Genomic DNA, 143,589 nt, shown 5'->3' with positions numbered 1-143,589 from the left:
AAACCCCACATTTTACACATTAGCTGTGTGACTCCTTGTGTTTGTGGTCTGAGTCGTTATTCCCACCTTACTACTGGGGCGAAGGGTCGGAAACAGATTGCAGGAGAGAGCAGGACGAGGACCCAGGTCTGTCTGCCCTGCCTCACTGGTCTCTTCCCCACTGTGTGGGCATCACTAGGTTCCGCTCAGGTTTGTTTCAGTTTCCAACAACTGTTAGTTCTAGAAAGTCTTTTTTTTTTTTTTTTTTTTTTTAATAGCTATTGGCCCTCTCTGTTTCTTTCTCTTTTTCATTAAAACTTTCTGTGAATCATACAGTAGGATGACTCGTTACCTCCAAGTCTCACCTACTTAACGTGGGCTTGGGTCAGTGTTTCTGTGTATTTTTTAACCTTTTGCATTCAGTTGTATTGTCATGTAGACTTGTTTTATAGAATTCTAATTGTAAACTTTTTTGTTTCTGTACCTTCATTTCCTGCCTTCACATACCAATATAATTACCCTTAAGATTTACTTTATTTTAAAGTAGGAGTGTGTTGCCCACATGTATGTCTGTGTACCACGTGCCTTCCTGATGCTCTTGGAGGGCAGAAGAGAGCATTGGATCCCATGGAGCTGGAGTTATGGATGGTTGGGCGTCACCATGTAGGTGCTGGGAATTGAACCTGGGTCTTCTAAGAAGAGTGACAGGCGCCCTTGATTGCTATACCATCTCTCCAGGCTTTTCATCAATCTACTCTAAAGGCTAGTGGATTAACCTTGGTGTACTTCACTCTTTTTTTTAATTTATTTATTATGTATACAGCATTCTGCCTGCATGTTTACCTGCAGACCAGAAGAGGGCGCCAGATCTCATTACAGATGGTTGTGAGCCACCATGTGGTTGCTGGGAATCAGGACCTCTGGAAGAGCAGTCAGTGCTCTTAACCTCCGAGCCATCTCTCCATCCCATAGTTAACTCTTAGGAGTAACATGAATGATGTCTTTGAACACACATTGCTTTTACATTTAGGCATATTCTCCCTCAATTTAGCTGTGGACATCCAAGACACAGGTTTGAAATTTATTACCTTCTTGAAACACTTGATTTGGCTTCCAGGAGACACAGTGGCTTCTCCACTCCACAGGCCCCTTCTCTTCCTAGGGAACTCTGCTGACATTTATGTAGGGAAATAGGGAGGTAGCATGAGCTTGTATGTAGCAGGATAGCACGGAGCGACAGGGTGTGTGACCTAGAGTTGATCTGTGAGGACAGATAGAAGCAAGGAGAGATAAATGTACTCAGTACTCTCTTGATAACTGCTGCCGAGATAGAAAAGTTTTAATAGTACTACATTTTGGCAGAATGTGGCTCACAGCTTTAGTCCCAGCACTCTGGAGGGAGAAAGAAGTAATATCTGTGAGTTCAAGGTCAGGCTGGTCTACAGAGCAAGTGCCAGAACAGCCAGGGCTGAATAGAGAGACCCTGTCTTTAAGAAAAAGAAAGAAAGAAAAGAATGAACATTTTAGTTCACTGGACAGCTTGTTATGGTTGTCTTTTGTTTTTTCAGTAAACAGTATAGGAATGTGGGGTTTTTTCTCTAATAGAGAGTAGATTATAAAGTTTTATGTACACAGATTAAAATTTGAGATTAAAGTCAGAAAACTTTTTTGTCGTAGCTGAGGATTGAACCCAGGGCCTTGCACTTGCTAGGCAAGCTCTCTCACTGAGCTAAATCCCTAACCCCAGAAAATTACATTTTTTTATTTATTTTTTATTTTTGGTTTTTCAAGACAGGGTTTCTCTGTAAAGCAGTCCTGGCTGTCCTTGAACTCACTCTGTAGACCAGGCTGGCCTCAAAATCTCAGAGATCCGCCTGCCACTGCCTCCTCCTCCTAAGTGCTGGGATTAAAGGCATGCACCACCACCACCTGGCAGAAAACTGTATTTTTTTATACCTCTTTAAAATACACATAAACACACATACACACACACACACACACACACACACACACACACACACACACACAGAGAACAGGGTTTGTGTGTGTGTGTGTGTATCCCTGACTAACCTGGAACTCTCTGTGTAACCTAGGCTGGCCTTGAACTCAAAATCCTCCTGCCTCAGCCTTTGATTAGCGGTATACGTTATGTCCACCTTTAAGTTGGATTTTAGTTTTGTAATGTAATAGCACCTCTAATATTTTAATGTTTTCCTCTCCTACCCCAAGGTAACTCACTACATCAATAATTACACGCCCATCAATGTTGAAGAAACAGGTTACAGAGAGGTCTACACACTATGATACCATTTGAGTTAGAAAACATAAAAGCCAAAATAGTACTCAGTATTACAGACCATGTGTGAGCATAGACAGATGTGAAGGTTATATGATCCAGATTGCTTAGATGATCACCTGAGAAAAGCTGTATCATTCAAGGTGTGTTTTTACTCTGTTTAAACTCTTACAATGAGCATGTGTTACTTTTAGTGTTTTGTTTGTTTGTTGTTTTGGTTTTTCGAGACAGTATTTCTGTGTGTAGTTTTGGTGCCTGTCCTGGATCTCGCTCTGTAGCCCAGGCTGGTCTCAAACTCACAGAGATCCGCCTGCCTCTGCCTCCCGAGTGCTGGGATTAAAGGAAGGCGTGTGCCACCACCACCCCCGCCTTTTTTGTTGTTGTTTTGTTTTTTTTTAATGTTCATTGTTGTTTTGCCTGCATGAGTATCTGTGTGAAGGTGTCAGGTCCCCCTGGACCTGGAGTTACAGACAGTTTTGAGCTGCCATGTGGGTGCTGGGAATCGAACCCGGGTCCTCTGCAAGAATAGTCAGTGCTCTTAACCACAGAGCATCTCCCAGCCCCTAAGCAAATTTTTTTAACTGAAGGGAAAAAATTACGATAGAAAGATAAATATCTTTTTCCCAAACAAATTCAGTGCTACTTTTTCCCTTAGGTACATGGTGAACAATAAAAGATGTATTCTGACTACAAAACTATTGTTTCCCTAGTAATTCAAAAAAGAAAAAAATGCCAGTCAAACTATTGGTGTGATTTCTATATAACCTCATAAAGTTTGTTTCCTGTTTTTTTGAGACAGAGTCTCACTATATATCCTGGCTGGCCTAGAATTCACAGAGACCTGCTTGCCTCTGCCTCCCAAGTACTAGGATTAAAGACTTAATGCCACCAAACCGAGCAGATTTTTTAATAGAATCTTTTGCTTGCGTGTATGTTTGTGCACTGAGTGTGTGCAGTGCCCATGGAGACGTGAAAAAAAGGGCATTGAATCCCCTGGAACTGCAGTTAGTTACAGATGGTTGTTAGCTGCCATGTAGGAACTGTGAATCGAACATGGGTCCTCTGTAGGAATGCTCTTAACCACTAAGCCATTCTCTAGGCCTAATAACATTTTTTTCTCTGGAAAGTTTCAAGAGAATGAAAAAATGAAACTCTATGGCCCGGCTTCAATAGTTAATACAGCCGGTTTTGTCTTATCTGTAGCCTTCATCCCCTCCTCATTGGTTTTGAATTACCTCATTTGGTAATTTCATCTGTAAATACATCAGTACGTTCATCTAAAGGATAAGGGTTCTTAGCCCAGTGTAGTGGTTCACACGTGTCATCCTGTATTCAGGAGTCTGAGGTTAGACTGGACTACATAGAGAGAATTCCAGGCTCTCTCAACTATACGGTAGAACCCTGTCTCAAAAACCCAAAGTAGAGGGCTAGAGAGATGGCTCAGCTGTTAAACCCTTGGTGTTCCTGCAGATGACCCTGATTGGCTTCCCAGCATTCACAGGTACCTCATCTACCTATAACTCCAGTTCCAGGGAATCTAATGCCCTCTCTGACCTCCACAGGCTCCAGCATGTATGTAGTCTACATACACACATAAAATGATTTTTTTAAACCTCAAAGTAAATTTGAAAAAGGGAAACTTTTTAGCACACTTTAAAAATGAGCAACAGTTCCTTAATATCAAATCATTCAAAAGGCTTGTAATGCTCTGCACTCAAATGATTAACTTTTAGTTCAAGTTGCTGCTTTATTTACTTTGTTGTTGGGATTGTCATGTCTGTCCCCCTTCAGATTGGGTATGTGTTTTCTGTCTAGGATGAAGAGTTTGTGTGTGATATGTTCATGTGTGTACAGAGGCTTGTGTGTTTGTGTGCTTGTGGAGGCCAGAGGTCAGCCTCGGGCGGGCATGTTCCTTGGCTGCTGTCTACTTTGAGACAGGGTTTCTTGTTGACTTGGGGTTTCACAAGTAGGCTAGCTGGCTGGCTCACCATAAGTCTCATGGGTGCAGACATGGGCACCCCATGCCCAGCTTTTTGAAGATACGGTTTCTGGGGGTCCTGATGTTTCCTTACATGTCTGTTTGTATACAAGGTCTCACTATGTAGCCTTGGCTGGCATGGAACTTTCTGTGTAGACTAGGCTGGTCTGGAGTTCATAGAGATCTGCCTGCCTCTACCTCGTTTTTAGCTTTAAAAATATTAAGGTTTTTGCTTCTGGTGTCCCTTGTTCAATATGAGAAAACAATAAATGGCTAGATATTTTCATCTTCAAATTAAAAAGATTTAGGCATATTGCTGGCTTTTGCTTCATTAGCATAGAAAACTGTGCTTTGATGCTGAAAGTGTCCTTTTTTAAGTGTCTTTCTGGGGCTGGAGAGATGGCTCAGAGGTTAAGAGCACCGACTGTTCTTCCAGAGGACCAGGGTTCAATTCCCAGCAACCTCATGGTGGCCCACAACCATCTGTAATGAGATCTAGTGCCCTCTTCTGTACACATAATAAATAAATCTTTTAAAAAAAAAAGTGTCTTTCTGATGCCTGACTGTCATATTTTTGTTTTACATAGGTCTAATTAATAGAAGATGGCAAGGCCCAGTCACAGCAGCTATGTCCTTCAGCAGCTAAACAACCAAAGAGAGTGGGGTTTTCTCTGTGACTGCTGCATTGCTATTGACGACATCTACTTCCAAGCACACAAAGCGGTCTTGGCTGCCTGCAGCTCCTATTTTCGAATGTTTTTCATGAACCATCAGCACAGTACTGCCCAGCTGAATCTCAGCAACATGAAAATAAGCGCTGAGTGTTTTGACCTCATTCTGCAATTCATGTACTTAGGGAAGATTCTGACCGCCCCTTCCAGCTTCGAGCAGTTCAAGGTGGCGATGAACTACCTGCAGCTATACAATGTACCTGACTGCTTAGAAGATATACAGGATGCAGACTGTTCGAGTTCAAAATGTTCGTCCTCCGCTGCCAGCAAACAGAACAGCAAGATGATTTTTGGGGTAAGAATGTATGAAGACACAGTGGCTAGAAATGGCAGTGAAGCCAACAGGTGGTGTGCGGAGCCCAGTTCAACAGTGAACACACCACACAATAGAGAGCCTGATGAGGAATCGTTACAGTTAGCCCACTTCCCTGAGCCACTGTTTGATGTGTGTAAAAAAAGCTCTGGGTCCAAATTATCGGCTCCCAAAGAACGTGTGTCCCGACGCTTTGGACGGAGTTTTACCTGTGATAGCTGTGGGTTTGGCTTCAGCTGTGAAAAATTACTGGATGAACATGTGCTGACCTGTACTAACAGACATTCGTACCAAAACACAACACGGGCTTACCACCGAATAGTGGATATTAGAGATGGAAAAGAGAGCAACATCAAAGCTGAACTTGGTGAAAAGGATTCTTCTAAACCATTTTCTGCACAGACAGACAAATACAGAGAAGACGCCAGCCAGGCGCCTGATGACTCAGCTTCGAGCACTGGAAGCAGAAGAGGCACAGCGGAGTCTGGAATGGCTGGGGAAGAAAAAGGTAGAGCTACTGAGACAGGAAGAATGATCATCAAGATGGAACCAGAAGATATTCCTACGGATGAGATGAAAGACTTCAACGTCATTAAAGTTGCTGATAAGGACTGCAATGAGTCCACTGACAATGACGAGTTGGAAGATGAACCGGAGGAGCCATTTTATAGATACTATGTCGAGGAAGACGTCGGCATTAAAAAGAGTGGCAGGAAAACCCTGAAACCTCGGATGTCCGTAAGTGTGGATGAAAGAGGTGGTATAGAGAGCGGGAGACCCCCTAACAACAGCAGTCCAGTACAGGAGGATGGAGAGAATGCATCCTGTGAGCTGTGCGGACTCACGATAACTGAGGAGGACCTGTCATCTCATTACTTAGCCAAACACATTGAAAACATCTGCGCGTGCGGGAAATGTGGACAAATACTTGTCAAGGGCAGACAGCTTCAGGAACACGCTCAGAGATGTGGAGAACCTCAGGATCTGACGATGAATGGGCTAGGGAATACCGACGAGAAGATGGACATGGAGGAGAACCCTGATGAGCAGTCTGAGATAAGAGACATGTTTGTTGAAATGCTAGATGATTTCAGGGACAATCATTACCAAATAAACAGTCTCCAGAAAAAGCAGTTATTTAAACATTCCGCTTGTCCTTTCCGGTGTCCCAATTGTGGCCAGCGTTTTGAAACTGAAAATTTAGTGGTCGAACATATGTCTGGCTGCCTAGACCAGGATATGTTTAAGAGTGCCATCATGGAGGAGAACGAGAGAGATCACCGACGAAAACACTTCTGTAATCTCTGTGGGAAAGGGTTTTATCAGCGGTGTCATCTGAGAGAACACTACACTGTTCATACTAAGGAAAAGCAGTTTGTGTGTCAGACGTGTGGGAAGCAGTTCCTAAGGGAGCGACAGTTGCGTCTGCACAATGATATGCACAAAGGCATGGCCAGGTATGTCTGTTCCATTTGTGATCAAGGAAACTTCCGAAAACATGACCATGTACGGCATATGATTTCTCATCTCTCTGCTGGTGAGACGATATGCCAGGTCTGCTTTCAGATATTCCCCAATAATGAACAGTTGGAGCAGCATATGGATGTTCATCTGTATACGTGTGGAATATGTGGAGCAAAGTTTAATTTGAGGAAAGATATGAGATCACATTATAATGCCAAGCATTTGAAAAGAACCTGAGGGGCTTTCTGCGGTATGAATGTTCAGTTGATAGGCAGAACACCAAAGCAAAAGGATATGAGCTATTTAGACACTGATTTTATAAGAAGTGTTGGGAAATTTTTCCAGGGCCCTTTACTTTAACATTTTTGTTTAGGACCTTAAGTATATTTTAGGCATTAACTGTTTATCACTTTTGATGTTTCTAAGAGCATTCTTTGTTCCTAGTTTTCTTAACTACCATTAAAAGTACTTTTCCATGTAGACCAAGCGCTGGCATCCCTTCAATGACTATTAAGCTAGTGGTTGTTTTTTTTAATCAATAAGGTATTGATTTCACTATTTCTCTGTACTTTCTTCATTTTAAGGTTATCCTATGAAATTTTAAACCCAAGATCATTGACCATTCCTGCTTAAATTTTTTAAGAATTTTTAAATAATTATTTAAAACTATCTTATTCTTTTTTGGTTTTGCTTTTTGGGTTTTTTTTTTTTTTTTTTCATTTGTATAGTGGGGTGGCTACTGTTCATTCTCCCTTATCAATGAAATCCATATTCTTAAATTGACGAACTTAGGCAAGTGAGTGCACTGAATCTAACCTTTAAGGTGGACATGGGCTCAATCTTGGCCTAAGATTGATGGACCTAAGGAAATTCCTATAAATGAACATTTCCTATAATTGATAAAATGTTATCATTTAATAATCACATTTAAAACTTATATTAAGTGTAAATCCCAATGACTTTCCCTCACTTGAGAAATTAGTGGGGATAAGCCATTTTGTTTTGTGATACTGAATTTAACTATGATAGTTAATTAAAAAGACATCTTGTATTCATTAAAATATTTTAATTTAAAAATATTCTGATTTCTAAAGTGTGTTAGTTTATCAATTATTTTGTTTATAAATAGACTTTAATAGCTCTTTAGGAATATGACATCTAAGGAAAAATGATTTTTCATTTTTAAAATTACTTTGGAACTGAGATTTGAAAAAGCTGCCTTGTATATTGATAAATCTAATAAAATAAAGAAATCGATTATAAATCTGGTTGTTCTATAAAAGTAGAGTGCACAAAAGTGTGTCGTGTTTTACAATAAGATTTGGAGGAAGTGTGTTGTGGAAAATTGCTATGCTTTATATATCATTTTCTGTAAAAGATACAAGATTTGAGGACTATAAAATAATCAGCATATAAACGAAAACAGCTTCTACTACTCAGGGAAAGTCATATTGTTAGTTGTTGACAGGGTCTAAACTCTATCAGTTACATGTGAACTGAAACACTGGCAAAACACCCACCAATAAACACATCTACCCAATAGGATACCTTTTAATGTGAATTACTTGGAACACCCTTCTTATATTGAAAGGGACTTTAGTTAACATCTATATTTAAAAGTATGGCTTTGATTATGGATAGTAGTTTAAAAGCGTTGCTCTTTCTTGCTCTCGATATTTTTACGCAGGCACGCACGCAGGCGGGCACAACCCGCCCGGGTGCCGCTGGCACCCCAGCAGCCGGGTCACGTGGGCCCGGCGCGGGAAGCCGCGCGAGAGCAGCCCGCCGGGTGCGTGAGCGGGCGCCGCCGCGTGCTGTGCGCCGCGCGGGAGCCCGCCCCTCCCGCACGGAGAAGCCCGCCCGCCCGCCAGCCCGCCGCGGCGGAGTCTGGGTAAGCAACGCGGCCCTGCCCCTGTGGGCTGCTCCGGGCTCAGTCCCTCCCGCCGCCGCGAGCCGCCCCGGGGCGGCGGCCGCAGCTGCACCCGTCGCGGGACAGATGCAAGTAGCCGGGGAGAGGGGTGTTTTTGGTCCGTTGGAGATGTCAGTCAGGGCCCCTGGAAGGAAATTAGCAACGGCGAGCGAGTGCTGGGGCGCGCGCCCGCCCGCCCTTGGCCGCGGGCCGCCGGGGGCGGGCGGGCGGGTGGGGTGGGGGGGCGGCTAACGCAGGCGGGCTGGCGCGCGCGGGCCCTGCACAGCCTTGGAGCCCATCCCGCTGCGGGCCGGGCTCCCGATCGGGCGCAGAAGTCTCGGTCGGTCGGTGGCTGCTAGCTCCAGGCGACGGCGCCAGGCCTGCGGCTCTAGCTAGTGGGCGGGTATCCAGATCAGGCTGCGCAACCATCACTGTCCGCCCCCTCCCCCCATCCAGGTTGTGAGTACCTAGTTTCTAAGGCAGGTACCCCCCCCCCCAGCCCTAATAATTCATTCCCCCCCCCCACGTGTTTTTATCATAGCCAAATGGTTTTTCTTTTTGAAGTCCGCCCCCATCTCATCACCGTCTCCCTAGCACTCATTTGGAGATAACAAGCCGTTATCAGTTGCTTAGGAAACGCGCGGCGCGGTACCTGGAACCTGATAGCAGCGTGTTGTGTTTTGTACATTAACTCCCTTGTCCCTCTCAGGGATTAAAACTTGCCGTTCTTCCTCTAGAGCCTCGAGCAAGTCCTTTAAAAGCTGCAGATCTATTGATTGACAGGATTAAAGTACATCTTGGAATCTGGGTTTTTCAGAAGTGAAAAGGACCTTGGGTAAAATCGAGTTCATTTCTCATTCATTTCACAGAAGACACCGGACCTAAAGAGCGTAGTGTTGCTTGATGAAGATTCCGCACCTTTCGTGGTTAGGGTTAGAGCTGCAGACACTTTTTGCCACTGAACTTGTACCAGGTCTACTGTGTCAGTTCAGCCTGCTCCGGACAATGTATCCACCAGAAGGGATGACCCTTGGCTTACAGGACTTCTCAGGTTGATTGAGAAGTTAGGCCTGGCCCTTGGGATGGCTCTAGAGAGTAGTAGGCACGGCACTGTTTCTGGGTGAGTTGTGCACAGTGTATCTTGGAGCCAAAAGCTCATTTCCTTTCCCACACCCCCAACACCAAGTCAGCCTTATACTCACAGGGCTAGGCATTGACGCTTGTTTTGTTTGTTTTGAGACAAGAGTCTTGCTCTAAGTTTAGTCCAGGCTATCGTAGAATTAGGGATCGATCTTCCATCAGGTTCCTGGGTTCAGGGACTACAGGCTTATGCCACCTTGTCTGGCTAGTGTTTCTTCTTTCGGGTTAGGCATCAGTCTTAACAACCTGGGTATGTTTTAGTTAAGAGTAAACAGGCACTGCCAGACAGTGGGATAGACATGAAATAGTTCAGATGGCTGGGATGCAGTTAGGAAGCTGTGAGACATGGGGGGGTCAGCAAGAAGAGCCCCCCCCCCCACACACACACACGGGCACACTAGACCTCTGTGCCCACTGCTATGTCTTTTTTAGCTATAAGGAGTTTCCACTGGGGTTTTTGTCGATGTTTGTTTAGTTTTACGTGCTGCCCTTTGCCAGCTGTTTTCACAGGTGAATTCCCTTAGAAAGGTAGGTAGCCTTGTCTCCGTGCTACAAGTATGTTCTAAGAAACTGCAGAGATGAAGCGGAGAGAGATACCTGGCTGTGGGGACAGTCCACTTGCAGAGGAATGTAAGCCTAGATCACTTTCTTCCACGTCTAGTCAGGGCTCCGGTGCATTATGTCTTGCTCCCACTTCAGGCCGGGAAGGGGGGGGGGGAATGAGAGAATCGCCTGCGGCTGATTTATTGGCGCCTGTGGTTGCCCAGAGAGGCCAAGCAGGACTTTCAGCTGCCTTCTATGCCTTACAAAGTGGAGCTATGTACTTCCACCCTATCTCCTGAGGGGAATGCAAAGGAGCCAGGCTGTCTAGCTGGGGAGGAGGGGCCCAAGTGGCTTGGCAGTCAAATACCCCGACCGAACGGGGCTGTGCTGCTGGGAAGTGTTGCGTAATGCCCCCCACCCCCACCCACGGTGATTTAGTCTGGGCTGGCTGTAGGTAGTATTTGACCAATTTGCCCATTTTTGTAGTAGCAGCTAGACAAGGGTTGGAGGGCTGTATTATTGTAGATTTCCCTTAGAAAAGCAGTACAGGTGTTCTTATCTTGATGAATGGTGAAGTAGTTCTACACCACTTCCTGTGCCCCCTTTCTGCTTATTTATTCCACAGAGCATGCGAACCTGAGTCCTTTGAGAGAAGGCTGAACAGAAAGTACCTCTGCAGTGGGTAGTTGCTTGTACCGGCTGTGGACCTAGGTCCTTTGATCTCTATGCCGTGGGTTAGTTAGGTCCTTCAGTTGTTTTTCCTTTAGGCTGGCGAGATGGTTTGTCAGGTAGGAGCCCTTCCTGTGCTTGGAGAAGACCCAGGTTTGGTTCCCAGCACTATCTGGGATATCCAGGGAATCTGGTTCCTTCTGGTTTCTGTGCACATGCAGTGCACCTGAATTCATGCAAGTACACGCATAAAATACATTTTGCCAGGACTGGTATACATAAAAAGTGATGCACACTTTTTTAATCCCAGCACTTGGGAGATAGAGGCAGGTGGGTCTCTGAGTATGAGGCCAGCCTGGTGTACTCAGTGAGTGCCAGGACAGCCAGGGGTACAGAATAGGCCCTGTTTCACCACCCCCACCCCCACCCCAAAAACGTAGAGGAAAAAGTGTTTAAAGCTAATAGGCGTTTTGATTACTAGTTGATTTTATTATTGGTTATGCTCTGGGGAGCAAACTGGCATCTTGTAAATGCTAGTCAAGGACTCTACTACTGAGCTGTATTATGTCCCCATCCCTTTGCCAGGCTGCTGGTTTCATTTTATTAAGCCTTTATCTTCTCCCTCAAAAAAAAAATTAAACTGGGCTGTGAGTGATTCATGCTTTTAATCCCAGCACTCAAGAGGCAGAAGCTGGTAGAACTCTTGAGTTTAAGGCCAGCCAGGTATACAGAGTAAATTCCAGGACAGCCAAGCAGAGAGAAACCCTGTCTTAAAAAAAAAAAAAAAAAACTTATTTAGGAAAAACGTTTCTATATTGTTAAGTTTTTGAAATTTTTCTAGGTCATTGCTGTCCTAGTTACAGACGAAAACCAATGTTTTATTCTGAAACACCAGGCTTTTTAGGCAGAGGGTCTTATCATTAGCCTCTGCAGGGCCATGTGGGTAGTGTGTTCACGGAGCTGTAGTTCACTGACAGGAAGTGCTGCTGTAAGTACCCCCAGGAGCGGAAGTTGCTCTGCTGCCCTGTATTCTAGGTCTGTTTAGTTTTGTCATCTCTGACGCTCCCTGCTCTTTGAGGACTTTCTTTTATCCTGTTAGAATGGGGTCTTTTAATAAACCAAGAAGAATCATGTCCTTTTCTTCCTGTATTAAGATTTTTATTTCCAAGGTCTGTTGGCTTGGTGCTTTATCAGGCACGTACACAACCATGGTGGTAAGAGATGGAGAAGGCTGCTGTCTGCCAGGAGCCCCGAACTGTCCTGTTGAAGGATTCTAGATGTAACTCTCTCCCTGTGTCAGCCACGATGCCCCCTCCTCTAACATTCTCTGTAAATTGTTGTAAGTAGATATGTAGGGTTTATGGCAGATTTTTATCTGGGACTGCATTTTCAGATTCAGCAAGACTATCATTTTTAGGCACTATGGAAATAAATTTAAAGGAGTATTTCCTAGGAATACTTTTCAACACAAAATTTGGAAATAGTGTGGCCTTTCCTGTCTCCCACCTTCCTACTGTTTAGTTTAGATCATTTCTGTTTCTTTTCCTTGGGTGTGTCTGTCTGGGTATGTGCATGTGAGGCAAAGGCTGGTGTTGGGTGTCTTCCTCAGGTTCTTCAGAACCCTTATTTTGTTGAGGTAATGTCTCACTAAACTTGAAGCTCACTGACTTATCTAAGCTGACCAGCTAGGGAGCTCCAGGGGTCTGCCTACCTGCCACTAGAGCACTGGTCCAGCTGTACATCACTGCAGCACACATTTTAAAGAAAGATTTTATTTTTATCTCAATTGTGTGTGTGTGAGGGGGTTGTACATGTGAGTCCAGTGCCCTTGAGTAGAAGCTGTGAGATCCCCTGGAGCTGATCACAGGCAGTTGTAAGCTTCCTGGTGTGGGTGTTGGGGATCAGCCTGGGTCTTCTGGAAGAACGGTACTGTCTCGTAACCGCTAATCCATCTCCCCAGGCCTCACCAAACACATTTTTAAGTTTAAAAAAGCTTTTTAAAATTTTATGTGTATGGATATTTTTATGTGGATGTGTATCACAAGTGTGCTTGGTGCCTACCGAGGCCAGAAAACTGTTAGATTCTCTGGAACTGGAGTAACATGGTTGTGAGACACAGTGTGGGTGCTGGGAACGAAACTCATGTCTTCTATGAGAGGAACACATGCTCTTAACGAGTAAGCCATCTTCCCAGCCCCAGCACCACCACCACCCCCACACACACACACACTTACACACTCATGCACATATGTTGGGGTGCACTGTCCAGTGCAGGTTGGCTGAAGAAAGAAGGCACTCCCAGATGAAATTTTAAGGACTGTGTGGCAGCAGGAAGAGCCAGCTTTCTAATGGACTGAACCCAGAACAGCCATACAAAGACATATTTACTGATTGTTACACAAAGTATTTATTCATACCAAGGTCCCTAATTTAATTTACATGTCTTACTAAACTGAGAGCATCACAGGCCCCCATGACTCTGGTTCTTTATTATGTATCTTTTGCAATGCACAGCACAATAATACAAGAGCTTCAGGTGTGTCTGAGGCTTCTTATGACCAAAGTCATGGGATGGCTACAACGTACCTTCAGCATAACAATTTTACAAATCATGGAAAACAATTACTGTTTTCCACAAGGATTCTTCAAGGTCAAAGTACTTCTTAAAAAACAAACAAACAAACAAACAAAAAAAACCAGCTCTTCATTCTAATATCTACCCCAATTCAGTGACTCTGCTACATTCCTAACACACACACACACACACACACACACACACACACACACACACTATATTTTTAAATAAGGGTCCTGGGGAACACTACTGACTGAGCTATTTCCTCAAGTCCCCTGCTTGTTTTCTTTTTGAGAAAGATTTTCCTAAACTCAGGCCTCAGACTTCCATGAGCTAGAGTTACAGTTGTGCACAGCATGTCTAGCTTCCTTAAACTATCGTAAGTTTTTAGTTTGAGGTCACATTTAGAATAATTATACTTACTTATCTAATATAATCAATATAATTCTTTGAAAACTTATGTGCAATAGTTTTAATTTTCTTATTTTACTTATGTGTATGTGCATGTTCCTATGTGTGTGTGCTACATGTATGTACATGCCTTGGAAACCAGAAGAGGGCATGAGATTTCCAGGAGTCGTGATTGGTTGTAAGTTGCCTAATATGGGTCTTGGGACCCAAACCCAAGTCCTCAGCAGGAGCAGCAATGCTGCTAACTGCTGAACCATCTCTTCAGCCCCTTGAAATCATTTCTTTATCAATAAGTATGGAATTGTCCCATTTATGTAGTTTGAACTAATGCAGAGTTATTGTAATCCAGAAAGTAAATCAGGTTTTGTAGTCTGTAAAATATCAAGTGCTGTGTTAGAGTGTAAGATGTTCTTTGGGTTACCTTAGCTTCTTGTTCTTCTAAAGCAGAGGTTCATAACTAAGGTATCTGTTAGAATCTCCTGGGAAGTTTCTTTAAAAAAAAAAAAGAAAGGCCTGCAGGGACTCTGGGGGGTGGGGATGTGTGTGTGCTATGGCTCAGCAGGTAAAAGCATTTGCCAGACAAGCCAGATGGCCTGAGTTTGGTCCTTAGAACCCCCATGGAAGGAGAAAAATGATTCTATTCTGACATCTGCACGCATGCTGTAGCATGTATATGTGGGTTTGTACTCACACAGATCATGCACACAATAAAGGTTTTTAAATTTATGTGTATGGGTGTTTAGCCTATATGTAAGTCTGCACCTTGTGTGTATAGTGCCGATGTAGGTCACCTGGAAACCAAACCTAGCCGAGCCATCTCTCAAATAATAGCAGTATTTATTTATTTATTTATTTATTCATTCATTCATTCATTTATTTATTTTGGTTTTTTGGGACAGAGTTTCTCTGGGTAGTTTTGGGGCCTGTCCTGTGTAGTTAGAGTTTTCCTGCCTGGCCCAGTCAGGACAAATCTCTCTTACCCGCCAGTCCCACAGTCGCTCAGACCCAACCAAGAAAGCACACAAAAACTTATATTGCTTACAAACTGTATGGCCGTGGCAGGCTGTTTGTTATCTATCTTTTTTATCTTACATTAACCCATTTTTGTTAGTCTATACTTTGCCACATGGCTTGTGGCTTACCAGTGTCTTTACATGTTGCATCTCATGGCGGCGGCTGGCGGTGTCTCTCCCAGCCTTCTCTATCCCAGAATTTTCTTTCTTCTCTCTTGTCCCGCCTATACTTCCTGCCTGGCCATTGGCCAATCAGAACTTTATTTACACAGAGCGATATCCACAGCAGTCCTGGATCTCGATCTATAGACCAGGCTGGCCTCTAACTCAGAGATCCACCTGGCTCTGCCTCCCAAGTGCTGGGATTAAAGGCGTGCTCCACCACTGCCCAGCTTTTAATTACTTATTTTAAAAACTATGTGAGTGGTCTGACGACAGCTCTCTGAAGTTAGTTCTCCTACCACCTTGTGAGTTATAGAGATTGGACACAGGTCTTCCGGTCTGTGCACAAAAGCCTCTTATCTTTTTATTTTATTTTATTTTTTTGCCAGAGTTTTTGCGCTTGCTAGGAAAGCTCTCTACCACTGAGCTAAACCCCCAGTACTGGTTAAAGCCTCTATCTTGAATAAAATGAAATAAAAGTCCTAGAGCCCAGCCCCAGCAATTCTTCAGCTTGTTCTGTGGGGGGAATTCAGCATCTGTACAGTTCTGCATTGCCTGTACTGTGTAGTCAGTGATAGGATGCACAGTTCCAGGGGGAAGTGATTTCTGTACATTCTTTCATTCTTGCTGAGAATAATTGTATATGCTTATGATCCCACCATTCAGGAGCTTGAGGCAAGAGAATATAGAGTTCAAGGTTAGCCTGGGCTACATAGTAAATTCCAGGTCAGTCTAGGCTATAGTGACATCTTGTCTCACAAATAAAGCCAGATGAGTTCATTCATTTCTTAAACAATCAAATGTTACACACTCACAATCTAAAAATGATTACCATTTTACAATTACCAAGTTACAATCAGCGTAGAAAGCCTTTTATCATGTAATGCTAGAGATTTTTTTTTAACCTTTGTATTTATAGCCATGAGTAAGTAGCTCAGAAAAGCTTGTCGTTCCTCTGCCAACTCTCCTATCTTTTAGTTACAGTTGATTAAAGTCTGTTAGAGATTCTTACAGCCTGAGAGAGTGAAGAGCTGAGTAGTCGAGGTCATTGTGCCCCTGCTGATCTGAGAGTGCAATCCAGCCAGAGATCCTTCTAAACAGATAGTGACTAGCATGCTAACTGAGTTATAAACAGACTCATGCGCACTTGCTTCCTCTTGGTTTGAACTAACACAGAACTAAGTTACTACATTCTACAAAATAGAGAAGGCTTTTATAGTCTCATAACTATCAGTGCTAAGCCTATCGTTTAATAAATATTACTTTGGGGATGAGGGGTTAATGCTTGGATGGGGAGGATTGGGGTGAATATGATAAAAATACTTTGTATGCATGTATGAAATTCTCAAAGAATAAAATACTAAAATACTAATTTGTTTATAAAAGTTTTTTTAAATGAGCCACTCTTTGCTTCTCAAAATAAAAACATAATGAAAGGCAAATCATTTTTCTACAACCTATTTTACATCTTTTTTTCCTACAAAATTTTTTTTTTGTTAATTTTTTTTAAAGACAGGCCCAAGCCAGCCAGCCTTGAACTCTCTGTGGAGCCCTGGCTAACACTGAACCTGCTTCAGCTTCTCAAGTCCTGGACTACAGATGTGGACTATCATGTCTGTTTTCTTTGTTTTTCGAGACAGGGTTTCTCTGTGTAGCTCTGGTTGTCCTGGAACTCAGTTAGTAGACCAGGCTAGCCTTGAACTTAGCAATCCTACTTCTGCCCTCAGAGTTCTGGGATTAAAGGCGTTGCACCACCACCTGGCTTAGATGTTTTATTTTTATTTATTTTTTTTATTATCTTAGGTATGTGGGTGTTTTGCCTGCATATATGTCTTGGCACCATGTGTGTGACTGTGAGGATTGAATCAGCAGAAGGGTTAGCAGTGGATGTTTGTTTTTATGGCTTTGTTGGTACAGTGGCTGTCTAAAACTGGGGTAACTATTGCTTGAAGAAAAAAGGGGGGCAGTAGAACAGAACATGGAGATGGAAAGTGAGGGGGTAGCCAAGAGACAATATGCTGGAGTGATATGTATATACTCTGAATCTTGTCACCACAGAACTGGACATGTTCACAGCAGTCTCCAAACAGTGTTCCTAAGGCCAAAAACATGGCTTTCAGTTGCTGCTCACAGTTGAGGGGGTAGACCCTAGGAGTGTTAAGTTTAGCCAATTTAATTACTAAAATAAAAACATCACCCTTTGGAGGAGTATTACTGAATCTAGAGTCTCTTACATTAATAACAGTTTATTTTACATGTATGAGTGCTTTGCATATATGTGTGTGTACTATGTGCATGCCTGGTCCCCATGGAGTCCAGAATAGGGTGTTTGGTCCCCACTGGAACTGGAGTTACAAAAGGTGAGTTGCCGTGTGGGTGCTGGGAACTGAACCCAAGTTTTTTACAAGAGCCACTTGCTCAATCTCTCCAGCTCCTAATCATGGTTTTTAGGATATAAATAACTAGACATAAGGTGGGGGGAAAGGAGACCATCACCCTAATCAATAAAGATTAGACCCCACGAGCCCGGCGGTGGTGGCGGCGCACACCTTTAATTCCAGTACTTGGGAGACAGAGGCAGGCAGATCTCTGTGAGTTAGAGGCCAGCCTGGTCTACAGAACAAGATCCAGGACAGGCACCAAAACTACACAGAGAAACCCTGTTTGGAAAAACCAAAAACAAACAAAGATGAGACCCCACAGTAACACAAAAGTTAGCAGATCAAAGATGTAAAAGGTTGTAAGCAAATAGGAAGACTCGCCGCCCAAAAAGACTTAAAAAAAAACAGGGAAGAAAGAAAAGAAAAAAACAAACCAACACCAAGGCCGAGGGAGGGCATGACTGCCAGGTTGGGGTTCAGCACCTTCCTGAGATTCTGGCAAAGGTACTCAAAGGTAGAGGAGAGGTAACATGCTTGGAGAAGAGTAGAACACATTTAAAGACATGTTTAGACCTGAAAAAAGATCTGGGGTCTCATGAAGTAGGTTCAGCCAATTAGAAAAGACAGGCAGTGATGTTGAGGGTAAGTCAATAGATGCTAAAGTAGAAATGACCGTGTATGGAAGTTCCTCATGCAGTCTAATCCTCTTACTATTTCGGATCCCCCTTCCCTTCCCACATGGCCCAACTTCATTGTGAGCTAAATGCTCAGACCCTCCAACCTCAGTCGTCTCTGCTTTTGGAAAGAGCTCCCTCCAGCTAACTCCAGGATCCTCTGGGGCCTGCCTTCCTTCCACCCAGAGCTCAGATCTGCAGCTTGCTCAGAGTCCTCCTGACTGCCTCCCTCTTGTCTCTCCTCTTGAATCAGAAGTTTGCCGTGGCCACTGCCTGCACTCCTGGGAGGTCACATGCTCTCCCGGTCACCACTGCTCCGTCCTCTCCCAAGGTTCTTGCCTTCTCTTCCTCACCTCCTTTGCCTTCCCTCAGTTCCGGTGTTTTCCTCTTTGGTTTGGTTTTGAAGGCAGGGTTTCTCTGTGCAGCCCTGGCTGTCCTGGAACTCACTGTAGACCAGGCTGGCCCTGAACTCAGAGATCCTCCTGCCGCTGCCTCCCAAGTGCTGGGATTAAAGTTTCTGCTGTCACCGCTAGGTCTCTATTTTGTTTTATTGTCTGTTTTCCAAGGATTCACACCTTTTTTTTTTTTTTTGTACTATAGTGAACCTAGAAACTCATGCATGCTAGACAAGTCCTGTACCACTACCTAGACCCCTTTTTAAAAATTATTTTTTATTTTGACACAAGGAAGGTCTAAGTTTCCCAAATTGGCCTTAAGCTTACGTTCTATCCCAGGCAAGCCTTGAATACACTGTTATACCCTGGCATCCAGGGTAGCTTTGATTACAGCAGGCCTGTGCCACCAGGCTCGACTCATTCTGAGCTTTTTAAGGCTTTTTTTTCATCTTCTCCATTTGGTCTCACTGTATGGCTCCGTATGCATTTAGAAACTTCAGTTTTGTCAGAGAGGCCTCCCCCTCTTAGACGCTGCTCCTTCTAGAGCGGTCTCCCCTCCTCAGCCAAACATCTCCACTTCCTTTTCCTGGAGTAGATGCTTTGAACTCACTGGGTAGGAAACCTCTACTAAGCCAGTTCCTGTGGCTAGCTCTGGTGCTGTACCTTTCTGTCAACCCCAAGAACATGGCAGTTACTCTGAAAATGTTTTCTGAGGAAGTAAATGACATCTTCTAGTAACCCAGCCTAGAGTTTTGAGACTCCTCTTTACCTCACAGCCTGTGGTTGACTGCATCCGGTCTGCTGCCAAGCTGGGTCTGCTCTGTGTCTGCTCTACCTCTTGTGTTCTCCCTTTATTCCCATTGCCATTATGTGGTTCCTAGTTGGCTCCTTGACTGACAGACCTGGTGATGATCTGTCTACTCTGAGGTTCTCAACCTTCCTAATACTGTGAGCTTTTAATACAGTTCCTCATATTGTGATGACCCCCAGCCATAAAGTTATTTACATTGCTACTTCATAACTAATTTTCCTGTGGTCTTAGGTGACCCCTGTGAAAGGGGTGTTTAACCCCCCCAAAGGGGGGGTCACGACCCTCATGTTGAGAACTGCTGGTCTCGTACTTACTGAACATTTAACTATGAGTTCCACTATTAAATTTATTCAGCCTCTTGTTCCCCTACACACCCTCATTGACAAAGTCTCACTCTATAGCCCAGGCTGGCATTAAATTCCAGACCCTTTTGACTCCGTCTCCTGAGTGCTTACAGGTGTGTACCACCACACCTGTCTTCATGACAACTCTCAGGAGGATGCTGCCATTAACCATATTCTGTAAGTAAAACTGAGGCCCAGGAAGTTGAGTGTGCTGTCAAGATCACAGACCTAGTGGCAGAGCTGAAACTTTTTTTTTTTCTTTTTGTTTGTTTTTTCAAGACAGGGTTCCTCTGTGTAGCTTTGAGCCTTTCCTGGATCTCCCTCTATAGACCAGGCTGGCCTTGAACTCACAGAGATCCGCCTGCCTCTGCCTCCTGAGTGCTGGGATTAAAGGCGTGCGCCACCACCGCCCGGCGTGAGCTGAAACTCTTTAATAAAGTCATTGGATTTCGGAGGCCAGGCTTTCAGTACCCCGCTCTTTCTGCTGCTGCTGAGTGAGTAACTGACAGTAGTGTCCTCCAAGAGTGTCCTAGTAGCGCCTTTCAACACAGCTGGGGTGTGCTTGTACTTAGTATTCTCAGTGAGCTGCGCCAGCCTGTTATTCCCCCCACCTAGACTGAACTGAATTCTGGTATCAGAATATCACACCCCTCCCAGTAATGTTACTGTTTTATCTGTCTGCCTGTTGAAGTAAGACCAGTTTGAACATCTTAACTTTCACTGTGTTCTCTGGACTTCTCTCCAGCTGTCCTGGTGGCACTTTAACACTCTTGTAATATGATTATTATTTTGTGTTTTAGCTCCTTGCTTAGCCTGTATTCTTGACTTAGCATTGATAACTGTCATTTGTTCTGTCTGGAGCCTAATACAAAACATGCTTTTGAGTGTGTGTGTGTGTGTGTTTCAGTATCTACTGAAGAAATGAAAATTATAACTGTCACTCAGCCCATTAACCCCGAGATCTTTGCATTGCAGCTTTTTCGTGCTACTTCTCATTTCTGTGTGGCTCAATAGCTAGACATTGCCTATGCACCATATAGATATATGAAAAGTCATTGCCTATGCACCATGTATAAATATGAAAAGTCATTGCCTATGTACCATATATATATATGAAAAGTCATTGCCTATGCACCATATAGATATATGAAAAGTCATTGCCTATGCACCATGTATAAATATGAAAAGTCATTGCCTATGTACTATATATATATATATATATATATATATATATATATGAAGTCATTGCCTATGCACCATGTATATATATGAAGTCATTGCCTGTGCACCATATATATATATGAAAAGTCATTGCCTATGCACCATATATATATATATATATATATATATGAAGTCATTGCCTATGCACCATATATATATATATATATATATGAAGTCATTGCCTATGCACCATATATATATATATATGAAGTCATTGCCTATGCACCATATATAAATATATATATATATATATGAAGTCATTGCCTATGCACCATATATATATATATATGAAAAGTCATTGCCTATGCACCATGTATATATATGAAGTCATTGCCTGTGCACCATATATATATATGAAAAGTCATTGCCTATGCACCATGTATAAATATGAAAAGTCATTGCCTATGTACTATATATATATATATATATATATATGAAGTCATTGCCTATGCACCATGTATATATATGAAGTCATTGCCTGTGCACCATATATATATGAAAAGTCATTGCCTATGCACCATATGAAAAGTCATTGCCTATGCACCATATATATATGAAAAGTCATTGCCTATGCACCATATAGATATATGAAAAGTTATTGCCTATGCACCATATATATATGAAAAGTCATTGCCTATGCACCATATAGATATATGAAAAGTTATTGCCTATGCACCATGTATATATATATGAAGTCATTGCCTATGCACCATATAGATATATGAAAAGTCATTGCCTATGCACCATGTATATATATGAAAAGTCATTGCCTATGCACCATGTATATATATGAAAAGTCATTGCCTATGTACAATATATATATATATGAAAAGTCATTGCCTATGCACCATATGTATATATATGAAGAGTCATTGCCTATGCACCATATATATATATGAAAAGTCATTGCCTATGCACCATATATATATATGAAAAGTCATTGCCTGTGCACCATGTATATATATGAAGTCATTGCCTGTGCACCATATATATATATGAAAAGTCATTGCCTATGCACCATATATATATGAAAAGTCATTGCCTATGCACCATGTATATATATGAAGTCATTGCCTATGCACCATATATATATATATGAAAAGTCATTGCCTATGCACCATATATATATATATATATATATATATATATATATATGAAAAGTCATTGCCTATGCACCATATATATATGAAAAGTCATTGCCTGTGCACCATATATATATATATGAAAAGTCATCACCTATGCAATATATATATATGAAAAACTGGTGCAGATGCCTATGATCCAAGAATTTGGTGGCAGTTTCTGTGAAGCTTTTTTCCTCCTTACATCTGAGTTAAAGTATTACACTTGGGGTCATTTTATTGATTCTAAAGAGTTTTTGTATGCTGAAACTTCAAATACAGGGCTTTAAAAAAAAACTTGTAAATTGGTGATGTTTTAGAACCAAATATGGTGATTGTAAGTAGTAACTTTTGGTCAAATAACCTCTTAGAATAATACCCACAGTTTGCAGTTTTGTTTTTGTTTAGAGACTCAGCTCAAGGTTCTGTAGCTTCTGTTTAATTATTTCAGTGATGCTGAAAGTTTTGTCTTGTTATTTTAATGACATGAGGAAGGACCAGCAAGATGGCTTAGCATATAAAGGCACTTGCTATACAAGTCTGACAGCTTGAGTTTGAGCCCTGGAACCCACATAATAGAGAGCCAGTTCTACAACATTGTGCTCTGACCTTCACATGCATACCCTGATACACATGCCCCCCAAACAGAGTAGTAGTAGTAGTAGTAGTAGTAGTAGTAGTAATAATAATAATAATAATAATAATAATAATAATGCATTTTTAACTGAGATGACTTAGCAGACTAAGTCATGCTTCCTGACAAGCTGAGTTTGAACCCCTGGATCTACATGCTGGAATTAAAAAACCATGACACTTCTGCAAGCTGTCAGTCATCTCCACATGTATGCTGTGGCATGTTTGCACCCAAACACACATACCACATATTAAAATTTTTCTTGTAATTTGTTTAGTGTTTGCATATGTGTGTACATGAGTGGTACATGGCACCAGGGCTGTTGGCATAGCTAGGGTGGAGGTGGTGGTAAAATACAGTCTGCCTGAAACTAACTTGCTGCTCACAGTCACACAGTCTGTCTTGGCCAGAACTGGCTTCCATATCCTCATGCGGTTTTCCCTTGAGGCTCATTTGCTGTATCTCCATTTTCTTACTGTGGAGAATCTGCATCCATGTATGTCTCTGAGTCTAGCTGAGATGAGATCAGTTATAGGTTCTTTCTCATGAGCTCCCAGGCCCCATATAAATTGGGGTATGGCTAAGTTCCACACATTTTATGACAGCCAGGAGGCCAGTATCTCCTGAATGCCAGAGGATCTCCAAAGAAAACAGAGTTCTAGTCCAGGTAGGATGGATGCCCATTAGGCTAGAGAGATAGGTTAGGTTCGCAGCCAGGTAGGATGCCCTGTTATTCCCACTTACAAGTAATATTTGAGTAGCAGTTTCTATTACAGCCCAATTGTCACTTACCTCCTACAACTCTGAGCCACACGTCAGTATCTCATTTCCATCTCTCCAATGAGGAAACTTCACTAGAAATGTGATCATGCTGGGCAGTGGTGGCACATGCCTTTAATCCCAGCACTCGGGAGGCAGAGTTGGGCAGATCTGTGAGTTTTGAGGCCAGCTTGGTCTACAAAAGAGTTCCAGGACAGCCAGAGCTACACAGAGAAACCCTGTCTCCAAAAACCGAGAGAGAGAGAGAGAGAGAGAGAGAGAGAGAGAGAGAGAGAGAGAAAAGGATCATAAGATGGGGTAGAACTCAGTAGTGGAGTGTTCAGCTGGTGTAGGTGAGGTCCTAGGCTCATCCAGAACCATAAGGAAAGCAAGGGTGGGGCTGGCCTAGCATGTGCAAGGCCCTAGGCCTGATCACGTACATATACACAGAAAAGAGACATGATTACAGAGAAAGGAACGAGCCTTTCTCTACTCCTGTGTCACACAAAGCTACCTCCTTACTTGGCTTTAGGAAAAAGCGACTGTGTCTTACTGTTCAGTAGAACTCCTCTCAGTTGTCATAGTGGAAGGGTTTAATGTTAGATAGGGAGAGAAGTTAACAGTGCTGAGTATTTCCATTTCAAATGAGGCCCTAGGGGCCTGCCTGGAGAGGTGGCTCAGCGGTTAAGAGCCCTGGCTGTATTTCCAGAGGTCCTGAGTTCAATTCCCAGCAGCCACACAGTGACTCACAACCATGTGTAATGAGATCTGGTGCCCTCTTCTGGTATGCAGGCAGAACACTGTATACATAGTAAATATATGTATACAAAATACATATAATATGTGTATAAATATGTATATGGATAGACGTATCTATACATCCAAACATACATACTTACGTTGGTTTTCTCAGAGCCACAATGGATACTGCCAGTCATAGCCTTGTCCTGCTGCAGCAGTTGAACATGCAGCGTGAGTTTGGATTTCTGTGTGACTGCACGGTTGCTATTGGAGATGTTTACTTCAAAGCCCACAGAGCAGTACTTGCTGCTTTTTCCAACTATTTCAAGATGATATTTATTCACCAAACAAGGTAAGAATGTGCTCTTGTAAATGGGAAGAATTTATAATATCGTGATATATATATATCTTACTATGAAATCATTTAAGGGATTGTTATGGGGTTATCCTAATACAAAATTTTAATTATAGTAATTTTTTATATGAGTAAACTCAGTACATAGTATTTATGGTAGAACATATTAATGACAACAAATATAACTAAAATTAAGACTTAGCCCAGCCAGGTGTGGTGGTGCGTGCCTTTAATCATACTGCTTGGGAGGAAAAGGCAAATGGATCTCAGAGTTTGAGGCCTCCTTGTCTACAGAGTGAGTTCCAGGCCAGCCAAGGCTACCTAGTGAGACCCTGTCTTGAAAAAACATCACCAGCAAAAAAGGCTTAGCCAGTACCCAATCCAATAATGTAAATTCCACTGTTGTCTGGGTCTTAGGGGAAAGGAAACTGAGCCTGAGCTACTGACTGGTCCATCCAGGAGTAAACAGCTGGTGAGTTGGGCTCAGATGGAGCTGTCTGAAACGCTAGGTTATTGATTGCTAATGTAGCAATGTTGCGGTACCACATTGTACCATCACGTGTTCCACACCACCAGTCAGAGGTCACTGTTTTCTTGTGTTTGTTTTGTTTTGTTGCCTTTAATTCTTTTGCACTTTTTAAATTTAGGTAACATGGAAATTCAAATCCTTAGCTCTGGGAAAAAATTAATTTTAGTCTAGCTTTAGTCCATCCTAGAACACCATTTATTTATTTGTTTATAGATTTTGAGATAGGGTCTCACTAAGTTGCCCAGGCTGGCCTTGAATTCACTCTGTATCCTAGGAAGACCTTGAACTTGTGATCCTCCTGCCTCAGCCTTCTGAGTAGCAGGGGCTATAGGCCCAAGCCACCAGACTTGGTTCCATGTATATTTGTTGTGTTGTTGTTTTGTTTGTTTTTAAAGGACCTTACATGAAATTGAGGTGTCAAATCTTAATTACATACTTTTTATTTAATTGTTCAGTCATTTAAATATTTCCTAAGTACATATGCTAAGAGATTGAGCTAGACCATAGTAATTTCGCTGTCTTCAGGAAATCCATAGTCTGATAGAGAATTAAATATAAAGCAAATAATTGTCCTCTCTGTGTTAGTCACTGTGACAAAATGCTTACAAAAACAAGGATTGTTTGGGCTGCAGAAGCGGACTTGGTCCCCCAGACAACAGAGTAGATGAGGTGACTAGAAAGTGGATGGTACAGAGATGGGGTTGGAATGCCAGCCAGGCAGTGGGAAGTTTTTCTGCTAGAGAAGTTTCGTCTCTGATGTGACACTGTAGATTACATTCACCGCATTACAAATGGTATCTCCCCTCAGCCTCTGGGCTGTGACTTGTGAGTTTAGAAGCTGTGAGCTTCTAAAGCCCCTGTTGTGAGCTAGGTGCTATCCAAACATAGGCATTGTGAAAGTGAGGCCTGCCCTATGTTGTGTTTGTATCGAGCAGCTAAACTCCTCCAGGTAACAGAATTCTGAATTTATACCCCCAAAAATGCTTGTCACAGAACATGCCAGTGAACAGACCGCGCCAAGCAAAGAGTAAAACCTGAGGATGGCAAAGTCTAAGACTTGAGGAACTAGATTGCAGTATGCTGGGTCCCAGCCATTTGACCCAGAGAACAGACTTCTGCTCAGGGAGACTGAGTCCATTGATGCTGCCCACTGTTTCTTCATGGGCATTATTTTCCTTTGGCTGTTTCTACTCTGTTATTCTATCTAGTAACCAAATTGTGTTTGAAATTACTAAATGCTTTTCAAAAGTTGTACCTGTATTCATTTGTGATTTAAAGATTTAGAAGCCAAATAAACTTAGCACCATTTACATTTTTAAATGTTAGTAATTTCATTAGATTCATTTAAAAATATGAATATTTTTGTTTGGTTTGCTTTGCTTTTGGTTGTTTGATTATCATTTTGTTTGTTTATGTGTATGATTGTTTTGCCTGCATGCTGTGAGCTGCTGTATGGGTGCTGGAAACTGAAGCCAGGTCCTCTGCCATAACAGTAAATGCTCTTAACCACTGAGCCATCTCTCCAGCCCCCTGGTTTGGTTTCTGAGGTAGGGTCTCATTATAATTGGCAGTTTTAAACCATCCAACTTAATGTCAGTAATTACATTCATAATGTTACACCTGCAACTACCTCTGTTTCCATAACCCTCTCGTCACCCTCAACAGAGACAATGTGCCTGTTAAGCAGTAGCTCTCCATTCTCCTTCAGCCACCTATAACTACACCTTCTCTAACTGAGGGTTTGTCCCACCCCGCATGTCTGCCCCGTCCCTTGGATATGGGAGTTTGGCCTGCATGTATGTCTGTGTTCCACTTGCATGCCTGATGCCCACTAAGCCAGAAGAGGGCATTGGGGCCCCTGGAACTGGAGTTACAGACAGCTGTGAGCCACATGTGGGTGCTGGGGATAAAACTAGGTCTCTGGAAGAACAGCAAGTGTTTTTTGTTTGTTTTTTTTTTAACCACTGAGCCATTTCTCCAGCCCAGTTCTTTTTGTATCCCTGGCTGTAGGTGCGTGCTGGGATTGAAGGTGTGTACCACCATATCCAGCTTTGTTTAAACTATTTCATGGACATGGTACCATACAATTTTTGGACTTTTTTGTCTGGCTTTTTTATTTAGCATGTTTTCTAGAGTTCAATCTTGTTATAACACACACCAGAACTTCATTGTTTTTTATGGTAGAATAACATACCATTGAATTTACAGCCCCGTTTTGTTTATCCATTCTTTTTTTTTCTTTTTGAGACAGGGTCTGTCTAGTAGCCTTAGCTGTTCTGGAACTCTTTACTTAGATTAGGCCAGCCTCAAACTCAAACCTGACTTTTCCTCCAAAGTGTTGGGATAAAGGTTGCACTACCACGCCTGGCTCTGTTCGTCTTTTAATGGATATCTAGTTGTTCCCAGCTTTTAGCGACTGTACATAGTGCTGCAGAGACACCAGCACTTAGGTATCCCTTTGAGTTTCTGTGTTTAGTTCCTTGCGTTAAGTGTTCAATATAAAAGCAGAGTACCTATTCTAGTCACTGGTTTTTCTATCCTCTGTCACCTAGAAGAGATAGCACTGCTTAGGAGTCACTCAGTGTTGAACTAATCTGAACAACTGTCTGTGTTTCCTGCTGTTAGGCAGTAGATTGGATGCACAAAGGTTTGTGAGTGGCCTATAAAAGCAGTTAAAAATCAGAGACTGATTTTTTGCTATTGTATTTCATCAAGGCAGATTGCCAGCTTTAAACCTCTTAGGAAGAATTTGTTTTAACCTAAGATTGCTAGAAACCAAAAGGCCAACTAGGTTATGTTTCATTTTGTGTGGGTTTTTTTTTTTTTTTAACAGTGAATGCATAAAAATACAACCAACTGACATCCAGCCTGATATATTCAGCTACTTGTTGCATATTATGTACACAGGAAAAGGGCCAAAACAGATTGTGGATCATAGTCGTTTGGAGGAAGGGATCCGATTTCTCCATGCTGACTACCTTTCCCACATTGCAACTGAAATGAATCAAGTGTTCTCTCCAGAGACTGTGCAGACCTCCAATCTGTACGGTATTCAGATTTCAACAACCCAGAAGCCAGCTGTCAAACAAGGGCTGGAGATGAAAGAGGCTCCCCCCAGCAGCAGCGGAAACAGAGCTGCTGTCCAGAGCGAGCACCCGCAGCTGCAGCTCTCTCTCGCCATCGGCCTAGATGACGGAAGTGCGGAGCAGCAGAGGGCCCATCCTGCTGCCCAGGCCTTGGAGGAGCACCAGAGGCCCCCGGTGTCCATCAAACAGGAGAGGTGTGACCCGGAGTCTGCGGTCTCCCGGGGCCACTCCTCGTCCTCCTCAGAAGTGACTGGCCCCTCCTTTACAGAAAACAGTATCAGAGTCCACTTGTGCCACTACTGTGGGGAACGCTTCGAATCTCGTGGTCGCCTGAGACAGCACCTCCACACGCATGCGTCTGCATCTCTCCCGTTTGGTGTCCCTGCTTCCATTCTGGAAAGTAATGACCTTGGTGAAGTGCGTCCACTTAGTGACAGCAGTGAGGCTCTTGAATGCCGGAGGCTCAGCTCCTTCGTCGTCAAGGAGAGTGAGCAGCAGCCGCCACCGCCGCCGCCTGAGCACTCAAGCCGGGGTACTGCAGAGCCTTTACAGATCAGTCAAGTATCTTTGATCTCCAAAGACACAGAGCCAGTAGAATTAAACTGTAATTTTTCTTTTTCAAGAAAAAGAAAAATCAGTTGTACCATCTGCGGTCACAAATTTCTTCGAAAAAGCCAGTTACTGGAACACATGTATACACATAAAGGTAAATCTTACAGATATAACAGATGCCAAAGGTTTGGAAATTCATTGGCCCAGAGGTTTCAGCAGTATTGTGACAGCTGGCCCGATGCCCCCCTGAAAAGTTCTCGCTTGTCACCAGAACATGTAGACTTGCCTTGTGCCTTCGAGTCAGAGCTCACACAAGGAAGTGTGGACACCATCCTTGTGGAGTAGCGGCTCCTAATTTAGGATTTTTATGCCAACCTTGGAAAAGATTCATACACCTCTTTTAATTCATAAATTATTTACCTTCTCATGGTCTGTTGACTTAAAATAATCTGTCCCTGGTTTTGAGGTTGTACATACCAGTTCTTTTAAGACATGGATATTAAACATAACTTCTAAATTATCCCATAAGCTTTTTTATAAATTATAGTTTGAAAACCAGAAGTTAATGTAGAAACTTTAGAGTGACTGATTATTTATGAAATCTCTTGTTTTTCCAGGTTGCAGAATCAGTAAAATGAACTTGAATATGAAGCAGATGAGATCTGTTTTAAAGAATATTTTAGAGACTGGGACTGAAGCTCATGTGTGAGGCCCTAGGTTCAATCTCCAGAGCACACACACACACACACACAAAACACACTTGTAAGCTGTTACTCTTGTCTCATGTTTCATATGAATTATGTCCTTAAGAAAATGATTTTAGCCAGGTGGTGGTGGCGGCAGCAAACGCCTTTAATCCCAACACTCAGAAGGCAGAGGCAGGCAGATCTCTGTGAGTTTCGAGGCCAGCCTGGTCTACAATGAGATCCAGGAAAGGTGCAAAGCTACACAGAGAAACCCTGTCTTGAAAAAACCAAAAAGAAAAACAAAAGAAAAAGAAAATGATTTTTAAGTATTTTCTGCCATATAGGAAATCAGTAGTTATTTTAATGTATAACTATATATTATAATGTATAAAAAGTTTGTTTTAAGACATGGCTATACCAAATCACAAGTAGTTTTTAACTGTCTGCTTCCTAACATCCCAACCTCTTACTTACATGGCCTTTTATTTACTTAACATCAAGTATACCTCATTTTTAATAAAAATATGTCAGCTAAAAAGGGCTGGAGAAGTCAGTGGTAAAGAAGTCGTGAACAGAGAAACCAGTCCAGACACATAACTAAGCACAGAGGCAGGTCTGGACTAACCCTGGGCCGGGTAACCACATCTGCAGTGTGTCCGTAGACACCATAAGGACAGTTTCAGATTTTATAACAAGAGGTTTGCCTAAGTTTAAAGAGGAAAATAGCAAGGAACAAATCATCACTCTACCTTAATGTAGCAGCATCCTGTAGGCTGTCTGGGTTGATGGTAGTTCTCTGAAAGTCACTCTTAAAGGTCATTTTGCAATTTCGTGGCTTTCACTTTTTCTGTTAGTAAAACCAGTGAAGTAGATACATTCAGATTCCAGAGCTATTTAAAATCGACGCCGGCAGCTCTCCTTTTGTGAATATACTTACCATCCCTTTTATAGCGGTGACATTTAGAAACCCAAAACCCCGGGAAAATGGAAGTTGATGGACTGAGCGATAGGTTTTCTGTCCCTAGAAAATAGCCCATCAAATGTCATCGTTTCTGAAGTGTTTAAATCTGAAGCTCTGGACTCAAGGATAAGAAGGCAAGAAAGACTGTAGAACAACCCCTCCTGTCTCCTCCCCTTCCTGTTAGAGTCTAAGCTTCACAGGCATTTGAGGGGCGATTGAGATGGTCCCGCCCCCTCACCCCCCAGTTTGGAACCAAGAGTCTTGCCGTGTTCCCCAGTTCCCCAGGCTGGCCTTAAACCCTGCTTCGGCTTCCCAAGTGGCCAGGACCGTGGGTGTGTGCTTGAATACATCTAATAAATGTTGTTGTCATGCTTAGGTTTTAACCACATGCAATGTTTGAGCCCCTCCCCCTCCGCCCCCCATAGAACACCTCTAAAGACATTTCTTAGAGGTCCCACCACCTCTGTCTGGGAGGAGCCCAGAGTAATCCAGCTAATTCGGAAACAAGTTTTTCCTGGGTAAACAGTGAGTTCAGAACGGTGAATAACAAAGTAGTGGTTTCAGGTTCCTCTAGTCCCAGAACTCATGAGGCTGATCTCTTGTGAGTTCAAAGCCTGTCTGGTGTATATCTCGAGTTCTAGGCCAGTTAGAGCTACATAGTGGGACCCTGTCTCAAACAAACAAAACCCCACACATGCACACCACACACCACACCAAAGTAGCAGCTCCATTGTTCTTAGTTTTTGAGACATTCTTGCTCTACGGCCCATGCCACCCTTGAACTCACCACCTTGCTTTCCTGCCTCCTTAGTGCTGGGATTATGGGCTGTACCATCAGCTAGGTTTCCAAGTGGTAACTTTTGAGGGCCAGGCGAAGAACCCTATTGGGCATTGCCTTAAGGAAGTTGAATTTCTCACTTAGAGAATTGGCCTCTAGGGTCAAGACCAATGTGTTGAGAGCAAAATTGAGCTAGTGGTAGGATCTATTGTATTGGGGGTTGGTTAAACAAGTATGCTGTTATGGGGGGTTACAGTCATATGTAATCTTAAACTAGTAATTTATCAAAGCAATATTCAGCCATACTACCATCAATTACTTAACCTTATAGAAACTTAAATACTGATTTCATGTATTTTAGGCTATTTAGGATATATTCCCTACTTTCAATTTTTTTTTCTTTTTGAGATAGAGCCACATTTAGCCCAGGCTGGCCCCAAACACTATATAGCTGAAGATGGCCCTAAATTCATAATCTGCCTGCCCTACCTCCACGCACTGGCATTAGAGGTGTGCTCCCCATGCCCAGCTCCCCCTAGCCTCAGATATAAAAGAACCTAACAGTTCTCATTTAAAACTCTTCCCTGCGTACCATGTCATTAGTCTTACACACCAGAAGCCCTTGTAGAGCTAAAGGGTGGGAACAGAGACTTACTCTGCGGGTAGGTGAGTGGGTACCGCAGCTCGAGACGATCTGGAGAGGTGCCTGGAGAGCATGCCTACAGCTCGTGGCCATGTTAGACACTGGCTATTTAAAACGGGACTATATGTGTAAAGTTCTCAAAGAGGTCATAAACATATATCAGTAAATAAAATGGAGCCATGCCCAGAGTCCGGGGAGGTCGCTCAGTGAGTAACATGATTGGTGCTCACAAATTTGAACGTGAAGTGAGAGCTAGGTGTGGAGTCTGGAGTCCCCGTGCTGGTGGTGGTGGTGGGGGGAAGCAAGGGTGGAAAGCGGCTCTCAGGCCAGCCCTGCAGAAAGAAGCTCCAGGTTCAGGGAGACCCTTGTCTCAAAAAACTGAGGTATAGAAGTGATGGGAGGAGACGTTGTGTTACCAGTCTCTGGCCTCAACACATGTCCACATGAGTATCCACACCCATACACATGAATGCACCCCCCCACACACACACACATACATACACACACACACACACACACACACACACACACACACACACACACACATACACACAGAATAAGTAAGAGGAACTCTGGCTCTCTAAGCTTTAAGAAGATATTAGTTCACCTGACTTCTATGGTCCTAAAGTTCTTTAGGGCTAAGCATTTCACTTGATTCCTCCCCTTATCTATAAGTTTTAATATTACACCAAAAAGACAAATACTGGGTCTTGCCCGTCTATAACCCCAGCTGTCAGTAGACAGGTAGGATTATAAATTCGGGACTAGCCTGGAGTTACATGGCAAGACCCTGACTCAAGCGAAGAAAAAAATTTATTTTCCTCAGTCCACAATAACATTGTTTTAGGAAGTGGAGAAATGTTAGTTTCATTTTATGGAAAAAGTTCCCCAAAGCTAGTTTTCAGAGAGGCAGGTCGTAAGTGGTATGGGACCTGCTGTTACTTCATTTTGATTTCTTAAAAGATTTGTTTCTCTTCATGTTACGTGTTTGGGTGTTCTGCCTGTTTATGTGTCTGTGATCAGGAAAGGACATCAGATCCTCTGGAACTCACAGGGGTGTGGGAACTGAACCTAGGTCCTCTGCTAGAGCAGCAAGTGCCCTTAAGCATTGAGCCATCTCCAGCCTGGTTTGGTGTTTTGAGGTGAGGTCTCACTACGTGACCCATGCCGGCCTGGAACTTGAAAGAGTCCCTTGTCAACCTCCTGAGTGCTGGGATGGCAAATGTACACCATCGTACCTGCAGCCTGGATAGTTTCAGTTTTGGTTTTGGTGTTTAAGAACATGATTCTTCGTTGGGAGGGGGAAAAAAAGGCTTCATATTTTAAAAGCTTTTCCAGAAAAACAACAACAACTTTACTTTTTGCCACATCTGCAAAATGGAGCTTCATCTCTGCCTTCAGCAGCATGGTTTGTGTGATGGTTACCATGTTGAACCAGGAGTTGCTGGATGTACTTTGTTGCCAAATGTCGCCCTCTTGTGTTGAGGTAAGTAGTCTCTGCTGGGTAACATCTTGAAGGCATGGCTGGGGGAAACCAGCCCCAGTTCTTAGCAGAATCCCTGTATTGGGCAGATACTAAATAGCTCCTCTCCATCAGGGTCGGCTTTACATCATCCCTTCTTTCCAGATCCTGCATAGTGCTGTTTCCTGAAGAAAAGAAGAGTCTGTCTCAGTATTTATTCTTAGTAGGAGAGCCCAGTAAATGCAGTCTGTCTTAAAACCGATGTTATTTTTTAATTTGTAACCTTGAGCCGGATACTTACTTCTCTGGGAACCCCACCCTCACCCCCCCTGGGTAAACCACAGGGGTGCTGTGAGGCTCCGTACTAAAATTGTGTTAGTGTACTGATGAAAACCAGGAAGGAGGAAATTCAAAAGTCCATCCTGTAGATTAGAACATGTGATGCAGTCATGCACTACTTAACAGACAGTTAACTGAGAAAACTCGTTTTTACAGAAATACTCGACTTTTCACTATGCTACTTCTGCCCTTCGGCAAGGAAGACAGGACTTAGCATTATTGGGGATAAAGTACACCGGTTTCAGCATTAATGAAACTTCCCCAAATACATTACTTTCATATCAGAAAAGGAACAAAGAAAATGGGGGGCAGGGATTCCATCATTCCCTGGATGAAGATGGTCTAAATAGTAAATGAGAAAAGAGATGGAATGAGGACAGTCCACAGGACCTCTTCGATGTTCTTCTGAGGGAACGCTGGAGAAGCGTTCACAGAACACAGTCGCGAAGAGAACCGTGTGGAGAGCAGGCAGTTCTGAAGCCCGTCCGTACAGGCAGACTCTTGATAGTGAAATTGGATTCCTGACGAATACTTGATGGGTATTTTTGTGATAACTGCTAAAATTCGGTCATGTGGAGAACTTTAATGTAACTTGTGTGTTTTTGTGTACTTAAACTAAATATGTCTGTGGCACTTCATTATCATAGGTTGTAAATTCCTAGGAGTGAACCCTGTAAATGCTTCTGTGCTGAGCTGCATTTGTGTAATTGGTCTTTCTTTTGACTCTGGTCTGTCACGTGGTCGGTCCTAATGTGGAGGTCTTAAATGCAAGTATCCCAAACTGACTCTCATCCTAGATTGGGAGAACCCGGGGTGTGTGTGCGTGTGCGCGAGCGTGCGTGCGCGCACGCGCGCTTGTTCTTATGTTCACTTGATTCCTTAGATGCTGCTTTAGTGAAGCTCCTATGCTGTGACTCTCACCTCACCAGAGTAGATCAAAATAGAAACTTCAGCTAGTTTAAAAGAAACTCAGACCTGGCCTGGTGCCACACACCTCTTTCAACACTCAGGAAGCTGAAGCAGTAAGGTGGGGAGTTCAAGGCCAGGCTAAGCTTATTTCCTAAAATGAAAGAGTCTAGAGAGATGACTCAGTGGTTAAGAGCACTGGCTGCTCTTCTAAAGGACCCACATTTGTACTGAGCACCCATATCAGGCAGCTTACAATACCCCCAACCTCCAAGGAACCTGCATTCATGTGTGCACATGTCCATGCACAGATACACATAATCAAACAAACCTAAGAACTTAGATAATAAAAACGGCCAAATGAAAGAATCCTCAGCTTATCAGGCGCACATAGCAAATGTTGGACAGTGCACTGTAGGGTTATACTTCTGTGTGATGCACTACAAACGGCCTCGGGACTACTCCCCCGAGGTTAGTCTCCCCGCTGGAGTGGAAACTGGCTTTCCTCTATGTTATGAAGACAGAGGGGGCTTGATCTAGCGACAGCAGAACACTGGCTTGTGGGTCTGATCTTTCTTTACAGCATTTTCTGCCAGTGTTGTTACCTCTGTTAAGTACTCTCTGTTAGATAACTTTAAAATTTTTATAATGTCTATGAGTGTTTTTCCTGCACATCTGTATTTGCACCATATAGATTCCATGTAGATTCCTGATGCCAGTGGAGGCCAGAAGATAATGTCTGACCTGGAAGTGGAGTTACAGGTGGCTACGAGCCACTATGCATGTGCTGGAAACTGACTTTGGGTCTTCTGTAAGAGCAGGGGGTGCTCTTAACCACTGAGCCATCTCTCCACCCCCTCTTACATTTTAAGGCATGATGCAAAAAGTGTGAATGGGCCCAGTTCTTACCAACCATAGCCTGTGACCAGAGAAACGTGCTGTTCGAATCAAGAAAGTTCCAACTGGGCCGGGCGGTGGTGGTGCACGCCTGTAATCCCAGCACTCGGGAAGCAGAGCCAGGCGGATCTCTGTGAGTTCGAGGCCAGCCTGGTCTACAGAGCTAGTCCAGGACAGGCTCCAAAGCTACAGAGAAACCCTGTCTCGAAAAACCAAAAAAAAAAAAAAAAGAAAGAAAGAAAGAAAGAAAGAAAGAAAAAGAAAGTTCCAACTGGAAAAAAAAGGTGACATTCAGTAATTTCTCAAAGGCTTCTTGCTTTTACTTCCTGCTTTACACTCTGTTCCCTGCCCCCAGCAACATAATCTACAGCAGTGATTCTCAGGGTATATTAGGATTCCCAGGAGAGAAAAAGAAGAGGAAGAGATAGGCAGGTAGATGTTAGTTACATTGACTTATGGCTGTTTGTGGTGGTGCATACTGGTAATCCAAGCTCTTGGGAGAAAATGGCAAGAAAAACACCGTGAGTTCAAGACCAGCCAGGCCTACTTAGTGAGTGCCAGGCCATAGTTAGAGCCTATCTCAAAAACATATTAGTAAATATGACTGACTCATGCCTTTGTGATGACAGAATTATGAAGAGCTGAATTCTGCAAGCTGAGTGCCAGGGAACCAAAGGATGGAATTCTGTTGTTAAGTCCAAAAAAGACATATAGCTAGAGAGCTACTGAAATAAATTCCAGTCCCAAACCTAGGAGACCTGGAATGATCTGATGTCTGAATTTTTGCCCAAAGTTAGGAAAAGAGGGGTCTGTCAGGCAGGGGAAGGTCACCTGTCTGCTCAGGCCTTCAGCTGTTAAATGAAGGCCGTCTCTTTTACCCAGTCTGCTAATACTCTGATCCCCAGATGCCACAGCAGCCAGATGTGACGGCTGACATTGTAGTTCCAGTAAGTTAGGTTGAAGTGAGACCGCCTGAGCCAGGAGACTGTCTCAAAACCAAACAAAAAACACCCTCACACACACTCGGAGTAGGGGATGGGGATGTGGCTCAGTCTAGTGCTTCTCTGGTATATACAAGGCCTTGAGTTCAGTTGTGCAAAATAATAAATACACGAAACTATATTCCATAGTTCAGCCAACACAAAATTAACTGACTAAAAACTGCCTTCACCTCGTGGATAGTTGGCAATGTGGAGATGGTTGGGGTAATTATGCCTGGGTGGAGGCATAATAAGGTTGCTATTGGCATCTAATGGGTGGAGACCAAGGAAGTTACTGAACATGCCGTAATAAAAAGGGCATCTCTCCGGTGGGGGCGGGAGGACAGGGGAACCCATGGCTGATGTGTAAAATTAAAACACAAATATAATAATAATAAAAAAAGGGCATCTCTCATTCCTACCCCACTCAGTTGCCCACTCGAGGTGTCAGTAGAGTTGTGGTTGATTAGGCCGTGTCTGAAAGCTTGAAATCTTGGGGTTGTGCTTAAGGGCACAGAAGTCTGGGATTCCTATCTAGTCATTTTGGAGTTAATACTGGTCTAACGGAATGAATGAAGTGTTGGTTCCAAAGCCAGTAATATTTGTGCTGTCCTTTATCTCGGCTTTTAGCAGATTTTAAATTGGGTCACTAAAGTCAGGAGTAGAGCTGCAGAAATGCTTAGTAGGTAACGTGCCGCTTGCACAGCATCCGGACCCGAGTTTGTATCCCCAGAACCCACATACAAGGCCTGCGCTGTCGCACCGCCTGTAACTACAGTATGTGGTGAAGATGGGGGGCCACGGTGGACTAGATTCCCGACGTTCATTGTTTCCGTGAGAAACCTTCTCTCCAAATAAAAAAGATGGAGAGCTGTGGAAGAAAGACCCATATACAGCCTCGTGTGCACACGCGCCCACCCAAGTACATATAACACACTACAAACACTAGTAAAATAAAATCAGATATGTTCATCAACAAAAAAAACCCAGTCATTTTGTTCTGGAGCCCAGGCTGGCCTCAAACTCATAACCCTTTGACCCCAGCCTCTCACATTCTAGGATTATACACACGTGCTTCCACTTCCAAGTCAAGAGAGTTTTAAATCTATTTGTGTTTAAAGTAAGTAATTGTACCTCTAAAGTCTGTTAAAAGAAAAATGTGATCGTAATTTATAATCTGTGAATTTTAATATGGCCAAAAGATGGCACCAGTGTACCATAAAAACGGGTCTTCTGCTCACTTTTGACATCACTCTTCAGCTTGTTTGGTGTTTGACGACCTTCCCTTACTTTACCATCCATTCTGTGGAAGGACATCCCTTTGCATCTGACTTATAATAAGAAATGCACCAGCAGCTAACAGCACACTTAGGGGTGGACTCCTGCACACGTCTGAGGATGTTGGCATGTCATTAAGAGTAGAGCCATGGAATTTTATTCCAATGACATTGACCCTCCTAATCATATATCAAACTCAGTTAATGTTTTACGTGCCCGAGAGCTAAATGGAGTCATTCAAGGAGATCCTGCTTTGTGTGGTCCTTCCCTTTCATTCTTTCAATGGCAAATATTCATGCACAGAGTGTTGGATTTCATGAGCCAGTTTCAAGTATATCGTGTGCTTTGACCATAGCCATCCCCTCCCATCCCCTTCCCCCACCCATTTGTCTCTCTGGGTCTCCCTTTTATGTTTCTGTTGTTTTGTATGTATGCATGTATGTATTATGTATTTTTTTTTTATTTGTTTGGATCTCTCAGTTATGAAGCTCTGGCTATTCTGGAATGCACTATGTAGACCAGGCTGGCTTCAAACATACAGAGATCCGTCTGCCTCTACCTCCCATCACTGACATTAAAGGCATGCGCCACCATGCCCGGCTCTCCTACCTCTTCCCTTTTATGTCGTCTGTATGAGGCAGGAAAACGAGCAACGAAAGCACGCATTTCCCTTCAGCATCCGCCTTAGTTGTCTTAGCATCGTCGCCAGTTACCTCCATTTTCTGGCAAATGACTGTCACATTCTTGTGGCTGGGTGACACCTCTGTGTATGTCTACCATATTTTCTTTATACTCTAGCTTGGCTGTTGTGAATTGTGCTGTAGCAAGCACAGATGTGGAAGTATCTCTGTGCTATGTTGATGTGGAACTATTCAGGTGTGTACCCAGAAGAGGTACAGCTAGGAAACAGTACCAAGGGCCGACCGTGGGATTGTATGAGATTTAAAAGCTCCTACACAGCCCAGGCATAGTGTCGCACCTCGTTAATCCCAGACAGGGTCAGGAGGGTCTCTGAGTTTGAGGCCATCGTGGTCTACAGAGTGAGTTCCAGGACTGCCGGGGCTACACAGAGAAACCCTGTTTCAAAAAACACAGGAGGAGGAGGAGGAGGGGGAGGAGGAGGGGGAGAGGAGCTCCAGTAGCAAAGGAAAGAGTAAATGCAACCCACTGAGGAGAAGACCTTTCCTAGCTGTGCGTCTGACGGGACTGCTATCTGGAGTATATAAAGAACTCAAAGAGCTGAACACACCCCAAACCCAAAACAATCCAGTCACCACACAGACCAATGGATTAAACAGCCAGTTCTCAGAAGATGGAGTCCAAATGGCAAGCAAACATTAAAACATGCTCAGCATCCTTAGCCACCACTGAGGTACAGATTAAAGCCACATGGAGACTCCATCTCTGCAGTCAGAAAGGCTGCATCAAGAAAACAAAAGCAGAGAAAAGGACTCGCAAACTGCTGGTGGGTGCACAGATTGGCACAGCCTCAGGAAACCAGTGTGGAGCTTCCTAAAAGAAGCTAGAACTGGGGCAGCCTAGCTTTCATCACACACACACACACACACACACACACACTCATGCAGTGCTTTTTCATCTCACGTATTCTGGGCAAGCACTCCAACATGGATACACAGTCCTTGCTCCCCATTTCAGTCAGTTTTAAACCAGAAAAAAAAGCATAATTAGAGAAAACATAATCTTCAGAACCTGTGTGATGTATCCTGCTCTGCTGGCTATACTCAGAACCCCCACAATGCCCAGAGATTCTACTCAGTACCACTTGGGGAACGCAGCCTTTGAGGTTGGCTGTACAGCTGTACAGTGGGGGTGTGCCAGCCTTGCCTTGCTTTCTCCTGGCAATTTTTTGGTTGCTAATTTATTAGTGGCTTCAGGCTGTGCCACAGGCCTGGTTCTCATAGGTTTTGTTTTCTTTATTAAATTTTTTAAATTTATTTTTCATACCAACCATAGATCCCCCTCTCATCCCTCCTCCTGCTCCCCCCCCCACCACCAACCCACTCCCCACCCCTTTACCAAAAAGGTAAGGCCTCTCATGTCAGCAAAGCCAGTTACATTCAGTTGAGGCAGGTCCAGGTCCCTCCCTCCTGCATCAAGGCTGTGCAAGGTGTCCCACCATAGATAGTAGGCTCCAAAAAGCCAACTCGAGCACAAGGGATGAATACTGACCCCACTGCCGGGGACCCCTAAACAGACCAAGCTACACAACTGTCTCGCTTATGCAGAGGGCCTCGTCCAGTCCCATCTTGCAGGCTCCACAGCCGTTGGTCTAGAGGTTATGAGTTCCCACTAGCTGGTTCTCCTAGTTTAAACACTGAGATTTTAAAAAACTGTTACTTTGAATTTCTGTACGAGTAGCAGTTTTTACTAACAGGAAATTATATTAAACATACTCAGTATCTGCAATGGTTACTTGTTTTTGTTTGTTTATTTTAAAGGGTCTCTCTTTGTAACTCTGAGTGTCTTGGAATTGTTATGTAGACCAGCCTGACCTCAAACTCACAGAGATCCTCCTGCCTCAGCCTGGGATTAAAGACATGTGTCACCACACCCCGGTGGCTAATTTTGATTGTCAACAGGATCAAGAAACACCTAGGAGACAGCTTCTAGGCTGTGAGAGCTTACCTGAGTGGGAAGACCCACTTTAACTAAGGCAGCACCCTTCCATGAGCTGGAGTCCTGAACTGAACAGACAGAAGAACATTAGCTGAGCGCTAGCATTCATCCTATTTCCTGAAGGTGGACCCGATGTGACCAGCTGTCCGCAGAAGCCTATGGCTCGTACCCTCAAAGCACGAACCAAAATAAATTCTCCTTCGAGTGGCTTCTGCCAGGGCATCTTGTCAGAGCAACAAGAACTCGAACACAATATATAAATCTATCTATCTATATATATATCTATATCTATAATATTTGTATATAAAACGTAGGACTGGGGTTGTGGGTCAGTTTGTAGAGTGCTTGCTTAGCATGTATAAAGCCCTGGCTGGATCCCCAGAATCACAACATGGGGTGGTGGCACACATCCAAAACCCCAGAAGTTCAGGCTGGAGAGATGGCTCAGTGTCAAGAGCACTTGCTGCTCTTACAGAAGACCTGGGTTCAATTCCCAGCACTCCTATGGAAGCTCACAACCATCTGTAACTCTAGTTCTGGGGACTCCGACACCCTCTTCGGAGCTCCGCAGGTACCAAGGGTGCAAGTGATGCACATTTATATATACATGCAGGCCCCAAACTCACACATAAAATAATAATTAAATAAAACATGGCTGGCTAGTGGTGTCCCACGTTTTCAATCCCAGCACTCAGGAGGCAGAGGCAAGCGGATCTCTGTGAATTTGAGGCCAGCCTGGTCTACAGAGTGAGTTCCAGGACAGCCAGAGCTGTTACACAGGGCCTTGGTGGTAGGGGGGGGGAGGTACACTTCACTATTTGTGAATTATGCCTCAGCGATACCCAGATAAATATAGAAAAGTTTAAAGTTTAATGAGTCCAAATGTTTAATCCTTTAGGAAAAATAATAGCCCAAATATTCAGGGATTAGGAGGAGCCCAGAAAATTAAGAATTCTTTTTTTTTTTTTTTTTTTAGCTGAGGACCAAACCCAGGACCATGTGCTTGCTAGGCAAGCACTCTACCACTGAGCTAAATCCCCAACCCGAAAATCAAGAATTCTAAGTTTCCTCTGAAATCATGGCTCGTGGCTGGCTATGCCCCATTTGGCTGAGAGTGCCAAGCCAGGCTGGCTAGCTCCCCCTGCACTGAGCAGTGACCAGTTGTTCTGGTATTCTGTCTGTGCAGTGCTGCATTTGTGCAGTGAGTGCTGCATTTCAGCACTCCAGGGTCCAAGGGCAATTCTGACAGGCTAGAGATACCCCAGCTTCGGATGACTTCTGTTAGGTGACATTCTTGCTAACTAAAGCCTCTATTCTGTGCGCCAATTCCCTGTAGAGCCATCCTAGGATCTTGTCTGTTGCCGGGTGTGGCCCAGAGAACCACTGATGACCCATATTGACCAGACCTTCCTCTCACATGAAGGTAGAGATGTCAGTGCAGTGCAGGAATTTGGTAGTGAAAGATTAGGGTGCGGGCTTCGAGTGGTAGAGTCCATGGTGAACATGTATAAATCCCGGGATCCAGTGTCCAGCATCTCCTCCCCTTAAAATAAAGACAAGTGATGGCATCCACTTCAGTGTCCTCCTGGGCTCTGCATGTCGCAGGGAAGCAGGAGTGGAAGGCTCAGGTGTGTAAGTGTTACTGTGAAAAGTGCGTGAGAAGTTTATCCTGCTCACTAACTGCCTGGTCATGAAGGTCACGGCTGCGGGGAATGTGGCTCAGCGGCAGAGCACTTGCCTAGCACAAATAAGGCCCTGGGTGTGATTCCCAGCACCATTACAAATCTAACGTGATCCCTCCACTCCATTATTCTCTGGCTCAGATGAGGATCATCGTTTATCTACAGAACTTCAGAAGCTCCTGGACAAGGTGCCCTTGCTCCCTCCTGTCTGTCTCCTTGAACTTACTCCTTAAGACTCAGATGAAAGCCAAGGCTAAAAGTCTTGAGTTTAGCCACAAAACAATGGATGAGGAATCTTGCTAATGGGGGTAAATCTTTGCACCGTTCTGATTGGCTGACATTTACAGAGGCCAGGCTAAGGCTGGCAGTCCCAGCCCCTCCCTTCCTGGATTTTCCTTCATCGTTCATGAAGCTTGAGCCAACTTGATTGTGAAGTATACACATGTATTTACTCCATCCCCCAAACTCATGAAAAGCCCCCAGGAAACCAAATGGAGAGAGGCACCGGGACTCTAGACTTCAGGGGTCTGTAAGGAACTAGCATATTTGGTGGCAAGCACAGTCTGTAAAGGGTAGTATGCCCCTGCTGTTAGGAAAATTGATATCACAAAGCTTTATCCGAAGTGTGGTGATATTCTTCTAACCCCAGACCTCATGAGGTGCAGGCAGAGCAAGGAGGATCTCAAGTTTGGGGCCAACCTGAGCTACACAGACCCTGTCTTCTCTCTCTCTCTCTCTCTCTCTCTCTCTCTCTCTCTCTCTCTCTCTCTCTCACACACACACACACACACACACACACACATACACACACACACACATATATATACTTTTAAAAATTCTCAAGAGCCCAGTGTTACAAACAGCTTTAATCCCAGCATTCAGGAAAGAGAGGCAGGTGAATCTCTGTGATTTTGAGGCTAGCCTGGTCTACGTAGTGAGTTCCAAGACAGCAGGACCATAGAGAGGCTCTGCCTCCAAGACTAAAATAATAGTAATAATAAAGCAAAAATCTGAAGAATGTGAAATTCACTGTGTGTGCCCACTGCTTGCATAACATAAAGCAGGAAGTGAGGCACGCAGCCAGACGTCGTTTCAGGATCTTGAAGATGCTACCAACTTTTCAACGGGTCCTGAGATTTGGAAAATACAGTCTCACTGGACCCAATTATAACTACTAAGTTGTAGTTAGAAAATAGCAGAGGCCAAGCCTAGCAGGTGTGTGCCTGTAATTCCAGCACTTGGGAGACTGAGGCAAGAGGATCAGATAGCTGTTCCAGGCTAGCCCGTCTCACAATACAACCAAAGCAGTAGTAGGAGCTGCTGTGGATGTCTCTCTGTACAAATAAAATGCTGTTTGGCCAGTGGCTAGGCAGGAAGTATAGGCGGTACAAGAGAAAAGAGAATTCTGGGAGGTAGAAGGCTGGGCGGGGAGACACCGCCAGCCGTCGCCATGAAAAGCAACATGTAAAGACATTGGTAAGCCACAAGCCATGTGGCAAAGTATAGACGAACAAAAATGGGTTAATTTAAGATAGAAGAAGCAGATAGCAAGAAGCCTGCCACGACCATACAGTTTCTAAACAATGTAAGTTTCTGTATGTTTACTTGGTTGGGTCTGAGCGACTGTGGGACTGGCGGGTAAGAGAGATTTGTCCTGACTGGGCCAGGCAGGAAAACTCTAACTACAAGGAGCTGAATGAAATGTGGGCTTTAGAAAGCCAAACCTGTGACACAACTATAGTTGATACCATGGAACAGTGTAAGCCTTTCCACACTGTGGCTTGTTTATGAAACCTAGGGATTATTAACAGTTCATAGACTAATACAATACAGACAAGACAGGTGGGGTGGGAGGGGCCGTGCCTTTAATTGCACTCAGGAGGCAGGGGCAGTGGATATCGAATTTGAGGCCAGCCGGGTCTACAGAGTGAGTTCCAGAACAGTCAGGGCTGCACAGAGAAACCTTGTCTCAAAAAACAACAAACCCTAGCCCCCTACTCCTGCAAAAACCAAGAAAGCAACTCACGCAATTGGTAAGAAACAATGAAACCTTCCTTTCTGTTTGACTTGGTTTTGGTTTTGAGGTCTTGGGGACTGAGCATGCAGCAAGGACTGTGTGTGTCACTGGGCTCCAGAGCCCAAAGTTCAGATGGCATCAGATTCAGAACTGCTTGTTCTTACGGTTGCATCGGTTCAGAGTTCTGTTGGCATGTCTCTGCTGAAGGTGGACTTCCTTCTGCCTGTGTTGTAATGTCTGTGCGGTCCCTAGCAGAGCGGAACTTTTTATAGAACTAAATGTTCTCATCAGTGTCATCTTTACAGTTTTAGGAATGAACATAACGTACCATATTCCCTTTTTGCTTTTGTTGTTGTTGTTTTTTCGACACAGGGTTTCTCTGTGGAGTTTTGGAGCCTGTCCTGGAACTCGCTCTGTAGACCAGGCTGGCCTCGAACTCACAGAGATCCGCCTGCCTCTGCCTCCTGAGTGCTGGGATTAAAGGCATGTGCCACCACCGCCTGGCACCATATTCCTTTTTAAAAAACACAGGTAAAATAAATAAGCTAATATAACATTTATTCTGTATTAGTCAATACATGTATTAATTCAGCTTGAAAACTTTTTCTCTACAGAGTATTATCTCTTTAATATGAGTCTCTGATTCACAGTAATACGAATGTTAAGGAGGATACAAAATGGTACTCTTACTTTTATAACGGCTCATCCATTTAACATTTCTACAGGCCAAGAACTGACACGTGTGGCATTTTACAGGCCTTTTTTCCCCCTGCACCTGGTCACAAATCAGAAGGAACACACTGTGTCGACTGCCATATTCAGGTCCCAGCTCCCCCATTCCAGACAAAACCACTCTTTCTACTTCCCTGTTTGATATTTCTCTTTCTGCATCTTCTGTGGCTCTGCCTTTCCTCTCTCCTGGTTTCTGTTGCTGCTTCCTTCCCCCAACACACACACACACACACACACACACACACACACACACACACACGCACGCACACACGCGTACACACACACACACTCTCTGCCCGGGATGAGCTGTGGGAGGTCCTATTATCAGGTATTGACAGGCATTAAGCCTAATCCATGTTGGAGTTAACTTAATCGGGGCATCCATACTTTATGTAGATTCATTCTGATAAATTTTTGTCTCAAGGATCATTACCAAAAATTCTTTTAAAAATGTGCAATAAAATGCAGTATGGATTGAAAATTCCAATGCTCTATAAGAAACCTTATTACACAGTAAGACAGGAATTTGAACCTAAAGAACTCTGCAACTTACATGAAGATATTAAAAAAAAAAAAATTCAAAAATGGCAGGCAGAAAAGTCAGATCCTGGCCTAGTTAGTATTAAGCTAGAAAGTAGAATACTTACTCATTAAAGCCAATATAAAGATCTTTTCAAACAACAGGGTTTTAAAGTCTAAGGATCATTTTAAAAATCTTGCCACGACCCCCTAAAAAATTCTCAACTATAAAAAAATAAGGCGAATTGAAGTTAGACATTTGCAGTTGACAGGAAATCTGGGCTCTGTGTCTCGGCAAGGCTGGCCCAGGGCCTTCTCACAGGGCACACAGCGAAGAGCCTGACCTCGTCTCTCAGAAACAAAGACCCCCGCTAAATAGTAGACCAATTAAGATCATCACCAGCTTCATGCTGTCAAACCCATTGCCTGGGAGGAACATTATGCAGACAGCTTCTGTGAAGAGCTCCGATTGAGCCACATGCTTATTATTCCTGGAGGTGGAGGAGGTGGCAGGGAACATGATTTCTGTTGGAAGTTCTTTTGTTTTCCGCTACCTTTACTTAAATGTTACCAGGTACTATTTTTAATATCCTCAAAAGTGCTGTGAAAAAAATGTTAAGTGAATAGTGACACACACACACACACACACACACACACACACACACACACACAAAATCACGGCAAGTGCTTATATCCTCTGTGTTGTAAGATGTGGAGTGAGTGAATAATACTTGACTCTTAAGAGGGTGAAGCTAATATACTGAAAAATTATCAAGTATCTGATAGACTCATCAGCCTTCAAACATTCTGAGTTCAAAAAGGAATTTGATGCGAGCTGACAAGTGTTTACTAAAGGCAGATTTCAATTAAAATTAGAATGGTTAATGATGCCTAAATTGATGCCTTTAAACTGGTCAGCTTAAGGCCAAGAGAGTGTAAATTGAGTCAGAATCTTTCTACATATTTTTCATAGCTCAAACTGCTTGAAATATATCCTATCATAATTAAATATTTTATGGTAGACTTCCAAGCCATCTCTCTGATTCCTGCTTATTTTTATAACAACAGTATAGTTTGGATTACCCTAAACTTCTCTATAATTTGGCCATATAGCAGATATATCAGATTGCAACCCATTGATAAATTTCTGTATTCTATTTCCAGATGGAAATTCTCTTTATTTTAATTCCCTAGAAAAGCCAGAGAAACCAGTGAAGAATGAAGAATATATTTTCTTATAAAAACAATCAATCTTAATGCATTCTAACCAAAGGTGTATTTATCAAACAGCAGTACAGGGAATACACACACACACACACACACACACACACACACACACACACTCCAAAACTTGAAACTTGGGACTATTTTCTTACCCCCAAAATTACATATTTACTTTGTGTCTGTTTTTTAAAATCCCCAAATCCAAAATACTCTTGATAATTGCTAAATGCTGTGTATTTTATAGCTTTCTCATTCATAAGATATTATTAGAAACTTTAATGTAAGTATATTGGCTTGGAGACATTCTTATAATAAATAGATACAGGATTATTTAAAATGCTGCAAAGTGCATCAACCTTAATCAGGCATTTAAAACTGTTCATTTTAAACATATTTGCTGGCAGCTATACAAGTCTATTAGCACCATACATTGTGAGTTAAAAGTATTCTCTCAAAGATGATTTAGCAGTGATTTTTTGGTTTTATGTCTAAAAAGGTAGGTACACAATTAAAAAAAATGCATTGGGGGGTGTTTTTATCTTGCTAAATTGAATGATGCCCCCATCACCCATTGAAAACACAAAGACAGGCAAGCCTGAAGAAAATATTTTCACATTCCAGCCAAGAATCTTGCTAAACATCCACCACTTGGTTAAATTCCAAAGCCACGTTAGTTACTTCTGTAAGAGATCACAATATGTATTTACAAAATGAAAGCATAGGGGAAATCGATGTATACATATGCAGTCCATAATCACTGCAAATGCAGAGCGGATGAACATCACTGGTGCTCGTCCTCCAGAGGGCGCGCTTCAACAGCCATCATACCCGCTGTCTGGCCTCAGCAGGAACAAGTAGTAACATCCTCTCTTGGTTAGATAGAGGGGTGGTGAGGAGTGCTGTACAATAGGAACCCTGACCCGTGGGGCTGGGAACTGTGTTACAGTACCATGGCTAGACACAATGAAAAAAACGCCGGTGTTGAAAATCTATGCATCAGCATGAATTTTGATTTTTTTGTTTTTTAAATTCAGTTGTATACATAGTTCATGTTTGGCCAAGAAGCGTTTTCACAAGAGTATTACAGTTTTCTTGCTAAGGGAATTCTCTGTTATCTGGGAAGTTTGCCTTCTGGATGAAAACTACTATTCCCTTCATTTATTTGTTTCTAAGGTCGTCTCAGCAGGTAGGTCCTCACGGAGATGGGTCTATACAGGTCTGCTGGGCGGAAGGAAGAAGGGGAGGGAAGAAAACGCACTCCCCATTTGCACACTTACACCCTTGTTCACAATTTGCCTGGACGAAGGAACTTGTGAATGGCTTCCGTAAGGAACTTGTGCGGGGCTAGAAACCCATTCACCCGTTCGCCCTTAGAAACAACAGGGAAATACACTGTGAAAGAAAAACATTCGCCTAGACACAGGGTTGAACCATCAGAAAAGTCCAGGCTCTGTGACACTAGGGAACAGCAAGAAGCATACAGCATACCGCGTGCTCAGTAAACAGTCTTCCCTCAAGAGCACTGGGCTCGTCCTCCGGCAGCCTGGCATCTCTGCACCTCCCTGTGTGTCACGGCACCCTGTGGTGTGCGCTGACTCCCTCCAGTCCAGAAGTGACTGTTTCAACGAGTTCCGTAGACTTCATTTGTTCTTTAGCACTTCTGGGCTGGAATTGCACCTTTCAATTCCAGACAACAAGCCTCTAATTGATTACTGAGAAAGAAGCGCCACAGATGTATAAAATAATTCATCTTTAAGTTTTGGGTTGTTGTTGTTTTCCTTTCCCGTGATCTGGAAATGAAGTCACTGTAACAGAGTATTTATTTTATTATCCTCGGAAACCATTTCATTAACCAGCTGCTCTACAGACAACTGGATAGCATTCTTGACGAGAGAAGAGGCTGTTTCTATTAAGAGTGTTTCATACTGTTCTGAAGTTCTCCCTTCGAAATCACTATCATTAGCAAAAACCCCTACCTGCTCATTTTCCATTGAAATTAGGAATTGCTTGGGGACATTTTTAGATTTCTTAACATCAAATTCACTGATTTCAGTGTCTGTAATGATAATAGCAATTGGCTCCATTCTTTTGCTTTCTTCTGATCTGGGTTTCTCTGTATCAATTCCATTTTCTTTCAGATCTGGTGCTTGGGACACTGCAGCTTCCTCTTCCTGGGACACTGCGCCTTCCTGTGTCTGGGCCACTGCGGCTTCCTCTTCCTGGGCCACTGTGGCTTCCTCTTCCAGAGACAATGCGGCTTCCTCTTGCTGGGACAATGTGGCTTCCTCTTCCTGGGTCACTGTGGCTTCCACTGCCTGGGCCACTGCACTTTTGTCTGCCTGGCTGACAGCAGTTTCCTCTGCCTGACTCAGTTTACCTTCTTTGGCCTGGGCCACTGCACTTTTGTCTGTCTGGCTAACAGCAGTTTCCTCTGCCTGACTCGGTTTACCTTCTTTGGCCTGGGCCACTGCACTCTTGTCTGCCTGGCTGACAGCAGTTTCCTCTGCCTGACTCGGTTTACCTTCTTTGGCCTGGGCCACTGCACTCTTGTCTGCCTGGCTGACAGCAGTTTCCTCTGCCTGACTCGGTTTACCTTCTTTGGCCTGGGCCACTGCACTCTTGTCTGCCTGGCTGACAGCAGTTTCCTCTGCCTGACTCGGTTTACCTTCTTTGGCCTGGGCCACTGCACTCTTGTCTGCCTGGCTGACAGCAGTTTCCTCTGCCTGAATCAGTTTACCTTCTTCGGCCTGGGCCACTGCACTTTTGTCTGCCTGGCTGACAGCAGTTTCCTCTGCCTGACTCGGTTTACCTTCTTTGGCCTGGGCCACTGCACTTTTGTCTGCCTGGCTGACAGCAGCCGCCTCTGCCTGGACCCCTGTGGTTTCTTCTGCTGGGCCCAGCATAATTTCTCCTGATTTCTCTTCTTGGGCAGCACCCTGTCTACTTCGGTCATCCTGCCCACTTGGAACACTTTCTTGGATGCCGCCTCTGGGTTCTTCCACACTGCGTTGATACTCGGTTGCTGGTGAGGCAGGGGTGTCAGAGGCCACGGGACGAGGGCTACCGGCTTCCGAACTCTCAAGTGGACTTGCTTGCTGCTGCGCTTGTACGCTTTGCTTTTCCGCGCTCACTTCCCGTTCCTTTTCCAGCACTGGAGTGCCCATCTGAACAGCGGCAGACTCACTTTCTAATTCCAGGTCCACGGACACCGTGTTCTCTCTAGCTGTGACGCTGTTGGTCACACGTGACTCTTGGACCTCCTTACCATCTTCCACCAACACGCCTTCCTGGCGGCCCGGGGTGGACTTAGCCTGGATCACCTGGTCAGCTGATTGGGTCTGGGTTTTTATCTCCAAATCGTCAGCTCCTCCCTGGACTCTGCTGTTGTAGTCTGAGTCTTCTGTGAGTTTAGAGTGATGATGACGTCTTTTTGCCCCCCTTGAGAATCTTATGCAAGGAATCCTAAGTCTGGATTTTGCCTTTTTCTTAGGAAGAGCCACGTCCTCAGGCCGCACGTCGGCCTCCGATGGCTTCTGCTGCCTCGAAGACTCTGACCTTTTCCTGTGTGCCACCAAGCGTCTGATGGAGGCCCAGGCCCCCGCTGGCTGTGCCTGAGCAGAGTCCCCAGCTTCAGAGGGACGCGTCTTTGTGACCTCAGCAGTCTTGGAACCAGCTTTAGGCTTCATCCTGTTGGATTTCTTCCTTCTCTTGAAGCAGAGCGTGGCTGTTTTTCCCTCCTGCCTCTCTTCCTGAGGACTAACAGCTACTGGTGCCTTCTCCTCCTTAGTTTCTATCTGGATCTCAGAAACCCTGCTCTCCATTTTCACACTACACTCTTTCATTCTCGGAAAAGTGTCCTCTCCCTTCCTCCTGAAGCCTTTTGTGACAAATATATCACGCCAAGTCCAGTTTCTCCTGGGGGTCCGCCCTGCTTTCCCTCCACAGTTGTGTCTGCCTGTGGCTTCTTCAGGACGCAAACGCCTTGTTCATCTGCTGCTTATGATTTCTTCCTTTAATTTCCTCTCTGAATGAAAGCTCTTTCCTGGATAAAATTCTCCCTTATTCAAAGACCAACCTGATAAGAGAAAAGAGTGAGGTTTTATTTCACCCACGAGCCTTTTATCTTTAATAGAAACTGCATCTTACGGGGCGTATATTCCACGGGACATACTAAAACAGCTGTGGCTACACATGGAGGCCTGTTTTACCCTAGCAAAAAAGATCCCAGTGTGAACCCATCTTGCTCTATTATTTTTGCTAAAACTTCGTTTGTGGTCGCTCTGCAAGCGTGCCCTCGCTCCTGGTCACCTTCTCCAGGAGTTGTTTACGGCCCCACACAGGAAGTCTGGCAAACGGCAATGACCAACAGAGGGCAGGGTGACAGGGCAGCTGGACCACTTTCTCATCACATACAGTGAAGAAGAACCGAGACACGGTGAGAGCCTTAGGAGATGACTCAAGATTCCCCAAGTCCAGCCCAATGACAAAAGTGAGCTCCCAAGTGGGCAGGTGGGCTTGCAGAAAGCCTTAGGCTAGATGAGGTCCCAGCCAGAGTTAGAAACTTTGACTCTCTGGTGTTCCTCCTATTGTAGCATACGGTTCCTGTTCTAAAAATTCCATCAAGGGGGTGCTACTTCCCATACACACTTGCAGAAAAAACCCAGCATTGCTGTCGGTCTCCTGTCTCAAAGTCATTGCGTAACTTGGACATTTTCACCAAAGTGTCTGCTATTCAGACTTCCCCGCTGTAACTGCACACAGCTGGAGGTAAATCCGTGTAGGTAAGAGCCAACAACCCTGGTTGTGCAACCCTCGTGTTCGAGGCAGCCCCGCCGAGCACTTTCACATCCGTCTCTAATCTGCACCACAGCATCCCGGAGTGAGGAGGTGGTCAGATCTCCATCTGCAATGAGAGCAGGCTGCCTGAGATTACAAAGCTAGCCAGCCCCGGTGCTCAGATTTAACCCGATGCTGCCTGTTTCTGAAGCCCGTGCTTCGGATGCCGTGAGAGAGTAAATTGCTTTCAAACACTCATCCGAGGCTGGTTGTGGGGGTACATGACTGTGATTCCAGCAGGTGGGAGGTGGAGGCAGGAGAATCACCCAAGGTCATCTGCAGCTACCTAGTGTGGTTGGAGCCAGCACTGGCGACATGAGACCCTGTCTCAAGAGAGAAAAAAAAAAGTAAAACTCAGCTTTAGGTCTGTGTATATAGCTCAGTGATAGAGCACTGGCCTAGCATGCCACAAGGTCCTGGATTTGATCCCCAGGGCCACCAAAAAATAACAATCTACAGAATGGACTGGTTTACGGAATGGGGGCATAGGATGATTACCCGACAGTTTTGTGGATTTTAGTTGATAGGTGTCCTAAGTTAGGCAATTTATTCTGCTTGCATGTAAATTCTTCCCTGTGCTTCCATTTGGGTACCAGCTCCTGATTCTCTGTAGAATCAGAACCCTGAAAAGTCATTTTAAGATCTAAGGGCATTTTTTTTTTAAAAGGTAGGTATTATACGTTTCATGTTTCTACACAGACACATAAATTCTGGAATAATGATGGAACCAAAAAATGCAGTCTATTCTCACACACCCTTGATAAACACTAGAACAGAGTCTTATGGCTCCACGCCTGAGCAAGCATTCCTTCTAAGCAGAGGATGTATCGTCATTAGAAGAAATCGTCAAATGCGATTGTATTCCAAAAAGTATCTGAAACTAACCTGAATGGCCCAGATGCTTGCATGAGAGGGCTTCTTTGAATGCACGTCACCGTAGAGATCAACACCCCAACAAGTATAGCCGAGGCGGAGAAAGGATGCAGCCAGCAGGCGTTAAAACTTTGCAGAGTGTAAAGACTGCAAATGGTTCGCCTTTACCTTCGAGAGGAAGGTATTGCCTTGGAAACCCTAACATCCCTGCCGTCCTTAGCTGGCAGAATCTCAAGTCTAAGGCCACAGAAAACAACCACCACCCTTTCCCCGCTCTTGAGCAGCAAAGAGCAATCACTATCCAAGCAGAGAAAGGACATTTCCCAGAACCAGAAACGAACCGCGAAGCTTCCTCCTGGAGGAAGGACTCTATCCAGGCTTGACGCCCCTGTGGCAGGAGACAGGGCTCAGAAAGGAAAATACCGGGGGCGTGGAACAGATAGCCCAGCTTCAAGCTATCTACAGAATTATCATAGACCGGAGCCGAAAATCACAGTTCCCCAAAGAGCCTTGAAGAAGGATAAGGGTTAGGTAGCCGATGCCAAGGCACCAGCTGCATCGCGTGCGAAGTGAGCGGGTGGCAGAACTGCCCAGGGTCACCCACCTGGAGACGCCTGAGGACCAGCGACCTTGCAGTCCGCGCCTCTCGCTGTCTGGTGACCCGGACCCCGGGTCTGTCGCCGTCACCTTCCCACCAGGGGCTCAGTGCACCCGATCCTGACCCAGAGCCTCTGGTTCTGCCTCCACTTACCCAGAGCGTCGCGGTCTCGGGCCAGCCCTGCTCCCGAGGTCGGGGTGCACGGGCCCAAACAACAAGGAGCTCTGGAGGCCTCGGAGCGCGCAGCCCTCTGCAGAGGGACCGCAGCCGCGCGCCCCCTCCCCAATGCGGAGAGAGACAGCTGGCCGCGCCAATGCGAGCGGAGCAGCGGGGCGGGGCTAGGGCCGGGGGCGGGGCGAACCCAGCAAGCCACCTGCCTGCAGACTGCCCCGCCGCCTGGGAGAGACCTTGGTGCACCCGCCCCGCACGCATCCCCGCTGCATAATGACATCAGGGTCTGGGTAGAGGGGCCAGGAAGGCAGAGCAGGAGGACCTCGAGAAGAGGGTAGAGGGCCCCTCATTTCCTTGAGACGCACAGCCGCAAAAGGACCCTGTTTGAAATGATAAGGCGCCAACCATAAATTCTCCTCAACATTAAAGACAAGGTAGACAGCGTATCTTCCAAGAAAGATTGATGGGGTTGGAAAGGTGGCTCAGCGGTGAGCAGTACGTATTTCCTCTTCCAGGGGATCCGAGTTCGATCCCCAGCACCCACATCAGGCGGCTCACAACCACCTGTAACCAACGCTACAGAGATATCTTCTGTGGGCGAAATATTCACATGCACATGCCCACTCTACCCCCATAATTAAAAATAAAATTAAAAAGCAAGATTCATAACCATGCAGTCAGAAGGGGGCATCTGGAAAAAAAATTATTTTGAACTCACTACGTAGACCAGGATGGCACCCAACTCACAGAGATCCACCCACCTCTGCCTCGTGAACCATACCTGGCTAGAGAGAAAGTTATGTATATGGTCAAAAGCAGAAACAAAACCAACTTTGTCAAACAGGACCCCAGACCTGCAGAGACCAAGCTGAGCTCAGCTGGATGGATATAGTCATCCACGTTGACAGAGCACAGGGGAGGCGCACACTCTAGAACATGGCCCATCTAACGTCTCACATCAGAATCACAGGTCATTGCTGCTTCCTTTAGGACACTCCCTGGGGACTGCTCACCTGGTTCCTCTAAAGGGGACAGAGATAAGGGCACTAGCTATTTCAGTCCCATTCAGAGTAAAGGGTGCTGGCAGAGTCCACACCAGAGCAGAAAGGTGTCTTGTCGGGTGAAAAACAGCTTCCACAGCTCAGGGAGCTTCAGCTAAGGTCCTGTAAATGACATCCCAGTCTCCTCCAGGCTTTCCCTAGCACAGAGCTCAGAAGCCCCACTGGTGTGGAAGAACAAGACCTCTACCCTTTCCTGAGTGGACCATGATCTCTAGAAAGGTTAATCTCGGCGTCCACTTGGGGATAGTTTTTCTAATATATATTTCCCTCCCTAAGATTCCTAGTCTAGACTTATTCCACCAAGACTTGATAAGGAATGAACTCTTGGGACACAAAACCGATATGATTTTATGTTTGTAGATTAAAAGTTAGTGATAAAACTGTGAAACAGGAAATCCAGATTCAAAGTAATCAAACAGTTCAAAGGGAGGAGCTGCAGAGACACTCAGAGGTTAAGAGCTCTTCCTGATGGGCAGAGGACCAGAGTTCAATTCCCAGCACACTTCAGATCACTCAGGACTACCTTTAACTCCAGCTCCAGGGGATCCTCCATTCTCTTCTGGCTTCTACAGGCACTGACAACACACACACACACACACACACACACACACACACACACACGATTGAGGGGGTTGAAGATGTCGCTCCAATTGTACAGCATTTGCCTGGAGTGCACAAAAGCCTGGGTTTTGCACATGCTGAAACAAGCCTGTGATCTCAGCACTTAGGATGGAGAGAGGTAGGATGAGTTTCAAAAGCCATCCTTGCCTAACACTGGGAGCCTAAGGCCAGCTCTGTCTCAAAAACAAAACGAACTTGATTTAGCTTTGTTCACCCAGCAAACACGGGCCAATGAAAATGGTCTTTTTATCCCCGCGTAGGTTATATGTCAACCCTGCTGCTGGCTGTTTTGAACTTGAAACACGCTGGAAGAAATCCACGTCACTCAAGCAGCAGAGGTGCTGTGACCTGAGGTCCTTCAAATCTAGCGGATCTGGGAGTCGGCAATCATTTTAGGAGAAGAAAAAGGAGGCTGATTCAGATGAGGCTAGGGTAGCACAGCTGTGTCATTAGCAAGTACCTGGAGCCAGATGTGGCCGTGCAACCCCAGGACTTGAGTAGCTGAAGCAGGAAGACGGCAAGTCCCTAGCCAGGCTATGCTACATAGCAAGACCCACTTAAAAAGAAACAAGTGGGAGATGAGAGGTGCAGGTTGAAATACCAGCAATAAAGAGAACCTTAGAAACTTGTACGTCTCCTACTTACTTTGCTCTTAAAAAGGAGCTGAAGAGTCTAAGAGGTAGATTTATCTTCTATTCTAGGGGAAAATACGATTTATATGATCAATAATTTATCTGACCTCTCTCTCCTCTCTCCTCTCTCTCTCTCTCTCTCTCTCTCTCTCTCTCTCTGTCTCATGCACACACACACACACACACACATACACACACACCCAGAAGTAGAGGGAGGGAATATTACTATTAATAAAATTCTGCGTTTGTGGCTTTTCTGTAGGATACGATTAGAACTTGATGCCAGATGTTTGAACAATGCACCCTGTACCTCTTGCATGAGAGAAAAGGAAACCTGTCATTCCTAAACACACTTAAGCGACAAGACTGTTGAAGCTATTACTGTATTATTGCCTACTACTCCATTTGAATTATGTAATTAGGAAATGAGCTATAAATACCTCTCCAATCTGACGAGGAACTATCCTTACAGCTAATCTTATTAATGTCACAGATAGAGCGTGCCAATAAAATAGCCTACATATGCATCTGAACAGCACTGAATTGATTATACCATCTTCTCCCTTCTGGTCCCCATCCACACAGCCCAGACTTTTAGCTACCAAGGTGTTTTCCACTCCTCGCTAACAGTTTTTATGTTCTTGAGCCTTTCTCAGAATAAGCCTTGCACAGTACCTTCCTCTGGCACACCATCTAATGAACCTGGGGCTCCAGGTCTCAGGCGGTTGGATCTATTTGTGGGCATGTGCAGGGAGCCAGCACAAACCCAAGTGCCTTACTTGACAGCACATACGGACTGCTGTCTCTTAAATCATGTGTGTATACATCTTCAGTGTACAGCATCTGAGGTGCAATCAGGAGGCACAATCTGCTTCTCCTACCAACACGGAGAGGAGAGGCCAGAAGATAAGACTGGGGACCAATGGATCTGGAGGGACTGTTGGTCCGTGGTGAAGGGATAGGACTCGCACTGGTGATGTGGACACGTCCCCCATGCACTGATACTTCTATAGGTATCTTATACGTGTGGCTGCAGATACCTTAAGCCTTCTTTCATTATGGAAATATCCTCTGCAGGCTTGTACTTGTGGCACCTTTGAGCAAAGATCCCAGAATCAGTTGCATGAAACCCCTTGCCATTCAGGATTGCTCAGCAGCCGCCATGACCTCATCTCTCCTTTAAGCTTTCATACTCTTCATTACCTCTTCCTTCTGGAGGCAAGCAGAAAGGACCCAGCTTTCTACTTTGTACACTCTGGTAGGAGCTGCCTTCTAGGAACGGCTGAGAGGCAGCAGAGAGCAGAGTCTTCAGACTAAGGTGACAGCAGACACCGGCACTGGAACCCCCAAATACCTTTCCGTACAATGAGATGGATGGAAGCCTAAGCCATTACAATGCACGTACACATTTCCAAGCAGGTGTCAGCTCCTGTCATGAAGCTGCAGTTTCACTGGCAGGGGTTCGACATGTGGATGCTTGCACACAAGTTGCAAAGAAACATGAGAGTTTCCCAGGTTTTCCACTCCCCGCTGTGTTATTTATTTACTTGTGGCTTTGCTGGTCAAACCCAGGGCCTCACACGTGCTAGGCAAGCCCTCCACCACTGAGCTACCTACACCTGAAGCCCTATGCAACATTATCTGTGAATAGTGAAAACCACAGTGCTGGAGAGATGATTCAGCTGGAGAGTTTGCTGCTATAGTATGTAGAGTGGAGTCAGGATTCCAGCACCCATGTCAAGTGGCTCACAAATGCCTGAAAATACCTGTCACTCCAGCTCCAGGGGATCCAATGCCATCGGCCTCCATGGGCACCAGCACCTTCTCCCACACTGATACAGACATATAATTAAAGATTAAACTTTTGTCTTCCTTTCTTTTCTGTTTTTTTGCCAGAGCTGAGGATCGAACCCAGGGCCTTGTGTTTGTTAGACAAGCCCACTACCATTGAGCTAAATCCCCAACCCCTCCACCTTTTTTTTCTTTTTACAAGACAGGGCTCTGTGTAGCCTTGGCTGTCCTGGATCTCGCTCTGTATACTAGGATGGCCTCAAGCTCAAGAGACCCACCTTGCCTCTGCCTCCTGAGTGCTGGGATTAAATGCATGCACCACCACACCTACCTTAAAATCTTAAAACAAAACAAAACAAACCCAAACATTCAAATTCCATGCCTTTAAATCCTGTCACCCTGGGAGGCAGAGGCAGGAGGATCTCTATGAGTTCAAAGCCAGCCTTTGTTCAGTCTACAGAGTGAACTCCGGGCCAGTCAGATATACCCTGCCTCCAAAAAACAAAAAAGAAACTTTAGGGGCTGAAGCATTCCTCAGTGGTTCAAAGCACTTATTACTCTTTCAGAGGACCCAAGTTAGGTTCTCAGCACCCATCAGAAAGCTCACAAACACCTGTAACTCCAGCTTCAGGGGAGCCAACACCCTCTTTTAGCTTCTACAGGTACCTATACCCACATATATGAAAAGAAAATGGGTTTAACAACTACCAGATCTTTAAAAAAGGGAACTTGGTTTATTTTATTTATTCTTAAAGATTTATTTATTATGTATACAGTATTCTGTCTGCATGTATGCCTGCAGGCCAGAAGAGGGCACTAGATCTCGTTACAGATGGTTGTGAGCCACCATGTGGTTGCTGGGAATTGAACTCAGGACCTCTGGAAGAGCAGTCAGTGCTCTTAACCTCTGAGCCATCTCTCCAGCCAGGGGAACTTGGTTTATTATTGCATTAAGGTTTTATCATGTTAAATCTCTCTCCTGGCACTACATTCATTTATTCATTTTTTTTTCAGTACTGAGGACCTACTTCCCCAAAGTTTGGCAGTCTGGAGGAAGCCTGCATCCTTTAAGAGGGTCTCTGTGTCTTATAAGATTGCTTCCTTCCTGTTTACAAACTGATTCCTAGCAAATCCCATCCCTGATGATATTCTATAGACTATTTTGAAGCTTACAAGAAAGATGCTTCCTATCAGGGATAGCAATGAGTACTCCAAATGTGTCAGGCACTGTACAGAGCACCTAGGACTTGTTTGCTTGACTTCAGAACTACCCAGCAACAGCCTCTTTATCTCCATAAAATGGGTGAGGGACGACAGAGACATGGTGAGGGACAGAGAGGGGGTGAGGGACAGGGAGGGTGAGGGACAAGGAGGGGGTGAGGGACAGAGAGGGGGTAAGGGACAGGGAGGGTGAGGGACAGAGAAGGGGTGAGGGACAGGGAGGGTGTGAGGGACAGGGAGGGTGAGGGACAGGGAGGGGGTGAAGGGACAGAGAGGGGGGTGAGGGACAAAGAGGTAGACAAGACAATAAGGACCAGCACTGAGGCTTATGCTCATGACTTCTTTGCCATTGGCTCCTGAAGTGCCGCCATTGTTTCTTCAAGCACGAAACCGGATCACAACACTGATGCGAACCCATGGAATTAAGTATACCAGAAGCAAAGACACCTGGGAAAACAGAGCTCCGTCCACATCTGCAGTGTTTAGCTTTGGCACCAGGGGGACGCAGCATCTGGAAGGAGCCAATGCAGTAAGAGAGGAGAATTGAAGACCCAGGACAAGAGAAGGGAGGTCATGCTGGAAACTTCAGACAAACCAAAGCTCCCAAGCCAGTCAGCGTGGAGAGGCGGAGCCTAGGTACTTCTCAGCAGTTTAGCAACATTTGCTAAGCCAGCGGGGCAGAAACGGCCCACCTCACGCTGGTGCTGTCATCCTTGAGGACTCAAAATGGAATCAACATAGATGCCCGCCGCCAGAACAGGTAATTAAAATGTGGTACATGCATAAAATAGAATTTTATCCGGCCATGAAGAAAAATGAAATCGTGAAAATGGATCGTTATATGTAAGTGAGGTATCCTATGCTCAGGAGACAGATGCAGCCCCTTCTCTGTTACATGCAGAGTCTAGCCTCTAACTGTGAAATACGTGTATCTAGGTGGAAGTAAATAAGGGCAAAGGTCAGGAAACTAGAAAGGGTCCATGGGAGAGGGGCAGGGATGCCAACAGAACACGGTGGAAGGGAGAACACCAGAGGGAAAAGATGAGGGTTGGGGTTGGGGGAGAGGGGACGGGGAGAACCAACCAACCAAACAAACAAACAAACAAAAAAAAACAAAAAAACAAAAAACGTGTACACAAAAACCCCACCTAGAAATCCGTTGATCTGTATACTAACTTAAATTGTATCTATCTGTCTATCCCCTTACCTATCTACATGTACACGCACCAGTAACAAAAAACAGCACTAAGGCAATTATTCAAATGGGATCCCAAAGATGTCAAGACATCCCTATAGGCAGCAGCTTCCCTGGGGACCTCAGCCAGACCAGGAAGGTATAAAATAGGGAAGTCTCCTTCCATACCCTACCCCCACCCCCACCCTTTCAGGTTTCCTGAGTTCCATTCTCACAGAGATAACTTCACAAGCCAGCACCACCCCAACAACTGACCACAAAGTGTTTCTTTAAGGCCCCCACCTCCATGTGTCCACTGGATGGATGGCAGCCATTCTAGTACTCTTTTTATTTTTGGTTTTCTTGAAACAGGTTTTCTGTGGAGCCCTGGCTGTCCCGGAACTCATTCTGTAGACTAGGCTGGCCTTGAACTCACAGAGAGCCGCCTGGATCCGTGCTAGGATTAAAGATGTGCACTACCACCGCCGCCTGGCTCATTCTACTATTCTACTGAGGTTCATCAAGGTCACAAACACATTTATGTTTCAACACCAAGGTAGCAAAATTATTCCATTTATTCTGTAGACTTTCACTAAGTAAATAGACATGATTTATGTTAATTTATACACATGATGTGGATTAAGGCTGTGAAAGGCTAATAGAGAAACTCCCACTATTTCTGAAACTCTTCAGGCAGGGGCTGACTTCCTGGATTTCTGCACACTTCCTCAATGGGCCTGAACAGACACTGGCCAGACAGAGTAGCCTCTTGGAGATAGGAAATCTGGAAAGAAAAGCAAGGTGAATAAATGAATGAATGAATCAATGTTTTTGCTAAGCACCGTGGTTTCCTCTTCCCTTCCACACTTCATCATTTTCCAGCTGCATCTCCAAAACTATTCACACTTACACCCTTCCCTCTGGGTGAGTCTCCTAGGGTCTTTCCATATATGAACTTGAAAGACAACCCATAGCACGATGGTTGTGTGAACACCATGCCAGACAGAACAGGGAGCCAGGAAAGTCCCATAGCACATTCCCACTCTGCAGCAAGTGCTTCCCTGTAAGCCTCCTCACAGCAATCAGAATGAAGACATCTTGTCACCTGGACCTTTACTTTCTCAGGGCAGGAGGTTTGCTTTTTTATTACCTTCTACCACCTTGGGGTCTCCCAGCTCTTTCCAGCCTCCCTCCATGTTCTGTACTAGATCTGAAACTCAGTCACGTGCTCTTGTGTCCAAATTCAGTTCCCTAAAACTCCCATCTTTCTCTCTTGGTTTAGTTCCTCATTTTGCTGGAGTACACCACATTGTTAAATAACTTCCTAGCAGAAGTGGGGGCAGCAACCCTTTGCCATCTGAAAATACCTTGGCAGATTTGGCCAGGGGTAAACACAGGATGAAAGCTATCTTCCCTCACGTACTTGGGGACATTCCTTTGCCATCTAAAAGCTCCTTATTGCTGATAGGGCAGGCATTCTGTTCTCTTCTCATTCCATGGCCCTGAGTGCACCAACGCCCTGGCTGCTCCAGACAGGTAGTCCACAGGTCATTCTTTCACAGGCAGGGTGTTTTTTAATTCCTTGGAGAGGGATGCTGAGGATTTTCCTGCTTGACATTTTTGAGATCTGAATTGAATGCATCACGCAGGTGAGTACCTGGGGCTCTGTTCTTCAGGGCCCAAGAACTTCAGAATTGGTCTTCCTTCTCTCTCTTCTCTGCTTTCTGGATGATTACCTAATTAATGTCTCTGCGAGTATATGTCTGTGCTTTCCTGGGGACCAAACATGGCTCTCACACAGGCTTAGCTCCACCATCAGCTACACTCCAGCTCAATGCTTGCCTTCTGTCTTTTCTTTTCCTTTTTTCTTTTGGTTTTTCAAGACAGGGTTTATCTGTGTGGCCCTGCTGTCCTGGAACTTGCTCTATAGACCAGGCTGGCCTTGAACTTGGAGATCTGCCTGCCACTGCCTCCTGAGTACTGGGATTAAAGGTGTGCGCCACCACCACCACCACCTGGCTTCTGTCTTTTCAAGTTATACAGACGGACTTGGGGCTGCTCCTGCTTCTCCTAGGTCATCAATTCTGAACCCCAAGCCTCCTGGGGCTCCTTCAGAGGGAAGTTAACCCCCCTGCAGGCTCCGTGGTGACTAGGCTGCACTGCATCCTGCATGGAGCCCTGCTCTTCCAGACTGATGAGGGACATTTCATTCATCGATTACTGCTAATTCTCTTGACTACCTCCTCTCAGTGAAATACAGAAAGAAATATTTGGAAATCACTAGAATTTGAGTGTTTGCAGACTTAGTTCAAGCCTTAGAATTCACGAATACAGCCCGAGCTACACAGTAAATTCCAAGACAGGCTCCAAAGCCACAGAGAGAAACCCTGTCCCGAAAAAACCATAAATAAATAAATAAATAAATAAATAAATAAATAAATAAATTCATGAATAATCTCAAAGTGAAAAACATAAAAACCCCCAACCTTTTTGCAGGGCAGACAAGACAGTTTAACTGGTAAAGGCACTTGCTACTGAAGCTGAAAACCCAGGATCCACACGGTGGGAGAATACTGACCCCTCTGACTCCAACACACACCAGTCACACATCCCTCCCTGCTCCTTGAAGTAAACAAATAAATAAACATAATTTTAAAATAAAAGCAAACATGGAAACGCTTGCTCAGTAACAGCTCACCTGTTTAAAACAATCCATTCACTTGTTCGGTTTCAGGATCCAAATCAATATCATAAAAACAGGGCCGAGTAGGGAGTCCGGGCATTGTGCTCATCTAAGAGGCAAAACAGCAGTACAAATGAACTTCTGGGACCAGCAAGATGGCTCAGTGGGTAAAGGTGCTTGCTGCCAAAGCTGATGACCCGAGTTTGATCCCCAGGACCCACAGGGTGGAAGGCAAGAATCAACTACTGGTTCAAGTCATCCTCTGAACGCTACATGCTTACTGTGATACACACACAATATAATGACTCACCGTCCCCTCTGTGCCTTGCAGCAGCCACAGAACCAGGCACACTTTTTAAGTTATCAACGAGAGAGGTGCTGTTCTTGTTACATATTAAAAACCCAGTCATTGATTCCTGATATGAACAAGAAACCTTCATGTCCCTCTGCAAGCCAAAGGCCTCGTTCGGATCTCGTGTAGGACAGCTGTAGCTGAGGAGGCAGGGGAAGCATGGTCCCATCCCTAGCCTGCACTGGCAGGTGCTGGAACTGAGCAGTTAGTTCATGGCTGAGGCAGTGAGCGGTGACTACATGACCACAGAAAGGTGGGACACCCTGTAATCCAGCACTGGGGAGGTTCAGATAGGACTGTTCAAAGTTTCAGACCAGCCTGGGATACACAGTGAGTTCAACAGAAACCAGGGCGACCTAGCAAAGCCATCTCTCAAGACAGCTAAACCAAGCAAGCAAAGGAGGCATCTGTTTTGAAATTTTCTTTCAGTGAATCTCTCGTAGAAGCCCATGTGATTTCTGGGACTGCAGTGACATGGCATTACAATCTACATCTTTTAACTCGGGCCAAGACATTGCTGTATATAGCCTGGATGCTTTTACGGCCTCTATTCTTACCGATCTCAGGCTTTCTAAGGCTAAACTCGAATTTTCGGTGCTATATTTGTGCTTGCTCCTTTTCTGAAGACTTGGCTTCGCCACTTATCTACAAATCTGTATGGTTTGTAATTGAAAATGTGCCCCCCCCCCCCCACCGTCAGACTGTCTGTATAATGAATATACACACGTTCCAGAGCAGACCCAGAAAGGAAGACAGCTCAGACTGAAGTCCTAAAACTTCACTATAAAAATGTCATAAACTAGATGAGTCATTTTCTGCAACACAAAACATCAACACTTGAGGAAAACCGAAGGCTGACGTCTGAGCACCCACCCATCAATAGTCTCCAAGGCAAGCTCTAGGGATCTGAACTGGCTTCCACTAATGCATTCTGTAAAAGAGAAAGGGGTGCATGTGGGGACCAGTAGGAGAAGGGGAGATCTGGTCTTTAGGCCCAGAACAACCCAGCAGACATCACTAGAAAGGTAAAGGATGGACGACACTGACCCAGACGTGCACATGTGTGTCCACAGAAAACTCGATAGATGGTTCCCAGAGCAGCAAGGAGTAACTTTTTTAGAACTTGCGTTCTTTCTCAGAAGAAGATCTGCCCCTGTAAACACGGGTCACTGATAAATCAGAAAAAACAAACCCGTGATGGCATGGGTACTCACGTGCAAACCTAGATGCTGAAATTCCAATAGCAATAGGCTTTGCTAAGGTTGTTTGGATTTGGTTGTTGTGTTGTGCTGTGCTGGGACTGAGCCCAGGCCCTCAGGCATGCTAGCCAGGCAAGTGCTCAGCCACTGAATTACATCCACGGATACCAGGATGTATTAGAATACACTTATTATTATTACTATTTTTTTTTTTTTTTTTGAGCTGAGGATCGAATCCAGGGCCTTGTGCTTGCTAGGCAAGCACTCTACCACTGAGCTAAATCCCCAACCCTAGAATACAATTATTAAGAATTAAGGTGACTTTCTTGAAATACCTGCCTACTCTGGGATGTGCATAATACTGCCCTTTTCCTATTCTCTCTGTTATTTATTTATCTATTTAGAGACAGGGTTTCTCTGTGTAGCTCTGGCTGTCCTACAGCCTCTGTAGCCCAGGCTGGCCTCAAACTCAATGATCCGCCTGTCTCAGCCTACCAAGTGCAGAGCTGTGATTAAAGGCATGTGCCACCACTGCCTGGCTTCTTTCTTTCTTTTACTGTAATAAAAATCTATAATAAAAACATTTTCTTTAATAACTGTCAATCTTGTTTCCCAAAAAAACCAAAAAAACAAAAAACTGATTACTGGGTGGTGATGGCACACGCCTTTAGTCCCAGTTCTCATAAGGCAGAGGGCAGGCAGATCTCTGTGAGTTCGAGACCAGCCTGGTCAACAAATTGAGTTCCAGAACAGCCATGAATGGTTATACAGAGCAACCTTGTCTTAAGAAACTATGTTGGTGTGCAATCTTAGCCCTTGAAGCAGGGGGATATCAAGTTTGGGGCCAGTCTGGACCACATGGTGAAACCCTGATTCTCTGGCTTCCACCCCCCCCCCCCCCTCTCCAAGGGCTAGGATTACAACAGCTTAACACCACACCTAGCTTTATCCATTGGTATTTTAATTGATTTCAAGGACAGTGAACTAACAGAATTTCAAGAAGACATTCTAATGGGATAGAGAGGTTGCTCTGTGGGTAAGAGCATTGGCTACTCTTCCAGAGGATCTGGGTTTGATTCCTAGCACCCACATGGTGGCTCACAGCCTCCTGTAACTCTGGTTCCAGGGATTCCGACATACTGGTCTTCTTGGGCACCAGGCGCACAAATGATACACAGACATACTTGCAGGCAAAATAACAACATGTACATAAGGAGAAGCTCTAAGTCCATCAGTGAGACACTGGATGGGAGAACCTCTGTTGTTGGGGCTACAGGGACAATTGGGTTTATAGAACACGCTCAGGAAACAGAACTGTGAGGGCAGTTTCTCCCCATGGGGGTTGCTTTCTCAGACCCCATTGATCTTCAAATCGGAGTACTCAGTCCTTTTTAAGATGGTCTAATATGGCACATAACCTGTGCACACACCCCCTATAAATCACCTCTTGACAACTTTTAACATCTAATATAATTTAAAAGCTATATAAACAGCTGTTACACATTATTTTAATACTGATATGCATAGTTAATATAGACACTTTATTTCCCTCTAGCAATTTTGTTTTGGAAGCTAAGTTAGAGATTTTATTAAAGATATTTTATTTTATTTTTCAGGATTTATTTATTTACTATGTATACAGTGTTCTGCCTGCAGGCCAGAAGAGGGCACCAGATCTCATTACAGTTGGTTTTGAGCTGCCATGTGGGTGCTGGGAATTGAACTCAGGACCTCTGAAAGGGCAGGCAGTACTCTTAACTCCTGAGCCCATTAAAGATATTTTAATAAAGGTCTACGCAAGAAGATTAACAGGAAAAGGAGATGCTAAGGTGAGAGAAGGCACATGGACTGTGGACTTCCTAAAGAGTAGCAGCAAGTAGGACACACCCAACGGTGGGTACCAGTGCTTCAAGGGCCAGTTGCTGGTTTTGCTGAAGACAGGGTCTCTCGACGTAGCCTGGCTGAACTGCAACCCACTATTATAGACCAGGCTGGCCTCCATCTGGCAACAGACCTCATCTCAAGTGCTGGGATTACAGGTATGTGCCACCATACCCATCTACTTCTGTCAATCCACAGACGGTTGAATCCATGAATGCTGAATCATGGACACTGAGAACAGACTGAATATTGGCATCACCCAGGCCCAGTTAGATCCATTCTGGACACAATCAAGAGCAAACTGCCCCCGGGGAACAGAATCCCATTCAACAGAGGTAGGTTCAGTGTTAGACTTGAATGGGTACTGCACGGTCTATACCAAGACCAGGATTAACCCGGGTAGGCCTAATCACAGCTTTCTGCTAGACTACGGTAACCCGAGTGACACATTTCAGAGGAGCAGCAATAAACGCGTTCCACTTACAGCCTCCACTTACCGTTCCCACTAAAGGGTACAGAAAACCAGCACCAACGCTGGCACGGATGTCACGGATGGGCAGAATGAAGCCAGTGGGCACACCTTTTTGCTCTGGGTTGTGAGACAAAGACAGGTGTGTTTTGGCCATGCAGATGGGTAGATTCCCAAAGCCCTGGGGAGGGAAAGAGCATAGGGCTGTGACACAGGAAACACTGATTATGCAATGAAGCGTATCTGGACCCTGTCAGGAGACTCTGAGATGGCTAGCTCCCTGCATAGCCACCTCTACCTTACTACCCCTCCTTTTCGGCTTAGTTATTACTGACCAGAACTCCTGTAAGGGAAGGAGGAAAGTACCTAACCATATTCTACAAATGACTATTTGATTTGCATCCTTATAAACAATCAAACAGTATCTGGAGCAGAGACGAGGGTACCACAGAGGTGTCTTAGCATTCCAGCAAAACACTCCGCATTTCCTCCTGGCTTGTCTAGATCTTCACCTAGAAGTAAATACAGAGTCTGGGCTGCAACTTTTAACCCGAACCCAGTATTTTGGGAGAGGAGGCTGCTGTCTGGAGGAGTGGCGTGTAGGAGGTCACGAGGCTGGGAAAGCTCAGGGTTCAGGCTCCAAACACCCACCTGCTTTGTGTAGACCTCGGCTTTGTTCTGGGCTTCGGGGAGCAATTCGATGTCATCTGCCCCGTAGATCTTCTGTGCAATGATCCTGATCTTATCCTCAACGGAGAGCTGATGTACAAGAGAGAAGGGACTGTGACACATGGGGATTCTTGGCAAGGACATTCCAGGCCAGTGTCCCCAAAAGGGAAACAAGTGGCATTTTATATACTACAGGTATGCAAACAACTTGAGGTTTTTTTTTTTTAGGGGGAGGGTCCACAAATATTTAACTTGATTTGATTATTGGAAGAGGTGAGAATAAAACTTGGGGTCTTGTGTCATTTAGCCCAGCGTTCTCAAGCTTCCTAACGCCGCCCCCCTTTAATACAGCTCCTCACGTTGTAGTGACCCCAACCATAACGTTATTTTCGTTGCTACTTCATAGTTGTAATTTTGCTACTGTTATGAATTGTAATGTAAATATCTGTGCTTGCTGATGGTCTTAGGTGACCCCTGTTAGAGGGTCATTCAACCCCCAAGGGGTCAAGACCCACAGGTTGAGAGCAACTGTTCTAGGCAAACACTCTCCCCCTAAGCTACATCTCCAGCCCTGGATTAGAAACATTTTCTTAGAATTAAAAGAACCTCTTTATTTATATATTGTGTGTGTATAGCACATGGGCATACATTTCTCATCATTCCTGGGTGGAGACCAAAGGACAAGAGTCAGTTATGTCCTTCACAACATGGGTTCTGGTGACTGAACTCAGCTCAACAGGTTTGCCACAAATGCCCTTAAACACCGAACCATTTTAATACAAAGTTCCAGATTTGGTTAAGTGGAAAATATCTCACAGATAGAGTTATTGTCTCTATATGCATCTAGATATGTAGATGTACACACACACACACACACACACACACACACACACACACACACACACTACACATACTGGGCTTTCTCCTCCTTAGCAACAAAGGCTAAATGAATATATCGGGCAGATTTTAAAAAGTGCAACGCTCTACCTATAAAAACACAGACTTGACTTTTTACTAAATAGTGACCACTTCCTAGGGCGCGTGGTAAAACAGACGTGAAAGCGCTCTCAGGAGCGGGTTTAGGAAGCTGCAGATGACGGTCAGATGCAGCTTATAATTGGAGCTTGGTAAATGCCAAGGCACATTTAGAACTTCAGAAGCAAAAACACTTTGGTTGAGGGTGATTTAAGACTCACAGATGCTGAGTAACAAAAAAGTGGCAGCCTCCTGTTTGCCAGAACAGGGAAGAGCTCCCGCAGGAGAAGGGTTCTGAAGCCCTTCCCTCACAGCAGGTCACCCACCGGCCCTCAAGGTCTAGGGCTCCTGCCTCAGGCACCATGGACAGCGGCTTGGAGATTTTTTGAGTCAGGGTGTTTATTGAACCTGCAGCTCATTGACTTGCCTACACCGGCTGAAAATCAGCTCTAGAGACACACACACATCTCCAGCACTGGGCTTGCAGATGTGCACTACCATATCTGGCTCTTACGCAGTACTGTGGACCTGAACTCGGGTTCTCAGGCTTATGTGGCAGACACTTTACTGAATGAGCCATCTAATCCAGGCTCCGCTCTTTTTTGTGGCTAATTCCCAAAGTCTCTGATTGTCTTCGAGAACTCAAGGAAAAAGTAGCCTAGAGCATGCAAGCAGAATGAAGTACAGGGTACACCCAATGTTCCAAACAAAGTTTCTAATCACTGCCCACAGACTTAACACCCAATCGCACCCTGATTCAACTCTAGGAACAGCATTCTTCAAGGCAACTGCAATGTGTCCTGGGACAAGCTGCTTCTGCCCGGCCAGATGTCATTCCCCGGACTCAGTGATGGGGAATATGATGAAGCCTGTGGGTGGAGGTGCTTTGGTTTGGGCATGGAAGGCTTCTCTGAACTTGGGGTGACACTAAACCAGGAAGTGGGCTTGGGAGCACTCTTCTTTGCTCTGTTATTGAGAAGTGGTCAGAAAAATTTCCAGAGCCAGATATAGCCCCTTTGTTACTACATGGCTGAGGCCGGAGTGAAAGTCTGCAGTGCAATGAACTACATACTAGACTCTATCTATCTACCCGCAAAAGGGCATATATATATCCGAAAGGTAGGGTGTGAGCTAAGCTCTCCAGGTATTTCTGTTTGCAAATGAGCAGTCATCTGTGCTTGTCAGACAGATGTCTCAAGCTGAGAGTCCAGGCTGTGACTCACCGGTAAGGGAATCAGACCACGAGGTAGATGCTGCTAACTACACACCAGTTACCACACCGAGTTCATTTGCACACAAACTCCATTCTGCCTTTGTTACATACAGCAAATAACCCACCTTGAGGTCATAGAGGAGCTGGAAGCTGCTGGGGGCTTGTGATGCTCTCTGAACGGCCTGAGCCAGGGCTAAGGCTCCCCGGCCCCCTTCTGCCCAGTGGGTGCATTTGACAGCATCAAAAGCCCCATGTTCTCTGGAGAGGCGGCCGATGAGGTCCAGTTCAGCATCTGTATCTGTCCTATACAGGAGAGCTTCGTGTTAAAGGAAAGGGGTAGGGAAGGGAGACAGATCTGCTTATGCCACAAAACCCCACACAGACTGCCGCCTGAAGAAATGGACACTGGTTTCAAGCTCAGCTCCGTGACCAATGGGCTAACTTTGGGCCCAGTTACTTCATCTGTACTTATTTGGCTCCCACAAGGAAAAACTGGAAAGAATCACAGCAGGGCTGCCCCGGGATATTATGAGGCGTAGACAGCAATACATGTAAAGTATCTGGAACATTCCCAGGGCACCACCGGGAGTCAGTAAATACTAGCTTTAAAAATTGCTTCTTCCCATCGCGCTGCGGTGAGGGCATTATTTTGAAACCTTAAACAGTGCCAAAGGGCCAAACAACCCACACAGCTTTTACATGAACACTTCTAGCTCGATACATTCAACTCCCTCAACCTAACATCCCACCTGACCCAGGGAATAAAGACATGCTGTAGGCTGTGCTCTTCTGTTAGGACAAAAGGCCTTGGGACGCCCCGAAAGAACATTTCTTCCCAAGCTTGTGTGTTCTCCCCATCGCTCAGGAGCAATTCTGATTTCCGGACCTCAGCGGTGAGGTAGCGGGTCTGCTGTGACACACACGGTGCCTGCCACGTCACAGGCCAAACCAACAGCAGTAAGTGAAGAACAAAAGGAAGATTAAAAAGCGGCTCCGCATGACTTGCCCCGGGAGCTGCTGTCTGGCATTTCCTACACTCCTCCTTTCTCCAGACTTCACACTTACTTGAACACATTCATGGCCACGACTACAGGTACTCCAAACATCCTAGCATTTTCTATTTGTTTTCTCAAGTTACTGAAGCCCTTTTCAACCAGGTCCAGGTCCTGGAAAACAATAGCAAATGGCCCGTCAGGTCAAAGCCAGCACACCTGCAAACGGCTGTTGCTTCTTTTGAAGACAGAAGCTTTCCCCGGGGCGTGGCAGGGCACATCTGTAACCCCCAGCACCCAGGAGGTAGAGGCTGGAGGCTGGAGAAGTTGAGATCAGCCTGGGTACCCAGTGAATCTTTGTCTCAAATGAACAAATAGCATAAAAATTTTAAAAAGGACAGCATGTCTTTGAGCTGGAAGACATTCACAGTGAGGGCAAGGAGGGGGGCCAACAGGAGGCCAGTGATGCACACCCCACAATGCTTCTGGTAGAGGGAGAATTGACCGTTCAGCACAGGAGGGAAGCTGTGCTGTCTCCCTACACCTTGAAAATTCAACAGCTGGGGTATCGGACATCATTATGTAGCCTATGAATGTCCCCTTTATTGTTTGAAGGGGATGAGTTTGATGCCTTTACTTAAATTCCACTTATAATTGTGAATTGACACATCAGATTAGCTCCTGTAATGCAACAAAACAATGAGACTCTTCTCAGTACTGTGCAAACCATTTGATCACTAGACAGAGCCTGGCACAGGGCCCGACCCTAAAGCATTCAATACCCAACAGCCATAAATATGGTCCTGCAAGGAGTCAGTGAAGTTCCAAAGGATTTGATGAACTCAACTGCCAGCTTTCCCAAGGCTAATAAAATAAGGCAAACTATTTGGAAAGCCTAAGTACTGGGCTGGACAGCTCAGTGGTTAGGAGTACTTCTTCCAGTCAGGCATGGTGGCGCACGCCTTTAATCCTAGCACTCAGGAGGCAGAGGCAGGAGGATCTGTGAGCTCAAGGCCAGTCTATTCTACAGAGTGAGTTCCAGGACAGTCAGATCTACACAGAGAAATCCTGTCTCAAAAAATAACAATAAGTAAAAATAAGAAGAATACTACTTCCTGTTCATCCAGAGGAAGTAAGTCTGGATCTAGCGTCCACATCAGAAGCTCAGAAGAGCCTTAATTCCACCTTTAAGGAATACCAGTCTCCTCAGGCACCCCCTCCCCCATGCACATGCATGCACACAGAGACACATGTATAAAAATAAGCTTCTAAAAGAAAAACCAGGGCTGGAAAGATGGCTCAGCAGTTAAGAGCACTGGCTGTTCTTGCAGAGGGTCCTAACAACCACCTGTGACTCCAGTTCCAGGGGATCTGATGTCCTCTTCTGCCTCTGAAGGAGCCAGACATGCACGTGGTGCACATAAATACGTGTAGGCACCCCCACATACACATAAAAACAGATCAACAAACAAACAAACAACAAAACCACCCTGAAAACAATAGTAGAGGTTGAGGCTCTGGTTCAGCTGGCAGAGGCTTGCTTAGCATGCATGAGGCCCTGGGTTGGACCTTCAGCACCACATGAACCAGCTGTGGTGGCTCACGCCTATGACCCAGCACTTAAGGACACAGAGCCAAGGAGGACCAAAAGATAGGAAGCGGGCCAAACAGTCCTACACATAAAATAAGTCAGTCGATCTGCTTGCCTCTGTCTCCCAAGTGCTGGGATTAACGGCATGAACCACCAAACCCAGCTAATTTTTCCCCCCCAAATTACATTTATTTGTGTGTGTATCCCTGTGTGTGTGCCATGGCATGAGTGTGGAGGTCCAAGGTCAACTTGCAGGGGTCAATTCTCTTCTCCCACCAGGTGTATCCCAAGGATTTAAAATTATCCATCTAGATATAGAAAGATGGATGGATAAAGGGTCTCATGTTGCCTAGACTTGCCTCAAATTTGCAATATAGTCAAGGATGACATTGAATTTCTGATTCTCTTGCATCTTCTTTGCAAGTGCTGGGATTATATAGGAGTGTACTGGCATGCCTGGCCTTGTGTGATAGTAGGGATTAAACCCAAAGCTTAGTGTTTGCTTGGCAACTACACTACCAACCAAGCTACTTCCGGTCACAAGAATATGTAACAACTGTTCAAGAAATCCCAACATTTTTACATTTGTTTGTTTTTTCAAAGAGACAGGGTTTCTCTGCAACAGTCCTAGCATCTGCAGACAATCAATAAATGTGGTTGTCTTCATAGAAACACGCTGAATCATTAGGAAAACCTAGCACTGTTACTTGCTGTTGTTATTGTTTTAATTAAATTAATTTATTTATTTCACATCCTAACTGCAGTTTCCTCTCCCGCCTCTCTTCCCACTCCCTCCCCCTACCCGGTGATACCCAAAGCAGCAGGAAAAGTAGGGAGGTTAAAGAGAGATCGTACAGACAATGTTCACGACCTCCCCTCCCCCGCCCCCCTTAACTGTAATCTGAGATCAGGATTATCTGAAGGTTTAAAGAGTACTCTAACTGTTCTTACCTTTAGCCACATAAAAACCAATTACTACATAAGACCAACTGAGAACAGTTTGAAATAAGCTGAACGTCTTAAATGAAGACACCAGCTGGGCTAGTTTGGGACACTCACTGCAATTAGATACAGGAAAGGCTGTGGGGTAGCAGGAGGGTCAGAACTGTGAATTCCCCTCCTACGCCTGAATCACAGAGATGACCATAAAAGGCAAGTCACAGCTCCGGAGACAGGCAGACTCACGGCACCAACCATCTCTTTCCTGGGCAATTTTACAAACTTCATTTGGGGGCTGTGCACTGATCCTGTCCTGCCTGATAACGTAAAAGCCTCCACAAGGACAGGGAGATTGAATCAGCAGTGACAGCGGCTGATCCTGTATCTTAGCCATGGGCCTGTCTCTTATGTAAGCACTCACAGTGACCCTGGGGATGTTTCTCTGATGGTAAATGATATCAGTATGAAGAAAAAAAAAAAAGCTCAGAACTGCTCTTTGAGCTCCTGCCCAGTAGACCAAGTCAGCTTATGGAAGATGAGCCTGCAAAGTCAACCGAGACATTTAGTGGCTCTGTCTGGGGTCTGTAACTCAGCTTTGGGTTTGTAGAGAAAATGTTACTTCTAAAGGTCTCTCCTTGCTTGATTTAAATGGCATTTAGGACTGATCCAGTGCAGGAAAGACAATGAAGGAAAGAAATGTGCATCCATCCAGGGCGCGGCTACTTAACTCTGGTACCATTGTCATTTTGATCACTAGGGGGTGGGAGGTGAAGGGTGGGGTGTGCTACACACCCCGGGCTGTTAACAGCAATCCCTGGCTTCTACACATCAGATGCCAGTAACACTTCCGGAGTTGGACTCTCTCTAGCTGGGTATGGGGTGCATGCCTCTAATCCCACCACGTATGGGGCTGGAGTTCAAGGTCAGCCTGAGCTTATATAACAAGACCCTATCTCTAACAAACAGCAACAAAAAGCTCCCAGATACAGCCAGATGTTCCCTGGGAGAACAACGGTGAGAACCAGCCACTGGTCTAGACAATGGCTTCCTACCATCCTTGTTGGGCTGATTCTACTTATTGCTACTTCTCCGATATGATTTCCAGTGCACCAGAGGTTTGTTTGTTTGTTTGTCATCCCCAAGCCCAAGCCCAAGCCTAAGGAACAGCCCAGGGGCAGAGTGACTGCCCCCTTTATTCTCCATGGCCAGATTAAGACATGCTGATTTGGGGTGTGGTCTCCTAGGACAAGTACTCAGAAATCATCATAGTTACCTCTTCTGTGTAAGCCTTGGGAAGAGGCAGTCCAGCAGTGACCTGGAAGGAAGGAGACAAAGTCAGGTGTGCTTCCATTGTGAGGACTTGGAGCGTGAGACCGTAAAGCACAGAGCAATGACTGCTTTGTGAGCACAGATGAGGGACGAAGGCCACGGTGGACAGGAATACAGGAATACGCTTGGGGCAGGACAGTGATCCCACTGAAGGAAGCTCACACCAGTGGAATATGGAAGTAAAGGGGGGAAAGAGAGCCCCCAGCCCCACCAAGGTCACTATAGATGCCTAAGGTCAGGCCCGTGAAGAGCGCCGCCCGCTCAGGACTTGGCAGGAGGGGTGGGTGGGGGCTGAGCAAGAAAGACTGAACAACAAATAAGAGGAAGATAACAGCCGGTGGGTACCCGAGGTCTCGGTCCCTAGTACTTGGAAAAAATGAGGGCAGGAGTATCACTTCAAGGTCATCATCCACATAGGGGGTGGAGGCTAGCCTGGGCTATGTGACCCTCTCTCAAGAGGGGAGATAATGGGGAGAGGGTGACAGCAGAGGGCCTTTCTTCCTTTATATAGTAGATTTAGAGGTAAATGAACTCTACAGCAGCTAGCTCACTGTGTCACTAGAGGAGGGGCCTGGGCCTGGGGCCCCCGATCCGGAAACCTGCTTGGCCCTGCTGTACAGTACACGCAGAGGGCTCAGGGTTGATGCCCTGTCAGTGGAGACAACACACAGTCATTAAAAAGCCCCTGGTTGGGTCTTCTACTCTGCAGGAAGACTTGAGGTCTGCGTGGTACTATGACCCTAGAAGGACCACGTGGACGATAGGCAGGAAGCAGTGACCTTCTGCACAGCCGCCCACAGGTCTGGCTGCCACACAGAGCTGTACAGGCACAGCCTCCTCTCAGGACTGCCAGGGGAGGGGCCCAGCATCACCACAGTGAGGCTCCCAGGCTGGTCCAACCTATTGACATTGCAACATAATGCTGATACCTACAAACTTCTCACTCAAGAACTACACAATGGAGTTACAAAAGGGAAACATAATCCACACACCCCCCCCCCAAAAAAGCCCTCAACGTTTTTAGTAAGTTGAAGGCTTTGTGGGGCTTTCTTGGTAGCTCTCCTGGCCACAGGCAAGTCGGTCATGCTGTGGTGTGAGGATAATGACATGTGAGCAGGGGATGCTGGCTAGCATGGATGAAGACAGCCTAGCTCGCATTCCAGGCGGAAAGGGGTGTCCAAGGTCTGGAAAGTCTTTCCTGTCTCGGAGGCAACTAGACTATGGGCTGAGAGAGGCCACGTGGGTTAGGAAAGTGCCTGTGCAGTCTGGGGACCCATGGCCAAAATGATTTCCCTAATGGAGCCTTCAGTCTGTCACTGAGTGGACAATGAAATCTCCAACGGCTACGTGCCATGGGACATCACAAGGTCACGTGCAGAAGAGAATCAATCAATCCACTGTCTCTAGTGAACCAGACTGAAGAGAGAGGAAGTAGACAGCGCCTTTGTTTTATTTCAAAAAACTACGTATGCTAATGTGCAACTCAGTTCTAATATACTAAATGTTAGGAGCTGTAACTCATATAAAGAAAAGCTGTTTTAGGCCTTCAGTAATTTGTAAGTGTACAAAAAGCTCTAAGGGCCTAGTGGGGAAACACTTGTCAGGCATGTGCAAAGCTCTAGGTTCGATCCCCAGTGTACCTCCCCCCCATCCTGAAAACAAACAAACAATCCAAAACACCCCAGAACTGCTCTATTAGGACAAATGGGTGTCACTGCAGCAAGAGACAGAGTCAAGCTCTTGTTCCCTAAGTTACAACACCAACGCCTAAAGAACAGACATTTAATACCACAGTGGCCGCTGACAGTACAAGCAACTTTACTGTAGTCTGAAGAAGAAGCATGAAGCCAGGTGTGCTGCTACACTGACTCCCAGCCCTCAGGAGGCAGAGGCAGGAGGGTCTCTGTAAGTGTGAGGCCAGCCTGGTCTACAGAGGGAGTTCTAGGATAGCCGGGGCTACAGTGTGAGACCCTGCCTCAAAAAGCAAGCAAGCAAACAGACAAAAAGAGATGTTAGAATACTAGACTAAGAAGTATAGTTGCTAAGCAACAGGAGTTCAGGAAAACACATCAAGTCCAGGCAGGATATAGCTGACCCGAGCAACCCCACCTTTCACCTCACCGGCCGCTGGTCCTGAGCGACCTGCCATTCTCTTTCACCTGCCCCTGGCAGTCCCACCAGCTTACCACAGGCTATATCAGTGCCCTGTCAGCAAGAACTGCTGCTCACAAATGACTTCTGCGCAGCGCTGGCTGGCTGGCTACCAGTGTCAATATCAAGAAGGAAAATGGGATTCAGATTTATAAAGAACAGGCTGACAAGGAGTTTCCTGTCAATAAGGCCAAGCACAAGCCGTTGGAGGGGTTTAGATAGGTAGGTGACAAAACCAATGTGGGCTGGGCGGTGGTGGCGCACGCCTTTAATCCCAGCACTCGGGAGGCAGAGGCAGGCGGATCTCTGTGAGTTCCAGGCTAGCCTGGTCTACAAAGCGAGTTCCAGGAAAGGCGCAAAGCAACACAGAGAAACCCTGTCTTGAAAAACCAAAAAAAAAAAAACAAAACAAAAAAACAAAAAAAACCCAACCAAACCAAACCAAACCAACCCCACCAATGTGGGCCCCCTTAAAATGCTGCAAGGGGGTCTGTCCCTGAGGGTGAGGTGGCCTGTACAGGAGTTAGCTGGCCACCCCTGGCTTTGGCTCCTTATCCATCATGAGGATAAATGAGTGTAATGGAATGCCGACCCCAGATGAGTCATGGAATTTCCTCCAAGCCTCTAGAATGTTCCTGACAACCACTCTCTCGGGCCCTTGATCCTCACCGTGGGGCCGCCCCCGTGCATCTTAAGAGCCCTGACAGTGGCCACGAGAACCACCACATGTGGCTGGAGACCAGAATACCGGCACTTGATGTTGAAGAACTTTTCCATTCCTATGTCCGCTCCAAATCCTGCTTCAGTCACTGCAAGGAAGACGAGCATCTGTAAAATCACCACCGCCACTCCACGACATTGAAGGAAACACGAGTCTCTCCACTGAGGAGGCACAAGAACTCACCTACGAAGCCCTCGGGGCCAACAAGCTTGAGTGCGATCCGGTCTGCGATGATGGAGGAATTCCCATGTGCAATGTTGGCAAAAGGCCCAGCATGGACAAACACCGGTGTGCCCTGTGGAAACCATGACATCGTGAGCAAATGCCAACTTGGCTTCACAGTAGCCAAAGGGCTGGAATTTGAAAAAAGACTTCCAGGAAGGAAAACACCAGGCCACCCGCTTTGTTGTGGAATAGAATATTTGTTCAAGCCTAAGCTAAGGCTGCATTCAAAATTAGTAATAAGTCTCCAAGTTATGATTTGGGGACTGGTGATCCAAGAAAGCCTGCTGCACCCCTTTTTCTGTGGCTGTGCTGGGAATCAAACCCAGGGCCTCTTAAATACCAGGGTAAATGCTATGCTGCTGATCTACATCCCCAGCTCTAAAGCCATTTATTTTATATTATTTTGGAACACCTCCTCCCCACAACTATAAGAAAGGAAGTAAGGAAAGAGATGAGCAACAGAAAAGGCTTCTATGGGATGGCAACATGGCTCACTGGGTAGAGGTGATTGCCTTACAGGCTTGGAGACCTGAGTTCAAATCCCAAAGCTCAAGTACAAGTGCTAGGAGAGAGCTGACCCCACCAAGCTGCCCCCTCACTTCCACGTGCATGCTAGGGCACACACAATGCTCCCATACCAAACATTTTTTAAATCTTTCAAAAAAAAAAAAAAAAAAAGTATCTGATTCTGCAAGGCAAATGTGCTTTCTCATCTCTTGGCTCTGAACAGAGGAAGTGAGTTCTGGGCCCCAGGAGTTACCCAGCTCACCTCTAAGGTCTGCATGAGGTTGGGCTTGATTGCATCCTTCATCAGCACCGTGAGGGCCCCGCTCACGCCCTGCAAGACAAGCCCATGAAGCATCAACTCATGCCAGCAGAAATCCAATCTCCTGAAACCCAAATTCAGCACTGCGGGGCTTCTCATTCATTTTAACCATCTTGGAGCAATTAACGCTTACTCCTAATCTCAGCCATTCATCTTTATTGCTTTCTTTTCCACGGCTGCACTAGGAAGCCACCGGTTATCTTGGCAGGGAGAGGAAGCGGAATGAAAATGGTACTCTCATATGCGGCGCTGGAAACAAGTGCCTCAATCAGGCTCTGCGGCTGGCTGATGTGGGGGCTCCATTTAGACCAGTGTAGAGTAGATATGTTAGTTCCAACAGCAATGAGTTATTTATAACTTTGGTATCTGAGCAGAAATGGGCAGAAATGGAATTCAATGTAGGTTTCCCAGAGCTGAGGCTGAAGTACTAGCCAGAAGCCTCATTCTGACTCCTAAATCCAGCTCCCTCTTATCAACGCTGAACAAACCCCCGGCAAAGGAAAACCAAGCAATGGTTCTCATTTGTATTCCACATTAATGTGTTTCTAAATTTACGGTCTGGGTGTTAAAATCTAAAACACATTATCAACTGTGAAAACGAAGTTCATATTTTTTCTCCCTTTTCTAAATCCGTCTGCCACAACACCAACTATACTGGTGTGTGCTGATATAAACAAGCCTTTCCGAGTTTGATCTAAAGCAGGTGTGGCGCAGGCTTATAATCCAGTGGTTCTCAACCTGAGGGTCGTGACCCCTCTGGCAAACCTCTATCTCCAAAAATATTTATGTTACGATTCATTACAGTAGCAAAGTTACAGTTATGAAGTAGCAATGAAAATAATTTATGGTTGGGGGTCACCACACCATGAGGAACCATATTAAAGGGTCACAGCATTGGGGAGGTCGAGAACCTGTGCTTTAATCCCAGGATGCAGGCGCTACACTAGGAGGCCTGCTCTTGACTGGAGAACAGTCTAGGCCACATGATGAGCTCCAAGCAAGCTAGCATTAGGCTGAGACCTTGTTTGGAAAAGGATTTTCTTTAAGAAGCTTTATTTCAAATTTTATATCACGTACATAGAGAGCTGGGCATAGTGGCACAATCTTTTAATCTCAGTACTTTGGAAGCAGAGGCAGGAGGATTCCTGTGAGTTTGACACCAGCCTAGTCTACATGGAGTTCCAGGACAGACAGGGATACATAGAGATTCTGTCTAAAGAAAAAGTAACAACAACAACAACAACAAGAGACAAAACAGCCAACAGAAACCAACCAAACAACAAAACAAAACAGAACAGAAGAAGACCTAACCAGAAGACCATCAGCCAAACTGGCCAATGAGTCCTTCCAGGCCAAGTGGTACAGGGAGGCACCAAGGTATCATCCAACACCTGATGTTAGGTGTTCCATACAAACTCTAGCTGCAGCTTGCTCAGGAAGATCCTGAAGGACGAAAGCATCATTCAAATCACCCGGTACTCCAGGCCCCTTACAAGAGCCCAGTACCACTACCATCATTCACTATGAAGAAGTAAAAAAAAAAAAAAAAATTCCGTAACTTTTGCAATGAGCAAAACCAATTAGTGAGTTAATCACAAGGTTTTAAGAAGAGCGTAAATTTTGTTTTCAATAATCACAGAGAGACCCCAGCATGCCTGGCACTTACCAGATCCTCGGCACTGATGGGCTCTCCTTTCTTACTGGATGCCACCACCATTTTGCCCAATCTTTCTCTCATGTCTTCCAGAGAACTAGTGAGGGCCAGAACAGCCATGATTTCACTGGCCACAGAGATATCAAACTGGGCCTGTGGGTAGTCAAAGAGACAAAGGCAGACAGTCTGTGTCAAACCAGAAGCTAACAAGGATGAAATAGAACTATCTAAATAATCTTTCAGCAGTCAAAATTTGTAATTGTTCAGATGCCTAGAGTAATCAAAAGCTCAATGTTTTAGTTGGGTGGTGGTGGCGGCGGCGCACACCTTTAATGCCAGTACTCAGGAGGTAGAGCCAGGCAGATCTCTGTGAGTTCGAGCCAGCCTGGTCTACAAGAGCAAGATCCAGGACAGGCACCAAAGCTACATAGAGAAACCCTGTCTCGAAAAACCAAAAAATAAAAAAAAAAGAAGCTCAATGTTTTAGGGTTTGTAGCACAGGGGCAAAGAATTTGCCTAGCATGCACAAAGCCCTGGGTTCGATCCCCAGTACCTCATAAAATGGGTGTGGTAATACAGGCTTGTAATCCCAGAACTTGGGAGGTGGAGGCTGGAGGATCAAAGTTTAAAGTCATCCTCAGCTATAAGTTTGAGATCAGCCTGAGCTACATGCGATCCTTCCTGCACCCCTACTGCCCCTGCAAATTGTAGCAGGACCGATCAGCTATTATTTTATCCATGTGAAAACATCTTGGTTACCGTTGGTTACATACTGGCTATGGTTTCCCTAATGTAAAAGGAACACCACAGGCATTCATTCTTACACAGCAGATACATACTGCCAAACGGCCACAGAAGAGGAACAATTTTGATTAATTTACATGCAAGACTATTCAGTTGGGGTTCTCCGCCTCCAGGAAAGAACGGTGTGGGGAAACCACACAGGTGACACATGGATTTACTGCAAGAGCACTCGCTGCCACGCCCACTCGCTGCCACGCCCACTCGCTGCCACGCCCACTCGCTGCCATTTTAAAAAGGAGAAGGCAGAAGAGCACCTGCCGGTGTGGTCGCAAAGGAGGGGTGGAGGAGGAGGGAAGCAATTATCGAGAGGAACGAATGTTACCGTGCGTGTGTGGCCTTTCTCTGTGGGAGACTGTCCAATTGTGATCTTCCTCAGGAATCTGTCGTTGGTGTCCAGCACTACAGTGGGAAGGGAGGGTGAGGAACGACTTTTAAGAAAAGATATGTGAATAAACGAACGGAGATCCAGTGCGATGGTAATGCCGTCTAGCACTGGGGAGACTCAGGGTTGATTCCCCCCCCCCCCCACATGGGAAGAAAGAAAGAAAAGAAGAAGAAACACAAAACTAGGGAAGATAGCATATGCCTGTAAGGCCAGGACTCTGAGGGCGGAGGCAGGATGATCTCAAATGAAAGGCTTTCCTGGGCTAGATGGCATGACCCTATCTCAAAAGTAAATACATAATTCCACAAAGATGTAGGGAGCACAAAGCTAAAGGGAGCAGCAGAGGGTCTTTTGTTTGGTGTGTGTGGGTGTGTGTGTGTGTGTTATTGTTTTGATTTTGAGACACAGTATCGCTATTATGCAGCTCTGTTTTTTGTTTGTTTTGTTTTGGTTTTTTGTTTATTTGTTTGTTTGTTTGAGACAGGGTTTCACTGTGCAGCCCTGGCTGTCCTGGAACTTGCTCTGTAGACCACACTGGCTTCGAACTCAAAGATCCACCTGTCTCTGTCTCCTGAGTGCTGGGATTAAAGGCATGTGCTACCACGTCCCATTTAGCAACAGTTTTAAAACCACAAATCTAACCTAATGATGGTCTACTAATACTTGATTTCAAAATGGACGGCAAGCTGGAGGAATACAGTGTAAGAAATAGCACATGCCAGAAATGTAGAGCAACGGTTCTTAAAGCAAAGGAATGTGGAGTGGTTGAACTTCATTCCTTCTAAAGAATTCAAACAACTATAAAATCTGGACTCCATTTCAAAGCACATTCTATATTAGCAGAAAAACAAAAACAGAGCAATCCTGTTTTTGAAAAGGCTAAGGTGTGTATTATTCTATGGGGTGACTCACTGGCCATACGCCCACACAAGGGCCATCCACTCAGACCAAGTGCAAATGCCCGTGAAACACTCCAGGCCTGGCCTCTCCTTAGTACATTCTCTCGTGATGACAGAATACATACCCAATTGTATAACCTCAGGGAACCTGGAAAGTTCGGCCACCAACCAATCCAAACCTCACTTCCCAGGACAAGCTACTGTGTGCTGTTTAGGGGGCTCCTACATTTGATTTTCCTATGTGCAGGATGCAAGGAAACATGTCTCATCTTTGCCACGGGTTCATGCCACAAGGCTCCTAGAGCCCTTGGAATGTTAAAGGGACAGGGCACCTCAGGAGGGGTACGGTGACCATCGAGGACAAGAGATGAGAGGGATGGAACTTTCAGCCCCATCCACAGAGAAACTGATCCTGCCCATGAATTGAGGGATGGAGGTGAAGACCTATAAAAAAAAAAATCACCACCACCACCACCAGCAGCAGCAGCAGCAGATTTACATGTATAAAACAATGAGTCTCCAGGCTGGTTAACACATGAAGGCACAGGGAGATGATGTATATAGATCTTATTAGGTAGGTCTCCAACAGGTTCTTTCTTTCTTAATTTGTTTCTTTGGTAATAAGCCACTAAGCATTAGGACAGGAAAAGTAGCCAGGTATGGTACCTCACACCTGTAATCCTAGCACTTGAGAGGCTAATAATCAGGAGTTCAAGGTCAGTGTGGGCTACATCATAAAACCCTCTCTCTCCACACCAATACCCCCTCACCCCCACATGCACACATATGCTAAAGTAAATGATTAAACAACGTATTAAATTCTCATAACATATGGTGAGCTTGTTTTCTTCTAAAAATACTACGATGGGGTCTAGAGAGAGAGTTCAGTGGTGTAGAGGACTTAGTGCTATTGCAGAAGGCTGGGGCTGAGTTCCTAGCATCAAATGGCAGCACCTGAGCATCCATAGTAACCCTAGTTCCAGGGGATCTGATGCTTCCTCCCAATCTCCTTGGGTACCAGGCATGGACACAGTGCTCATACATGCATGCAGGAAAAACATCCATAAACATGATAAGTAAAAATATATCTGATGCCAGGCGGTGGTAGTGCATGCCTTCAATCCCAGCACTCGGGAGGCAGAGGCAGGCGGATCTGTGAGTTTGAGGCCAGCCTGGTCTACAGAGCGAGATCCAGGAAAGGTGTAAAGCTACACAGAGAAACCCTGTCTCGGGGGAAAAAAAAAACAAAAAACCAAAATATTAAATCTTTTGAGGCAAGAGGAGAAATGCCAGTATCGTTTTTTTGTATTAAGAATGTCATTTTGGGGGCTAGAGAGATGGCACAGAGGTCAAGAGCATTGGTTGCTCTTCCAGAAGACCTGGGTTCCAGAACAGGCATGGGCGCTCACAGCTGTCTGTAACTTCAGTTCCAGGGTATCTGATGCCCTCTTCTGGTCTCTGTAGACACTACATGCATGTAATGCATAGACATAGACGAAGGCCAAACACTCATACACATAAAAATTTAAAAAAAAATTTTTATAAAAAGAAAGTCACTTTTAAAAATGCCATTAGGCGAGGATAGTGGTCTATACCTGTTATCTCAGCAGGGACAAGGACACAGGATGGCTAGTTCCAAGTCAACCTTGGCTACATAGAGGACTTAAGACCAGCCTGGGCTACATGATCAAGCAAACAAAAACTCCAAAGAAGTTGGTAAGTTGGCCTGATAGTGCATTCTGCATGACTAGATGAGAATTTCTTCTCTACAGGGAGACAAAGGAGATGGGCAGAAAATAAAATCCCAAGCCCTGCTAACTGTACACAGAGAAAGGCAGCATATGGCAGTAAAGACAGGCAGACGTCTAAAACGCTGAAGGCTGACGAGCGTTACAAGACGAGTTAATAAAAGGAGAAATGACGAGCAGGTTGAAGAGATAGATGAAAAATAAAGTCACCGCTGCCAGAAGTTCTGAGAATAAAGAGCACACATGATTCAAGTGATTAAACATCATTTCCCCACTTCACGACACCAAAACTTTCTGCATAAAATTGAAACTTAAAAACTGTTATTTTTGGTTTATGCATGAACTTCCTTGAAATTGTCATTTCAATCAACACCGAACAGACAGCAAGACACGCAACCAATCCCGCAAAGGGACATCTACATAGCGGCTAAGGTTGGCGAGGATATCCTGGACAGCAACCTGAACCAGGAGCATCCTGGAGGCGTGAGAGGCTGGCAGCCTGTGCAGGGTACATACCTCTCTGCCACGTAATGGTTTCTGGATCAATATCGAGTCTTGCAAATCTGTTGATCTCATCATCCGTCAGTGTGGCAGGGTCAGTTTTTTCAATGCCTAACCTCTGGGGGGGGGGTGGGGCGGGGCGGGGCGGGGGAGGACATTAAAACATAAAATGAGACAAGAGGAGGCAGAGGCAGACAGATCTCCGAGTCTGAGGCAGTCTGGTCTACACAGCGTGTTGCAAGACAGCTGGGGCTGTATAGCCAGACCCTGATCAACAAACTAAAACAAAAATAAGGTGAGAGCTGTTTCCTGATTATGGCTGTAATGTCACCAGTTGCTTCAAGCCCCCCCCCCCCCCCCCCGCCTTGATTTCCCCACTATGAGGGACAGTACTTTGAACTGTAAGCTAAAATAAATGCTTTCTCCCTTAAAAAAAGAAAGGAGAAAATAAAAAAAGACGCAACAGAGAAGCATACATACTTTTTGTTTTTTTTTTAAAATCAACCTTTATCTGGAGATAGGGTCTCCCCTAGGAAATAAGGACCATGAATCCAGTCTGTGGCACAGCCTTGGAATGCCAGCATCTTAAGATCATGACTCTCTGGCTAAGCCTGGAGGTTCTTTCCTAATCCCAAATGGTATTTCTGCTCCTGTAACTCCACTCCAGAGATTTCCCTCAACATGGCAGAAAACAGCCCCAATGGAGAAGTATCAGTGCACTTCTGGATTCATCAAATATATGGAAACGAAAAGCAACATACAAAGCTTTAAAAATCAGACTACCGAGAAACCCAATTGAAGTCCAATTTTAGGAAAGGCAAAAACGAGCAGCAATCAATTTAAAAAAAAAAAATCTATTAAAACTCTTTTATACGTTTTTATACGGCTCAATACTTTTGCTGACTTCTTACTGTTCTAAAAAGACATTAAGAAAAAGGCTTTTTAAAAATTTTCTTCCTTACAGAATTTAGGTACTTTTAAAATTTATTTACAGTGTCTACACAGGTCACTTTTCAAAATGGAAAATGGTTATAAAATTGTCCTCTTCCTTACAGTAGTCATGAGTCAGTGAGCCCTAGAAAGACCTACTCTGTCTGTGGCCCTTTCCTTTTCTATTTTATTGTTATTGTTATTGTTATTGTTATTATTATTATTTTGGTTTTTTGAGACAGGGTTTCCTCTGTGTATTCCTGGCTGTCCTGGAACTCACTCTGTAGCCCAGGCTGGCCTCAAACACAGAGATCCTCCTGTCTCTGCCTCCTGAGTGTTGGGATTAAAGGTGTGTGCCACCTCTGTTCTTTTCTTATCTATGAGAACATGGAAACCTCAGGTATGTCTCTGGTGTTGTCAGGTGCCCCACGAGCCTAGAACTTGATACTGATCAAAGGAACCCACAAACCCCTCAATCAGCCTCCTCTACAACCAGCTGTTGGAGGCGATGGTCAGTCTCAACTGTCCATCCTGGATACGGCATGCCCATGGGGAATTGTCATGATTAAGTTAAGGGAGGGGGTGAGAGAGTGAGTTATGACCCTGCATTGCACAAAAAGGAACAAGTGAGCCAGGCGGTGGTGGTGGTGCACGCCTTTAATCCCAGCACTCAGGAGGCAGAGCCAGGCAGATCTCTGTGAGTTTGAGGCCAGCCTGGGCTACCAAGTGAGTTCCAGGGAAAAGGCACAAAGCTACACAGAGAAGCCCTGTCTCGGAAAAAAAAAAAGTGCGCCAAAACAGAGCCTGCCCTCCTCACTTGCTTTTGTTTGTTTTTAACATATTTCACTGGGTGGTGGCGGCGCGGCACCGCACATGCCTTTAATCCCAGCACTCAGGAGGCAGAGCCAGGCAGATCTCTGTGAGTTGGAGGCTAGCCTGGTCTACAGAGTGAGTTCCAGGACAGCCTCCAAAGCTACACAGAGAAACCCTCCAAGTAGGTTCTGGGAACTTAACTTTGGGTTCTCTGCAAGAACAAGTGTTGTTGACCATGGAACCATCTATCTAGCCCCTTCATTTTCTCACTACGAGCCCACACCAACATCTTCCTACATTTTTCTCTCCTAGCCTCTGGCAACCACTACTCTACTCTCTACTCTGGGAGATGACTTGTTTTTGCTTTTGTTTCTTTAAATATTTATTTATTTATTATGTACACAGAAGAGGGCGCCAGATCTCATTACAGATGGTTGTGAGCCACCATGTGGTTGCTGGGGATTGAACCCTGGTCCTCTGGAAGAGCAGTCAGTGCTCCTAACCTCTGAGCCATCTCTCCAGCCCCTGGGTTTTTTTTTTTTTTTTTTTTTTTTTTAAATCACAGTAACCCACTTTTGACTGAGCACTCTGGGAAGACTATGAAAACACGCTCACACACACAGACTCATACATACACATACACACACTCACACAACACAGACTCATACATACACACACACACAGAGAGACTCATACATACACACACACAGACACACACACACTCACACACACACACACAGACTCATACACACACACACACATATACACACACTCACACAACACAGACTCATACATACACACACATACATACACACACACAGAGACACACACACTCACACACACAGACACACACACACACACAGGAGCACACACACACACACACACACACACACGCACACACACACACTCACACAACACAGACTCATACATACACACACACACACACACACACAACACAGACTCATACACACACACACACATACACACACACAGACACTCACACACACATACACACTCACACTTCACCAACAAGGAAGCACTATGCAGTGGAGAGTGCCTGGGAGAGAGGGACAGGAACCTGGGCCCTAGTCTGATCCTTGCAAAGGGAACTGTAACACTGGGCAAATCTGATTTAAAATCTTGGAGTGACAGCACTCGGGAGGCAGAGGCAGGCGGATCTCTGTGAGTTTGAGGCCAGCCTGGGCTACAGAGTGAGTTCCAGGACAGGCTCCAAGGCTACACAGAGAAACCCTGTCTCCAAAAAAAAAAAAAAGAAAGAATCCTTGAGTGAATTGTCCCCTCTCCCTACTGACAGGAGGTGGCATTAGGAAAGGTAAGGTAACAAGTCTTCAGCTCTTTTCATAGTACCCCACCACCTCACAGGATATAGCTTGATGTACCTGATGCACAGGTTTCTGGGGAGGCAAACAGCTAAGGAATATCAAACTGCTTAAAAGCTACTTAGTATATTCTCAGTGGCCAGCAGAACAAAAACAACAAACAAAAACCCTGATAATGAACAATCAACAGAATTGTAAGTAGAGCAACATGTAAACAACACATCCGGGTAAAGACATCTCCATGGGTTACTCTTGCGGCATCAAAATACAGAGTTAACTGCTCGGGGCTGGACAGATGGTTAAAAACACTTGCTGTTCTTACAGAGGACACAGGTTCAGTTCCCAGCACCAATATGGCAGCTCAGAACTGTCTGTAACTCTAGTTTCAGGGGACCTGATGATCTCTTCTGGCTTCCAAGGGCACCAGACATGCACCCACACACATTAAATAAATATTAAAAACAATAACAATAAACACAACAAAGTTTCAAGGTTTGGGGGTGTAGCTCAGTGGCAGGCAGTGTGCTTAGTAAGTACGTGACCCTGATTATAATCCTCAGTACCACAAGAAAAGATGGGTTGCAAAGAATTAAAAATAAAGTGAATAGAACTGTTGATAAACAGTACACACCATTTAGGAATGCTTACATGTGCACACACATATAAAAACCCTCTCCTTACTTCATTAAAGTTACACAAGAATGTCCCTGTATTATTCCTTTATAGCCACACCTTCCCTTGACCCATGACTCTTGGCATCCAGTGGTCTGATGTCCATTACTACAGTTGTGGCATAAACAGAGGCCTGGCCTATGATACTGGCTTCTTTTATTCAACGTGATTCCTCTGAGAGTCAACCAAGTTGTGCACACCAGCAGCTCATGTCTTTTTATCACACAGATGCACCACAGCTTGCTTAAGCAATCATCCATTGAAGAACAGTGAAGATTTTTCTCACTTTGGGGAGATTTTTAATGGAGTCATTAAAACATTTGTCTATAGGGTTTTGTGTGAACACCAAGTTTCATTTTTCTTGTTAAAAATCGAAGGTGGAATTTCTGGGTTATGTGATAAAACATGTGCTTACTGACGATATAGGATTGGGTGGATTGTTCGGAATGTAAGCACACTTGCTTTGAATGCCCAGTGATCTGGGTTCAATTCCTCAAACCCATGTAAAGCTAGATGTGGTGGTGCACATCTATAATCCTAGTACTCCCACAGTGAGATGGGGGGAGGAGGAGACGGGAGAATTGTATACTGCTTTAGCAGCAGATACAAGAGCAACCCTGCTCCAACACACTGAGAAGTAAGGACTGAATCCCAAAAGCTCTCCCCTGACATCTACATGGTGCTATGACCCACACGTGCCCACACTTAATACACAAACAAATACTTTTTAAATGGCTACATAGGTTAAAGAAATCCCAATAAAATACAGAATTCACTGATTCTCCAGGGTCCTTTATCTATGTCGGGCTAGCATTATTATGCTCATGGAGAGGCAGCCCACAGAGTTTGCTCACGATCCCAGGGCTGGGGAGAGCAGCAATTCAGACTCCAGAAGCTGCACATCTCCATGACGGCACACACCTTTAATCCCAGCACTCAGGAGGCAGAGCCAGGCGGATCTCTGTGAGTTCGAGGCCAGCCTGGTCTACAGTGTGAGAGCCAGGAAAGGCGCCAAAACTACACAGAGAAACCCTGTCTTGAAAAACAAACAAACAAACAAACAAACAAAGCACCTGTTCTCTCTCTTAGCTGAGGGCAGATTGTCAGTGCTCTATTTACTACAGGATCAGTCTCTTATAAGTTATATAAAGAAACAGGGGAAAACCCCTACCTTCAATCCCCGTTGTCTTTATCAATTAAGTGTCTTACAATGTCAGCGACCAAGAAGGAAAAAGCTTACCCGTAACCTTCGGACTTGGATATCAGAGAACTTTCTTACTCCATTGACTGAAGGTACCAAGCGATTAAAAAGAGCCTTGGAGAAAGGGAAGAGAAGAGCTTTAGATGGGGTGGGGGGTCCCCACTGTCACATCACCTGCCTCAGCACCCAAAGGACCAACACTAACCGACTCTGGCACTTCCCCATCTCACTCACTCACTCACACACACATACACACCCCTCTGCATCCTACCTTGTCTGTCTGGGTCAGCTCATGAAACATCCGAGCATCGATGGCCGCAGCCACAAGGTTATTAGCTGCAGTGATGGCGTGGATGTCACCAGTGAGGTGGAGATTAAACTACAAAAGAGCAGAAGCCACAGCTGACCCCTCCTCCTCCCACAACCTCCTGCACTAACACCAGTGGGTGCTGGCTGAAGCCCAGCTAGTGGACAGGCTCCTAAGTGGGTTTCTCTATGGAAAGCAAATGCCTGAAACCAGGCATGGTGGCTTATGCCTGTCACCCCAGCACTCAGGAGGCTGAGAGAGGACTGTCATCAGTTCAAGGCCAGCCTGAGCTACACAGGGAGCACTGGAAACTATTTATTTGCTTTAAAGAACAATGCCCAGTTGGTGATCTGCCCCTTGAAACAACTCCTCCCAAAGAAAGAATGAGCAGTTCTCCACAAAAGCGTCCAGAGAACGGAGCACAGAGAACAGGGCACCCCCCACCCCCGAGATCAGCAGAGGCTCAACAAACAAGAAGGAGCACAGACCGCTGCTCCCCTCAGGGTCCCTCCACTACTCCTGTGTCACGAGGACTCTGGTGTTTCTAGAGAGCATGCAGCATGTGTTCACCTGCTCAAAATGATTATCCCCACTGAAAGGCAGACCCGGAGACCAAGCTATTGTCACAACACAAATAAAGATGCTTTTGTTTAATGTGTTGTTCCTGCCAAGAAACAAGTGGATTGTCCACTAGTATTCTAAAAAAAAAAAAAAAAAATAATAATAATAATAATAATAATAACCCCTCATCTCTGGAGGGGAAAAGCTATCATACAGAGTCAAGTTGAGTCAAACCCTGGATTGCTTTACCTCTTCCATAGGAATGACCTGGGAATAGCCACCTCCTGCAGCGCCACCTAGAGGACAGACCAAGGGTGGGGACTCATGTTAACGCGCTGCTCCATGACTTGGAATCCAAAGACCAAACAAACCGGTTTCCGCAACTCCTAAGCATACTGTTTGTTTACTTTCTAGTCATTTGGACAGATGTGAGCCATTGTTTTCTAATTTCCCTCTCCGCACTAAAACATTTCATCGTGTTCACGCCGAGCAGTCTCTCAATTGAAGTCTGAGTGCAGATGACAAAGCTGTAAACGCACACATACATACCTACTTATTATCTTTAGAAATAAGTTCCCTGTGATTCCTAACATACTAAAAATCCCAGGTGACAGCGACATAAAGGCAAGCCTGTTTAAATTCCTACTCTTACAAAGCTACTCTGGCTTCCAAAAAAGGAATCCGGAAGGTACACATCTAACCCAGAGACACCGACTCTTCCAGAATAGAAGAAAGACATATATTAGAAAACAGCTGAGCTGCTGGTGCTCTGCTGGCCTGTGTGGTTAACAAAATGCTGGTCAAGATGTCCAACGTGCCAGAACACCAGGTAAGACAAATGTCAGCGTGAAGAACAGATCTGATCTCAGCGAGGAAGAGACTGTGCAGAGAGAAAAATTCAGTAAGAGAACAATGTGGTGAACAATGGGGTTCTCTAGTCAGAATAAGGGAAACGCTCCTGCAGTCAAAAGGGGGATGTTACAAGCTCAAAGGCTCGGCACAGTGGCCAGCCTGGGCTACACAGTGAGTTCCAGGCCAGCCTGAACTACCCGGAAGGACCTTGTCTCAAAGATAAAATGAAGGTAACAAACAGAAGAAGTCAAACCTGGCAGGAGGGAAGAGGTGTGCCTGTTGAGAACATTTGCATTAATTACTGGAACAAGCAGAACATGATACCTCGTCATCCAGCACATGAAAAAGCCATAATTAATAAAAATCGTTTCAATTAAAAGAGTCTGTTTTGAAAGCAGAGGCAAACCTGTCTAGGAAAACATAGAGGGGTAACGGGAGGGGGAAGAGTGGAGAAAAGGGAGGGTATGGGGTGTGGGGTACGCCACACATATTTGTGTCAAGGTGTCCTTACACAGCACAGCACCGTGTACAAAGAGTATGCACAAAGAAAGCAAAAGCAAAAACCGAAGCATGTGTGAGTGTGCAGCTCAGTGGCAGTGTTTGCCTAGCAAGTGTGATGCTCTGAATTGAGTCCCAACCAATGTATGCAAAATAAACACTAAATAAAATAAATAAATTACCTGGAAAAAAGAAAGACAGTAAAAGAGCATCATTCCAAACCACGGTGACCAAAATTAGCAGGTTAAATATAGTTCCGAACTAGTGTTCTCCCCTAATCTAAAGGGTGTGTAGTGGCTTAGAGCTGGAAACTGGCCAAGAGTTGCTGTGGTCTGAGTTATAGCGGCTCTCAACCTTCCTAATGCCCTGACCCTTTCATACATTTCCTCATGTTGTGGTGACCACCCCTACAACCATAAGATTATTTTGTTGCTACTTGACAACTGTAATCTTGCTACTGTTATGAATCGTAATGTAAATATCTGACATGCGACCCCATAGCTGTGGGGGTAAAGGTGCTTGTTGCCAAGCCTGACAACCACAGTCTGATCTCTAGGATCCATATGGCGGAAAGAGAGAAAAATTAAGGAGGTTGTCCTCTGACCAACATACGAGGCCATGGCATAAACACATAAACAAACAAGCAAATAAATGTAAAATGGTGCCTTTAACCAAGTTACCAATGAGGTTCCATTCTGCTATCATAAAGCGGTGATGCTACCATCTCACATGGGAAGAAAGAATGAGGCATACACAAAGTGCTGAGCCCAATACCCAACACAAAGCATACACTGAACAGGGTCAGGCTTTACTCATTCAGTGGGGCTGGTCTGTTTCAATGGAAGCCTTGGATCAGCAGCCATGAGTTCCTTTATTGCTACTGTGACAGCAGAGTGGATGTCTCGGTCAAATAAAAGCCCTTTGAACTCCATTTTACACATCCCTGTGTCTACCAAAAGTCGTAAGTCTTGGGGTACCGATGAAAGCCTCCCTCAAATGCATCACAACACAAATGTCTGAAGTGAATACTCCAGCTGTCAAATGAGCTGAAGCCTCCATAAGCGACCATGGGTAAAGTCAGTCTGCGAGGACCAATGGAAGGGCAGGGAGGCAGGTCCCTCTGGCCACAAGTACCTTTTATTCCAAAGGTGGGGCCCTGAGAAGGCTGTCGCACACACGCAAAGACATTCTGATTCAGGTGGGCGCCGAGGGCTTGCACCAGCCCGATTGTGGTGGTACTTTTCCCTTCTCCCAGGGGTGTCGGGGTTATTCTTCAAGAAGAGAGCAAAAGACAATAGAATTAATGTCACTCGAATCACTGGACACTCTAGAGACAACTCCTAGAGAGATGGCTTAGCAGCTAAGGGCGCTTGCCGCTCTTCAAGAAGACTGAGTTTGGGTACCTAACAAGCCAAGGCTTGCAGTCCCCCATAACTTAGCCCAGGAGAATCCTGTATGCTCTTCTGGCCTCTGTAGATGCGCACACAAAAAATATAAAGAAAAAAATTATTAAAAAAAAGGGGGTTGGGGATTTAGCTCAGTGGTAGAGCACTTGCCTAGCAAGAGCAAGGCCCTGGGTTCGGTCCTCAGCTCCGGCACAAAAAAAAGAAAGAAAGAAAGAGAGAGAGAAGAGAAGAGAAGAGAAGAGAAGAGAAGAAGAAGAGAAGAGAAGAGAAGAGAAGAGAAGAGAAAAGAAAAGAAAAAAAAGGAACAGAAACCCTGAGAGATCTTTTTCTAAGACTTGTTGTGATTTTCAAACACTTAAAGACAAAAAACTGGGCCTACCAGATGACTCCACATCAAAGCCTCATCCTGAGTTCTATCCGGACCCCGTATAAAGGTGGAATGAAAGAACCAACTCCACAAAACCGTCCTTCCGCTGCCACACAAGCAGCCCTACATGCATGTATCATGTATGTACACAATAATACAAAAGAGCTTTAGCTCTACTCACTATAAGAAATATAATTGACACCTGACCCTGTTATCCTGTAGTTTTTTTTAAGTTCCTTTTATAAAAATTTACTTTTTATTTCACGTGTATGGGTGTTTTTGTCTGGATATGTATGCGTATCACATGTTTGCAATACATGTGGAGGCCAGAAGAGGGCATCAGATTCCTCAGGACTGGAGTTACAGACAGTTGTGAGCCTCCATATGGACACTGGGAACTGAACCCTGGTCCCCTGAAAAAGCAGCCAGTGACCTTTTTTTTCCCCCCGAGACAGGGTTTCTCTATATAGCTTTGGTACCTGTCCTGGATCTCACTCTGTAGACCAGGCTGGCCTCAAACTCACAGAGATCCATCTACCTATCTCCCAAGTGCTGGGATTAAAGGCGTATGCCACCAATGCCCGGCTACAGCCAGTGCTCTTAATCACTGAGCCATCTCTCCAGCCCTTTCTCCCCCTTAAAAAAAAAAAGATTACTTATTTGTTCTTATTTATGTGTATGAGTGTTTTGCCTGCATGCATGTAAGTGCACCGTATGAATTGCTAAAGAGGCCATCAGATCCCCTAGAATTGCTTCTTTAGGAGTCTGTGGGCAACCCCCCGCCCACACACACACACACTCTCTCTCATAAACTAAAGAAATAAAACCTTAAAACAGCAGGTCTGGATGGTGGCGGCGCATGCTTTTAATCGAAGCATTCTGGAGGCAGAGGCAAGATGATCTCTGAATTCAAGGCCGGCCTGATCTACAAAGAGATACCAAAACAGCCAGGGCTACACAGAGAAGTCCTGTCTCAAAAACACAAAACAAACAAACAAAAAACACCAACAACAAAAGACTGAGCTAACCGCTCTTCCACACAGGTGTCCTAAGTGTAAATGCCACCACTGCTGATAATGGACAGGCCGCTTGTAGAAGACTCTGCAGGCCACGGGACACACGTACCCAGTCACTACCACGTATTTCCCATCGGGCTGGCGCTTCAGGCGTTCTAGTGCCGACAGCAAGACTTTGGCCTTTGTTTCTCCATACAATTCCACCTCCTCTGTGAGAAGCCCAATTTCTCGGGCCAGGTTACAGATGGGCTTTGGTTTGCAAGATCGCGATATATCAATGTCACTTTAAAAACACAAAGATGGGTGTCGATCTTTAGTTACTGCATTTAATGAACCCCACAAGTAACATCCTCCTCCACCATCCATCTACCGCTGTCAGTAGAAGCAGCCACAGACCCACAGTACGTAGCAGTTGAAGCCCCACCAGCCACAAAGGAGTTCTAACCAAGGGCATCTCATTCTCACCTCGGAACTGGTGTCTTGAGGCTGAGCTTGTTGTACTGAATTGTCCACTTTCCTGGCTTAAACTTCTCCAAGAAACGCTGTGCGCTCTCTACTGTGCTCTGGGCAAAGCGACAGACATGGAGATTGGAGAGATCAACAGTTTGACTCCACAATCAGGTCCAAGGCCCAGGTCCTTACATTCGAGTCCCCAACTGAACCAGTTCACCATTACCCTTGAAAAGCACCTCAAATAGGAGTGAGTGAGGAGGCGCCATGCTCTGGGGCTTCTGTCTCACCCACATCAGCAAGTGGAGAGCCAGGCCGCGCGTGTCTCTACTTCATTCTACATTCCAAAGGCTGCAAAAGGGGCGTCGCTTCCTCTACTAATGTGACAGATACCATTTCTTTGTTCTCTCCCACCATTTCCCCTCAGCGCCTAACTTCTGAGTAGGTCTCGAGAGGTGTCTTCGGGTAGGGAGGTCTTCGGGACAATGAGAACTTTCTGCACCATACCTGCATCAGCATTGCCACGGTCATGGGTCCCACACCACCGGGGACAGGTGTGATAAAGCTCGCCCTCTCCTTGGCCTCGTCATATGCCACGTCGCCAACAACTTTCTTTCCGTTTGGTTTTGTATCGTCTGGTTCAGAAGAGAAAAGAGGAGAAAAAGCCAAGGCCGAGAGTCACAACCATGGTGTTAATCTCCAACTTTAGTGATTACCTATGACAATGTGGTTCCCCCTCACCCCAGAAAAAAGGTCTATGTAAAATGTAGGTGTGTATTAGTCCTGCGAGGCTCAAGTGTCTACTTTAATGAAAGCTACTGGACAGGGCCAGGTGCAGTTCAATGGTAGAACACTGGTCCAGCACGCGTCAGGCCCTGGATTCTATCCCCAGCACCAATGTGAGATAGATAGCAGGTGTTCTCTATTTTCTAGGGGGAAAATTATATTCTCCCGAAGACCTCATAAGATGTGTAAATGGCAAGAAATGAAAATGAAGTAATTTAAAAGTAAACAAATAAAATAAATCCTTTTTAAAGGGGGCTTTTCAGATCCCAGAGAATCCTTTTGTAGTCTCTGGTGATAAATCAAATATGTGTTTTATTCTTAAAACTGACGACCTTTTAAAATGTTAATTTGCCAAGGCCTACAAAGGAATTTTTTTTTTTTAGGTATACAAAGCTCTAACTATGTCACAGCTGCCAGATACGGTTTCTACAGCAACTGTCAGCAGTTAGTGAGCTCCAGGCAGGAGCTGAAGGAACAATTCAACAGCCAGTTCCAAAGACAGCAGTTACTTAAATGCTTGCTCAAGGCAAAGAATATAATTACACTTCCCTTAAAAGGACCAGAACTACAAATCTCACCAGCAAAGAATAGTTATTCAAGGGAACAAATGCAGTGATGCACCATTGCTCACTCACACAAAGAACATCCTACACCCTGCTCTGGTGCCCTTCCAGGCTATGCCAGGGTAGGGGCACAGGCCTAGACACTTAAGTCACCCCCGGGAGGGTCTGGTAGAATGGTAGCCACACTGCCACTTCTCTTTGAGGGTGTCTCTGTGGCCAAGAGGAAGTTTTCAGATGTAGCCAAACACAAAACAACCGAGAACCAAGATGGTCCAAAGATACAAAGGCCTGACACACACCTGCTCGCAATGTTTTAGGTTGCTGAGAGGCTACAGCGGCACACTGTGACAAGAAAGGTTCTCCTTGTCATCCTCAAAGCCATTTTAAAATGCTAAGGAGGTGGGAAGGATGGTTCATAAAGCAAAAGCAGAGCCAGGGGAACCACACAAGCTGAGTGAGTCAGAGCCCCAGAACCCACGTAAGATGCTCTATCCCTGTCATTCCAACACTTCTAGGGTGAGCTGGAGACAGGAAACTAGGGGGCCAGCTAGTCTGTGGTAGACAGAACGGCCGAAAGAAAACCACCTCACCAAGGTGAAGGCAATAACCACTTCCAGGAAGTTACCCTCTGACTTCCACATGCACCCAGCGCCTGCACACAGCGACCAAACACTGTAAGAGCCGACTCAATGGCCTGCTGCCGGAGGGGATAAGCGCCTCACAGAAGATGTGTGGTCAGCGGGAAAGGGACCGCTTATCAGCACTGCGGTTATCCATTCCCAACCCCAGACTCTCTCTGTCAATGGAAAGGTCCAAGCATAGAATTCATTGGAGTTTGATCTTGACATTTAATTTGGAGACCCCTAACCATAGAGGCCAGTACAGAAGCTATTACACTGGGTGAGCGGAGACTAGATCTGGGCGTGACAGGGAATCCCTTCTTTTCATATCCCTTCTAAATAAAACATCAGCACTTTTCAAACTACTTTTTCTAGGAAGCTAAGCAGGAAAAACACATTCGCAAGTTCTGACCAATACTTTCCTCACTCTGCTCGATTCCTAAAACGTATTCTTTTGAGGTGACTGGAGATGTGGCTCAATGGCAGAGCGTTGGCCCTGAATGTGCAAGGTCCTGAGTTTGATTCCCCAACCCTGCAAATCGACATTTAAAAACTAGAAAAATAGATGCATTAATGTATGCATTAATTCATTCATTGCTAAAGCGATGTATTCCTTTTATCCTTGAGTGGATCACACAAACAACTCTTCTCTTTTTAATAAGATAAAACCCAGAGTCTAGTGCTTGCTAAGCTCCTGTCCTACCGCTGAGAATCAATTCTTGAGCAAACAATTTAAAAAATAGGAAGCAAGAAGTGGCCCAGGGGTGGACTAGATTGCTTCATCCAATGAAGACATTCCAAGAAGCCTACCTTTGGCCTATAGTTCAGGGATTTTACCATTCTCAGAGAACAACAGTGTGGCCTTACTAAAATGTATGTGCCCCTATGCCTAGGATTGGTGAAAATATCAATGACACCTATGCGATTTCACCATTTACGTGAGAAATCAATGTTTAGAAATCAAAAGTTTCGGACATATCCACAGAATTCTAGATCCTGACCCAGGTTTGTTTGTTCGTTTTGTTTCGTTTTGTTTTTTTTTTCAATCTCTAAAAAATCTCCCTCTCCCTGAAGTAATATGGATCAAATCCAGTGTATAACACAAACTAGGCAAACTCTTATCACTGAGCTGTACCCCCCCAGCCCATGTTTTTCTTTTCTGTCTCACGGCTCATCTTTTTTTTTTTTTCCAGTTTTTTTGAGACAGGGTTTCTCTGGAACTCACTCTGTAGACCAGACTGCCCTTGAACTCACAGAGATCTGCCTGGCTCTGCCTCCCGAGTGCTGGGATTAAAGGCGTGCGCCACCACTGCTCACTTTTTTTTTTTTTGAAACCGCCCATAGTAGTTTATGATCCACAGATGTGCGCAGACTGAGCTTAGATGTCACATTGCAAGTGTTCACAGTGGGGGGATCAGGAGAGCGACTTCTTCCGCACCCGTTGGATAATTACACCCAGAAAATGAGTGATCAATTATGAGCTACTGTCTTAAAAGCGAGGCCGAGTGGGAGGGAGGTTAGAAATGGGGAGAACTTGACAGTGACTAATGCTCCTGGCAGCTCAGTGTCTGCATTTTAAACTTCAGATGGGAAGCGAGAAAAAGAAAAAAAATGATCTTTGCTGCAGCTCGCCCCAACAACAGATCTGATGCTAGTGTCAGAAGGCAGGGTGCAGGACAAGGCAGCGCCGAGACCACTGAGGGGCTGACTGCGGACACAGGCACACCCAAAACACTGAGTGCTGTGTGATCAGAGCAAGGAGAGAAGGGTTTTCAGAAGACAAAGGTCATCCCTGGGTGACAGGAAATCAGACATGGCTTAGGAAGAACTGACGGAGAGAAGTCAGGAAGCTATTTAAATTCCAAGTACAGAGAAGGGTACTTGCTGGCATAGTTCAATGGGAGAGCACTGGTTCAGTGCATACAGTCCTGTGCTCAGCATGTACACCCACAAAATGAATGAATGAATGAATGAATGAATGAACAGGTGGAGTCCAGAACTGGGCCATACGCACTCAGAGCCCAAGGCCTGCCACAACACTCAATGCACTGAAGTAGTTACTAAATTAGTAACTGTTCCTTTCATCAGAATACATACATATATACATACATACACACACACACACACACACACACACACACACACACACACACACACACACACATACATACATAGGTATTCCTGTAATGTTCTTGGAAATTCTTTTGAAAGAACAACCTGCCGCACAGACAGGAGATGGTTCAGTGGGTAAAAGCGCTTGTCACCAAATTTGATGCTGTAAGTTCAAATCTGATAAGTGGAGGTTACCAAGAGACTAACAAGCAAGTAGTGTCATTAGTTAGCATGGACACAGGTGACAAAGGCATGGTTCCTGTCCCAAGTGGGAGGATGTGGGACAGAGAAAGGTGTCACAAGATTTCATCAAGCCACTCAGGGTGGCAAACAATTTAAAATTCATTAACTGTTGAGGTGTGGTGATGCTCGACATTAATCCTAGCACCCTGGAGGCAGAGGCAGGCATATCTCTGGGAGTTCAGGGCCATCCTGGTCTCTACAGTGATTTCCAGGCCAGCCAAGACTACAGAGTGAGAACCTGTCTTAAGAACAACCTCAATGACTGGTTAGTAGTACTTTTCCATTCAATATTTTTAGACCACAGTTGACCATGAGTAACTGAAACCAGGGAAAGCAAGATCATCAATAAGGGAAAACTATTGTAGCACATCATTCACGTCTATCTGTTGCCTCTGTTAAAATAAAAGGTGACTGTTACATAAAGGTAGACCAGCAGCCAGATGAGCACACCTCTATAGTCCCAGCATTCAGGAGGCTGGCACAGGACACCTGTGAAGTCAAGGCCAGGTTGTCTACAGGAAGAGACTGTTATCTCAAGTAAATAAACAGACAGACAGACAGATAAACAAACAAGCAAGCAGCAATACACCTGCCTCCTCTCCCACTCTCTCTGGACTAAGTCAACTGAGGATAGCATAGAACAGTGGGGAGCCATACCTCTGACCCGAGACAGGACAGCTCCCAAACGACAACCACTCACCTCCTGACAAAGCCTGTCTCACTAAGCCCCAGTACTTGATATAAAACCTGAAGTTTTCCAGCTCCAGCACCACTCACCGGGAACGTAGTTGATCCCACAGTCAATGACGACAGCCCCGGGCTTGATCCAGTCCCCTTTCACCATCTCAGGCTGCCCTGTGGCAACCACAAGAATGTCTCCTTTATTTACCTAGGGGAAGAGAGGGAAGGAAGACTTCAGAGACTTAGTAATCAAATGCACGCGCGCGCGCGTGCACACACACACACACACACACACACACACACACACACACACACACCTAGAATGGAAAGGAAAATCCTGAGCTGTGGTATTAAATCTTGAGTTATCAACAACACTTTCAGGGATACTGGCTAAGGTCTCCAGTGCAAAGCACAGAGCTGCTGCTGACCCATCCCAGGCTGTGCTCAGTCCTATAACGCCAGAAGCCTCCTTTCCTAGTTATTTCCCCTAATGGGAAAGGCAATGAGAACCTGTGGGGGCTGGGGAGCACAGGTCTGGAGCCAGACTCAGGACAGCGTTCCTGGTTATGTAACCCTGGAGAATGAATGCACTCTCTTTTCTGGGATGTGAGGGCTACCACCATCACCATAGAACAGTTTAAGAATATTAAAGAGGGGGTGCCAGGCCTCCATCTTGTTCTCTGCCCACATACAAAACTACACCACTAACAAGGACACGGCTGTGCGAATGAACATTCTTGGATCAGGAATACAAAACAAGCTGCCAGGGCTAAGGATGTAGCTCTGTGGTAAAATACCTCCCTCCTGTAAGGGGTTCAACTCGGCCTAACCACAAAAATAACAATAATAAAGCAACAGAGAACAGGCAGCTGAAGATGCCCACTGCCCACAACCTCTTCCCAAGCGCCTCCATTCCCACAGGCCAACAACATCATGCCTGGGTGATCTGCACATGATGTAATTTCACTGCCTGGCATTATTCCCTGCATAATACTGCTAAACCCTGTGTGCCAAGGGGCAGAGTGGTGTAAAAAGTATATGGTCAGAATGAGCTGGATAAACAAATGTGGACAAGTTTATGATCTGAGTTTGTTCCTCCCTCCTGTAAGTGAGACCAGAAGCACAGTGCAGTTGCTGGGGTTCAGGGAGAGAATGCACCCACGCATGCCGGTTGCCTACTGTACTCTGCACCTCCTACCTCTTTGTCCAGATTGGCAGTCTTGGAGTGGCAGGTGGTCACTGTGGCATTGTTCCACAGAAGCAGGTCATGCATGGGGGCACCAACTATTTTACTCCGCCCAACCACCACAGCGTGCCTGCCGGCAATCTGCACCCCTGGAAGAGAAGCCAGCAGGCATCAGAGGTGGAAAAGCAGCTGCCCTCCCTCACACACGCCCCCCGAATGGGAGACAGAGCATAAGCGCACAGAAGCAGATTCTTTGCATCCACCAGAAGTCTTCCTAAGAACGCTCCCTTGGCAATCACCTTCTCAGTTCCAGCCATAGTCTGGGACTTGTACACTGTCCTTCCTGCAGTGGGGTTTGGAGATCTGCTTAGGCCAAGATTTGTTCATTGAGTCATAAGGGAGTGGGAAGCAATCCTACACTCCAAAAAAGAAACCTCGACACACAGCTAACGGCCATATGGAAGTAGTTATCAGATTAAACTACATGAGCAAAATAGTCATGAAAACCATGGTGTATGGAACAGGGTCACAGCACAGGAGGAAATTAGATTAGTATCAGTGAGGCTTTCCAAATTTGGCGAATTTATTCACACAGTTTCTCATCCAAAGTTCTGTCTGGCTGAGGGCCCGAACCACAGGGTTATTTGCAGGGAAGTGACAATGGGAACCGTAAGTGATGGGAAAACCTTTTTGCTGACTCAGCACTTACGCTCCTGCCACTGCATCAACATCCCCCACCCCCAGTACTGGGGACCAAACCCAGGGCCTCAGGCATGAGCTCTTCCACTGAACTATATCCCGAGGCTTGTTTTTATTTTGAGATACTCTCAGTTGCCTGGTTTAGCCCTGATCCATTCTCTCCCTAGCTCAGCCTCGAACTCATGGTCCTGTCTCATGTATCACCAGACCCAGTCTAGTGATGTGCTTTTCAGCACTGATACTTGCTGTCCCACAGAGGTGATGCGTGCTCTACCTCATCCCTGGTCTATGAGATGCAGCCCATGACTGTGAGGAAGGAGCAGTGTGGGAGCTGCGTGGGGTTACCAGGAGGGGGCTGAGAAGGAGCTACCCACACAGAAGGAAGGAGAGAGTTCCGCAACACTCTGCCCAGCCACTCTATCCCATCAAGGCTAAAAAGCTATGAACCTCTGTTTGAGATTTAAACCACACTTCTCAATAATAATACTCTGACATCTCATCATCAATAACCAACATCATCAGAAAACCAGCGCTTAGAGAATGTTAGTGTCATGACCATCCATACTAGAATTGGAGTCCTCACAGTTTGAAATGATTAACAGGTGCATTGGTGGGTTGGAGGCGTGGATCCACTGTAGAACAACCAACTAGCATGCTGGAGTCCCTGGGTTTCATCCTCAGCACTGCAAACCAATCACTATCAATCAATGACCTTACTGTACTAGTGAGGATTCAGCAAAGAGCTGAAGCTACCTTAGGACTCCAGTGGCTTCACTTGTGAGACACTGGGAAGCCACAGCTGCTGCAGCTCACGAGAGTTGTTTCTATAAAGCTGTAATAAACATTGGCTAAACATTCGGAAGAATATAAATTGTAGGTCTGAACTGTCATAGCTGGGCCAAGGCCGCTGGCTGGACCGTCACTGGCCCAGGGCAGACAACGTTCATTAATAATGCTGGCCAAATGCCTCACTTGAAACTTCTAACCTACTTCTTTCTAACAGAACTCATTTCCTTGCAAAAAATAAACTCTGCTAAAAGTATTCATGATGAAACTAAAATACGAAGGTACTAGCTATATAATAAAGTAATGTAGGGCGACTGTTCACGAGATCCGTTCCAGCCATCTGTCTACTGCTGGAACCACAGTAGGGACTTGGTGCTGGCTCCAGGGACAGGAACTTACACTTTTGCACTCTGAATTCTTACTGTCATTTAGGATTCCCACCCCACCCACCTCGACCCAAAATAACTTGCTTTGGATGCACATAACCCTGGCTTCAGATCTTGGTTCTGTTATCTCAGGACAGAAACTCTCTCTCCGGCCTTTTGTCTGTTTGCTTATTTTTGTTTTTAGTGCAGGGAACTGAACCTTAGCCTTTGGTTTTGAGACAAGTTCTCATGTATCCAGGGTGGCCTCAAACTCATGACCCTCCTTCCAAGTTCTGGGATTACAGGTGTTTTTGCAAGTACACTCACTGGCTCTGAGCCTGTTTCCTCACTGTTAAACAAGAGCGTGCATACTCCACAGGGCTGGGGAGAAAACTGAAAGCATTTTCTTCACCTTTTTTCTTTCTTTTCTTTTTGTCAATCAAATCCATTTCTCTAGGGCCCACTTCCTCTGTCTTGCCATGTATGTAGAAGGCTCTCAGGAAACGGCGCCCTCTGGTTGCTGGTTCTGCTCATTTTTACCTGTCTCTCTGATGAGTTCCAAGCATCCTTTGGGTGTGCATGGGATGAAACAGTCACTCAGATCACCTCTGGCGAGTTTCCCAGCGCTGACGCTCGTCAACCTGAAACAAAGTCGTCAAAATAGGGAAGAGGGAAGGGAGCCTCTGTTCTTCAAAAACAAGTGTGGTGTGTGTCCAGAAGAGAAGCGTAGTAAGGAAACCGGCACCTACCCATCCACATCCTTGTCGGGTGCTATAGCGTTGATGACTGCTTCCGTGTTGATGGGATTCTCTGAATCCAAAGGCAGCTGCACTATGAACCCGTGCACAGTGGAGTCCTCGTTCAAGGAGATGACATACTTTAACACCTAAAACAAGTGTTTTACCACACACATGTTGGAAGGGGGAAGAGAGGGATAGGAAGAAGAACCTGGGGGGGGGGTCTTTCATCTGCAAAGTGTATCTCTCACCCCTCAAGTTCCACTAAAGAAGCAGACAGGTCATGAGCTCAGCACGCTCATCCCCACACTCACCTCAGACTCTGTGGACGTTCTCGGTAACTTAATGTGAGTAGCTTTGATCCCGATCTGCAGAAGCAAACACAGGAACTGGGTAAGCGCCCGATACGGGGCCTGTTTCTCTGAAGGACTAGGACACAGGAGGGCCAGGCGTGTTTCACCCGTGTGTGTGGAGAAGAACCAGCCCAGCGCACCACTCACTCATCACCACCACACTCAATCACCACCACACTCATCATCACCCCACATCCACGCACCCGGCTCTCTGGGAAGAAAAGCAAGGAGAAGTGCACAGGGGAGAAGCCTCTGTGCTAGGTCGCCGACTCTGACCTGCTCCACAGTTACATTAGGGTCTGCGGGTGGCAGAGGGGAGGGGTCCCCAGCAGGATGTGGGCCGGGGGTGGTGTTCCGGCTTTACCTCTTCAGCAGCTTTCAGTTTCACATTTATATAAAGATTGGAATCATCTCTGTCGCCAACCTGGAATAATAAATAGATGCAAATCAGACGGTTAGGGAAAGGCAGAGTGTACAGAGAAACTTCTGCAGTTTTAGTTTAGATAAAACGCCTGTTTGAGCCATGGCACTCTTGATGGAGAGAACTTTTATGGAATCAAAGGAGGCTGGGTATGAATACAAGCGGCTGTACTCTGTACCCTCTAACCAGGCTCATACAAACCCATGGACAATGCCAAGAGGAAAAATATGTCAAGCTGGAAGCAATGACGTGGACCTGCAGTTTCAGGCTACTCAAGAGGCTGAAGCAAAAGAGGTGTTTAAACCTATCAGATAACGGCCAGCCTGGGCAATAAGAATGACTCATCTTTAAAAAAAAAAAGGGGGGGGGCTAGAGAGATGGCTCAGTGGTTAAGAGCAACCTTCCAAAGGTTGCGAATTCAATTCCCAGCAACCACATAGTGGCTCACAACCATCTGTAATGAGATCTGGTGCCCTCTTCTGGCCTGCAGGCATACATGCAGGCAGAATATTGCATACATAAATAAATAAATCTTTAAAATAGAAAAAATATATATAAAAAACACAAAGCGGGGGTGGGGAGGGGATATACCTGCTACTGCACCATACCTGAACTGTAAACACGGTGGGAGTGTTATAGGCTACCAGAAATGGGAGTGGCTTAGGACAGGTCAGGTAATTGAAACTGAGAAATTATCATCCGTCCAGAAAGACACCAGAGAGGCAGAAGTTCCCAAAGGCACCGCACACCCTCCTCCTACCCCCTGGGGCCATGGAAAACACTCACGTTCAGCCACACTGCAGTGAAAACTGCTAGAACTGTGAGTTAGCTTATACAGCACAGGACCAGGGAGAGGGCGAACTGGTGCCCACCTCCCAGCAATCAGTGTGGGAGCCGCTGTACCCTTTGAACCCTGACCCCACTCACTGCATCTGTTTCCATCCTGACCATGCTTACAGTTCTTCGCTGCAATCAGCTATCTGTAAAAATCTATGTCACAAATGTTTTCCCATGTTCTGGTGGTCACCATCACTTTTCAGTAAGTCTTGCTTCTCTCCACACTGCAGAGGGCAAAGTAGTGGTTAAGTGAAGTCCTCCGCACAGGACCCAGGCTGATGGAGGCTGGCCTTCATAACATTTCCAGAACTTTCCGTATGGATAGCCTGATGCTGCCTGGGATCTCCCAGCTGCCCTGATTCCCAGCTCTGGTTGTCCCATATCCGCTTGGTTCTTGGCTTTGCTGACTAATTTGAACTTCAAAGGAACTAGGAGAGTCCTATAGGGGAGCTTGTATGTTGGAGGGTTAGCTTTGGATTTTGGTCCTGTCTTCTGTGTGCTAGACAAGTGCAGAGCCTGTATCCCCAAGCTCTGAGCCTCTCACGGAGGAGCTGGTTATATAATGAATGATAGACTAGGTGCAAGAATGTTTGAAGAACATTAAATTCTTGACTGGCAGTCAAGTGGGTGGCTGGTAGACTGGTTCCCCAGAACACAGCTTAATCCCAATATGATTTATCAAGAATGTTACTCAAGCATTTCATCCTGAGTGCTAATCCCTTCCTGCAAACGGATTGTGCATCATACCATCATGAAGACCCAACAAGACAAAAATAAGCCAGATGTGGTGCACACCTGTAATGCTGGCACCCAGCGGGCTGAGCCAAGAGGGAGATTGATATGAGTTTGAGATCAAATTGGGTTTCATGTTGCCCAAACTGGCCAAGAGTCTTTCATGCAGCCAATGCTGGCTCTGATCCTCCTGCCTCTGCCTCTCACAAGCTTGGATTATAAAGGCCGGTTCAACTCCTTTGCAAATGGTTTTTATAATGGGCCAGACAGCACGTATGTTATGTAGTTTCAGACCTTCTCTCCAGCCCCTGCCAAGCCCAAAATAAATATACAGACATTTATATTATTTAAACTGCTTGGCCATTAGCTCAGGCCTACCGTTGTCTAGCTTTTACTTTTATATTTAGCCCATTTCTATTAATTTATACTTTGTCACATGGCTCATGGCTTACCAGTACCTTACATCTCGCTTCTCATGGCAGTGGCTTACAATCTCTCTCCTCCCCTTCCTGTTCCCAGAATTCTCTTTTCTGCTTCTCTTACCTATACTTCCTGCCTGGCTACTGGCCAATCAGCATTTTATTTACACAGAGTGATATCCACAGCAATGTTAGGGTTTGTTTTTTCTTTTCTCTTTAAGACAGGGTCTCACTGTGCAGTCCTGGCTGGCCAAGAACTTGTTTTATAAACCAGGCTGGCCTTGAACTCTCAGATATCTACCTGCCTCTGCCTCAAGCACTGGGCAGAGCATGCACCTCTATACTTTCGGGCACGGAGTTGTAATCCTAGCATTTTTGAGGTAGCTGTGGACTCCAAGGCTCCTGCTACATGAAACCTGGTCCAGACAGACAGATAGACAGACAAGGGAGACAAAACCACAAACCGCCATCTTCTTCCAAAGGAATATACCAAATGGCAGATGACACAGGTACAAAAGGAAGACTGGGGGGGGTCCAGGCTTGGGAGAGCTCAGCCATCTCAGGGGCCATGGTGAGGCCCCAGAGGTTCGTGGAGGTAAAATGGAAGACAAGGAGTGGATCCCCTCACCAGGCTGGGCCATTGGTCAAGGACATGAAAATCAAGTCCCTGGGTGAGATCTCCCTGTCCTCCCTGCCTATGGAGGAATCTGTGATCATGGACATTTTCATGAAAGCATCCCTGGAGGATGAGGTTCTAAAGACCGTGCAGACTTGGGCTACAATGGCCATGTTGGTCTTGGTGTTAAGTGCTTCAAGAAGGTAACCTCTGTCATCCAAGGAGCCATCATCTTGGCCAAGCTTTCCATTGTCCCTCTGCAAAACTGTTACTGTGGAAACAAGATTGGCAAGCCCCATTCGGTCCAAGACCTATAGCTACTTGACGCTCAACTTCAGGAAAGAGACTGTTCACCAAATCTCTCTATCAGGAATTCACTGACCATCTTGTGACTCACACCAGAGTCTCCGTTTAGAGGACTCCAGGCTTCAGCTGTGGCTACCACATGGGGTTTTTATACCAGAAAGTGAGTTAAGTCTGGAAAGGAAGAAAGGAGGGAGGGAGGGAGGAAAGGAGGGAGGGAGGGAGGGAGGGAGGAAGAAACAAAGAAAGAGAAAGAAAGGCAAGCCAACAAGTCTATACTTAGACCAGATCATGAACATCCTGCAGTTTGTGTTGAGTCTGGACAGAGTTGACAGCTGTGCCCATCACCCTGGCTGCTCGGATGTCCTTTAAGAGAATGCTAATGAGCTTGAGGTCCCCCAGACTGCTGGCCAGGCTAAGTAGAACATTTTTAGTGTAGAGAGACCTGTGGCTATCTTTACAGCTCCATCTGTTATCCCTCAATCTCATCGCCTCATGACTTCTAGATAAAACTCTAGAAAGGTCCAAAGTTGATATGTTTAGCCTCTATGAACTCTGTAGACTGGCTTGGTATAGCCCGCCTACCTGATCGCCGATCTATGTATTTTATAAACATGTGACTGATGGCTTTCTTTGTGACTATACAAGTTCATGTAACCTTCCCATAGTGGAAACTCATTCTGATCCAAGGAACAAATCATTTGAATGCCTGAATCATTTGAATCCATATTTTCTGACCTATCACAGTTGCTTGTAAAGGGCTCAGAATAAACTGTTTTCTTATTTCCTTGAGGATAGTTAAAATTTCTTTTTTTTTTTAGATACGGTTTCTCTATAGCTTTGGAGCCTGTCCTGGAACTCACTCTGTAGACCAGGCTGGCCTTGAACTCACAGAGATCCACCTACCCCTGCCTCCCAAGTGCTGGAATTAAAGGCATGTACCATCAGCGCCCAGTGAGTAGAGTTGATTTTTATGGTAACAAATGGGAAAAACAAGCAGGTTTTGGAACCAGTACTTGGTTGGGATGCTAAACTCATCCTTTCTGACTGGCTTTGGGCAAGCCCCCCAAGATGTTTGGGGTATCAATTAATGTTAGGACAGCTTTTACCTTATAGGGGCAATATAACAATTAGTACAGTCACACATACAGAGGACCTCTGAACCAGAATAAACACTTATCTATGTAAGTAGTAATGCCAACTCATCAGTAAAGAGGGAGTGTAGTCTGGTGTGCTAGGATGAGTTCTGTATTGTATCAAGAGTTTACTGCTGGAGAGATGGCTCAGAGGTGAAGAACACTTGTTGCACTTCCAGAGAACCTGGATTTGATTCCCAGTACCCACATGGCAGCTCACAGGCATCTGTGAACCCTAGTTCCAGGGGATTCAGTGGTCTCTTCTAGCCTACAGAGATACCAGGCATGCATGTGGTACACAGACGTACATGCAAGCTCATTCATACACTTAAAAAAAGGATGAAGGTGTTTAGGCTAGAAACAGGAACCGCCATGAGGGTGACCCCAAGTGGGAGGGACAGGGGTCTAAAGCAGAGAACAGATTCCAAGATCCAGGAAGCAGATTCCACAGCACAATAGCCCTATGGGAATGAGATTTTGTTTTGTTTCGGAGACATGGTCTCTCCCAAGAACAGGCTGCCCTTGAACTACTAGCCTCTGGCAGTGTTGGGATTATAGGCGTGCACCACACAGGCTTTCGATAGAGATGACCTTAGACCTCTGGCAGGAGTGTGTAGGAAGATGTCAAAACCAGAGGGCAAAAAAGACAAGAGGTCTGGAAAAGATGTGATGACAATTTTATGTAGCCAAAGAGCCAGCCTGGAGTACTCATACCACGGCTTCATCGCTAAAAGACACAAGCAGCAAGGGTTGTTAGGCCACAGTAGACACTTGCAAACTCAATAAATCTGAGGTAAATTTAAAGATTATTGCTAAGAAAAGGTTTGGCAGGCTGAAGAGATGGCTCAGAGGTTAAGAGCACCGACTGCTCTTCCAGAGGTCCTGAGTTCAATTCCCAGCACCCACATGATGGCTCACAACCATCTGTAATGAGATGTGGTGCCCTCTTCTGCATAAATAAATAAATAAATAATAAATAAATTAAGGAAGGAAGGAAGGAAGGAAGGAAGGAAGGAAGGAAGGAAGGAAGGAAAAAAAGGTTTGGCTAGAAGAAGAAATTGTGCTGGGTACGGTGGCACACAGCTGTAATCCCAGCACTTGGGAGGTAGAAACAGAAGAATTAGATGTTCCAAGCCACCGAGTCTGAGACACACAAGACCCTTTCAAAACAAAACATATACCGGAGGAGGAAGAGAAAAGGAGAAATCACAACTTAAAGCGCTTACTTGGCTTTCTTTGCAAGTCTATAATGAAGCACACTTCACAAAGCAGGGGTTGGCTTTGTAGACCGAAGGGGTTAAGGAAAGCAGGAAAGAAGAGAAGTGCATGCACCATTTCAAAGTCACTTTCCCTGGAAGGTGCCGGGCAGGGAGTCAGTCGGATAGCAGATTGGGCAACGTCAGGTTACAACTGAAAATGGCCAGTCCGGGCCATTTGGCTGTTTTCTCTCAGGTTAGATAAATAGCTCAGTGGCACTGATCGTTTGCATGACCGACTCCATTTTGACCTCTCACTGAACTGCTAGGCCCAGTGACATAGCTTAGTCCAGGGATTGCAGAAATGAATTCTTTTCTTCCTTTCCTTTCTTCCCCCCTCTTTTGCAGTGCTGAGGATAAACCCAGGGCCTGGTGCATGCAAGTGCTCTACCACTGAGCTACACCTCCAACCCACAGACACAATTCTTGACATTGATTTCTTCCCACAACAAACAATTAAGTCAAGAAGTAACCAGTCCCCAAATGTCCCAGGTATACACCCACTACATGAATCTTGGTTCTTAGTTATTTGAGGCAGGGGAAAAAAGGAAAAGCCACCACAGCACAGAGCACACTGGGCAGAGCCTTCTGAATGTGCATTTCTGCTCTGCTCAGGCTGTGTAGATAAATAGCAGTGTAGGGCGGGGAGGCGGTTTTTAACGACCACTCATTCTGAAATTTTTGATAAATGAGGGACAGAGGCTTAGCAAGGAATTACATGGCATTTGTGCAGACATGCAGAGAGAATGTGGGACAGGGAAGATGGTGATTCTGACAAAGTTTCAAATGAAAGCTGTTTCTGCCATCCAAACCAGTCCTTCAGACATCCATCTGTTCATCTGCCCAAGCAAAGGTTTGCCTCCCTGTGGAGATCAGGGAGAAAACTGGACAGAGAGAGAGTGGAGTTTGGCAGTGTTCCCTCATAAAGCTCTAGGTCAGTTCAGGAAAGAAAAGGATGGAAAAGGGGAACACAGGACCGTAATTCCAGCACGTGAGAGGCGGAGGCATGAGGCCTGCTGTGAGTTCAGGGCCAGCCTATACAGCTACACAGTCAGTTCCAGGCTAGCGAGAGGTACATAGTAAGACCCTGCCTGAAAATATGAATGAATGCAAGCAAGCAAGCAAGATTACACTGAACTACATCAATGTGTACATTAATGTCCAAATGTGATGATACATGCTTGTAATACCATCACATGGGAGGCAGAAGCAGGATAACCAATAGAACTTGATTGATCCTGGTCTACACAGTTTAAGACCCTGACTAAAAATGTGTGTGGAGGGAAGGTATCATTAAAATGAATCAAAATGATAATCTTCCTTTAAAATGAGGGTTCCTATAAGAAGAGTGTAATGATCTTCATAAAACTCATTAATCCAGAGACCCACAGTTAAACATTAGGCAGAGAGAGAGACCAAATTGGAGATCTCCATCAGGCCCCTCCCCTTGGAACTCAGGGAACCCCCAAGGAAGAGGGGGAGGAAGAATTGTAGAAGCCAGGAGTTGAGGACACCAGGAGATCATGATCCACAGAATCAACTAAGCAGGGTTCATAGGGGCTCACAGAGCCTGAAGGGGCAATCATGGAGCCTGCATGGGTCTGCGCTAAGTCCTCTACGTATATGTTATGGTTGTGTAGGTTGGTGTTCTTGTGGGACTCCTAACAGTGGGAGTGGGAGACGTCTCTGACTCTTTTTCCTATTTGTGGGACCCTTTTCCTCTTGCTGGGGTTGCCTCGTCTCCAGCCTTGATGTGAGGGTTTGTACCTAGTCTTACTGCATCTTGTTATGCTGTGTGCAGTTGATATTCCTGGGAGCCTGCTCTTTTGTGAAGGGAAATGGAGAAGAGGGTGGGGGCGGGGAGAGTGGAGGGGAGGGAGAAACTGCCGTGGGGATGTACTGTATGAAAGAATGAAAACAAAAAGAACAAAACCCCTCATCAATCTGAATAACAAATGGAGAGCAATTCTCCAGAATTGAATCCTGCAGTGGAAATACACCTGCCATAGTAAACTCAGGGGGGGCAAAGGAAGACATGACTTTTAAATGTAAAATCAGAGTCCCTTAAGTTGTTCTGAAACAATGACCCTCGGCTACAAGGACCTACAGCAAGGTTGACCTCCAAATCTGGTGTTGCATACCCGTAACTGCAGCACTCTGGAGACTGAGGCAGGAGTTCTAGGTAAGCTTGGGCCAATGGGTAGTATCTGGATGACGATGTCAGACTACAGTTAGACAGGAAGTTAGTTGCTAGGTAGATAGCCTTGCAGAAATGTCTTCTATATTAGGTCATGTTTTTGGACCTAATATAGAAAGTTTGGAAAGTTATGGGTGTGTGTATGTGTGTATTTGTTTGATTGATTTTGTTTTGTTTTTTGTTTTTCAAGACAAGGTTTTTCTGTGTAGCTTGGTGCCTTTCCTGGAACTCACTCTGGCTCAGACTGGCCTTGAACTCACAGAGACCTGCCTGCCTCTGCCTCCTGAGTGCTGGGATCAAAGGCGTGCACCACCACGGCCTGGCCAGGTTGTATATTGATGGAGACTTTGATGACACAGTTATGAGGCAGTCATGTGTGACAACTGTCCCTTTGTGGACCTTTTTGTCAAGGTTTGCCATAAGCAATTTCCTTTTAAATTCTGACAACCTTTACATAGTATGATGTCATGTGCCTCTGTGTGTGTGTGTGTGTGTGTGTGTGTGTGTGTGTGTGTGTGTGTGTGTATGTGTGTGTGTGACTTCTGTACTGCTGGTATAAAAGTAACAGTGGGTAAGTCTGCTGGTGGCGGCACAAACCAATCCAAGGACCCCGACCCCACTACTTTCCCATGTCTCCTACCCTGCTGTGGTCCCTCAGGAAAACAGAGGGAGTGTCACTGAGGAATGCTCTTGACAAGCAATGCCGATTATTGATGCCATTCAACCTCAACCTGAGAGTCTTTTCAGGATTCTATGTAATGAATCAGGAAGTCCCCCAGCACTGCTGCTGTCTGTGAAGGAAGCCCGGGGCTATTAATAGGCAAAGCATTTGTGCTACTCTGCCTTGCCAGATGAACCAGATGCATCCCCCCAACTTTTCCTGAAAGAACTGACAAACAATGATTACTCAGTAATTGAGTAGTTTGCAAATACTTTCTAAAAATGAACAACTGAGCTGGGCATGGTGCTACACATTTGCAATCCCAGCACTTGGGAGGATGAGGCAAGAGGGTGGCTACCAGTCCAAGGCCAACATGGCTACGTAGTCTGGGCAAGTTCACTTAAAGTGCAAAAAAAAATTAAAATAAAATAAAAATAATAAAACTTTGTTGACTCTTGGTGTGCTGACTAGTTTTATGTCAACTTGACACGCTAGAGTCACTTGGGAAGAGGGAACTTCAACTGGGAATGTGGACCCACCAGACTGCTCTGTGGGCAAGCCTGTGGTGCATTTTCTTAATTAGTGACTGATGTAGGAGGGCCCAGCTCATTGTGGATGGTGCAACCCTATGGTTAGGTGGTCCAGGGCTGTGCAAGGAAGAAGGCTGAGTAAGCCTTGGGGAGCAAGCCAGTGAGCAGTACTCCTCTATGACCTCTGCATCAGTTCTTACCCCGAATTCCTTTGATGCTGGACCGTGATGTAGAACTATAATCTGAAATAAACCCTTTCCTTCCCAGGTTGCTTTTGGTCATGGTGTTCTATCACAGCAATAGAAACCCTAACAAAGACAACTGGTATGAGGCCAATTGTACGCATGCCTGTGTGCATATGTGAGTGTTACAAACTAAACCTAGAGCCTCCTACATGCTAGATGAGTGTGCTACCACTGAGCTCCAAATCCAGCCAGGTTTTCTTCATATATTTCAACCAGAACAGCACACAGCCAGAGACCAACATGGAAACAGAATAGGATCCAGCTCTTCTATTATGCACAGCAGTGTGTGGTTTTCAAGATGGCTCAGTGGGTAAAAGCACTTGTTACCAAACCTGAAGACCTGAATTTGGTCCAAATTTCACACACACACACACACACACACACACACACACACACACACACACATAAACTCACACATAGTGGAAGGAGAAGTGACTCCTGTACTGGATAGTTTCTATGCCAACTTGACACAAGCTAGCCTTATCTGAGAGGAGGGAACCTCAATTGAGAAAATGCCTCCACGAGGCCAGACTATAGACAAGTCTGTAGGACATTTTTTAAATTAGTGATTAATGTGGAAGGGCCAGCCCATCGTTAGTGCGCCATCCCTGGGCTGGTGGTTCCGGGTACTACAAGAAAGCTGGCTGAGGCAGCCACGAAGAGCATGCCAGTAACCATCACTCCTCCCGGGCCTCTGCATCGGCGCCTGCCTCTAAGATTTTGCCGGTTTGAGTCCCTGCCTTGGCTTCCCTCAGTGGACTGGGATTCTAGCCGTATAAACCACATAAGCCTTTCCTTTCCAGAACGCCTCTGTCCATAGTGTGTCATCACAGCAAGAGTAACCCCTCATTAAGACCACCCCTGAAAGTCATCCTCTGACTTCTACAAGAGTGCACACATGTACATACTTCCTTAAGAGTGCACACATGCACACACATGCACCCACACCAAATAAATGAACTCAAAACGTAAACATGTAATTCATGTTTTCTCCCCAAATTTTGCTACCAAAATGTTCTAAACCGAGTATGGTAGTGCTCACCTATAATCTCAGTACTAAGGAGGCCCATGGAGGAGGATTTGAAGTTTAATGTCAGCCTAGGGTACCAAGTAGGGCCTGTCTCAAACAAAGTTCTTTCTCCATAATGTTTATGTTAACATACCAAGAGTTTCCCATTGGCCATTTTGAAATAAATTCTACTTAACACTTAATTTGGAGGGGGCAGGGGTTCAGTGGTTAAGATCACTCACTGCTCTTACAGAGGAACAGAATATGGTTCTCAGCACCCATGTTGGGAGCTTACAACCATCACTAAGGCCAGCTCCAGGGAACCTGACACCTCCTTCTGGACTCCAGAGGTACTCACATTTGCACGCACACATACCAACACAAGGATACAGATAATTAAAACAAAAAAATCCTTTAGGGCAGGGCATGGTGGTGCACATCTCTAATCCCAGCATGCAGAATGTAGGCAGGTGGATAGAGCTCATTGAGTTAGAAGCCTGGGAATTTCAGGCTAGCCAGGGCTACCCAGTGAGACCCAGTCTAAAAAAAAAAATCTTTTAACAAAAGGGTTAAATGTACTTCTCACACACACACACACACACACACACACACACACACACAAACTCTCAAATTTTATTTCCAATACATAACTATTAGCAGCTAAGTTCCATGAGATCTTTAAATTTTAAGAGTACAGAGGATCCTGAGACCTAAGGGGAAGGACTAATGACGCAGCTTGGTGGGTAGAGGGCTTGCCCAGCATGCAGGAAGCCCTGAGTTCCATCCCCAGCAACACACAAAATCAGACAAGGTGGCACATGTCTACAATCCCGGCAGCTGGCAAGTGGAGGCAGGCAGATTATAGAGTTGAAGGTCATCTTGGCCTACATAGCCTTTATAGCAACTCCAATGCCAGCCTGGGATACATGAGGCCCTGTCTCCAAACAAACAGAAAAGATGAACGTGCCTAGAGAAAGGGCACCCCCACTGGCATACAGCAGGATAAACCAGCACCCGAAGCTGGGTTGCAGAGGGGAGCCCGCAATGAGAAATCATGGTGCGTCTGAGGTTTCCCAAGAGAGGTCTGAGGTGCTGCTGCCCGCCCAGCTCGCTGGGGAGAGGCTGGGTAAGGATGGCATTTACGGGAATAGGGTGTTATACTTTACCTGCAAGATGGCCAGGCCAGGTGTGAAGCCAGGGACATGCTCCTTCATCTGACTAACCTGCCTCTTCAGTCGCTCCCTTATTTGCCTAGAGGCGAAAGAAGAGGTGTGAGTTAGCGCTTCCTTCACGGGCATAAGTGAGGCAGGTCACTGGATACATATCCTGGAAATAAGTCACCTTCACCGACGGGTATTAACTGGTGTGCCATATCTCACCGCCTCCCCACCCATTTCCCAGGCCTCAGTTGAACTTGGATCGGTCTCTAACGTCTGCTGGCAGTGACTGAACCAAGAGGTAAGAATGGGGAGAGATGATTTACAGTATCTCAGTTGGGGACTGAAGGGGCAGCTTAGCAGTTAAGAGGTCACTGCTGTTGCAGAAGACCCAAGATGGAGTCCCAGCACCCGCATCAGGCAGCTCACAACCGTCTGTAACCTTAGCTCCAGGGGAATCGAGTTTGATCCTGCCACACTCTCATGCACCCACACAATTAAGCAACAAACAAAAAAGTTAAAATCTTAGTTGGGATGGAAGTGCAGTGCAGTGGTAGACCACATGACTAGTATGTGCAAGGAAGGCCTGGGTTCCAGCCTCTAAAAACAAAATGAATCCACGGATGCTGACGGCATCTGTAATCCCACAGTGAACAAACGAAAACTTGGACGCTTCCAGAAGGCTCTGCTCTTCTTCCGGAAGGCTCTGCTCTTCTTCCGGGACAGATCTAAGAACACCACTCCAAACTCATCATGAATTTATTGTATCTTAATTCAAGAAACAATTTCCCTTACAAAAGGAAATTAGGCCAGGCATAGTGACACACACCTATAACCCCGGCACCTGGGAAGCCGAGGCAGGAGGGTTGCAAACCTGGTCTACATAGCAAGTTTCAAGTCAGTCAGAGCTATAAGGTGAGACCGTCTCAAAAAGACGAAATAAAAAACCTAGACAGGAGTGGTGGCAAATGCCTATGATCCCAGCACCCAGGAAGTGGAGCAGGAGGATCTGAAATTCAAGGTCATCCTCAGTTACATAGCAAGTTTGTAACCAGACTAGAATACCTGAGCCATCTCAGAGGGAGGGAGGTGGGGGGGGGCGAGATGAGGGAGACAGAAAGAGAGAGAGAGAGAGACAGAGACAGAGACAGAGACAGAGACAGAGAGAGCGAGCTAACCTCTTAAGAAACCAAGATAATGCCAGGCAGCAGTGGTGCACGCCTTTACTCCCAGCACTGGGGAGGCAGAGGCAGGCGGATCTCTGTGAGTTCAAGGCCAGCCTGGTCTACAGAGTGAGATCCAGGACAGGCACCAAAACTACACAGAGAAACCCTGTCTCAAACAAACAAACAAAAAAACAAAAACAAGACAATCAGTTTACCAGGATACATACTTCGATAGATTAGAGCATCCAGTCAACTAAATCATACCAATAAATGCATATCCAAATCACCCACAGGACACGTCCCTGGAGAGCCAGTTTTGTATCTGCCTTTCGTAGTGCCCAACTTAACTACACTTGACATACAAACAGAAGCTGGCACTCTGCAACCTTCCTCTAACTGGGACGCTCTCAGCTCTGCTTCTCATGCGCTCACATTGCTGACATCAGCAGGTGTAGACAACACAGGACCCATTTCTCTGAACCTATCAACGTGTTCAAAGCTGGGCCTGGTGGTGTTGTTGAATATTATTTTAAGGTGTGTTGCTTTTGTTTATGTTGCATTTGTTTAACTCTGTCAAGCTGTGTTACTGCGCCTGTCTAAAACACCCGATGGTCTAATAAAGAGCTGAATGGCCAACAGCAAGGCAGGAGAAAGGATAGGCGGGGCTGGCAGACAGAAAGTATATACAGGAGAACTCTGGGAGGAAGAAGAGATGGAGGAGTGAGGGAAAGGAGCCAGAGAAGGAGGAGGACTCCAGGGGCCAGCTACCCAACTACACAGAAAGTCACAGAGAAAGAGTAAGATTTATAGAAGTGAGAGAACAGGAAAAGCCTAGAGACAAAGGTAGACAGGATAAGTTAAAGAAAGCTGGCTAGAAACAAGCCAAGCTAAGGCCGGGCATTCACAGTCAGAATAAACCTCCATGTGTAATTTATTAGGGAGCTGAGTGGCAGCCCCGCCCCCTAAAAGAGCCAAAAACCAAACAGTATGGTGGCTTAGGCCAGTAATCTTAGCTCCTCAAGAGTATCAAAAATTCAAGGCCTGCCTGGGCTACACAGTAAGTTCAAGGTCAGCCTGGGCAACTCAGAGACCCTGCCTTAAATAAAACCTGGGTGTAGGGGGAAGACTCCTCTAATCCCAGTATTAAGCAAGACGGAAGCAAATTGCTTGAGCTACATAGACGTATCAGCAAGTCAGTACCCTGCAAAGACTGTCTCAGTTAAAAAAAATCACTAAGTTTTAGTCAAATTTTCCAAATTTTATTTCTAGTTAGTAACCTTATTTTTTTTTTCAAAGCATTACTCAACACAAGAATATAGTTTAAAAAAATAGGCCATAGTTTTGTTTTGTTTTCTTGTTGCTGTTTTAGTTTCTTTGTTTTGTTTTGTTTTGTTTTTTTGAGACAGGGTTCCTCTGTGTAACAGCCCTGGTTTTCCTGGAACTCACTCTGTTTGTTTTTAAACCAGATTTGACTAGATCATGGACGCAGCTCTACTGGGAAACAAGAACAGGCTGTCTCCCAGCTGACCGAGTTTCCACTTCCTAGCAGTCCCAGGCTTCGCTGCTCCCTGTCAATGACAATGAGCTGTAGAATGGTGCCTGGCAGCTGCGGAGGAGCTCAGAGCTCTGTGAAGAGTTAGTTCCCAGGCTTGCCTCTTCCTCCAACCCCCTTCCTGCTAACCTCTGTCAGTACAAAGCACTTCAGGGCCCAGGACACAAACAGGAGGAACACATTGTGGTTCCTGCCTCTATCATGCAAGCCGGGCATGGGGTCATGCCTTTAATCCCTGCAGCTGGGAGAGAAAGAAGCAAGAGGGTCAGAAGTTTGAGGTTATCCTCAGCTACATGGTGAGCCGGAGTCTAGCCTGGGCTACAGGGGACTGTATCTCAAAAACAAAAAATGGGGTTGGAGGGCAGAGGGGCATGTGGTAAGCAAAAATTTTCTACCTTATCCCAACCTAAGCAAAACTTATGCTGTACAATTACTACCAAAACATAAAAAAAGTTGAGGGTTGGGGATTTAGCTCAGTGGTAGAGCGCTTGCCTAGCAAGTGCAAGGCCCTGGGTTCGAGCCTCAGCTCAAAAAAAAAAGAACGTGAAAAACATAAAAAAAGTCTCAAAGAGGGCAGGAAAGAAGAAAAGAAACAGTAGTAGAAACAGATGGACACTTGAGATTACCCCCTTGTCAAGCAGGAAGGCAGGAGAGGCTCTCTTTATGCCCCTCACAAATGAAACGCAGGCTCCCAAGAGGCCAGTGAGTTTCTTCACGTCAACTGGCACAAAGATGGGTAAGTGCCAAGGCCCTGGAGGGGGGGGGCAACTCAGGGCCCCCTGGAAATGGGGAGCAGTGGCCAGCATGGAGAGCCGGTTTTATTCTGATTGGACAGGAGGCCATCCCAGGGTTTTGACCACAGGTCACATGGTCAGTCGTCCACTGTTAAAAGTTTGTTCTGGTTGCTGAATTGGAAAGGGACCAGGGGTGTTATAATCCGAGGTACTAGAAAGAAACCACAGCCACTGCAGAATCCAGGCAAGATTGATTACATCACTGCAGACAGGTTCATTAAAAAAAAAAAAAAAAAAAAAGACGGGATTCTAGGTACACCTGCACGAAGCACATCGAAAATGTCACAGCTACACACGGGCTCTGAGCTTTGGGGACCATGAAATGGTGGCAGGGAAACAACTACCTCAGAGTATTCTAACGCCCAGAGCAGATCTCATACTTACACAGTCCATCTGTTTACCAGATCTTCTAAAAGTAAGTGGGCATTTGAGACCTAAAGCTGGAAGTTAGGGAGAAATCAAAATCAAAGTTCTCAGCAGGTGGCAAAGCTATGGGAACTTAGCACCATGGGTGCTGATTTGGAAAACACTGGCTTCACTCAGTAGGATAAGACCATAGAACGGAATGTTCCAGAGTTCTGAGCTACCATTTAAAGTAACTTAAGCTTGAAGTGTCCTTTTTAAAGGAGGGGGGGGGCAGGTTTTAGCCGGAAACTAGTTACACTGATTCCCTAAACTTCTCCTAACAGCTCTCTCTTCCGTGAACGTGTGTGTGTGTGTGTGTGTGTGTGTGTGTGTGTGTGTGTGTGTGTATTCATTGGGTGTGCAGAACATGCAGGTGTGTGGAGGTTGGAGGCCAACCTTGGATGTCATTTTAAGACATCACTTAAGGTGGCTAACCAATAAAGCACAGGAATCTAGGCCTTAAATATATATAGCCAGGCATAGTGGCAGATACCCTTAATCCCAGTATTTGGGAGGCAGAAGCAGGCAAATCTTTGTGAGTTAAGGCCAGCCTTGAATACATGAGGTCCAGGCTAGCCAGGGTTACCTAGTGAGACCTTGTCTTTAAGACAAATAAATAAATAAAATTACTGTGGTGTACACCATAGTACGTATGTATGTGGTCAGAGGACAACTTGAGGGGGTCGATTTCCTCCTCCACTACGTAGGTCTTGAATTCAAGTCATCAGGCTTGGGAGCAGGGACCTTTACCCACTGAGCCATCTCACTCCCCCCTTTCTTATTCTTAATAAGCCTTCTCTATTTCTATTGTGTTTGCTTTCTGGGTTGGCTCCTAAGAGCTCTAAAATAAAGAGAAGGAGGAAAGCCAGGAGTCCGCTACAGCTGGAGCAACGGGAGCTGAGAGCTAGGAAAAAGGAGCATGGGAAGAAGACGTAAGCACAGCCTCTCCTGGCTTCCCGAGGAGGGCCTCACAGCTACAGGAAATCAAACGGCAGTAAGTCCTTCAATCTGTATAGCCCACATTTTCGAGAATTTCCTAATCCTTACAATCTCCTAAGACATCATTTTCAGGAGCCTCTCATGGCTCTCCATTGCCCTTGGGCTGGATCTTCCATGTAAGGACTCTAGAGCCAAGTGAGGCAGAAAGAAGCAACTGGAAATACTCTGGTCCCCGGATAGAACTACTCAGGCCAGATTCATGGCATTCTTCACCAACCAGCTACAATCTAAGGGAAGACATCCGTCAGTCTCTATGTAGGAGCAATCAGGACTGCAGAGTGCAAGGAACCCCCAAAGCCACAGTGTACCGCTCGGGTCTCTTTGGTTCTGACCCATGAGCACCAGGAAAGGAATCCCAGCCAGGTGGATATGACACAAGAAGTGAAGACATGAGCATCATGCCGTTTTAAGATGATACTGGCATCTAGTGGGTAGAAATCAGAAGTGCAACAAATAGGTTTGGTGGAGAAAGGCTTCAAAAACGTATTATTTAAAAAGTAGACTATGGGGATGTGGTGGCACACACCTTTGATCCCAGGACTCAAGAGGCAGAGGCAAGCGCATCTCTATGAGTTCAAGGCCAGCCTGGTCTACATAGAGTTCCAGGATGGCCTGAGCTACATAACGGTGAAACCTGTCTCAAAAAAAAAAACAAAACACAGTAGGCTATAAGGATGAAGAGATGGGTCAGTGGGTGGAGTCACTGCTGACTAGCCCGATGACTCGAGTTTAATCCCCGGGACCCACAAGGTAGAAGCAGAGAAATGGCTCCCTACAAACTGTCCTCTGACCTCCAAACACAGGCTGTGGCATGACAACACCAAGCTTCTCCCCTCCAACCTCCACCAAATAAAAGTAAGTGTAATAGCAGACCACCACACACACAAAGTAAATGTAATAAAAACTGAACTTTGAAAAGACTTATGTATTTTATTTATGTCCATGGGTATTGCCTGAATGGTGGTATGTGCACCATGTGTGTGTCTGGTATCTGCACAGGACAGAATAGGGTCACATCTCTGGACCTGGAGTTACAGATGCTGTAAACTGCCATGAGCTAGGAATTTAATCCAGGTCCTCTGGAAGAACAGCCAAGGTTCTTTACCCACTGTCCCAATAAAAACATCTTAATAAATTAATATAAAATGTTTAACTAGCAAATTCAAAACCAGCAGTGGTGGCTCATGCCTATAACCCTAACATTCAGAAAGCTGAGGCAGGAGGACTGCTGTTAGTTCTAGGTTAGCCTGGGCTACAGAATGAGAGCCCCATCCCAGGTAGTGAGATAGCCCAGTGGATAAAAAGAGCTTGCTGCTAAGGCTGACAACCTGAGTTCAATCTCTAGAAGCCACATGGCGGAAGCAGAGTGAGACCCAACTTCAAAATAAATAAATGAATAAGCAAACAAATATACAGATGAGTTATAAATTCATTAGGGAAGGGTAGCAGAGATAAACACCATCAGAATATACAGGGAACGGTAAGATCCCTGACCAACGAAGCCCTGACTCCTTGACTGCTACCCTACTCCAGGAAGGAGCAGATGAGCACCTACTCAGATCCAACAAGCCCCTGGCATTAGGCATGCAGACCACAGAGCTGGGAATGTAGCTCAGCGGCCAAGCTATTGGCTGGCATGCACAGTCCCAGTTTCAATGCCCAGTACTGCCAGAATAGGGAACACAACATTGTTAAACTTTCCATCGCCTTTCAAAGAGTCAGACGTCCAGATTTTTAAGAATAATTACAGACATGAGTGTGTTATCACGCAATCTAATTCTTAAGAATAATTCTGCAAGTCAAACAAAACACTTGCCTTATTAAGCCACTGGTTTGTTATAAGATAGAGTTAGGAGACATGATGGGACAGCTCTGCACACAAAGAACTAAGAAGCTGTGACTATATGCCAACAAGGAAAAGCCCTGCCAATGAGTCTTCCAGCACAGACCTCACACCAGAGTTAGTCTCACTGTCTCCCATTACCCAACTGTAGATCTGGCTGTCAGAGCTTGTTGTGGGGACAAGTCCCCTGTAAACTTGGACATCATCGCCAGCGTGGGACATGGAAGTCTAAAACATATTTGTTTGAAGGGGGAAAAGAGAGTAGGAGCCAGTACCCCAGAGAGCCCCACAGAACCACGGTTCTGCTTTAGGGAAGACTAAAGGAAATCCTTAGCTAAAAGGGCTGAGGGTAGAGAGACGGCTCAGCACCCTGTGGTTTCTAGCACCCACATCTGATGGCTCACAGACTCACAGGCTGCAGGGGATCTGTCGCCCTTTCCTGGCTTCCGTGAGCACTGGCGTGTGTGTGTGTGTGTGTGTGTGTGTGTGTGTGTGTGTGTGTGTGACACACACATACATAGACAGGAAAACACACTCAATTAAAAACAAAATGAATCTTTTTTTTCCCCTGGAGCTGAGGACCAAACCCAGGGCCTTAGCAAGTGCTCTACCACTGAGCTAGATCTCTAACCCCAAAATGAATCTTAAAAACCAAAACAAAATCCTTTTAAAAAAGGCACTTGGGTTGTTGTTTTGTTTTTCAAGACAAGGTTTCTTTGTGTAGTCCTGGCTGTACTGGAACTCGCTCTGTAGACTAGGCTGGCCTTGAACTCATAAGAGATCTGCTTGCATCTGCCTCCCAAGCACCAAGATTAAAAGCATGCGCCACCACCGCCTGGCTTGCATTTGGGTCTTTTAAAAAATTATCTTTGTGTATAAGTGCACATACAGGTGCCTGGAGAGGCCAGAAGTGGCAGATTCCCCGGAAGCTGGAGTTACAGACCGCAGGTGGTTACAAGCTACTTAATGTGGGTGCTGGGAATCAATCCCCCAGTTCTCTGCTCTTAGTCCTTAATCACTGAGCCATCTCTCCAGTTCCAAAGTAGAAAAGGCTTTTTTTTTTTTTTTTTTTTTTTTTTTTTAAATAAAGATAATCCTACTATGTAGCCTTGGCTAGCCTGTAAGTCACTGTGTAGACCAGGCTGGCCTTGAATCCACAGAGATCCACCTGTCTCTGCCTCCAGAATGCTGGGATTAAAGGCGTGCGCCACCATGCTCGGCAGGTTTGGGTTCTAGGGGGCTTGCTTAGTAAACAGCATTTAACACCAAAACCCAAATGAAAGATCATCTTATCCTGATGAGTGCCAGGCAGTGCAGGTTAGTCCTGATAGCTTTGGTAAAAACCCTTACACAAATGTTCTCTCTATCTTCCAAGACTCCCTGAGATGGCAGGAATGCAAAGCGGCTTCTTTCTACCCAGGCTGTGGCAAAGAACTCACCAAGGAGGAAAAGGAACTTGGCCAACAGGTAGGAAGGTTTGATTCCAGACATCCTCCTTCCACCCTCTTGGGAGTTCTTTTCTCATTTTTCCTTAATAAATTTACATTCACTCTATTACTTCTTGTCTACACTTCAATATTTTTAACTTAAAAATTTTTAAGTTAAAAAGTATTTTTTTAAGACAGAGTCTCAGATAGCCCAGGCTAGCCTTAAACTCACCATGTAGCTGAAGATGACACTGAACGCCTGATCCTCCTACATCTACCTGCCAAGTGCAGGGCTTACAAGAGTGTACCACCCTGCCCAGTTTCAGAAGTCCTTTTAGAAAGGGGAATCAATTAAAGGGAGTGCCCCTAACCGAGGGTGCAGGGTTAATTACAAGCAAACAAAAGGGAAAGGCAAACAGACCCCTGAGAGAATGATGCTCTCAGCTAAGAACCAGAGCGAGGTGGTTCTGACATGAGCAGACCCTCCCCTGTGTCACGCCCCCTCTTACAGTGTTCACTCTCACACAGGGGACATTTCACCTCCAAAGTTAGCTCCTGCCACTCACTCAAGAGGGGCACTCAGTTCGCCACGAGCTATCCCTGCTGACCAAGACCAGTAAATAACTAACTAGTGAGGTCAAAGGTCCAAGGCACGCGGTATTTCTGGTTCAGAGCCGCCTTCCCTGTAACACTGATGGGCTCACAGCTCAGTCCAAGGCCACAGGTCACTTTGACAAAGAACATGACCTGCATTCTCATTAACACTGGACCCATACCACAGAAATCCCCTGTGACAGCAGAGCTCTCTCCTCCCTGCTTGGGTCTCCCGGACACCTCTTGTCACCTGACATCTAATTTATCATGTCCATGTAGCCATCAAAAAACTCTGAGGGAGAAATTTGGGCTGTTTTATTCGCTAGTGGAATCCTGGGGTTTGAAGATATCCTGGCATAGAGAAAGCACACAGATCCCGCTGATTAAGAGTAAACACCCAAGAGAACACATCACCGTCTCTACCCGCGGGCCTCACAAGTTCCAGGATAGTGTAGAGTATATAGTAAGACTTTCCCCCAAGAAACAAAAACAAACAAAGGTTGAGTCTAGCGGCAGAGGGCTGTAAACCTGAAAGGCTGAGGCAGGAGGCTCACAGAAAGTTCGAGGCTTGCCAGGGCTACAGAATGAGTTCAAAGCTAGCCTGGGCAATTGAACGGGAACCATCTCAAATACAAAGTAAAGAAGAGAACTAAGGAGATCATAGCTCGGGGTAAGTATTGGGCCCTAGATTTACTCTCTAACTTCAGGGGTGGGGGAAAGGTGAGAGGTGTCTTTGGCCCAGCAAAGGGAAACATGGGGGCACCTTACCACTAAGAACCCCTTATGTATGTACAGCTCATCCTGCTCGAGCTGTAAGAATACCCCTGGTTCAGGATTCCCACAAGTACGGCCCAAGCATGCAGCCCATCATCTCTACTAGAATTCTTGTTCTCTGTGAACTATCAACAAGCAAACCAGTTCCCAGAGTCAAGCTCTCAAGGAAGGTCAAAGCGACAAACAGTCACCAGAGGAATACACTGAAGAAAATTCCCGAGGTCCAGTGAGGTGGCTGAATGGTAGTTTTGGCTGGGCAAGCCCGAGGACCTGAGTTCAATCCCTGAGACCCCTAGTGGAGGGGAAAACCAACTCTACAGAGCAGTCCCCTGGGCTCCATGTGTGAACCATGGCACAAGTGTGTCAGCATTCTCTCACACACATAGTTATAAATTCAATTTATTAAGAAAACTTGGGCTGGAGCGATGGCTCAGTGGTTAAGAGCACCGACTGCTCTTCCAGAGGTCCTGAGTTCAGTTCCCAGCAACCACATGGTGGCTCACAACTACTCGTAAGGAGATCTGGTGCCCTCTTCTGGCCTGCAGGGACACATGCAGGCAGAATACTGTATACATAATAAATAAATAAAATCTTTTTAAAAAAATGGGGCTGGAGAGATGGCTCAGAGGTTAAGAGCACAGGCTGCTCTTCCAGAGGTCTTGAGTTCAATTCCCAGCACCTACATGGTGGCTCACAACCATTGGTAATGAGATCTGGTGCCCTCTTCTGGCGTGCAGGCATATATGCAGACAGAACACTATGCATAATAAATAAATAAATCTTAAAAAAAAAAAAAGAAAAAGAAAAAGAAAAGAAAACTCTTAGGCTTGGCTGATATCATTTCACAGCAGAACATTTGCCTAACAAGGTCCTAGGTTTGAATCCCAGAACCCATTAAACAAATACAAAAACTTAAAACTATATAGTGGCACATGCTTGAGATGGGAGGCAGGATCAGAAGTCCAAAGATATCCTATCACATAGCAAGCTCAAGGCCAGCCTGGCTATGTGGTGATGTATTGTGTACCCTAATAAAGTTTGCCTGAAGATCAGAGAACAGAGCCAGCCACTAGATTAAACATTGAGGCCAGGCAGAGGTGGCACACACCTTTAATCCCATGAGATCACATGCCTTTGATCCCAATACTAGGAAGGAAGTAATATGGTGGGCAAAGAAAGGTCTATAAGGTATGAGGAGACAGGAAATAGAGCCTTTTCGGATGGAGAGGCCTTTTGGCTGAGGACTCAGAGAGATGTTCAGTGAGAGGATTCATGGAGTTGGTGAGGTGAGAAGTAGCTGTGGCTTGTTCCTTTGTGTCTCAGATCTTTCAGCATTTACCCCAATATCTGGCTCAGGGTTTTTTATTAATAAGACTGTTCAGCAATTCCAGCAACATGGTTATATAAGATCCTGTCTCAAAAAGAAAGAAGAAAAATGTAAGTACAAACAATCTTGGTCTTTGGACCTGGGTCCTCTGTAAGCAGTAAGGCTAACCACTGAGCCATCTCAGAGGAACTGTATTGATAAGGACTGGCCACTCTTCAATGCACCAATGTAAATTGGCTTGCTAAATTCTGATCTTGCATTTCTCCATCCCTACAATTCTAAGACATATTTCCAACAGAAATGTGTACATTAGAGTGCCCCACCGGAACACACGCACAGATACCTAGAAGAGCCAGGCAGGGTGGTCTACATCATTAATCCCAACACTTGGGGTGCAAAAAGGCAGGCAGATGCCTGTGAGTCTGAGACCAGCTTGGTCTATATAGCAAGCTCCAAGTCAACCAAGGCTAAACACAATGTCTCAAAAACAAACAAAAACAAAACAATACCAAAAAGTACCTACAGCAATCCTTTTCTAGAAAATATTTTGAGGAGCAGCGAGATGGCTCAGCAGGAATAGTATCTGCCACCAAGCCTGATGAGCTGAGTGGAATCCCTGGGACTCACATGGAAAGAGCTGACTTCTGTAAGTTATCCTCTGACTTCCACAAACACTTGCACAGAATAAGGAAATGGTAGTGCACATCTTTAATCCCAGCTCTCAGGAGGCAAAGGCAGGTGAGTTAGAGGCTAGCCTGGTCTACACAGTGAGGGGGGAGGGAGAGAGAGAGGGGGAAAGGGAGGGAGGGAGGGAGGGAGAGAGAGAGAAAGGAAGGAAGGAAAGAAAGAAAGGAAGAAGGAAGGAAGGAAGGAAGGAAGAAAAGAAAGAAAGAAAGAAAGAAAGAAAGAAAGAAAGAATGTTTTCAATACTTATGGTCAATTTGTTTTTCTCCCCAAGACAGGGTTTCTCTGCATAACAGTCCTGGCTGTCCTGGAACTTGCTCTGTAGACCTGGCTGGCCTTTCAGAGATCCGCCTGCTTCTGCCTCCTGAGTGTCAAGATTAAAGGCGTGTACTACCATACCCACCAAATTATTTTTAATTATGAAAACTGGATTTGGCCTTTTAGGGTTCTCGTATGTGCTCCCCCAACCTTTTGTTTTAGGACAGGGTCTCCCTGTAGAGCCTTGGCTGGCCTGGAACTACGTACATGAGCTGGCCTCAGACTCACAGAAAATCCTCCTGCTTCAGCCTCCCAAGTATTAGGCTTAAAGACAGGCGTCATCAAGGCATCTTGTTCTCCTTTTGAGATAGGTTCTCAGGCTGCCCTGGCTAGACTGGGCATTTCATCCTCCTGCAGCAGCCTCCCAAGTACCAGTATTGCAAGCATGCACCCACCACCAAATCTTGCAAAAAACAAAACAAAACAATCAAACAAAAACCAGGGGTTTAGAGCCGGGCAGTGGTGGCGCATACCTTTTAATCCCAGCACTCGGGAGGCAGAAGCAGGCGGATCTCTGTGAGTTCGAGGCCAGCCTGGTCTACAAAGCGAGATCCAGGAAAGGCGCAAAGCTACACAGAGAAACCCTGTCTCGAAAAACCAAAAACAAACAAACAAACAAACAAACCAGGGTTTAGGTGAGCGGTCTGAGCTTCAAGATGCGGTAGAACCATGTGATGAAACTTAAAACTGATTTCATAATTTCAATAATCCTGTAGCTTATTGTTAGAGAATCCAGTGAAGTCAGAATGGAATAGGTATCATGGTAGTTTTCAAAAGTTCCCTACAGAGTGGTAATTGGTAAAAAACAACCACTGAACAATGGCAACATCCACCTAAACTGATCACCCCTAGGAGTCTGTCTATTCTTAGATGTGGGGAGAAATGGGATAGTATGGAGTGCCGCCCAAACAAAAAAACCAAAACAACAACAACAACAAAAACCAAAAAAAATACATACACTAACGTCCATAAAGAACTATGCACATCACCAAAAAGTAGAAACCCAAAGATCTATAGACAGAGGACTGGGAGCACACAGTATTAAAGAAACAAAGTGCTGCATAATCAGTAAAGAGACACAGAGCAATTCTGGCAGGCAGCAGGCCCAAGACTTAGGCTGCATGAACGACCATCCCCTAAGCTCCCAGACTGGCAAAACTAATCCAGCGTTCGAAGTCAGGATAATAATTCAGCTTTGTGAGTGGTGACTAGATGGAGCTTCTAGGGTGCCAGTGGCCTCCAGCTCCTCCTTGCTCCTCCCACCTCCTCAGGAAGTCACTGGTCAGTGTTCTAGCACTGAGGGATGTTCAGCTCGCGCTCTTGTTCGCTCTCTCTCTCTCTCTCTCTCTCTCTCTCTCTCTCTCTCTCTCTCTTAAAAAACAAAATAGAATTACCAGAACTAACAATCCCTTTCCTGAATGTGTAACCAAAGAAAATTAACTTACAATCTTACAAAGAAGTCTGCACACAAATGATAATTGTAGCATTATTCACAACAGACAAAATGTGGGAACAATCTAAATTGTTTGTGACCTTATTGAAGGTTGCTCCTAGGACATTAGGTAGTCTTTTGACCCCAGAGCACTGCACATGCCAGGCAAGTACTCTACCACTGAGCAAATAGCCACTGTCTCAACAGACAAATGGATAAAGAGACTGTAGGCATACTGTGGAATATCATCCATCCTTAAAAGAGGAGATCTTGTCACATCATGAATAGAACCGGAGGATATTATGCTTAGGGAAACAACCCTGACATTGAAAAAAAAAATGCTGCAGAATCTCACTTACAATGGATCTAAATCTATGCAGACAACTAAAGAATAAAACAGGGCTGTGGTAGATACCAGATGTGTTCCAAAGAATACATAGTAGGAGATCCGAAAGAGTAAGAAGTCTGGAGCGCCAGGGGTAGAAGCTGAGGACTGTGGGTAATCAAAGGATACTGTAACCAGGATCATGCTGAGTAAAATTTTTAGCAAATCTTGTAAATGAGGTAACCACATGAGACGACCACCCATGCATTTACTTCCACTATAGCAAACATAAACATTACATGTATCCCATAATGTGTAACCAACCTCAAGTAGGCATAATAAGCTTAAACAATTATTATTATTTATGTGCATGTGTGTATATAAGTGTATGCCACGCCTGTGTATGGGTACCCAGAAGGCATCCCTTCCCTTGGAGCTGGAGTTACAGGCAGGTGTGAGTTGTCTGACCAGGGTGCTAGGAACTATACTGAGTCCTCTGGAAGAACAAGAAGTGCTCCTAAGTCCTGAACCACCTCTTCAGTCTCCACATTAATGTTTATTTTAAGAAAGAAAGCCTGATATAGTGCTACAGACCTGTAATCCTAGCCACTGGAAGATGTAAGCACTGAATCAGTAGTTCAAGGCCAGGCTCAGCTACATTTGAGTTTGAGGCAAGCCTGGGCTACATAAGACCCTGTCTTTAAAAAAATAATAAAGATAAAAAAGAAGAAAATACTCAGATGTATGTATTATGGATTCTAGCCCAAAAATGTGGGGTTCTTCCTTGCCTTTGTGCAAGATTCACCATCTGATTTATATTTCTCCTCTGTTCACCTTTCCAACCTCCAGTAAAGGATCACTTTGCCCTGGGGTAGGTTTCACTATCAGGCTCTAAAAGCCTTTACTGACAAAGCTAAGGGTTTATTGGACAATTACCGTTAGCCACAACAGTTACTAAATAACCAGATACCTAATGTCCTCAGAGTAACAAGGTCACAAAATACACCCTTCTCTCCCCCTCCACTCTCTTAACTCCCCAAACAAAAAGCAAGGAGTGCCCAGTGGTCAAGCACACTAAAGGACTCAAGTCCCAACCCTCTCTCCCAAAAGAGCAAAAGGACATTATATTTGGCAAAGGGAGTACATTTGGCAAACTATGCCAATAGTTAAGCATTCAAATCTGCAGCGCCATAACAGGTGAGGTCAAATGGAATGTGGAATAGTCACAAAGGACACAGCACACAGGAGCCAAACTAAAAAAATAACTTTAGTGCCAGGACAGATGGGTGGCTGTTAAAGCGTGGAGCATGAGGGAGCTGGGGTTGTCGCATGAGGTCGTGCAGTGCATGAGGAATGAGTTGGATTAGAAGAGACCCTCTAGGCCCTGTACAGTGGCACAAGCCTTTAATCCTAGCACTGGGGAGGCAGAGGCAGGAGGGTCTCTGTGAGTTCAAGGACAGCCTGGTCTACATAGAGAGCTCCAGAATAGCTAGGACTCTGTGGAGAGACCCTGTGTCAGAAAACAAACAAAAAGACTTATAAAGAGATCCTCTGTCACCAATCAACCGTGTCAAGTCTAGCCACAATCGAATCACCACTAAGTAGCAAGACAAGCGGCTATGCTGGGTTTCTGAGTTCTGACTCTCCAAGCAGCCCCTGCCTGGGTGGAAAGATGCCAGCTGCCACACTTTTGAGAGCAAAGGTCAAGCCAGGACTTGCCGCCAAAACACAGGCGTGCAGCCACCAGGCAACCGATTGCAATCACACATTGGGCCGGGGATGTGTTTCTCTGGCTTCAGAAAACTGGTCTTCAGAGTCTAGGGGTCATGTCGATGTCCTCCCTTCCCACCCAGTCCATTTGATTGTACCACAAGCACCTCTCCCGCAGAACCTGGGTGCATGGAGACCCGCTCGCCCTGCCCTGAGCCCGCCACCCCGATCAGCAATAGCAGGTGCTTACGCGGAGACCACCTTCCCGTTCAGGATTCCCGCCGGTGCCATGGCCTTGACTAGTCTGCCACCCACGATGAACACCAGCAAAAAAATCAGGTTCCAAGTGCCTCCGCGCGCGCGCGCCCTGGGCAGCACAACCCACGTGCTCAGAGCAACCTCCCGGGGAAATGCAGCCACTGCGCCTGCGCTTCGCTCCCAGCAGCCAAGGTGCGCAGGCGACCCGGAAGGACGTCGGGACCCGCTGACAGCCAAGGCCCTGGAGAGTCTGCGGGAGCCGGAGGGCCCAGGCAGCACGGAGACGGGCGCCAAGGACTGGCTGGCGGCTGTGACTGACTGTGGAAAGAGCCTGTGCAGAGCCCGCCTCTGACGGGCCGGGAGCTTCCCGCCTCGCTTTCAGCCAATCAGAGATCATGCTTAGGGGGCGTGGCGGCGGGGGCGGGGTCTGGCAGGAGTCCAGGCGGAATGGGCCAGTCTGAGCAAGTTCCCAGGCTCAGTTGACTTCTCTGGGTTGCTATTGTCTCGCGGCGTGATTTTTGGATCATCCTTGCTTCTCCAGGCAGGAGCTGATGGGGGAGACCTTGGGCTAGTGGCGGGTGCTGGACCTGGAGCCGGTGATGCGGCTTTCCACTTGGTCACAGCCCCAGAGTGTGGCGGGGCACCCGGGGTAACTTTGCCTCACTGTAACCCCCATAGCAGGAATGAAGCGTTTATATCCCCTCTGGTTAGCTGTCTGCTGAGAAGCAAAAGCACTCCAGGGCATTGCATTTCCCCCTGGAATCTTGTGCTTTCGGAGAAGCGGCTTGGTGTCAGCCCGAGTAGAAACGTGTTGGGGCGGGGGGGGCGGGGGGTGGGAGGGGTGGCGGGATTTAACACAGATACCTCGCAAGGATGAAGCCTACACAGTGATGGATGGGACCATACCTTTTCTGTTCAGCTATGTAAGAGTCTGACCCTCTCATAGATCAGGTTTGTACATGTGTAGAAGCTTCACACATTCCACTCCATGCTCTGCCTAGTATTGTATCCCTAGGAACTCACACTAGTGTCTCCACCACCCAGGCCCACCCTCTTTCTGATGTAAACCCGGCTTTGGTCATTGCAAAGCATTAAAACAGGTAAAAATCAAGAGTGTGGTCAGACTACCTCCAATCCTTCCTGGCTTAGTCACAAAATGCCTCAACTCCCCCTTAGGCTCCCCTAGCTCTAAGTGAGACTCTGTTCCTACACACCATCAGCTCTCTCAGTTCCATTTATTCTTCTGCCTGTTTGATACAATACGATTATGAGAGTTTCAATACATGTTCATTAATACCCAATGTAGTGTGTGATTGATGAAGTATTTCAACACTATTCTTCTGTTTCATCATTTTTCTGGAAACATTAAAATGTTAATTTTTTGCATGAAGTAATATTATTCTCAAAAAATTAAAATTATGATTAATATTGTACTATATTTGGTTAAAAATGCTATCATCTTTATGATACCGATTTTACCCTTATTAAACTCAGTATTTTCAAGTGTCAATTACTACCTTCATCTTCAATATGAAGAAAACTGGTTAACTTGTTTGTTTTTTAAAATTCTCTCACCAGTATTCACAGTTACCCATTGTGGTCATTTGAATAGGTATAGCTCACAGAGACTCATGTGTTTGAATGCTTGGCCTATAGAAAGTGGTATTATAGGAAGTGTAGCCTTGTTGGAGTAGGTGTAGCCTTGCTGAAGGAAGTGTGTCACTATGGGAGTGGGCTTTGAGTTCTTATACGTTCAAGCAATACCAGTGTGGAACTCAGTTCACTTCCTGCTGGCACAGATCAAGATGTGGAACTCTCAGCTCTTTCTCCAGCACCGTGTCTGCCTGCATGCCACCACGCTTTCCCACTATCATGATGATAGACTAAATCTCTGAACTGTAAGCAAGCCCCAATTAAATGTTTTCCTTTATTTAAAAAAAAAGTCTGACTGTACTCTCACATTAGGTCCCTCTTCCCTATGTGTCCCCATTGAATAAATCTCCGTTTTCTGTATTTTACCATTACCTGTTTAGTTGGCTTATGAAAGATGGTGGCCAAACTGATTTATCGGATTGTCAAGGCCTAGGGTCTAACTCTCAACTCCATCGACAGTATGGAGGATCAATCCACAGTCTTGGCATAGACAAGATCAAGACAAGCTCGCTACCACTGAACTATATATAACCCAGCCTTCCATAATTTAAAAGTCATGGTTGAACTTGCTACTCTCCCAGGATTGAACCGAGAGGCAAGTTCAGCCTGGGGGCTGATAGGGGCGTCAGCGTGGGGAGGTAGCAGGAGTCAAGATAAGTGATCCTCTGCTCTCAGCAGGTCAGTATTGGAGCAGAGACCACACTATCCATCAGCTAGATACCAGTTGCTTACTGACCGACACCCCTCCCTGTTGGCTCTGGTACAGAAATGAGTTTGGGCATTTCCCTCGGAGCCTGCTGGTGGAAAGGTACCAGAGCTGCTGAATTGGCTTTGCTTTTTCTGCTGCTGGAACTACGTTGGATTCTCACCCTTATCTGGTTGCAGTTTTTCCCACACAGTTCTAAAGATAAGTCCTTAGAACTTCACCACATGGCTGTTGATTTATCAACCATTGTTAGAGTGGGATGTTTCAACTAATGACAGGGCATGCGGTTGCCCTTGCCCTTTCCGCCCTGGGAATGAACCCAAGACCTTGTACGTTAGGCAGGCGCTTCTACCAGCGGCTAGATTCCCAGGCCCAGGCAGAGCTTATACTGAACTTGATTTTTTTTTCTGCCCTAGTGTATGTGGATTTGTTTGTGACTTTTGCCTGAAATCCGGGGTTGTTTTACATTACTTTTTTGTTTTGAGCTTGGGCTGGCACCCGCCATGGATCTTCACTTTTTATTAGAGTAATCAGGTACCTTCGGCAGGCAAGATGAAATAAATACAACACACCTTTACATAATAAAACACACGTTGTTACATCATTAAACAAATGCCTGGTCTTCAGAGTGAGTTCCAGAACAGCCAGGGCTACTCAGAAAAACCCTGCCTTGAAAAACAAAGAAAGAAAAAAAAATAAAACAAAATACCCCCCAAAACAAAAAAGCCTTAGCTAAAAGGATAGGCGGTGATGTCAGAGAAGATGGGAAAATGATATAGTTTTTTATTTGTTTTTAATTTTACACTGCTGAAGGTTGGGATTCACGCAACACACATGCTAGGCAAGCACATAACCACTGTACCACATCCTCGCATGAATGCTGTGCTTCCAAGATAAGTTTCTCTGGGCATCTGATGTGAGAGAAACCTAACTCAAGAAAGGGGCTTGGAAGACAGGAGGGAAAGCAAGAATTTGGCCTGAGCAAGTAGACAGGTTGAATTGCCATTTTAACTTTTTTGTGAAAGGATCATATTGGGGAATAAGATCCCCAAATCAGTTCAAATGTTTTTAGATGCCTCCTGAACATCTAGCCCCTAGAACATTTCAATGTTTAGAACTGCCGATGAGGGGCTCCATGGGTAAACACACTTGCTGTGCAAAGCCTGACAACCTGAGTTCCAAATGAGACCCAGAGTGAAAAGTTGGATGCAATGGGGTGCATCTGTAAATCCAGCATGCCTCCTGTGAGATGGGAGGCAGAGGCAGAATTATGTAGAGACAACAAACAGCAGAAAGAATGAGAGACACCTCAAAACAGTGGGAAGAGAGAACCAACTCCTCAAAGTTATCCTTTGACCTCCACATGCAGGCTTGGTGTACACACACACAGACACACAGACACACACACTCACCCTCTCTCTCTCTCTCTCTCTCTCTCTAAGGATATACTGTCAGAATCCAGCTGCTGCTCAGGCTATGAGACCTTACAACAGCTCTGTCTCTGCCTCAGATACCCACAGGCACACTACTGAGACACTGTTTGAGTCTCTAGCTAAGATTTCCAGATGGCAGGGCTCTGGCCTGGGGGAGCGAGTTTACATCCGGGTGGGTATGAGTGACTGCAGTTCCTGCTTCCCACCTCCTTCTCCACCTCCCCCCTGGGAGGGCCTGGCTGCAGGCCTGTGCCTGTACCTCTCCTCAGGAAGAGAATCCTGCTTCTGCCTCATGAGCCCTGATTTCCTCTCTTCAGAGTCCTCACCATGGTGCCTTGTCTCTGTCCTGGGGTTTGAACTCTCTTCAGAGTAGCTGCCTTGCTATTGTCTATGTTTATCTGCCCATAGCACCCATAGCTCCTTTAATACACTTCTGACACTCCAACAATTCATCTCAGTGTCTCCTGGAGCCCCCATCTGAGACCTTTCACACACATCTTTTTTTGTTTGTTTGCTTTTATTTTACATATATGGGTGTTTTGCCTGCATGTATGTCTGTGCCCAGTTTGCATGCCTGGTGCCCCCAGAGGCCAAAAGAGTTTGTCAGATCCCCTAGAACTGGAGTTACGCAGACGGTTGCCAGCCATCATCTGGGTGCTGAGAATGGAATCCTGGTCCTCAGGAAAAGGAGTCAACGCTCTTAGCCACTAAGCTACCACTCCAGACCAGCTTCTTACATATTTTTTTTTTTTAAAAAAGAAAAGAGAATTCCTGGAGATGAGAAGCTAGGGGAAAAGGAATGAAAAGGGAGAGCTTAACATATGAAAGGAACCCCATAAAAACCTGTTGTCTTAGAAAGCAAATGAGGACGCATGTCATAGAAGGAAGGCCATCCTGCCAAATACTGAAGACAGGGCAAATAAGTTAAGACAAAATGGCCATTTTCCTGGGACTAGAAAGACAATTTTTTCTTTTATTTTTTTTTTCCGAGACAGGGTTTCTCCGTGTAGCTTTGCGCCTTTCCTGGAACTCACTTGGTAGACCAGGCTGGCCTTGAACTCACAGAGATCCTCCTGCCTCTGCCTCCCGAGTGCTGGGATTAAAGGCGAGTGCCACCACCGCCCGGCAACGGCGACAAAATATTTAAATGCTAATAATGGCAGTCACTACTAGTATTATATATCATTTTTGCCCAGGCTCCATTTTTAATTTCATAATATCTATCAAAAATTTAAATGTAGCATGGTGGTGGCGCACGCCTTTTATCCCAGCAGTTGGGAGGCAGAGCAGGAGGATCTCTGTGAGTTCAAGGCCAGACTGATCTACATTGACAGGAGAATTCCCACAGAGCTATAGCCTGATATGCAACATATATAGTGAGTTCTAGGCCAGCTAGAGCTACATAAATGAGACCTTGATATATATTTATTCTTATATATTATATATACTTTTACTGTATCAGGGTGGGATATATACCTATATACCTATAAAATCAGCATTTGGAGGTATAAGACTGGTCTAGACTAAGTAGTTAGATTCTGTTACTAAAAAAATCTAAATGAATAATTACTTTGATTTTTCAGCTCTAAGAATTTGTCCTACAGCAATATTTGCACAGAAAGAGATGGATATAAAAACATTTTAAATCAGAATATTAATTTTAATAGTAAACATAAAACTTTCTGTTATAACATATCTCTTTGTTAAGAAATTAGTGGATATACATGTGAAGACAGGTAACACATGTACCATGTTCTTTTGTTACTGCTTGTGGGTCTTTTGAGAAATGATCTCCCTGTGTGGTCTAGGCTGGTCTCAGATTCCCAATTTTCCTGTGCAGGTATATACCACTTGCCTGGGGTTTTACTTTTTTGTTTGTTTTTGTTTTTTGAGACAAAGTCTCACGTAGCTCAGGCTGGCCTTGAGCTCGCTATGTAATTGAGGATGGCCTACACCTTCGACTCTTTCTGCCTCTACCTCCCAGTGGTAGGATCACAGGCATGTCACACATCTCTGCTGGCAGGATGATTTCAGCTAGTGTTGCAGGGCAGATTCTTTCCCCCTGATGATTTCAATAGAAAGGCAGGAAAAGCAGGGTCTCAGCATTCAGTCAAGTTTTATTAACAGTGGAAGTACAGGGTCTCTCTGCTCCTTAGAAACCCTTAACCCCAAACTTCAGGGAGTATCATTTTAAGAATTTTATAGAGGAAAATTTTGGTGTTCCTGGTTTAATTATCTATTACTTGAGAATCTTAATATCTTTCTGCTTTTTTGGGGGGTGGTGGTGGAGACAAGGTTTCTCTGTGTATCCCTGATGGTCCTGGAACTCACTCTATAGACTAGACTGATCTCAAACTCAGAGATCTTCCTGCCTCTGCCTCCCAAGTGCTGGGATCAAAGGTGTGTGCTTCCACCGCCTGACTCTGCTTCATTTTTATTGTATTTAAATAAAGACAGTAGGCAGTCATTTTCAGCCCTAAATTTACATTTGAATGGCCTTATAGCTTCAAAAATATTTATGCCCAGGCCCCACCCTTGACTCAGGACTTGGAATGCGATCAGGCTATCAGTATTCTTTGATATTTGAAGTGTATTCTTTGCTATTTTGCCATCAAGAATATACATAGACTAGGGACAAACTTCCTCTGCTGGGAAATTATTTTCCTAGAATATAAATTCCAGTTTTTGAGATAAATCATCTTTTCTTTAGGAATAGTAGATAGAATTATTATTTTCTATCCTCTTAGGGATCAGATTTTTAATATATATATATATAAACATAATATATAACATATATACATATACACACATAATACACATACACACACACACACACACACACACAAACTCACATCAGGGTGTGACCATTTGCTCTATCCTAAGAACTTCACAAAAGCCTCCAAATAGGGTGCATGTTGTTTCTGCTCTTTGGTCTTTAGGGGGCCACCACCCAGCTCCTAAATAAACCACACACAGAGGCTTATTCTTACTTATGAATGCCTGGCCTTAGTTTGGCATTTCCTTAACTTTAAATTACCCCATCTACCTTTTATCTCTGGGTTTTTCCCGTTCTCTTACTTCTGTAAATCGTACTCTTACTCCATGACTTGCTGTGCAGCGGGGTGGCTGGCCCCTGGAGTCCTCCTCCTTCTCTGGCTCCTTCTCTTCTCCCAGTTTTTCTCCTGTATATTCTCTCTGCCTGCCAGCCCCGCCTATCCTTCCTCCTTCCTTGCAATCGGCCATTCAGCTCTTTATTAAAGCATCAGGTGTTTTAGACAGGCACAGTAACACAGCTTCACAGAGTTGAACAAACGCAACATAAACAAAAGTGACACACCTTGAAATCATATTCTACAACAAGGATGCTCATGTTTGATGGTGTGCTTGTTCAGTTTGGTAGGATCACTTTCTTAAGCATTGTTTTTGGTTTGGTTGGCTGCTTTGTTTTGCTCACTAATACTTAGTGAAAAAGGCTTTGTGCTTTTACTTCCTTAGTCAGGACAATAACCACAGGCCAACTGCCACTCTGAGAGGGTCCCTGCCTTCCCTGCTCATCTGTGATGCGTTCACCTAGCAACGGTCTCCGTGACATGCAAACATTCTACTGGTAGTCGTGCAGGACGCTCACTCATTAGGGTGTCTCCTGGGAATTGATCTTGGATTCGAGGTTTTCTTCTGATCGTGATATGGTAAAAAAAGTAAAAATATACTATGTCATGTGAGAAAGTAAGACACACAGAGATTATGAGGGTGGGTTTTCAAAGAGTTAAAGAGAGTAAGCTGTAACCTTAGATAATCTTAGATAGAACTCAGCTTCCATTAAAAAAATTAATTACGTATGTGTGCATGTGTATTTACCATGTGCACCTGTGGTGGTCAGAGGACAACTTGTGTGTCTCTGTGTGTGTGTGTGTGTGTGTGTGTGTGTGTGTGTGTGTGTGTGTATACATACACGTATACAAGAACATATAACACAGCATACATATGGAGGTCAGAGGACAACTTCCAGGGGCTGGTTCTCTCTTACTAGGTGAGTCCTGGGGATCAAATTTGGGTCTTCTGGACTTGGTGACAAGCACCTTTAGATGGCTGAACCATCTTACTGGCCTTCTTTCTTCTCCTGAACCTCCATAAAAGAAATCTCTAAATAATAACCAGGCCCCTGAATACCCTTCCTTGTGTGGCCTGCTGCTCCAGTGTATTCTGATCTGTGCCTTCTCTCTGCTTCAGACAGAGTGTCTGTGTTTCTTTGCATATTGGGATGCGCTTGTTTCAGTGCTTTGAAAGAAATACCAGGATCCTGGGAGCACGGGGCTGCAGAGAAGGCTCAGTGATGAAAGACACTGGCTTCTCTTGGAGATGGCCCGGGTTTGATTCTCAGCACACACATGGCTGCTCACAATGGCCTATCACTTCAGTCTCATGAGATACAGTGCCCTCTTCTGACCCTTGAGGGTTCATGCACACACACACGATGCATATAGACACTTAGGCACACACACATACACATATTATATATATATATGGAACCTGGAAACACCCAGCCCAGACTCTGACCTCCAGTAACTCTAGCACACTCAAGGACTTTGGGTTTGGTTCTTAACACTGAAAAAAAAAAAAAAAAAAAAAGTAATGTGAGGTTACGTTTATGCTTTCCTCTGGGGTTTAAAGAGCTCTATAAACTATTGTATGCACATTATCAATTCATAGCTGAGTTTTTATGGTTTAGCTGTTTCTTGAGTGCTATAGTTGCCATTTCTGATAGACTGAAAAAATTGAAAATGAGGAGAATTCACAGGTCATAAAACTGTAATTCATGCGTAGCATGAGGAATGGTGTGTGTGTGTGTGTGTGTGTGTGTGTGTGTGTGTATTCCAATGACACTTCAACTATTCTACACTCTCTTCAGAAACTAGGTCCACATTGTCTCCAAGAAACAGGTTCAGCAGGCAGCGCCTCCTGAGGCCTGACTAAGCCCGAAGACACCACTGGAACATTCCAGCAGTCTTTGTGGTTGGTTCTGCACAGGCCTCATCATCTCTTGCTGAATGCTATACAGAAACGTCCCTTGGAAGCACCAGGGTCACCATCATTGGGTCTGTTTCATGTTTCCTGTGTCTCCAGCATGTCAAGGCCACTCCAGTCTCTAACTCACTCAGATCCGGGGAGGCTTGCTAATAGCCAAACCAAAGAGGCCTGTGAGGTGAAGCCATCAGAAGCCAGGCACCAATCACATCTATCAGCTCGGGAAAATGTCCCTGTGGTGAGTTGTACTCTGGTATTTTGTCCCCATTTTCAGAAGGAAGTGAAATATCATTTGGGTACTGTTGAGAGCTAGCCTAAGAAAGGGAGGTTTATTCCTGACTGCCCGTTTGCTGGTGTACTTAGCATGTCTTTGCTAGTGAAAGATACAAAAGATAAATTCAGGGTTCTGTTGGCAGTTCAGCTGGATGACCTGAATTTGCTTCCTTCCACAAGGTGGAAGGAGAGAACTCACTCCAGAAAGTTGTCCTCTGACCACCACACACAAGCTGGGGTACATGCCCCATCATACTTACACAAGCAAATGTCTCAAATAGTATTGAGGACCAGCCTTGATAATCTTCCTCCCAGGGGCCCAGAAGAGAAGCTACAAGCAGCAAGAATTATTTTCAGGAAAAGAATCTCAGTACACAGAGTTCTTAGTCCGTCTGCTTTGTCTCTCTGGGGTAAGATCCTATCTACACAGCTTCAGTTCTGTTCTTGTGCCTAGCTCCTTTCTTGCCTGATTTTTTGCTTTGTTTTTCGAGACAGGGTTTTTCTGTGTAGCTTTTTGCGCCTTTCCTGGGACTCACTTGGTAGCCCAGGCTGGCCTCGAACTCACAGAGATCTGCCTGCCTCTGCCTCCCGAGTGCTGTGGTTTAAAGATGTGTGCCACCACCGCCCGGCTTCGATTTTTTTTTTTTTTTTTTTTTTTTTTGGAGCTGAGGATTGAACCCAGGGCCTTGCACTTGCTAGGCAAGTGCTCTACCACTGAGTTAAATCCCCAACCCGCCTGATTTCTCTCTACCTTCATCTGCTGTCCCCTCTAAGTTCTGTCTTAATTCTCTCATCTTAGTTCTGCCCCATCTGGCTCTTCCTCGTCATCCATCCCATTCTTCTAGTTCTCCAGTCAAAATCCTCCCTCAGTCTCTGAGGTTTACAGTTGTATACCCATGCAATAGCAGTGCTCTAGCTAAAGCAAGCTCACCAGGCTTGAATTCTCACAGGGTCATAAAGGCAGACAAGAGTTTTCCTCAGGCAGTGACCACCAAGCTTTCTTTTACAACCCAAAAGGGGAGTGGTAAAGGAGAAGGTCAACTAAGAGCTAATATCTGTTAATATATCAAAAAGAGAGTTTATGTGCTCAACCTACATTCCTAGAGGTGGTTAGGTAAAATGTTAGGAGTCTATAATGTTAGTATAAATGAAATAAAAGAAAGGAGAGTCTGAGCTTAATTTACCTTAATTCAGGAGATCCTTTGGCCTTGGATGCTTGATAGGTATTTCAGATAAAATACACTGTATGAGTTCTTGGAAGCATATACAACATACAAGAAAATCATTGCAGGAATCCGCTTATATATATACAAAAGCTAAAGTATCACCAAGACTTCTTAAGCCACGCTTGACCTTCGGAAAAGTCCTTGACCTTTCCAAGCAGTAGCTTTTGTGATAGTAGCTGGATTCCGTTACATTTCCCTGTGGCTTGCAGCACACATGTAAAAATAAATAAATACAAGGTTAAACAACATTTCACTTTCTTTGTTTTTTTTGAGACGTGGTCTCACTGGATAGCCCAGGCTAACCTCACATTTATGTCTCCTCCTGCATCCACCTCTGAAGTGCTAGGATTGTAGGTGTGAGGCACCATACCTAGCTCTTTGATTTGTTTGAGACTGTACATGACTGACCTGACATTATGTAGTCAGGTAGTTCTCACACTTATACTGATGCTCCTGCTTCTGTCTCCCGAGTGCTGCGATTACAGGTCAGCCATCACTTTGTAAATTATGTTTATTGTTCATGCGTGGCAGCCATAGGACAACCTGTGAGAGTCAGGTCTCTCCCTCCTCCGTGTGGGTCCCAGAGACAGGTCATCTGGCTTAGCAGCAAACCCCTGTACATGCTGAGCCATCTAGTGCCCCCTCCCCTGCCGATTCCTCAGTGTAACCCCAGAACAAGAAAAAGTGGAACATCTGAATCTCAGGAAACCTCCAATAAGCTGTGCGTTTGCCTTTTTGGTAGTTCATGTTACCGGTGCCCGTGACTCCCAGTCCAAATGAAAGGCCTGCAGAGGATCTCTGGTCATTATTTTGCAGATGAGGAAACACCACCTGGGAGCTACCACACTGATTTAGTAGCGACTCCAGATGGTCCAATTCTGTCTAGTGCACTATGGTACATCTGGCTTTCCGGGGCCAGTTTCATGGCCTTAATGGAAAATTTTTCTGGAATTGAAGTATGTTCTCAGAGCAGGTGATAGCTCTTCCATTGATGTTTTGAAGAGCACCAGAAAGGTCCACCCAGTCTTGATCTTCTTATTGCTAGAGGATGAATCCTGAGCTGAGTGTTGGAGAGATGCAGAACAGACATTTCAGGAAGTATTATATTTTCTCCCCATGGTGGCTTTAAATGAAGACTAGCCTAGTTACTGTCTTTATTAGGAAAAGAAGCACATTGCATTAAAAATAAATAATAGAAGCCAAGTACACAAATATGAACATGTCATGATGAAAACCATTATTTTGTAAATTAATTAAAATTTTCAACTAAATAATACAATACAAAATGATACTGTCTTTAGTGGCTGGATTATTTTCAAGTGTTTCAATGCTCCTAAATATGTCTGGGAATTTAAAAAGCACTTAGTGTGGTTGGATAAATAGCTCAATTAGTAGAATGCTTGCCTGGAATGCAGACAGCCCAGGGTTTGGATCCTCAGGTATGGTACACATGCCTACAATCCTAGCATTTGGGAATCAGAGGCAATTTGGTCAAAAATTCAAAGTTATTCTCAGCTATATAGTAAGTTTGAAGCCAGCCTGGGCTACATGAGACCTTGTCTCAAAACTAACAAAAACAGGACTTTGCCATTTTCAATATTTTATAATTACTATAAACAGTATAAAGTTCATATTAATAAAGTAGTTATGATCTTCTTTTCTTTTTTTTTTTTTTTTCAAGACAGGGTTTCTCTGTGTAGCTTTGTGCCTTTCCTGGAACTCCCTCTGTAGCTCTGCCTCCTGAGTGCTGGGATTAAAGGCGTGCGCCACCACCGCCTGGCAAGATCTTGGTTTCAATTAACTTTGTTTAACTATGAAATCATACCACAAAATGCCTGCCTTTGAGACCCAGATTTCAAGCAACATACTGCCATGCATAGTGTTGTCTATTTGTCATCCCAGCTGCTTGGGAGGCTGAGTCACCAGGAGGGCCACCAGAGCCGACAAGTATGTAGCCATCCTAGGCAATATAGTGAGTCTCTGTCTCAAAAGTAAAATAAATGGAAATAGTACATTTTCTCTGGGAGCAGGTATACTTAAGATCTAGTTTGGGTTTTAAATATAATAATACAGACTGTAAAATTGTCATCTTGTAGATTTTTTTGTATTTCAGGTTATGGAGATGCTAGGGACTGAACCTATAGTTTTGAATCCAGTCAAGTGCTTTGCCATTGAGCTGTGTCCCATGTTTGTATATTTAAAATCTCCCCCAGTGCTGGGGATGAAGTGCAGCCCCTCACAGACTCCAGGGGAAGGGCCTGAGCAGCTCACTAACCCCACGTTTTAATTTCTTTTCCATCTGAGGCATGCCTTGCTGTTGGGGCCCAGGATGACTTATAAAACTCTCTGTGGGGGTTGGGGATTTAGCTCAGTGGTAGAGCGCTTGCCTAGCAAGAGCAAGGCCCTGGGTTTGGTCCTCAGCTCTGGCAAAAAACAACAACAACAAAAAAAACCCTCTCTATGTCAACCAGCCTGGCTTCGTACTTGTGACAATCTTTCTGTCTCTGCCCCCAGGAATGCTGGGATTATAGTGCGCGCCACCACAGCCAGCTTGAATTCTTTTTTTCTACATGTGTGTGTGTATGCATGTTTGTGTGTGTGAATGTGGGAACATACCTGCTGTGGTGCTCCTATGGAGTCAGAGGACACCGTTGGGTGTCAATCTCTGTTTTCTGTCTTGTTTGGGACAATGGGCTTTAATCATCTCTCCACCCCCATCCTGCTCTGCCTGGTTCCTTAAGCCTCCAGCATTCCCCTGTCTCTACCTCCCATTTCCCCAGAGGAGCACTTGAATTACGGGCTCCTGCTACCACGCCTGGCTTTGTATGGAGATTTGAACTCAGGTCCTCACCTTTATCCTACCAGGGTTTTTACCCATGGAACCATCTATC

The 143,589-nt window shown here is 45.3% G+C and overlaps 5 protein-coding genes and 1 long non-coding RNA gene across 16 annotated transcripts in view; 4 read left to right on the top strand and 2 right to left on the bottom strand.

The window, feature by feature from the left end:
• The window catches only part of Zbtb1 (zinc finger and BTB domain containing 1), a 10,435-nt gene extending 2,015 nt beyond the window's left edge, over positions 1-8,420 (top strand). The window contains exon 2 of the mRNA XM_036206636.1: positions 4,841-8,420. Within this exon, the coding sequence (XP_036062529.1) occupies positions 4,857-6,998 (2,142 nt within the window). The 5' untranslated portion in view covers positions 4,841-4,856 and the 3' untranslated portion in view covers positions 6,999-8,420. The remainder of the gene's footprint in view (positions 1-4,840) is intronic.
• Positions 8,421-8,471: 51 nt separating this feature from the next.
• On the top strand, positions 8,472-29,500 carry Zbtb25 (zinc finger and BTB domain containing 25). 9 transcript variants are annotated; one of them, XM_036206553.1, is made up of 4 exons: positions 8,472-8,652; positions 9,540-9,790; positions 24,437-24,616; positions 27,982-29,306. In XM_036206553.1, exons 2-4 carry the CDS (start codon positions 9,753-9,755, stop codon positions 29,129-29,131), a joined length of 1,368 nt encoding a protein of 455 aa, XP_036062446.1. In that variant the 5' UTR covers positions 8,472-8,652; positions 9,540-9,752; the 3' UTR covers positions 29,132-29,306. The 9 variants fall into 9 exon arrangements, with proteins under 9 accessions (XP_036062446.1, XP_036062448.1, XP_036062447.1 ...); XM_036206560.1 differs by lacking the exon at positions 8,472-8,652 and adding an exon at positions 29,404-29,500 and having other exon boundaries at positions 9,185-9,790; positions 27,982-28,940; XM_036206556.1 differs by lacking the exon at positions 8,472-8,652 and adding an exon at positions 10,309-10,440 and having other exon boundaries at positions 9,187-9,790.
• Positions 29,501-32,930: 3,430 nt separating this feature from the next.
• On the top strand, positions 32,931-34,347 carry LOC118595773. The gene is made up of 2 exons (XR_004946550.1): positions 32,931-33,340; positions 33,812-34,347. It is a non-coding gene; the product is annotated as an uncharacterized LOC118595773 (long non-coding RNA).
• Positions 34,348-46,646: 12,299 nt separating this feature from the next.
• Positions 46,647-53,146, bottom strand: Akap5 (A-kinase anchoring protein 5). 2 transcript variants are annotated; one of them, XM_036206549.1, is made up of 2 exons: positions 52,841-53,146; positions 46,647-50,602 (listed from the first exon to the last, which is right to left on the bottom strand). In XM_036206549.1, exon 2 carries the CDS (start codon positions 50,367-50,369, stop codon positions 48,330-48,332), a length of 2,040 nt encoding a protein of 679 aa, XP_036062442.1. In that variant the 5' UTR covers positions 50,370-50,602; positions 52,841-53,146; the 3' UTR covers positions 46,647-48,329. The 2 variants fall into 2 exon arrangements, with proteins under 2 accessions (XP_036062442.1, XP_036062443.1); XM_036206550.1 differs by having other exon boundaries at positions 52,988-53,146.
• Positions 53,147-60,048: 6,902 nt separating this feature from the next.
• Positions 60,049-130,693, bottom strand: Mthfd1 (methylenetetrahydrofolate dehydrogenase, cyclohydrolase and formyltetrahydrofolate synthetase 1). Of its 2 annotated transcripts, XM_036206547.1 has the most exons (28): positions 130,375-130,693; positions 114,784-114,868; positions 103,620-103,679; positions 103,217-103,270; positions 102,915-103,051; positions 102,706-102,806; positions 100,328-100,464; positions 99,226-99,337; positions 94,632-94,759; positions 94,140-94,237; positions 93,784-93,957; positions 92,020-92,156; positions 89,785-89,831; positions 88,939-89,046; positions 88,707-88,781; positions 83,727-83,829; positions 80,501-80,577; positions 79,387-79,527; positions 77,664-77,732; positions 76,853-76,964; positions 76,618-76,757; positions 73,742-73,783; positions 70,012-70,112; positions 69,072-69,249; positions 66,741-66,848; positions 66,118-66,270; positions 62,204-62,297; positions 60,049-60,289 (listed from the first exon to the last, which is right to left on the bottom strand). In XM_036206547.1, exons 1-27 carry the CDS (start codon positions 130,413-130,415, stop codon positions 62,208-62,210), a joined length of 2,808 nt encoding a protein of 935 aa, XP_036062440.1. In that variant the 5' UTR covers positions 130,416-130,693; the 3' UTR covers positions 60,049-60,289; positions 62,204-62,207. The 2 variants fall into 2 exon arrangements, with proteins under 2 accessions (XP_036062440.1, XP_036062441.1); XM_036206548.1 differs by lacking the exons at positions 100,328-100,464; positions 102,706-102,806; positions 102,915-103,051; ... (2 more) ...; positions 114,784-114,868; positions 130,375-130,693 and adding an exon at positions 99,447-99,569.
• Positions 130,694-139,299: 8,606 nt separating this feature from the next.
• LOC118595264 (coiled-coil domain-containing protein 170-like) overlaps positions 139,300-143,589 on the top strand; it is a 44,984-nt gene continuing 40,694 nt past the window's right edge. The window contains exon 1 of the mRNA XM_036205637.1: positions 139,300-139,437. Coding sequence (XP_036061530.1) covers positions 139,300-139,437 — 138 coding nt within the window. The remainder of the gene's footprint in view (positions 139,438-143,589) is intronic.

This window comes from Onychomys torridus, chromosome 14, assembly GCF_903995425.1.
Source record: "Onychomys torridus chromosome 14, mOncTor1.1, whole genome shotgun sequence".
NCBI classification, from domain to species: Eukaryota; Metazoa; Chordata; class Mammalia; order Rodentia; family Cricetidae; genus Onychomys; species Onychomys torridus.
Note: the sequence above shows the minus strand (reverse complement) of the source record. Positions and strands in the feature narration are given on the sequence as shown.

Coding starts and splice junctions, on each gene's coding strand:
- Zbtb25 (XM_036206553.1), top strand. CDS start 9,753: ATGGCTCTAGAGAGTAGTAGGCACGGCACTGTTTCTGG. Junction 9,791..24,436: donor AGGCACGGCACTGTTTCTGG/GTGAGTTGTGCA, acceptor TGGTTTTCTCAG/AGCCACAATGGATACTGCCA. Junction 24,617..27,981: donor ATATTTATTCACCAAACAAG/GTAAGAATGTGC, acceptor TTTTTTTAACAG/TGAATGCATAAAAATACAAC.
- Akap5 (XM_036206549.1), bottom strand. CDS start 50,369: ATGAAAGAGTGTAGTGTGAAAATGGAGAGCAGGGTTTCTGAGATCCAG.
- Mthfd1 (XM_036206547.1), bottom strand. CDS start 130,415: ATGGCACCGGCGGGAATCCTGAACGGGAAGGTGGTCTCCGC. Junction 92,157..93,783: donor AAATACGTGGTAGTGACTGG/GTACGTGTGTCC, acceptor CTCTTCTTGAAG/AATAACCCCGACACCCCTGG. Junction 88,782..88,938: donor AGCTGACCCAGACAGACAAG/GTAGGATGCAGA, acceptor CCTTTCTCCAAG/GCTCTTTTTAATCGCTTGGT.